Here is a 109,884-nt window from a genome sequence, read left to right on the forward strand (position 1 = left end):
AAAATAAACCCAAAAGTTAAAAAAAAAAAAAAATTATTTCTAGTTGAATTTCAAAAAGACATAGTGAACAACAGATCAACACAGAATAAAAATAAGTCATATTTACCAGTTATATGACTTATCAGAAAGGGAGGAATAATAAAATAAGGTGAACGAAAATTATTTTTGTTGCTTTTAGACCTCGCCATAATTAATAACTCAAGATCAACAATCTTTTGGAGTATTACTTTAAGAAATTAAATACCCAAAAATCCCTTAAATCACTTAAACAATAAAGTAAAATAAAACCAACCAGAGCATGAATTTTCATTTCAATTAACACAACTGAATGACAAAGAATTAGCAAGTATCAAAGAAATGAGATCATCCTAAATTTTTAAAATATAGAAAAATATTTACTGTAAATGATGGAAATAAATTAATAAATCAAAGTATAATTATTTTAATTTAAATTGAATGCAGGAATTATCTCAAAAAAAAAAAAAAAATCCAAGTTGCTGCTTCCCAGATATACCTACCACTACTTTGAGAAAAGGAAAAGGGCATGACTCAAGATACTATTTACTTTCTTCTAATAGAACCTTCATGATATAATTCAGTCTTGAGGTTACAAATGACCTGAGATCCATTAACAAATTGCATTTACCACTTAAAAATTAAAAAGGAGTCTTTCCTGATTTAAAACACATGCACACACAAACAGTTCTTAACCTCAGGCACAGCAAAAAAGAAATTGATTACCAAACCAACAAATACTATGAGTTTTAAACTCAATAAACATGAGTATTATAGTAAAAAATTTCACACCAGTTATTTCTTTTTCTGATTTAGATACTTTTTACATGTTAATAATTGTTTCAAGAAACTTAATGCCAAATTAATTATATATAGAGATAGATATTCCAAATATTCTTCACACATTCAATCTATACAGAGCTTTTGGCATAATGGCAAAGTCACGAAGAAAATCTACACTTTTACTGCAAAAGACATAATCTTTACTGGTGCTAAAAAGACATAATCTTTATGTGCGCTTAAACAAAGAGGTAGCTAAAAAGTGCCACCATTTCTCTCAAATGTTATCATTTACATAATACCTTAAAACACACTCTGATTTGGGAAAAAAATTATTCTTCCAAGCAGTTAAGACAGATTAATCTCATCTATTTCATGGTAGCAAAATCTTCCTCGGATATTAATAACTGGAAGAATTACTTGATTTTAGCCTTTCGTCACCAGAGACAATTGCTACATCACTATGCAAACATGATGAACTCATTTTATTAGTCAAATAGTTGAATTCCATTCAAGTGCACTTAATACAGTACTACACATTATAAATTGATTGAAATTAGAGAGATCTCCAATTGGAAATGGGGTTTAAAAAATACAACTAATACTGATTTCAAATTATACATTTCGTTGGTGTCCTAATGAAACATACAAAGCAAATGATTTGTTTCCAGCATCTCTGAAAGATTATCTAGTCCTTTAATGTATTAAAATAGAAGTAAGAAAATACACCCCTGAAATATAGAATCAGAAGTACAGTTTGAAAAATTGAAACTAATTTGATGTGCTTACTTCAGATTATGGTTAAATGGTAAGGGGACAGCTCAAGAGTTGATGAAAGTTTCAAATTAGTCACATTTGTTGAAAAAACATAAATGCAGGTGGCTGTAATGTTTACACTGCGTCAGATTTTTTCAAATCTATGTATAATGCAAGTCCTAAAAAATCATAAAGACTTAATTTCTTAAAACACTGCTGACTATTGAGGAAAATCCAAACGGATTACATCTAAAATGAGGCTGTTCCTTCTCTTTGTGTAAAATACTTTCGGAATTCATAACACAAAAAATATGCACAGGAAGACATTTAGACTTGTCAATCCTTTTTTTTTAAATTGAGGGATTGCTGCTCTTGAAAATTTTCCCTGTATTTGCTTTGCTTTCTTCAGAGTCTTCCTTTTCTTTCAAGAGCTCTGATGTAGATGTGTATCAGCTGTATACGTTAATAATTTATTTGCCTGTTCCCACAAGTGAAGAGGCGGCTTTGTTAGACAACAGCTTGATCCCTGTGTGTTACTTCTGGTAGGATTCTCTAATTTTCGCCTGCAGGGCGTCACATGTCTTCTTGGCATCGCCTAGAAGCATGGCTGTGTTAGGTTTGTAGAAGATTGGATTGTCCACTGCAGCATAGCCAACGCCTAAGGACCTCTTCATAACAATGACCTAAGAACCAAAGATTAAGTGAGACGGTGTATTTAACAGACCTGGCCAGGACCTGTTCAACAAACCAACATTGCCCTGCCCTGACTCTGAACAAAGCAGGTACCATGACTAATTCTTTACTACAAAGACTTAAAATACACAAGGAGTAGTTTTACATGCATGTTTACTTTGTATTAACTTTAATTCTTTAAATGTGCCCATACTCTTATATCCATTAGAGAAAAGGTCATGTTTAACAATAGTATATCTCCAAGTGATAAGTGATTTTTTTCCTCAGTGCTTTTCTCTATAAAGACTATGTATAACATTTTCTAGTCAGAAGAATAAGCATCTTTCTCTGAATGGGCTAAAGAGAACAAATTTAGTGCATAAGCTTCTACTACCCACCCTAAGATAAATGTAGTTGAGTGGGAAAACGGTATGATTCTTAGTCCATTGCTTTAAAGTAAAGGATATCAGACACAAAGGATATAAGACAAGAGCCCAAAGAGCAATCTAGTGTGTCACAGAACAGAGCTAATGACTAATAGAATGCCTCCACAAAGAAAAATGAAGGGGTAAGTCCATCCATCTCTAATACCGATGTGTTCTAGACATTTACAACTACACAGATTATGGATGTTGCTGTCTTGTTGAATATCAAGTCAATTCTTCATGAAATGAAAAGCCTTTCTATGGTCTTTTAGGACACGCAGTCTATTCAAAAATGGAAGCAGAGCAAATTTATTCATGTTCCATATACCATTAATACAGTAATGTACCCTACAAACTCAAATATTGGTGGTCAATGCAACTGTCCATATACACATGAACAAGTGCATGTCATATCTACTCACTCACCACAAATACTATGTTTAAAACTCACACATTTACAATAAAGCGAGACAAATTAAAGGGAAAATATACGTTACGTCATAATGATTCTTAAAATGCAGATATGACTTGAGAATGGTAAATAGGCTTGCCCACAGTCGGGGCAGAGGAAAATTTATAAGCGTTTGCGTTCTCTGCAATCTAGCAATTAGCTTTTTCAGAAGTAATGTGTTGTGAGCAGGGCTTGCTTCCTTCCATGTGATTGTTTGGTTTTCTAAATCACCTTTCTTCTGTACACTCCATAACATACAAATTCCCTTTCAGAAAAATTAAATGAAAAACTGTGCTCATCGTCATATGTGAAGGCGACGATACTGCCTCAGTGTCCTGGAGGGAAGCCATTTGCTTCACTGGACTCGGCCTGGAATTCAGCCAGACTCATCCCGAAAGCTCACAGGTCCTTTTTCAGCTGTGGTTACGGACTGTGTTAACCCACCCAGATAATCTCTTCTCGTTCTAATCGAGATCAGGGCATTCACTCAGGTCCTCTGGTGACCACAGAACAGACAGAAGCTGGATGTAGAGAGCTGGACCCTAAATCTCCTCTAACTCCTGAGTCTCCTAAAAGGCATCATCATTTCTCATCAAGTGACCAAGGAAAGTTCTGTGTATGTATTTTAAGAGAACTTTAATTATTAGAATGAAACACAAGTCTGAAACTTTACCTGCTTTGATTTCCAGACCTCAAGGACTGGCATGCCTGCAATAATAGAGTTGGGGTCTTCTTGAGCCGCTGAATTAACAGTGTCATTAGCTCCGATTACAAGGACCAAATCAGTGTCTACATAATAAAAGAAAATATAAAAATTAAAAGGGTCACTTTTGCTTTCAGGCAAATTATGGTGACCTGACTTTATAACAACAACAACAACAGAAGCTAATATTTATAGGACAAACACTTGTGCCAGGCACTGTACAAAGAGCTTTATCAGAGAGGTTCAGTAACTTAGCCAATGTCACACAGCTTAAAAGCAATAGGTCCTGCATCTGATACCTGAGCACCCTGACTGGAACTTGCATTATTATGCATTCCCTCCCCTCAATGGATCTACCTAATCTGACTGTAGAGCTCGTTTATGATCCCAAAATGATCTTGCCAGTAACATTAAAGATCTGCATTCCCATAAATGGGTGTTGAATTTTGTCAAAAGCTTTTTCTGCATCTATTGAGATGATCATATGGTTTTTCTCCTTCAGTTTGTTAATACGGTGTATCGCATTGATTGATTTGCATATATTGAAGAATCCTTGCATTCCTGGGATAAACTCCACTTGATCATGGTGTATGATCCTTTTAATGCGCTGTTGGATTCTGTTTGCTAGTATTTTGTTGAGGATTTTTGCACCTATGCTCATCAGTGATATTGGTCTGTAGTTTTCTTTCTTTGTGACATGGATAAAGAAGATGTGGCACATATATACAATGGAATATTACTCAGCCATAAAAAGAAATGAAACTGAGTTATTTGTAGTGAAGTGGATGGACCTAGAGTCTGTCATACAGAGTGAAGTAAGTCAGAAAGAGTAAAACAAATACCGTATGCTAACACGTATATATGAAATCTAAAAAAAAAAATGGTTCTGAAGAACCTAGGGGCAGGACAGGAATAAAGACGCAGACATAGGGAATGGACTTGAGGACACGGGGAGTGGGAAAGGTAAGCTGGGACGAAGTGAAAGAGTGGACATATATACACTACCAAATGTAAAATAGATAGCTAGTGGGAAGCAGCTACATAACACAGGCAGATCAGCTCCGTGCTTTGTGACCACCTAGACGGGTGGGATAGGGAGGGTGGGAGGGAGACGCAAGAGGGAGGAGATATGGGGATATATGTATATGTATAGATGATTCACTTTGTTATAAAGCAGAAACTAACACACCATTGTAAAGCAATTATACTCCAATAAAGATTTAAAAAAAAAAAAAAGATCTGCATTCCATTTTCAACTTTTAAAATGACTACTTAATATGCAATTCGATGTCTAAAAGAAAATGATCTAAGAGTCTCTACTATATTAAAGCTGTGTCCATAATTCCTGGAACTGGCAGGTTTCACACATAATTTAGCAACAATGAAATCTGAAAGGGGGCATAAAATTAAAATGGTCTAAATTCCCTCTTTAAGGATCATAATATAAGGTACCTTAGAACTCTGCCAAAAATGCCATGTGAATCTAGACATACACACAATTTCATTATTTTTCTCTAAAAAACAGTACTTTTTAAGTTTACAGTGGATACGTGCCAGAGGGAACTGGTTTAATTTTCACAAACATGATCTTGGGCCAAATGTCATTAGCATTCAACATCTACCCAGTGACAGCCACAAAGTCCAACACCTTATCTAGTGAAGTCCTGGTACTTTAAAGAAAACAGAAAACTACTTACTGACCATGAGTTGGTACAACTGAAAACCAGTAAAATCTCAGACACTGGCAAGAATCAGACACTAAATCATCAGCAGAAGCAATTTTATAAATGAGGAACCTGAGGTTGAGTACCTAGTTCAAGGCCACAAGCAAATGAGACTCAGGACCTGGATTCCAAAGCCAGGTCTGTTCCAAATCCCTCTGCAATGCAGTCCACTGCACTGCCTCCCAAGATTTTCACCATCCTTCAGATCTCCTCAGAGGGAGAAAATTACCCATGCTGCTTATAAATCTGTTGCACCTTGTTCAGTATTGTCTTTCGCTTATGTAATTTCAACTGCATACTCACTAGGAGCAGGTTACTCTTCATCTGACTAGTAGGTCTTCAGTAATCCCACAATTTATGCCCTAAGACTGGCATCACTCTATTCATACTAAGAACACCTAAACTTTACCATTATCCCCATCACTTACCTGGGAAATCATGGTTGATCTCATCCATCTCCAACACAATATCATATGGCACCCCAGCCTCAGCCAGCAGCACATTAAGCTGACCAGGCATCCGGCCTGCAACTGGGTGAATTCCAAACCTAGACATGAAACAAATGAACAGCTGGCCTTACTTGATGGGCCGAAATGTACAGAGACCCCAATATCACCTCCAAATCTGCACACTTTGTTCTTGGCACCTCTGCTTCTCCTGGTACTATCTGATCTCTACAAGCAGGAATAGAATCTGTCTAGATATACGGTCAATCTACAAATAGTAAGGTTTGGAGATTCAAGATCTCAGTATATACAAACTGTAACTCCTCTCAAAAAAATAAGTGTGACTTTAGAACCTGACTCTTCCATATATGTTTTAAGTTCAATGAACTCACAACAACATTAATAATATCACCTTACATTTAATAAGCATTATGTTCTCTCATGATACTTTATGATAATTTTTGAATCTTTTTGAAGTCTGCCTGGAATTAAACATTTGCCATGAAAAACACTGTCATGCACATAAGTTAAAGGCCTACTTTCAGAGAGTAATATGCAGCATTACTCTACATCACAGAAGAAATGGGAGAGTAACACGCTGGAGTGTTTAAAAGGCAGAGTAATACACAAATCAGACATCTGCTCTTTTATTAAGGCAAAAGAAACTGAAGCATCAAGCAATTTCGTTCAACCACAACCATAATCGGATCTCTGAAGTCATGTAATCCAACCTCTTGCCCACAGTATTGATCTCTGTCTCCTCAGCACTGGGCACAGTCCCTGGCACACAGGAAGGACCAAATAAAAAGTGAGTGAGTGAGTGAATGAATGAATGAATCCAGTGAAGAAATGCATTTTATACTACCTCTAGGCAGGGATCCATCCAACCTCAGCTTAAATACCTTCAGTGACCAGAAACTAACTCCATTCTAGCTCTATTCCATTACTAGAAAAATCCCAATAACTATATAAATATATATTACATATCACACACACACATGCTCATTATATTAAGCCAAAAAGAACCTCCAGCTCATTGCTTTCCAAGGTCTGTAGTTTGAGGGTCTACTCCCTCTTTCACATGTGGATTCCTCTGAGCTAACCTAGCATGCCTGTTAAGCAAAACATCTTCAATTCTTTCAACTGTTCAGTGACTGACAGAACTTCTAGACTCACTGCTGTCCTAGTCACCTGTTCCTATACTGTCACCGTCCAGCTCAAACCTCAGTCCCCCACAGTAAATACAGTATGCTGGATGTGATCTAGATGCACAAGGCACAGCAAGAAAGTTATACCCTCAGGCCCCTTTCAGAAGCCTAAGTCTGTAACAGCTCCCACACCACACTGCTGGTTTTTATCACTGACAGTTATTTAAGATGCCCTATTGGAACTCTACTCAGTGCTCTGTGGTGACCTAATTGGGAAAGAAATCCAAGGAAGAGGGGATATATGTATACGTGTGGCTGACTCACTTTGCTGTACAGCAGAAACTAACACACCATTGTAAAGCAGTTGTACTCCAAAAAAAAAAAAAGATGCCCTGTTACTTTTCACAGGAACTGCTGCCAAGCCAGGCCTCCCCACTCATAACACAGTCCCTGTTAGGAACAGATTAAAAAAGCATAGGAATTGACCCCTCCCAAAAGCAGACCTGAAAAGAGCTATAAAATGGCTATTTACATTGTCCAAATAACTGATATATGGTTTTCTACATCTTTAAATGAAGATAATGAAGATAATCTGATAATGAAGAGCCTGAATTACTGGGGAGCTCGTAATTGGAAAACAAGATATCAAATGATAGGTTCTCCTTAATCAATTTTTTTTTTTAATTTATTTTTGGCTGCATTGGGTCTTCATTGCTACATGCGGGCTTTCTCTAGTTGTGGCGAGCTGGGGCTACTCTTCATTGCGGTGCGCGGGCTTCTCATTGCAGTGGCTACTCTTGTTGCGGAGCACGGGCTCTAGGCACAAGGGCTTCAGTAATTGCAGCACGTGGGCTCAGTAGTTGCGGCACACAGGCCCTAGAGAGTGTGGGCTTCAGTAGTTGTGGTGCCTGGGCTCAGTAGTTGCGGCTCGCGGGCCCTCGAGCGCAGGCTCAGTAGTTGTGGTGCACAGGCTTAGTTGCTCCGCAGCATGTGGGATCTTCCCTGACCAGGGATCAAACCCATGTCCCCTGCATTGGCAGGCGGATTTGTAACCACTGCACCATCAGGGAAGTCCCTCAAATTCTCTTTTATATAATCTTCATCTGGGACCACTGAATGTTCCTAAATAACCAACTTATGTTTAAAAAAACAGAAACTCAGGGCTAAAAGGAAACAAAACAGTTATCTCTAGGTGGTTTACAACAGATAATCATTTTACTTCTCCTCTATTTAAAAATGTTTTCCAAACTTTCTATGAGAATGAACAATTTTATAGTGGGAAAAAATTAACTTCATTTGAAATAAATTAATACTTCATGCTTTTATATTGTGATACAATTTACAAATTTCTTATATATTATTTCATTCTATCCCTAATCATCTTTAATAATCTCCATCAAGAATTAGAATTTAGAGCAGCTGATTCAAATCCAGGACTTAGTTAAATAAACTGGGCTTTAGAGCTACATTCCTGTACCTTAAAAAAAGAAGAGAGCAAGAATATATATAAGAGGGGCTGTTGGCATATATTTTGGCATAATGGCTAATACTGACTCTTTGAGATGTGCTATACAATTTGCACAACTTTTTTAGTATAGCTAACCTGTAAGTTGAACTCGGGTCTTTCGGCCTCAAGAGTCTTTTCACTACTATACAATATAGGCAGTATAGTCAAGCATTTAAGAGGTATTTTTGTTTAGTTAGTAGCTCAAGTTAACTAGTCACATGATGTTCAGTAAGTTACTTAATAGCTCCCTCTCTCTCAATTTTCCCATAGAGTACTAACCACCTGTTATTACAAGCCCACATCATGCCAAGGGCTATATTAAACTCTGTAGAAGAGGTTTGAGAAATACCTATATATCTCTGCTTGAATGGGTGAAATAAGGAGTTCTAAGAATCCAATTTACAGTGTTGAGAAAAACTGAGCACCCAGAAAGTTTCAAACAATACTATAAGCTATAAATTTTTTTTTAATTTAATTAAGTATTTGCATGGACATAGGAGAAAAAAATGTCTCTTAGTACACAAAGTACCTGCAACAATGCAAAACATTTACCAGCACCTCTTAAATGCTGGGGAAGTAGGTTCTGAAAACTTACTAGCGGTAGGAGGTAGAACGAACTGTATAGAATGGACTATTAATAATCTAAGACTTTTTAAAATTTTTTATTGGAGCATAGTTGATTTACAATGTTGCATTAGTTTCTGCTGTACAGCAAAGTGAATCAGTTATACATATATATATCCACTCTTTTTTATTTTTTTATTTTTTAATTTATTTATATTTATTTTTGGCTGCATTGGGTCTTCATTGCTGCATGCGGGCTTTCTCTAGTTGCGGTGAGTGGGGGCTATTCCGTTGCAGTGCGCGGGCTTCTCATTGCAGTAGCTTCTCTTGTTGCAGAGCACAGGCTCTAGGTGCATGGGCTTCAGTAGTTGTGGCACACGGGCTCAGCAGTTGTGGCTCATGGGCTCTAGAGCACAGGCTCAGTAGTTCTGGCGCATGGGCTTAGCTGCTCCGCAGCATGTGGGATCTTCCTGCACCAGGGCTCGAACCTGTGTCCCCTGCGCTGGCAGGCAGACTCTTAACCACTGCGCCACCAGGTAAGTCCCTCCACTCTTTTTTAGATTCTTTCCCCAAACAGGCCATTACAGAGTACTGAGTACAGTTCCCTGTGCTATACAGTAGGTCCTTATTAGTTATCTATTATATATATAGTGGTGTGTATACGTAAGACTCTTTTAAAAGGTATTTATCATCTCTTCCCTCAGTGGGCTACCTACAGTTTTATTTTTTTATTGACGTATAGTTGATTTACTACTTTATTTTGGTGAGAATAAAATTAATAAATAAATAAAATTAATCATTTTTTGGAAATGTAACAGTTCAACAGTTGAGTAAAAATTTTTAAATGTTCTCTAAAAACAAGATTTTTTTTTTTTGGCTAGACATTGCTATCTTAATGTCATTGTCTGTTCCAAACTAGGGTTTTTAATCACTCCTGAAAAACAAAAGAAATGAGGCAAAATACTGACAATTCATGTTCATACTCTTCATGTAGTAACATAAACTATATTCAGCACTACTGCAGCTATTTTCAAACTGCCTCAGAGAAAGCATTTCCAAAATATTACACAGACTCTTGGGTTGAGATGTCTACTTTAAAATTTTAATACCTTTACAATGGCAATAAGATAAAACATTTGAAAAAAAATTTCTCCAGGCACCAAACTATATGCTCATTAAATAGGAGTTACTATTACTAACCCTCAATCCTGAACATGAATGTCATTTTAATATTTTAATAATAATATAGAATTTTAAGCATGAATATAAAAAATAGAAAAATGCAGTATATTGAAAAAACCAAAATATAATCCTAAGCCTGCTGATTACATGAATGTAGAAAAAGAAAAGGCATGATGAATGAAGTTTCAGAGGTGCTTGATTTTGTAAACAAGCATCACAGTCTCCAGTTCAGGACTTTTAAACCTTTCTTCAATGATGGGGAGGGATGAACAATCCCTTAGCTTCACAGGAAATAACAGAAGCAGTAAGAAAAAGACAATAACAGACTCAGAGAAGGTAAAGCTCACTTATATGTAATAAACAATTGAATTTTAAAAAAGAGGAAAGACTGAATTTGTGTAATCCTTACAAAAAGTGAGAAAGAAGGCAGAGCACAAAGCAAGATAAATGCGCATGAAAGAATGACATGGACATGTGTCTTTAAAGGCACGTATGACACTAAGGTGTATAAAGAAAGTAATTTGAACATCAAAATAAATAAGGATAGTCATGGATTATAACCCACTGCGGAAAGTGGGAATTCATGAGTCAAGACCGATAACAGATTCATAAGTCAATAAGGAAAGGAAGAAAGGAAGGAAGGGAGGGTGGGAACACTCTCCCCTATAGTGGTAGACCATCAACTGATAAATGTAGTGGGGTTATAAAACCACCATTTTGCCACCATCATAATAAAGTTTGGTTCAGATAAAAATCAGCAGCAGCACATGCTCAATCTAAGGAGTAAAGCTTGAATGAGGAGCAGGATTTTGCAAGGTCTTAAAGAGAGCTCAACAGAGAAAGAAAAAAAAAATCAGTAAAGACTTTCACTGCTTTCTCTGACAGCTACTTTATCGAAATTGATCAATAATAAGTAGTTGTTAGAACATCTGGATACTTTGCTCAATGGGCATTTGGTTAAATGGGCAGAGTCTGTATTTCTTTTTCTCCCTAGCTAATAGTTCCTTATAATACCTAATAAAATAAATTACCAAGATTAACAAACCAAATCTCAGCCAAGAAGAACTTAAATTGAAACTAATTTATTATGTATTTTAAGGCACGGTTTGGTATACACAAAATATTTGGTGTACAGAATATTTTAACTTTATGTTTTTTAAATATCAAGTGGGAGCAACAGTCAGCTCTACCCACCACAAGTCCCTCCCATCAGGAAACTGGCACAAGCGTCTTAGAGAGCCTCATCCACCAGAGGGCAGACAGCAGAAGCAAGAAGAACTAAATCCTGAAGACTGTGGAACAAAAACCACATTCACAGAAAGATAGACAAGATGAAAAGGCAGAGGGCTATGGACCAGATGAAGGAACAAGATAAAACCCCAGAAAAACAACTAAATGAAGTGGAGATCGGCAACCTTCCAGAAAAAGAATTCAGAATAATGATAGTGAAGATGATCCAGGACCTCGGAAAAACAATGGAGGCAAAGATCGAAAAGATGCAAGAAATGATTAACAAAGACCTAGAAGAATTAAAGAACAAACAAACAGAGATGAGCAATACAATAACTGAAATGAAAACTACACTAGAAGGAATCAATGGCAGAATAACTGAGGCAGAAGAATGGATAAGTAACCTGGAAGACAGAATGGTGGAATTCACTGCTGTGGAACCGAATAAAGAAAAAAGAATGAAAAGAAATGAAGACCTGTGGGACAACATTAAACGCAACAACATTTGCATTATGGTGGTCCCAGAAGGAGAAGAGAGACAGAAAGGACCTGAGAAAATATGTGAAGAGATTATAGTCGAAAACTTTCCTAACATGGGAAAGGAACTAGCCACCAAAGTCCAGGAAGCACAGAGAGTCCCATACAGGATAAACCCGAGGAGAAACATGCCAAGACACATAGTAATCAAATTGGCAAAAATTAAAGACAAAGAAAAATTATTGAAAGCAGCAAGGGAAAAACGACAAATAACATACAAGGGAACTCCCATAAGGTTAACAGCTGATTTCTCAGCAGAAACTCTACAAGCCAGAAGGGAGTGGCATGATATACTTAAAGTGATGAAAGGGAAGAACCTACAACCAAGATTACTCTACCCAGCAAGGATCTCATTCAGATTCGATGGAGAAAGCAAAGGCTTTACAGAGAAGCAAAAGCTAAGAGAATTCAGCACCACCAAACCAGCTCTACAACAAACGCTACAGGAACTTCTCTAAGTGGGAAACACAAGAGAAGAAAAGGACCTACAAAAACAAACACAAAACAATTAAATATCAAGTGGAAGAACTAAAGACACAAAGAATGTGCCCCATCAAAGGCAGAGATTCTATAATTAAACTCAGGGACCCTCATGTGTCATTAATTTTTAATAATGATGAAACAAAATAATTTCCAAAAGAACACATCTTAAAGTAAAAAATTTTAGTTTGAAAAGGTCATTTCACTTTATGGAGGTTCTTAGTAATATACTTAACATAGTACATTGCATTAATCAGCTGATTTGTATTCAAAGTTAATGCCAATCTGTATTTCAACTGTGTCAATTTCAAGTCAACATTCAAAATTAATGCAGCGTTGTTTTCGCACATCAGGAAAAGGTACTCTATCTTCTACCACTGACTAGATCCAATGATAAAACTAAATAACTAGATTTAGTTCAGGGAGTTGCAGCTTAAAAGGATCAGAGGGCACTTGGATAAGGTTCAAGAGAAACACAAAATACCTAACAACTTAGAAAATAACATGCTCTAGGTGAAAAAAGATAAACTGGCTAGAAAAAAAAAGGCAAAACTGATTTTCAAGCAGACCAAATAAAACAGAAGTTGACCAAATATTCCTCATTTTCATTAAAGAGAAGAAAAGAAAACAGTCTTCAAATGAAAAAGAAAGAGTTGGAATTAACTTTAAAAAAAAAAATACTTTCGGGGACTTCCCCAGTGGTCCAGTGGTTGGGACTTCGCCTTTCAATGCAGGGGGTGTGGGTTTGATCCCTGGTCGGGGATCTGGGATCCCACATGCCTTGCGGCCAAAAAACCAAAACATAAAACAGAAGAACAAATTCAATTAAGATTAAAAAAAAATAATACTTTCTGTCAACAATTTAGAACAAATTTCCTAGTTAGGGAAAGTTTCAGGCTTCTTTCCTGTGGATCAGGCAGAGAGAGGTTCATTAATCTGAGCTGACATACAAACCACCAATTCAGTACAAAATGGATTCAAGGGGATTTCACACATAAATGTAAAGGATGGTTGGCTGGCATTGGACATAGTCAAGGCAGTTACGATAGCTGAGACAGCCCTTCATTTATGGGAGGAGGGGGAGGGATCAAAACTACTAGTAAGAGAGAGCAGCAGCTTTGGTGGAACTGAGGATTCCCAGAACCACTGCAAGACGTGGCTCTACCTCAGTCCTATAGTACTAACTGCAATGAATGTGCTCTTTTGAGATCTTCATAGTAAATCTTGGACACCAAAAATTTCTCCTAATCTCCTAATCCTTCTGAGCATCAACAAGTGCTTCCTGTTTCCCCCAGGTCCCTTCCTCTCCCCAAAACCTGATTGGTGAGGCTTCAGAAAGACTAAGAGTCACTGTGCTACATGACATTTAATGTCTGTACTTGCTTCCTATTGCTGATATAGCAAATCACCACAATTTTAGTAGCTTAAAACAACACAAATTGATTATAGAGGTCTGACATCCAAAATCAGTTTCTCTGTGCTAAAAATCAAGGTGTCGGCAGGGCTGCATTTCTCTTAGAGGCTCTAGGAGAAAATCCGTCCCTTGCCTTTTCCAGCTTCTGGAGGCCCCCATTCTGTGGCTTGAGGCTACATCACTCTGACTTCTGCTTCCATTGTCACACTTCTTTCTCTGATTCTGACCCTCCTTCCTCGCTCTTGTAAGAACCCTAGTGATTACATGGGCCCACCCAAATAATTCAGAATCAGCTCTCCAGCTCAGAATCTTCACTAAATCTACAAAGTTTCTTTTGCCATATAAGGTAACATATTCACAGGTTTGGGGACTTCGGAGGTGGGTATCTTTGGGGCCATTATTCAGCCTAACACAAACTCCCTTTCCAGTCCTAAAATTCCATGAACTAGAGATTCTATTTTAGCTGAGTAAACCAATACACACTTTGTGATTTACTTTTGTATTTCAATTCTGTATCCCTCCTTGATTCCAGTAATTTAAAAAATTTTTTAATTTATTTATTTGTTTTTAATACTGCCTTTGCTTATTTTTAAATTAATCCATCTGGCAATCATCTTTACGCTTTAACTGAGGTGTCTTGGTCCAAATTAGAAATTAAAGACCTCCAAATGTATATGTTATTATTGTAATATTTGATTAGCTACAGACTGCATAAAGACAATGTTTCTGTTGAGCTAGTTGTGAAGGGTAAATAATCATAAAGCTAACTAACATGTTATGCTGAATATCCCAAAGGACAGATCACTTTATATCTGTTTGCATAATAATTTGTTATAGTAAACTTTAAGAATCTAAAGTTGGAAAGAAACACATGCCAGGCTATTACAAGAGAATGCCAATGTTTTGAGAGAAATGACGGAACACAATAAATTTGTAGAAATATATATGTGCGGGCTGATGAGTCAATGTGAATTTACAACAATTCTGGCCCATGCAACTGGCTAATCTTCAAAGTACGGATTAAAGTTAATTATATCAGACATTGGTTGCCCGTGACCAGCAATTTCCAGGAACTAAGGGCCAAAGCTCATCAACATTCCATCATCACATGAAGAATATCCAGAATTCCAAAATGCAAAGCCTACCAGCCTTTTGGTTCTTCCCTATGAACCATGAAAATTATCTTTATTGTATACATGCTTTAACAAAACAGGATCAGCTGTCCTTGTCCATAACGTAATTCTACAGAAGGGGAATAACTACTAAAATGCAATCACGGAAAAATCTTCCATGCTCCCAGGACTCTTTCTTTATGCTCCTCCTCCTTACGATGCACTGCATCATAGTAACTGGCTGAAGACTGTGCTCTCCAAACTGGGAGCAACTTGAGAATAGGAACTGTGTCTCATTTATCAGTTCCCACAGTACCTGGCACTCAATTAGAGGCGACTCAAATAAAGGGAGGGAAAGAAAGGGTTTTAAGGAACATAGTGTGCCCAATAAAGTACACTGACTCAAACTTTCTATTATCTCTTTTTAGAGAAAGATTTCAGGGAAGTAGTAAAGAGTAGCAGTTAAAAGCTCTAGAGTGCCACTGCCTGCGTTCAAAACATTTGGACAATTTACCTGTGTGCCTCACTTTCCTCATGTGTACAATGGGATTCATAATAAAGCCTCTTCAGAGGATTATTGTGAGGTTTAAGGGAAACAGTTCATGTAAAGAGCTTTTTATACTTTAGATCAATGCCTGGCATACATAAGACCTTAATAAATGTAACCTGAGGGCTTCCCTGGTGGTGCAGTGGTTAAGAATCTGCCTGCCAATGCAGGGGACACAGGTTCAAGCCCTGGTCTGGGAAGATCCCACATGCCGCGGAGCAATGAACCCCGCGAGCCACAACTACTGAGCCTGCGCGTCTGGAGCCTGTGCTCCGCAACAAGAGAGGCCACGAGAGTGAGAGGCCCGCGCACCGCGATGAAGAGTGGCCCCGCTTGCCACAACTAGAGAAAGCCCTCGCGCAGAAACGAAGACACAACACAGCCCAAAAAAAATTAATTAATTAATTAATTTTTTAAAAAAAAAGTAACCTGAAACTATAATAGTCTATTGAAATACATTTTGTGATATAAATGCTCATCTGTATTGTTCAAATAAATGCACATTTTTAATGATCATTTACATTAACACAAATTTTTACAGTAAAACAAATGTGGTTTGTTGTCAACATTTCTGAATTAATTTTCTAATTTTTACCTTGAAATCCCAGTAAATATCAATATGGTCCAATGAAAGCCAGAAATTCTTTGCACTTGCAACTACACAAAAAAACTAGAGAAATTATATAGTCAATATAGACTGAGGCCAATAATTGTGAACAGTGCACACATTGGCAACTTGGTTGTAGTTAATATTCAAGTGTCGAATAGTGTCAAATTTCAAAAGGCCACATTTAACCCTTCTATAGATACTATTAAGGCAAAAAAGTACTGTTTCCTAGATTGGTTCAAGAAGGCGGAGTAGAAGGATATGCGCTCACTCCCTCTTGTGAGAGCACCAACTAACTGCTGAACACTCATCGACAGAAAGACGCTGGAACTCACCAAAAAAGATACCCCACATCCAAAGACAAAGGAGAAGCCGCAATGAGACAGTAGGAAGGGCGCAATCACAAAAAAATCATATCCCATAACTGCTGGGTGGGTGACTCACAAACTGGAGAACACTTATACCACAGAAGACCACCCACTGAAGGTTCTGAGCCCCACATCAGGCTTCCAACCTGGGAGTCTGGCAACAGGAGGAGGAATTCCCAGAGAATCAGCCTTTGAAGGCTAGCAGTATTTGACTACAGGACTTCGACAGGACTAGGGGAAACAGAGACTCCACTCTTGGAGGGCACACACAAAGTAGTGTGCACATCAGGACCCAGGGGAAGGAGCAGTGGCCCCATAGGAGACTAAACCAGACCTACCTGCTAGTGTTGAAGGGTCTCCTGCAGAGGCAGGGGGTGGCTGTGGCTCACCACTGGGACAAGGACACTGGCAGCAGAAGTTCTGGGACTCCAGAACTCCTTGGCATGAGCCCTCCCAGAGTCTGCCATTAGCCCCACCAGAGAGCTGGCAGGCACCAGCGCTGGGTCGCCTCAGGCCAAACAACCAACAGGGAGGGAACCCAGCCCCACCCATCAGCAGTCAAGCGGATTAAAGTTTTACTGAGCTCTGCTCACCAGAGCAACACCCAGCTCTACCCACCACCAGTCCCTCCCATCAGGAAACTGGCACAAGCCTCTTAGATAGCCTCATCCATCAGAGGGCAGACAGCAGAAGCAAGAACTACCATCCTGCAGCCTGTGAAACGAAAACCACATTCACAGAAAGACAGACAAGATGAAAAGGCAGAGGACTATGTACCAGATGAAGGTATAAGATAAAACCGCAGAAAAACAACTAAATGAAGCGGAGATAGGCAACCTTCCAGAAAAAGAATTCAGAATAATGATAGTGAAGATGATCCAGGACCTCGGAAAAAGAATGGAGGCAAAGATTGAGAAGATGCAAGAAATGTTTAACAAAGACCTAGAAGAATTAAAGAACAAACACCTAGAAGAATTAAAGAACAAACAAACAGAGGTGAACAATACAATAACTGAAATGAAAAATACACTAGAAGGAATCAATAGCAGAATAACTGAGGCAGAAGAACGGATAAATGACCTGGAAGACAGACGGTGGAATTCACTGCTGTGGAACAGAATAAAGAAAAAAGAATGAAAAGAAATGAAGACAGTCTAAGAGACCTCTGGGACAACATTAAATGCACCAACATTCACATTATAGGGGTTCCAGAAGGAGAAGAGAGAAAGAAAGGACGCAAGAAAATGTTTGAAGAGATTATAGTTGAAAACTTCCCTAACATGGGAAAGGAAATAGCCACCCAAGTCCAGGAAGTGCAGAGAGTCCCAGGCAGGATAAACCCAAGGAGAAAGACGCCGAGACACATAGAAATGAAATTGACAAAAATTAAAGACAAAGAAAAATTATTAAAAGCAACAAGGGAAAAACGACAAATAACATACAAGGGAACTCCCATAAGGTTAACAGCTGATTTCTCAACAGAAACTCTACAAGCCAGAGAGGAGTGGCATGATATATTTAAAGTGATGAAAGATAAGAAACTAAAACCAAGATTACTCTACCTGGCAAAGATCTCATTCAGAGTCAATGGAGAAATCGAAAGCTTTACAGACATGCAAAAGCTAAGAGGATTCAGCACCACCAAACCAGCTCTACAACAAATGCTAAAGGAACTTCTCTAAGTGGGAAACACAAGAGAAGAAAAGGACCTACAAAAACAAATCCAAAACAATTAAGAAAATGGTAATAGGAACATACATATCAATAATTACCTTAAACGTGAATGGATTAAATGCTCCAACCAAAAGACACAGGCTCGCTGAATGGATACAAAAACAAGACCCATATATATGCTGTCTACAAGAGACCCACTTCAGACCCTAGAGACACATACAGACTGAAAGTGAGGGGATGGAAAAAGATATTCCATGCAAATGGAAATCAAAAGAAAGCTGGAGTAGCAATACTCATATCAGATAAAATAGACTTTAAAATAAAGAATGTTACAAGAGACAAGGAAGTACACTACATAATGATCAAGGGATCAATCCAAGAAGAAGATATAACAATTATAAATATATATGCACCCAACATAGGAGCACCTCAGTACATAAGGCAAATGCTAACAGCTGTAAAAGAGGAAATCGACAGTAACACAATAATAGTGTGGGATTTTAACACCTCACTTACACCAATGGACAGATCATCCAGACAGAAAATTCATAAGGAAACACAAGCTTTCAATGACAAAATAGACCAGATAGATTTAATTGATATTATAGGACATTCCATCCGAAAACAGCAGATTACACTTTCTTCTTGAGTGCACGTGGAACACTCTCCAGGATAGATCACATCTTGGGTCACAAATCAAGCCTTGGTAAATTTAAGAAAATTGAAATCATATCAAGCATCTTTTCCAACCACAATGCTATGAGATTAGAAATCAATTACAGGGGGAAAAAAACGTAAAAAACACAAACACATGGAGGCTAAACAATACATTACTAAATAACCAAGAGATCACTGAAGAAACCAAAGAGGAAATCAAAAAATACCTAGAGACAAATAACAACCAAAACACGATGATCCAAAACCTATGGGATGCAGCAAAAGCAGTTCTAAGAGAGAAGTTTACAGCAATACAATCCTACCTCAGGAAACAAGAAAAATCTCAAATAAACAATCTAACTTTACACATAAAGGAACTAGAAAAAGAAGAACAAACAAAACCCAAGGTTAGTAGAAGGAAAGAAATCATAAAGATCAGAGCAGAAATAAATGAAATAGGAAGAAAGAAAACAATAGCAAAGATCAATAAAACCAAAAGCTGGTTCTCTGAGAATATAAACAAAATTGATAAACCTTTAGCCAGACTCATCAAGAAAAAGAGGGAGAGGACTCAAATCAATAAAATTAGATCAGAAAGAGAAAAACAAATACTGTATGCTGACACATATACATGGAATCTAAAAAAAAAGGTTCTAAAGAACCTAGGGGCAGGACAGGAATAAAGACACAGATGTAGAGAATGGACTTGAGGACACGGGGAGCGGGAAGAGTAAGCTGGGATGAAGTGAGAGAGTGGTATGGACATATATACACTACCAAATGTAAAACAGATAGCTAGTGGGAAGCAGCTGCATAGCACAGGGAGATCAGCTCGGTGCTTTGGGTCCACCTAGAGGCATGGGATAGGGAGGGTGGGAGGGAGACGCAAGAGGGAGGAAATATGGGGATGTATGTATATGTATAGCTGATTCACTTTGTTATACAGCAGAAACTAACATACCATTGTAAAGCAATTATACTCCAATAAAGATGTTAAAATAAATACATATTTTGATCTGAGGGATTACTGGCAATTTTATACCATAGATTGAATATAGAGATGTAAGTGAATACACGTGCTCTTTACCTTTCTTTTCTTCTACCAAAAGTTTCACTCTTTTGACTAATTACACAAATAACTCCCATCACACCCACCCACCTGTCACCATGTTTTACAAGAAGGCAGGCTCAGTGCAAAGAAACACACCATATTCTTTCAGAAAACCAGAAGCACTGGCTAATTCATCACCAAATAGTGCCAGCTGTAACTCTGAAACTCGGATATAATGACCTACGCTCTTGCTGTTCTTCATCATTTCAACTAGCATCTGAATTGGAAACACAATGAGGTTATAAGCGTCTTCAACTCAGAATATCTTAACACCTATTATCTAAGTTCCCAGCAAATGTAAAACTCCACAGGGTCAGGAATTTTTATCTTTGTATTCACTGATGTATTCTCAGGACCTAGAACAGTGCCTGGCACAAAGTACTATATAATTATTCATACAGTGAATTGTCATTAACATGAATAGTCATGGCTGATAAGAAAGTATTGCAAAGCCGGTAAGAAACTCATAAATAATATCTATTTCTTTATTTAACTACTATACTGGATCTTTTATCTGGCCTAACTTCTACTCTCAGACGTATGTACCTTTATTACTTAATAAATTTGCATGTCCTGGCTCTTCCTGTACCCCAAAACATAACAAAATCCAAGACGGCTGAACTCTTGTTTATTTAGATTACACTTAATCCATGAAAAACAGGAAAATCCAGTTAGATCAACAAAATATTTCATCTTCAACTATCTCCAAAGAATGGGTTTCCTAGCAAAAATAACATATATTTAAACTTATAGCCAGGTCACACAAGACTGTAAAACACTATTAAACTGCAAATACCATTGGCAGCTAGATGTGTTTAGACAGAGGATGAAAAAATAAATATTTATTTTTTAAAACCTGCAAAAAAAAATGTCATGTTATGAGTAGTATAAAAAGTTTAAAATATCCCCCGGACACTTATCTACTCTTCTCTTTTGCATTCCTACCTTCCTTCTACTCTACTCTTCTTAGCATACTATCACATTAAATGGAATTCATTCACTGATTCATTTGTTGATCAATTTGTTCTCTATAAACTTTTGAGAGTGGGAACTGGGCTTACACATTCTTGTATTCTCCGTACCTAGTAATAAATTTCTATCAATAAATTATTAATAGAAAGATAGAGTTGAACATTAACATGAAAGCAATATATAACATCAGTTAGTCAATCAAAGAAGTTGAAAGGTGGTTTCATAAATTTAAAAGCAATAATGCCGTTATACAAAGAAAATCAAGTAGTGATTAATTGCAAAAAGAAAAAAATATATACCTCTTTCTAAGAATTATTCCTTGGAAAGATTATCTCAGCTTTACAATGAAAAGCCTATCACATCAATCCAAAGATTGGGAAATAAAGAGAAAAAAATGTCTGTGCTCTTGTATCATAAGATTTTTGTAATAAAATGCTTTCCAAGATCAAGCATAAATTAGGTGTTCTGGGTGCCCGGGAAGCAACAATATCCTGGCCACTAAAGAATAGCTAAGTCAGTGAACTACCATGACATTCTGAAATGAGCTCTTGTCATGAAATGTCATGTGCTTCATTAGATAATCTCAACTCTCTGTGAGCATGTTATGACTATGGCCAGAGTAAAGGAAAACAGGAGTGTCTCTAAATCAACCGTGGGCCATGAAGCCAGACAGACTGTATGACAGACGCAATTTTTCTTGGCACCACTTGGGCATAACTAATTGATGACAATCGTATGTCCACACTGGCACATTTCCATGGGGAATGTGTGCTAATATGTCACCACATCTGGATGCTAGGCATGCTGGGGTCCGGAGGCACAAAGATCTACTAACAGCAGAGGCCCAGCAGCTGTGCTCAATGAACACCGTGGGAGCTCCACAGAGTGATGAAAGGACTAAATTACTGCAAACTGTAAATACAGATTTATTTCATTAAAATACGAGGTAACTGCTGCAGCCATCTCTTGTTCAAACTGACATTTGCCTCTTAAGAAAAAGCTAGCATCCATGTATACACACAGTCCTAACTTCATAAAGAAAATCTGCATCTCTCCTACGAAAAGATGACACAAATAAAGCAAAATCAACAAAGTTGCTATATTCTCTTTAAAAAAAAAAAAATCCCCACACGGACGCTAGGAAGGAAAAATATGATAATATACTCTCATCATGTTAGCAAGAATAGTTCTCTTCTGTTTAATTCAAATGTGAGATTTACATAACTTATGACAAAGCCCACGTTGAAAATTCAACATATTATAGTCAAAAAAAACCCTTGGACATATTAATATATATTTCATCTTTAATATGAAATAGAGAGATCAATATAAATGGCTTACTCTTCCTAACTCACAAGTAGAGATTAGGCTGACCAATAATTTTATTCTGATCCTACATAATAAATTATTAACAAATTTATTATTCACAACTTATTTGAAAAATTGATGACAATTATATGAAACAAAAGCTCTCATGAAAAGCCTGATGTTCTGGCCACAAAATTACTTCAATAAAAAACAAATTGTAACTGAGAAACTCTTCATATATGTTTAATTAAATATCTGCTATAAATCTTAAGTCAAATAATTACTTTTCCAATGCAGTGTGACAGACATCCTCCTCCTAAAACAGCAGTTTATATTATGTCCTCATGGATAAAATTCAAATTTTAATCAGGTCAGAAACCAGAATTTCATTTGTCTTATCCCTTTTCTTTTCAGATGGTTTTTTTCCTTCCCTCTTAATTCCTTTCCTTTCACATCCTGCCTTCCGTCAAGCTGCTCAACCTGCACCCACAACCTGGACTGACCAGTGGGTAATAAGAGAGGTATGTCAAATTAATCATTCCCTTCCCTAAGGATAACTAAGACATGAAAGCCATCTTTCTCTGTTTTATTATGATTGCCACTCATCTCCTAAACAGTTATGTGGTGACAGAAGGCATTACTAATACATTAGAATTTTTCACATGTGGATTGAATAAAGAGAAACAATTTCTTTTTAGGAAAATCATGAAAGATTCTGTAACACATCCTTTCCACTTGCAGGTCTGCAAATGCTTTAAGTGGCAAGACGATGACTAAAAGGGAAGCACTGTTTAACACCCTCTATGAAAACAGGAATAAGTTACTAAAATGAGACCTCTTATGTGAAAATTAGAAAACAAAGAGGATGCCTTTTCTCATCTTCTATCTTCAATTCATCTAAGATTTTACCAAACGTGGAAACCGCCATCTGACATTCTGACCATCACAGAAACGATGGTCCTATCATGAAACAGTATTTTGATTCTGTGTATTTGAAAAGCACAGACTCACTATAGATCACAGAAGGTCAAGAGCAAGAAAAGGACTGAAGAAGGGAAAAAAGGGTGGGAAGAAAGGAAGAAATAAAATGTAGCTGACACTAAAATATTTTAGATAACCCTCTGATTTCATCATCTAAGTCTCTTTTACCGCTATTAATAGTTGGGACATTCAAGCTGAAGATTAGGACTCTGCATCCAGTCTGGCACAGATAGTCTGACTAGATCTAGGCACACTGTGGCTTATTTTCTTATCATCTGCCTCCAGACAAAAGTGTAAGATTGACAGCTCAAAGGAATTTTTATTAACAGACATTAACTGTTTTGTCAACATACATTAACATCCTGGTGAACAAACTAATTTTATTGAACAAGAGAGTTATCTTGTCGCTCTGACTTACGGTACCATGTCAGTGAAACTGCTAGGGAACCCGTCTCCCCACACAACACGAAGCAGCTATGCTCCAGGGACAACTCCAGACGGTCCCTTCTTCGCTGCTTCCTAACAGCGGAGTTCCAGAACATGGATCCAAAGGTGCGCAGAACAGATGCAAAGTACTGCAAGGGTTCACCACCCCCCACCCCATTTTTACATCCCACAAAACCCTTTATCCAAGGTCACGGGGATAATCTAGAAATGCACAGTCCTTGACTTTGCCATTCTGCTTAATATCCGCCCAAGAGCAGAGTCCAGTGCCCAAATGGCAAGCAGCAGGAACAGCTGCCATTCTAATTCACAATTCAAAAAGTGTATGGCTTTATTGATTACCTATTTTATACATAGGAAAAGAAATTTTCCTGCAGCCTTTTCCAGCCTGAGTGTGAGAGCTTTATCAGTCAGCTATTAACCAGCCAAAGTTTTACCACCGGGTCTCACCCTTCAGAGACCACTCGTTTGAGATGTTTTTCTTCAGTGTGAACAACAGACACCAAAAAGACACAACTTGATGTGATTCAGATGCCTTGCTTGACCTCCTTCCCCAAATCAAACCACAGAGAAACCAGGTTTCTATTTTTCCCTACTGATAACTATCCTGGAATTTAGTACAATAAAATTTCCTTTTCTAAAATGAGACTATATTTAGGTTTGAGGCTATTAGAGATAGTGACAACTAACATGTAAGACTAAGGCTAGAATAGTCTTTTACAACTTACAATAGTTTCTCTACCTAGTATCCACAGGTAAAACTCCACTTGAAGAAACAGTCACCTAAAGGAAGTCATCTATTTTCCTTTCCTTTCACACACGAACTGCAAGCACTTACCTGACTTTTTTGCCCTGTTCGGAGAGCATCTTTACCAAATCAGCAATGGGGTACTGAGCTTTGGCCGCACAGAGACCGTAGCCTACAAGGAACATTAAGAACACAGAAGAATGTGGTTTTATTTCAGATTTTATGAACTACAATTTCTCTCTTGATTGAAACATATTTTTATGCCAAAAAGGGCAATCAGTTAACAGGACTAGAAGTGAAAACAAAAAACTTACAATATGGACTTTTAAAAATATTGGCCTAAATTTCAAATTCAAATTCTCATGGTCCCTTCTCAGTCTCCTACAGTGTCTGACACTGCTAGGCACTCCCTCCCTACATCACATATCACACATCTCACACACACACTCACACACACACACACACACTTGTGCACAGGCTCTCACTCGCTCTCACATAAACATTTTCAAACTGTCTCCCTACTTGGCTTTGATAACATTACAGTCCCCTGGTGCCCCTCCTGACTTTGTCACTACTCTTCCTCGATTTCCTTGAACGGATCTTCTCCTTCTGTGCCCCCACCCTTAAATGATGAAGCTCCCAAGGGCTTTAACTTTGCACCTCATTCTCTCTTTGGAAAATCTCAGCCCATCCCATGGCTTCAACGACCACCTGACGGTTCCCAACCTGTCTCCAGCCTCAGCCCGTCACTGAGCTCGAGTTCAACCTGTCCGCTGTCCCAGCTCCACCACAAACTTAACGTCTCCAAATAAGAACTTAAAACCCTCCCCCTCTGCCAAAAAATAAATAAATGAATAAAGTGCTCCGTATTTCTGATGGTCCTACAGGTATGACCGAAAATGTCAGTCATCTCCCTTCCCCTTGAACCCCTGTGTTCTGTCCCTCCTCCCTGTGCAATGAATCTCACATCTGTCCCCACTTTCCTACCCTCATTTTTCCAAAGACCAAGTCTCTGCTCAAGGTACTCCCTCTGCCTCCCTCCCAGTGCCATCCATCCTCTAGGGCCCCATACAAATCCTCACTTCCCAACAATCCTGCTTAGGTTTCCCATGATAGATAAAGTGTCTACATCATCCAGTTCAGCCCTTATCATAACCCACCGTGCATTATTTATCTATCTGACTTCTCCACTAGATGGAAAATGCCTAAAGGGAAAAGGGTGTTGTCTCTTACTCTTCCCCTTCACACTCCGGCACAGCGTTTCTCAACAGGTAATGCTGAAGCGCTCTGGCTGGGAAAATCCATGCTGCAGGAATGTCCCAGGCTTTACAGAATATTTAGTTTACCTGCTCCCACACACCAGCTGACAGTAGCAGCCCCATCTTGGAGACAACCAAAACCCCAAACCCACGTGTTTCAAACGCCCCTAGAAAATGATATTGCCCCCACTTGAGAAGGCTTGCACCTGAATATTCAATCCTGCTAAGGTTTGTTATTTATTTACATCTTAGTATATAACCAACCAGCAAACTACCCACATGTCAAATCGATTGATTTTCTTTATAGAAAACTTCTATGATACCATGATAGAGTTAAAAATCCTAATCTGGAATCAATGTATTGCCTGTAATAAATACAACGGCATTCTGCGATGAGTAAAGAAGTACTGGGCTAAACCTCAGAAAATTGGGAAATTGAGGCCTGGAGAGATTAACTGACTTGGTCCACATATGTCAATTGTTAGAGGCAAAATTAAAAACAGAAGTAAGGTGTTATGACTCCTAGATGAAGTCCTTTCTACTGGGCCTTGTTACCTCATCTTGTTGGAAACCACATGATTCTCAATGATTTTTTAAATATTTACTTTTGAAAAGAAAAGAAAGACATTAACATTTACCAACCTTTACTGAGCAAGTCTAACAAGTAAGTTAGACACTTTCATATACTAATTTAATGCTGACATAGGCCCAAAATTTACCAATGAGAAAAAAATAACCAAGACTCAAAGATGATTTAAACATTTGTACAGAACCACAAAAAGACACAGGTAGAATCCACTACCTCAATTTATAGAATCTCTATGTGATTCCCAAAATATTAACCTAAGCCAAGAATTCTCAGTACTTTTCGCTTAGTAATCACAGGGCTGCTTCTAAATTTCCATTAAGTTTTCAAAAGTGAAGACGTTCCACTTTGATTTTTTTCCCTATTACAAGAAATTATTTTAATGTAATCCATTACAACAGCTATTACAGGTTGTTTGTTTGCTTTGGGGTTTTGGTTTTTTACCTGGAGTAATAATAATATTATTAGCTTCTCGAATCATGTCAATTGCATTGTCAAGGTTGATTTCTGTATGTGTGCCAGAAATTTCCATGGGTTTTCCACCAGCTGTTGAAGTGGTACCGTAGCCTCCAAGAATCACATTAGCCAGGGAGCGATTCATTGCCTGGAGAGTAAAATTGTAGCTGTGAGAGTTTAATCCACATAACTTTTGAAAATGGTGTGAATCCTGTGTATATGGTATTCAGAATCATTTAAAGAGGCTTATTTGATCACCTAAAACATTTTAACCAAATCAATTTGATCTAGCTTCTGAAAATTATTTCAAAAATTTAAATGATAAGAAGACATTTGGGAAATCACATCATTTTTTTCTATAAAATCAAGTGTACACTGATATCTTTTCAGTCAAAATAAATTTTTAAAAATTTAATGGAAAATTACCAGTGATATTGACATATACGTGAAAAACTCAGATCTAGTCATTATTATCTGTGTACTGATTGAGCAAGTTTTACCTCCATATTGACATGTATTTCACCAGAGTAAAAGAGAATGATAGCTATAAGAAATTTTACAAGGTGACCCTACAGATCTCAGGTGAATTCTGCTACCAGCTGCAAGCTGTCAAGAGGCAACAGGGAGGAATCAAAGGATAGGGATCCCTGTCATTTAGAAGTCTGCTGCCCTCTGTCATCAGGAAAAAAGGAAATGTGGGAGTTGATACTGTCTTATTTTCCAAATCAACTACAGTTCCATGAAGCAATAACAGAAGTGACTGGATTCATCATTAGCCTTCTAAAATATTTCACTTCCAAAAAAGGTAAATGAGTTAGTTTATACACTGCTTCGCTAAAATTTTTAACCACCCTTTAACTAGAAAAATAATGTCAGGAAAAAGTAAGAGGAAGGCATTTATTGCATGCTCATTTACAATCATCCAACAAAGTACCATACAAACACCACGGCTGGAATATGTGACAATAACGGATCTGGTTTTGAAAACTGTTTGTAGACCTCTGGAGGTGTGGTGGTTAAAAAAAAAAAAGACAGGAAGCTAGATGTTTTGAGTAATCAAAAACATTTTAAGAATTCAAATCACTATGTGATCAAAGTAGTCATTCTAAATGATCATAACTGAATGTATCACTTCATAAAGAATTCCAAAAAATTAAATCCTATTTTAAGGGTTGTAATAAACATATCATTGATCCATCAGTTATACTATTTTAAAGCTATGCAAGTGTCAACCTATACTTTAAAAAAAAGACAACACTTTTTTATTAAAGAGCAAAAAGCACCTGGAGATTTTCAGTGATAAGGAACACATCAGAGAAAAAAAAACATGACCACTCATCCAAAGATAGGCAAGCCTGCTACCACCTAAGGAGAGAGATTTACATATACTGTTGAAGTGGGACAGAGGCAAAGGCAGGGAAGAAAAGAGCAGAGAAGATGAGCAAAAAGCCACACTTGACTTATCATAAGTTTCAAAGATGTGGATCAAAATGTTGTCAGAATTTTTTAAATTGTTCTTTTGACCTAACCCCATTTATCAGATATAACATTCACATTTCACAAAGCCCAGAGTCTGGTGGATTTGTCTAAGTTTCTTACATATAAAATAAAGTTCAGAATATCTTTATGCATATTATTAACAGATAAGAGGGTCAGAGAAAAATTAAAGTGATGCTTTTAATTAAGTTCTTCATCCCAATCCAATGTGGAGTTTTAAATTCTTAACACAACCTCCTATACTTAAATCCAAGGTTGAATGAAAATCCAAACAGCCATACCTGACACTTCCCAAACATTCAACATTTGCTGATTTTGATAAATCCTTTCTACTTTTAAATCACAGGATTCTGAAACAAAATTACCAGAAATACATTCTACCAAATTCTTGCCCTTAAAAACTGATTCAAAGGCCAATTTCAGACACTGAGATATTTCTGCCATAGATAACTTTAAAAAAAAAAAAGTGAAATGTACAAAGAGGCTCCATCACCTGCATCACACAGTCCTGTATAAAGGGAGAGATGACAGAGGCACAGGATGTAGAAGAATATGACCACTTTAACTTGGCTTAAAAGGAACCCTCCTTTTCTTCCTATAAAACTGAATGGAGGAGAAGGAAAGAATTTCTGAGGACATTTAATTAACGTGTACCCACTTCTGAAGGTATCTTACAAAGAGAAATTAGGGAACCACACAGCAGTTTAAGAATCAAAGTCAGCTTGTTAAATACATATCCACAAGCATATCACCATTAAGCTAATTCCATGTGGTCTCTTAAAAATTAGACTAAATTAATTTTCATCTCTGAATTTACCATTGCAACGACATCACAGTTCCAACAAATGTTTAGGGTTTAGGGCTTTGTTTTGTTTCCTTTTATTTATTTATTTTTTTTGCTTGCTTAAGTGATTAATGAGACTATCCTGTGACCACTGATGGACAGATTGAAGAGTTCCCAACTTCCAAGACAAAGTATTTGCAACACTGTCCAAGACTGTTCCTTTCAAGTTATTAAGTCCTGTAATGAAAATTGTATGCTACGTTAAAGAGATCCTTAATTCACATAATTCCAAGCAAACTAAGAAATAAATATGAAAACAAAGGAAAGGTCATAAAATAGACAAAGCAATAACAACATTAACAACATGTATACCATTGACTAGCATCTCACATTTCAATGCTTTGTAGGTGCTAATTAGTTGATTGCAAGGCAAAAAAAAAGTTATTTTTGCTTTGGCTTTGATCTACTTCATTCTGTTTTCTTTTCATTTGGAAACAAGCAGCAAAGTACAAAAATCAGAAAATTTGGTCTGAGAATGCTGTTGCATTTTTGTAAGCCGTCTATATCCCAGGCAATCTGGACACTATCTCAAGTAAATGGACTGCAAAATCATGAAGAGTTTAATGTCTATACGACATCTGGATATAAAGCAAATCATTCATTTGAGCTGGCTGTTTGACACTGTCAACATTTTTCAGCTTTTGTAATATTGGGTGTTGTGTAACCAAGCATTAGGCTCAGAGGATACCCAAAAGAATTCTTTGTCAGAACAAAACTTCAATTTTGGGATGCTGATTACACTTAGGGTGCATTCCATTCCCTCTCACATAATAAAACCACTCTGTGCTGGTTTGGACTTGCATGTTTCCTTCAATAAATAATAAAATAATGAAGGTAAACATACTAGTAATATTAATAGATATTTGATATGTGGTAGTATTTCTGCTACCATAACCTATCTGGAGAAGATTCCAAAATGTGAAATGAGCTAACAAATAGAATATTCATCTAATGTTCATTTAACAATTATTATACTCATTTGAATGTGCCAGGTGCTAGGGCAGCCTCCATAAACACAAAGGTGAATAATAAATGGTGTCTTAGGGCTTCTCTGGTGGCACAGTGGTTGAGAATCACCTGCCAATGCAGGGGACACGGGTTCGAGCACTGGTCCGGGAAGATCCCACATGCCGTGGAGCAACTAAGCCCGTGCACCACAGCTACTGAGCCTGAGCTCTAGAGCCCGTGAGCCACAACTACTGAGCCTGAGTGCTGCAACTACTGAAGCCCGCGCGCCTAGAGCCCATGCTCTGCAACAAGAGAAGCCACTACAATGAGAAGCCCGCGCACCACAACGAAGAGTAGCCCCCCGATTGCCACAACTAGAGAAAGCCCACATGCAGCAACGAAGACCCAACGCAGCCAAAAATTAAATAAAATAACAAATAAATTTTAAAAAATAAAAAATAAGGGCTTCCCTGGTGGCGCAGTGGTTAAGAATCTGCCTGCCAATGCAGGGGACACGGGTTCGAGCCCTGGTCTGGGAAGATCCCACATGCCATGGAGCAACTAAGCCCGGGCGCCGCAACTACTGAGCCTGCGTTCTAGAGCCCGCAAGCCACAACTACTGAGCCCGAGTGCCACAGCTACTGAAGCCCACGTGCCTAGAGCCTGTGCTCGGCAACAAGAGAAGCCTCCGCAATGAGAAGCCCGCACACCACAACGAAGACCCAACACAGCCTAAAATAAAAATAAATTTTTTAAAAATAAATTAAAAAATTTAAAAAATAAATAAAAAATAAATAAATAATAAAAAATAAATAAATAAATGGTGTCTTAAAATATCTTGTAAAATGAGAATAATATTTCCTACCTCCAGAATTAGTTTGGGGATTAAAAGAGTTAATATTTGTAAAGCACCCAGCATATTCTACTACGCCCAATTACGAGCAGCTATTTCACTTGTATTATTATTATGAACCACTCTGAGCTGCTAAGCACAAGCCATGGAGAAACAGTTTCTTATAATAAACAGTTTATTATAAGAAATAAACAATTTCTTATAATAAAGATAAGAGTCAATGAGTATGAATGTGAAAAGTCAGAGAGCAGGAAAACTTAGAAGAAAAGGAAATTTCTATCTTTGAAATTGAAAACCATGCAGGTGTGTTTTTGTTGTTGTCTGTTTTGTAATAAGTCATAGGAGTAGAACATGAGCAGTAAAACAAGCACTCTGCACATCAGTGGTGGGAGCTTTGACTGCAGAGTCCTTTGGAGATCAATTTATCAATATCTACAGCCAACAAAAAGATCTTACTCCGTTTAACCAAGTAATTGTACTTATAGAAATCTGACCTAAGAAAATAATCAACAACACACAAGGAAGAATACTGCAGAAAAAAAAAGTTAAGAACAACTAATATCATGGACTTGGATAAATAAATTATGGTGTATGTTTGTGATATAATAACATGTAGACACTAAAATTTATTGGTTAAAAAATTAAACGTTAACATAGAATGTATTTAAATATATACATATGAAAAAAGACAAGAATTAGAATATTAAGTGTTAACAGTTAAGTGGTAATGGGATTATAGATTATTTTATATCCTTATTTATCCTTTTTTTTTTAAAATTTATTTATTTATTTATTTATTTTTGGCTGCATTGGGTCTTCGTTGCTGCACGCGGGCTTTCTCTAGTTGCGGCGAGCGGGGGCTACTCTTCATTGTGGTGCGCAGGCTTCTTATTGTGGTGGCTTCTCTTGTTGCAGAGCACAGGCTCTAGGCACGCAGGCTTCAGTAGTTGTGGCACGAGGGCTCAGTAGTTGTGGCTCATGGACTCTAGAGCGCAGGCTCAGCAGCTGTGGTGCAGGGGCTTAGTTGCTCCGCGGCATGTGGGATCTTCCTGGACCAGGGCTCGAACCCGTGTCCCCTGCATTGGCAGGCGGATTCTTAACCACTGAACCACCAGGGAAGCCCCCTTATTTAGCCTTTTCTATTTCCTTAATGAAAGATGTTTCATTAAACATCTTTTATTTTTGCAATTGAGTAATATTTTTAAAAAAATTAAAGCTTCAACTGGTCTCGAATCCAAATTACTACAATTTGCTATTACAAACAAAATATCTAACCCAGTGTGATACTTATGGTCACAGACAGCTATGAGACCTTGTTAGCCTTACATACAATATAGGAATAAAAAATATCTGAGGTATGCTGACAGTGGAATGGCATGCCTGAGGCAGTGGAAACAGAAAAGAAACAGAAGAACTAGAAAAAAACAGATCAAGAAATATGAAAGAATGGATAAAAATTAGGAGAAAGATGGTATAATTACAGAAGCACATGTAGAAAAGAGTACTTTCAACAAGTATCTTTTATACCTTATTCTAGTTAATGCTACTGCAAAGGTTACTATAGTTACTATAACCAACAATAAAAGAAACTAAATAAAGAAGGGAAAGGAGAGGAAATAAAAGACAGAAATTTGGGAAATACTGTTGATAATTTTAAGAACCTAAAGAAAACCATTTAAGAGAAAAAGGATAAAGATAAGAAGGTACCCATGCTGACACTCCAAGAACTATATACAAGCCCCGACCTCCTCTCCCCATTAGTATGCCACTGGCCTTGTAAAAATTCAAATACTCCCATTTAATTTTAAAATCAGTATTTTACAAACCATAAGTTTAAGTATTAATGACAATCTGCTGCCCCCTGCTGGTCACTGAAATTCACCAAATGAAGCAAAGTCAAACTAGGGGTTAAAAGTTCATTTTTAGAGAAAACTATTTCTAATACAACTGAATAAATTTTTCTCCTTCATAAACCTTTGTTTTTAAAAACTCCAAATCCTCAGGTTTACCTGGTGGCGCTGTGGTTGAGAGTCTACCTGCCAATGCAGGGGACATGGGTTCGAGCCCTGGTCCAGGAAGATCCCACATGCCGCGGAGCAACTAAGCCCCTGCACCACAGCTGCTGAGCCTGCGCTCTAGAGCCCACGAGCCACAACTACTGAAGCCCGCGCACCTAAAGCCCCGCGCTCTGCAACGAGAAGCCACTGCAACGAGAAGCCCGTGCACCGCAACGAGAAGCCCGCGCGCAGCAATGAAGACCCAATGCAACCAAAAATAAAAATAAATTAAAAAATAAATAAATTTATTTAAAAATAAATAAATAAATAAAAACTCCAAATCCTGACACTTTTCCAGTAGGAAACACCTGTCCAAACTCCTTGAACTTGGGGGATTTAATTTCAAACCTCTCAGCTTGTTTTGAACTTAGGCTTTCAAATTTTTGCTTTTTACAATATAGCCAAAGCAAACTAATTTTTAATTATGAAAAGATAACTACAGCATTCAATTTACAATGAGACTTTTCAATTAAAGACATAAGAGAAATTCTGAGCTGTAAAATAAGGTATTTTTTTAATTGTAATAAAAGAATGAAGGTGAAGTTATTTTTCTGCCTGAGTTATTAATCAGCATAAAGTCACATTCTAACTTCACCCAGTTTCATGCTTGTCCTTTCACAGCCATTCAAAACTATTATTTAGAGAATAATATCTATAATTTGAAAAAGTTTTTTAGTCAAACCTTTAATTATTTGCAGGATATCTTCTTGCCATTAAGAAGAGAATTAGAAACAAAAAGGAAGCTAGGAAGTATGTGTCTTGTTAATTTTTTTTTTTAAATCATGCTGACCACAAAACTTCAAGATAGGCACTCTCACAGATGACGAGTGGGAGTGTAAATTGGAGCAAGCTTTCCGGAAACCACACAGCAATAAGTAGACAGAGCCCAAAAAATGAGCACACCCTTTCACTTCTAGGAATCATCCTAAGACAAAACTCAGAAGTGCCAAAATGTATTTAGGTACAAAGAGAAAGAAAAATCAAACAACCTTAAAGTACAGCATTAGGGAAAAGTAAATAAATCTTGAATATCCATATTCTAGATTAGTATGAAGACCCTTAAAATCATATTTAAAAAGCATTTTTAATGATAAGAAAGTGGCAAGACTATAATTTGGAAGATTAAAAAAACTCAACGTAAAACAGTGTACAATATGATCAGATAAGTAAACACACAGATATGTAATACACAAAGAAAAAGAATATAAGGAAATAAAATCTTAAGTGTTTATCACCAGATGGAGGGAGTTAGAAGATTTTTATCTTATATTTAATTTTCCAAATTATCTACACTTGGGTACTTTAAAAGCAGTATGGCAAATTTATTCAAACGAAACACTCTGATATTTCTGCTGGAGAGAAAAAGAACCAGCACAGTCATTTTTACTGCAAATAAAAGAAATGACAAACAGGCCCTCGTTTTCAGAACAGCATTTCCTTTTCCTCCATTGGCTGCTTCCTTACCACACACATGATGTAGGACAGTATCGCACCGGAGGAGCCGATGAGCGCACCCACGACGGTCAGCAGACTGTTGTTGAGCAGGAAGCCCTCTGCACACAGGGCCCAGCCTGAATAGCTGTTCAGCACGGTGATGACCACGGGCATGTCAGCACCCCCAATGGCAGCCGTCAAAGTCACACCCTAGCACAAAAACCAGAGCGGAACTCAAAATTCATGTGATGAAAAGAAACCTCTGACGCTGAGCGTCATGGCTCGCAATCATTCCGGTTTTCCAATTAATATATTTACACGTAAGTTCCACACCTGGTAATGACCGAGTGACCCCTATCGGACCAACTCTCCTACAGACATAACAAGTGCAAATGCTGAAGCACAACCCCTGTGCAAAAAAAATCCCTAAATCCCTAAAAGGCAGTGATGAAGAGCAGGCAAAAATTGGAGAGGGGTCTACACGTGGAAAAAAAGTAACAGCACTGAGTCAATGTCACAGTTTTTATGACTTTAGCTGATGAGGAGGGTCCTGTTGGTGCCAAGTGAAGCCGCTAAAACTAAAATATGAGCCCAGTCTTACTAGCTTGAAAATCTGAGGATAGGGTTTAGGGTGACTAAGCAATTACTGTATGTCTAACTTTGTGCTAAGCACTGTAGATGATTAAAAAATTTTTAAGCATAAACCTTGTCTATAAAGTATATACTAAGAGTATACTAGACAAACATGAAGTAATCAGTGAATGGCACAGAGCTATATACAGCCGCACCATACACTGCTATAAATAGAATGCTAAACTGTGACATACAGACACCTAAAGCATACTGTATGTATCCATATACTAAAGCAGTAACTAGAGAGGAAAAGGAGGGCCAAGCTATCCTGAAAGGTTTCACTTAACTCCCTCACTGAACACACAGGGTTTATTAAAAACATTTCATTTCATACGATCATTTGGTTTGGTATCAGAGCTTCCAACAAATGTGAGAGCAACTAATGGGCAGGGACTCTCTGACACTTATTTTATAGGGCTTGTCATACAGCAGGCACCTAATGAACAGAAATGAAACCCTTGGCTTTTTAAATTCCTATTCACCAACACATTGATCCAGTGAAAAGATGCCAGAGCAAAAAAGATGTCCCATGTGACAGCTTTGACAGGAATTAGTAAGTGAAGAGAAAGAGTAATTTTCTCCTTACACTTTTCTATATTTTCCAGACTCTCCAAAGATGAATACATAACACCATTTTGAGACATTTTTATTCCATCAGGGGTCTTGAAGAGACAGAAATAAGATTAGACTGTAACCTAACAAAATACTTAGTTCCTCGCTAAGAATGTGCTTTCTGTCTCTGACCTCTTACCATGACAGCAGAGAGGGCTGACACAGAGCCCAGACAGGTAATGCCAGTGGTGAAGCTGGGGTCCAGCATGAACGGGATGATTCCACCCACGCTGGCAGCCAGCAGGCCGGCATTGAGTACGTGCCTCCCAGGGAGCAGGAGCGGGGCGGATTTCAGGATACCTAGGGCCAAGCACGTGGGAATCAGAACCTAGAAGGTGTCACAAGAAACCCCCTCACACACACACTCTTAAGTGTGTGTCATTTAATCCTAAACCACCAAAATTTAATATTAGGATAAAAACATGCTACTTAAAATATCACTTTATATCACCAGCTACTGAAACATAAAAGTAAATTAGAGTTCTTACACATAAATACTAATGGAAGTAGGAAAAGTAGGGCTCGACTTAATTGTCCTTTACTTTGATCACACAACAATTTCCTCACTCTTTGTCATGGAATCATGAAAAGTGATTTTTTTTTCCCCATATGACCAATACAGAAGTTAAGTGTGGTTTTATTTATTGAAAATGTCAAAACAGAGTCCTAGAACATTAGCCTTTCTGATTCTATCAACTGAGCCCAAGGGAGAGGGTCCTTGTTTGCTAATTGGTTCTAAAGACAAAGCATGAACTAACATCTTACTTATGGTACATCTTCTCCTTTTTTTAGCCCCTTTTTGTTTCTTTTGTAAAAGTTGCCACTGCTGTTTTATTTATTTTTTGGTTTACCTTCCTTTTTGACTGTCTCCTCCCCAAGAATATAAGCTCCATAAAAAAATAAAATAATAAAGACAAAGCGTGAGACAAGAATATCGTAGGCTTTAATTTCTTTTGTGATTTTTAAGTTTCACGGAAGTTCCCCCACTTAATTCTAATGACTTGATTACTGAGAGACAAGACCAGGTTTTTAAATCACAAACTAGTTTCTCTAGAGACTTGCTTTTTCATGAAAACACTGAAAGCAGCTATGTGAGGTTTTCCCCTCCACTTCTATTTTCATGATTGGCTTTAGCGGTAGCAAAAGCTGCCAGGCTAGCCCCCTAAAATGTGTATTTGTTTTAAAAGTAAGTACTGTATACTAATCACACAAATTTATTCAGTAAGCCTCTCTCTATTCTGGAAAATGTATAAATCATTTCTGTGAACACTACACCGGCATCTCTAACCAAGGATTATAAAGACATTATTTTGTTCATACATATTATCAAATGTCAACTAGTCCCTCTGTGAATTTCTGTGCATTAGTTTACTTCACTAGCTGTCTGCAGAAGACATGGCTTCAAAGCTTTGTGAGATTTGTAAGGATCAATAAAGGGAAGCCATCTTTATGGAGAAAAAAAAACTTTCATAATGTCATACAAATACTCTTCACCTAACAGGTTCTACTACTAAGCTATTTTCTGAAATTGAAATGGACCCCTAAACACCCTAAATAATAGATATTTACCTCTATGTTATACTGAATCACTTACCCTGCAATTTTCCATAGGCAACAAGAGAACCACTAAACGTGACACCACCGATGTAAGTACCGAGGTAGGCCACGGTCTTGGTAAGATTAGCTGCTGCATCCGTAGCGAAATGTGGATATTCTACAATGTACTCAGCTATGCACGTAAGCACAGCTGCCAAGCCCACTAAACTGTGGAAAGCAGCAACTAACTGAGGTAAATCAGAAATCTGGATGCGTTTCGCAATTGTCAATCCTGTTGGAAAGTGAAAGTCAAAGAGAAATTAAAACTTGACAGACCTTTGAGAAACAACCCAATAAAGACCACACTTGAATATTATTCAGCCATAAAAAAGAAGGAAATCTTGCCATGGATGGACCTTGAGGGCATTATGATAAGCGAAGTAAGTCAGACAGAGAAAGACAAATACCATAGGATCTCACTTATATGTGGAATCTGAAAAAACAAACAAACAAACAAAAAAACAAGCTCATAGATACAGAGAACAGACTGGTGGTTGCCAGAGGCAGGAGGTGGGATGGGGGGGTGGGCAAAATGGGTGAAGGGGGTCAGAAGGTACAAACTTCCAGTTATAAAACAAATAGTCCTGGAGATGGAATGTACAGCATGGTGACTATAGTTAATAAAGCTGTACTGCATATTTGAAAGTTGCTAAGAGAGTAGATCTTAAAAGTTCTCATCACAAGAAAAAAAATTTTAACTATGTATGGTGACGAATGTTAACTAGACTTATTGTGGTAATCACTTTGCAATCTATATATATAAATATCAAATTATTATATACATCTAAAATTAGTATAATATTATATGTCAATTATACCTCAATTTAAAAAAAGGCCACTTAAGATTATTCATCATTGTCATTAATAAGTATTTATCTGCTTCCTGGCAAAATATTCTCTTACAGGGACTATTCAGGCAAGAACACTGGCTTAAATACCCTTTCAAATAGCAGGCTCTTTCAACACCCCTCACCAATGCCCAACTCCAAAGAACCCAAACACATAGCATCAACGTTCCTTACAACCTTTGAACACTCCCCCGGACTAGCGCTTCTTCAGATTACATAAAGCTCCAGCTAAACCCCTTAAATTCTCCCCACTGCATGAATAACCCAGGCTCTCTTCCCTATCAGCCAACATTTGCCCCTGAGCACACAAGGAACAACTGGAATATGAAGAAGGTCTAGGTTTTCAGGTGAGTGGATGGGAGCCAAGTCCAAAGGTAATGAAATGCAAATATCTGAGTAGTAAATAACCAAATCAGGAGACTCTGAAGGAGTTGCCTGGCTACAGGCGGGGGAATAGAAGGGCTGGGGCTCACAACATTTGCAAAGACCATGCCTAAAGGCTGTCCCGCCATGAACCTACAGCACAAGCATTTTCCTTCAAGTGCTTTTCCAGGGACTGTCAAGAAAGGATGCACAGCTTTCCCAGGTAAGTATAAAAGGAGACGTAAAGCTAATGCTGTGCTTGGTAAGTATTTAACCACCAGCCCCTCAGAATAAAAACGTGCGTGTGTAAATACATACGTGAGTTTTTACTCATAAAAATGTATGTAGCACACAATTTTCAAACAATAAAAATATATACAATACTCTTTACTGTAAGTTTCATATAGCCAATTGACTTTCACAGAATGTTACCAAACTCTAGTATCTGTAGCCAACCTAGTGTTTGCAACTGATGAATGAGTGTGGTTCCCACATGAATGTTGGTTGAGATTTTTGTTTACTCTAACGAGTAAGACGAGAGTGAAACAACAAGATGTATATAAGAACTTCACTCACTGTCCATCATGTAAGTGGCAATTTTGCTGAATCTGATAATAGTTTCCAAGTACTTGAAGAATATTTGCTCAATTTTTTTTGTGCAATTCACAGTGTAATGACAAAACACACTTTTAAGTTTAAGCTTGAATCATTAATATTTTCTCCATCACTTTATTAGGTCTGGACAATGAACAAAACAATAAATGAAACTCAGATTCGTAGCGTTTGTTGATTTCCATGGTGTAAATACAACTGCCATGGCTGCTCTCAAGCTACCAACATGATGTCATTAAATATGGATTCAGGAAGAGATGTACAGAAGCCCATCATTACACAGTATTTCTACCACACAGACACAAGACACATGGATAATCTCAAAAGAAGAGATAATAAAAGCTAGTGAGGGGCTTCCCTGGTGGTGCAGTGGTTGGGAATCTGCCTGCCAGTGCAGGGGCCACGGGTTCGAGCCCTGGTCTGGGAAGATCCCACGTGCCACGGAGCGGCTAGGCCCGTGCGCCACAATTACTGAGCCTGCGCGTCTGGAGCCTGTGCTCCGCAACAAGAGAGGCCGCGATGGTGAGAGGCCCGCGCACCGCGATTAGGAGTGGCCCCCGCTCGCCGCAACTGGAGAGAGCCCTCGCACAGAAACGAAGACCCAGCACAGCCAAAATAAATAAATAATTAATTTAAAAAATTAAAAAAAAAAAAAAAAAAATCCACTGATTTGGGTGGGACCTTACTTACATCTGCAAAATCTCTAAAAAAAAAAAAAAAAAAAAAAAAAAGCTAGTGAATGCATTAGAAAGTCATGAGTGTTTAGGATTATTACCTTTGTTTCTAATTTATTTAATTTTAAGTTTATATAATTTAATTTTTGATAATAGCTGTGTTTAACTAATCACCAGCTCGAAAGATTCTTGAAAATTTACCAACCAACCCCAGCACACCACTGAATAAGACTAAAAGAGTGTTTTTTCTGCTGGCACGTGTTTTTCACGTTTTTAACAGGTCTCTGAAGCAGAATCTTCTGCTGTTATTTATACCCAGCCGAATAAAAGATGAGCCTATAGATGGTACACATATAAGTATTCCAATTCCCTGTTCTATTATTGGCTAACTGGACAGAGTCAATAAAGGAAACCAAGAACTGAGCACAAGGCATTTCTCAGCCGACTCTTTTGACACAGTTGATATTACTCAGTGTTTTAAAATGTTTACTTCTGAATGAGAATTATACCAACTGTGATGACTTTTTGCCAAAAGAATATTTACTGAAGGAACTTCCATTAAGGCAATTTAATTCCTTCATCAGTATGGGCCCCCAACAGAAATATGTATATTCAGAAACTGAAGTGCAATTAAAAAGTTCTTACTCCTAAAAAAAGTATTCTTAAATCTCTGAGCCTAACTGCCGTCAGGTGTTCAAAGGGCATGGACTTAACATAAAGGCAGAAACCCACAAGTGCTTACCAATGGTACCGCCCAAAGCCATTGCTCCAGACATCTGAGCTAACAATTCCGGGCACGGTTTTAGGCCTCCAAGGGTGGCTGCCAGGCCTCCAGCCACCCCAATCATGCCCAATGCATTGCCAAGACGCGCAGTTCCCTGGGTGGAAAGCCCGGCCAGGGCACCAACACAGCACAGGCCGGAGCCCAGGTACACAATCTTTTCAAAGGAAAGGGAAGAGAGAGAGAGAGAGAGAGATTATCAAAACCTTCAGTCTACTAGCTTAAGGAGAACTCCTCTTGAGGAAACATGATTTTCTGAGGACAATTTTAAATTCAGACAATAGAAGGACCAATATGAGCTCTTTTTTTTTTAATATTTCAATATATTTTCCTAACCATTAAGGATATTACCATATTAAATACTTTAAATTGTACTTGCAATTATACCATTTATGTACATTGGCTTCTTCTGGACTTGATAGCATACAAATGCATATAAAAGTACCTAAATTTAAATAGAGTTATTATGGGATCTAGACCTGACCTAATGCTATAAGGGCGCCAACCCCTGAGGTTGTAAGTGTCAGAGACCGTGCTGTATACTTTATTCATGCTGTAACTCAGTCCCATGAGAGTCACAGGAGGAAAGAATCATCATCCTCGTTTTATAAAAGAGAAAACCGATGCTTAAAGAGGCTACATAATTTTTCTAAGGGCAAACGATCAGTAAATAGCAAATCTGGGATGCCGACCTAAGTCTCCCTGACTCACTGTTCTAACTCTTCTCAAAAAAGATTGTGTTCATTCAACAAATACTACACGTTAGAAATAGCAGAAACCAAAGGAGACATGATTTTTCAGCTGTCAGAGAGGCTGAAATAGTCATTGAAAAGAAAGGTATGACTGAGTTTGGAACAAAGTTGAGTCTCTATTACAAATTATATTTAGACATGGAACTTTCAAAGTTCAACTTGATTATTTCTGTTTCTCTATACAGCATGCATTTTTAAATTATCTTTGTTAAATGCACTGGCATAACATCTCCTGGATCCATAGGGGAAGAAAGTAAGGAGGAAAAGGACTAATAATATCTAATAATAAAAATTTTTTCAAATTTTTTACTGATTATTCCATTGTATCCCTACAACAATCCAGCCAGATACATAAAAAGGGTACTAATAAACTTCTTGCCTCTTTGTACATGTGGAAAAACTTAGGGACAAACAGGTAAACCCATCCTTGCAGACTTAGCAGGCAAATCTGCCTCTAGAATCCAAGGTCCTGATTCTTACAGGATGAGAATGCTGTATTTGACCAAGATGTTTCAGAAGTTATTGTCGTATTTGCTTGACAGAATTTGAATTTTGGTAATGATAATGTTAAGTCTACCTGGGATGAAGACACAGAACAAAAATAAAAGCTTTCAAATGAGACTCTTACTTGTTCAATGTTATAACCACTGTAGAGGGCAGCTAAATATCCTCCAACAAAGGTACCAGCAGGGAGCAGATACAGGTAATTGTATTCTGGGGGGTCGGTGGGACGCTTGAACATGTCCAGCATTCTCTGAGTCACCAGAAAGCCACCTTATCCAAGTAAATATGAAACAGAAAGAGGTATCTCATTGAGCAACATAATTTTTAAAGGGCTACAATTTTTCTATTTCAAGTACATCTTTATCATCTAGGAATAAATATCATTTTAAGTAACATTTTAGAACCTCAAAATTGAAGTTATTCTATTATTCAAGCCAGTTACACTGAAGGGAGGAACCCTTAATACATCAGGAAGAAAATTTGCTATCAGAGTACAAAACCAACCATTTCTGCATGACTAAAAATAAACAGCCATTCAAACAGCTCGGGAATGCAAACGATCAAAGGCCAGTGTTTTTCTTCTAATAGGTTATTCTGTTTGTTAAACCCTATAATAAGTGATAAAAGAAAAAATACCATATCAACGGGCACCAGGTCTGTTTGGACACATGAAAGAATTTATAGCTACAAAATATCATCGAATGAGTTTCATATACAAGTGATATGCTAGGCTTTCAGTTTTCAGGAACACAGGCCAGGATAAGGCAAAAGGCTAAAGTTTTATCTAAAATTATACCCATTTAAAGATGCTATGGTGATAGCTCTAAGTCAACTTAATTCAAAACTATGCATTCAATAACTTTCCAGTTAACCTGTAGGCATTGTAGTTAACCTTTGGGGCATTCAGGGGGGAGGGGTGTTCTCTTATCAAATAGTTTCTAAAACTTACCAGTGGGCAAAATAACTAATTTTCCTTCACACAGAGCATCTATAATCTGAGTGAAACATTTTTTAAAGGCACGATTAAATTCTTAAAATCAGAATGTTTGTTTTATATTGATTTATATTTGCTTCTCGTGTCTCCACTAAAAATCGCACTCTGGGTTCTTTCACCGTCCTCATACCTGCAATGTTGACTGAGGATATGAATGCAGCAAGAGCAGCGAGGCCCTGAGAAGTTGTGGAAGGATACAAATGTCCTCCCATCAGCACCAACCCACCAACTGCGGTCAACCCTGGGAAGAAAGCATGGATATGGTAAACAGTAGCTAATAGTCATGCTGCCAAATCAAATGTCATCGCTGAAAGACCTCACAAGCACATGCATCATAACGGAGAAAGTTCTCACACACATTCTCACTGAAGTACTTTTGTGGGCAAAGAGTTACCAAAACATCTCCTCCTTTTGCATAAGAATTTTAACCTTTACTTTCTAGCTCTGTTCCCCTAATAAAGATATAAATCAATAATGTTATTAGACAACATTGTTCATGGAGCAAAGGGACCTCTGGTGGTTACAGAACTGGAAAATACTATGCATGAACTATAAATATATGATGGTGAAAGCCCATAGCTTTGGCCTTTCCTGAGCATAGTACTTCTTGGAATTGGACCCGTTCCTGGTGGAGATCCTGAAAGCCATGCCTGTGCAAGAGATGCCCACTGGGGCCATGAGGTTTCCAAGCCACAGCAGCTCCCACATCTGTCCACATAGCTGTGCGGACTGCTGCATGGACCATGCTGCTGCTGTGAAACACTGTTTCCAAATTTTATCAGAGGAATCCCTTCTTTAAAGGAAATCATAACTCAAAGAAGGAACAGTAGCTCTGCACTGCCTGAAATGGGAGCAGCCCAAAGGTATGACACACTCCATTGGCCTCTCACTTCCAACCCTACCCCTGCACCCTCTGGGAGCCCAAGTCACTGCAACCACCAAGATGCCAAGCCCTACAATTTGGAAAACACAGACTTTATAAACCTCATGGAAAGCACTCCTAGAGTTGAATAAGCCCTTGAAAACCTAAATTGAGGGAAAACAAGAGGCGAACAAACCTGAGATTGCATTAGTCACAGACATCAGTGGTGAGTGGAGAGCGGGGGTCACTCCCCAGACAGTGTGGTAGCCCACAATGCCAGCCAAGCCAAAAGTGGTCACCATCTGGGAAAAGGCTAAATTGGGAGCCGCAATGCCCAAACCCAGTATCCCAGTGAGACCTAGAGAAAGAGAGGAAAGAGTGTGAGTTCACATCCAATTATCTCGGGAGGATTAAAAGCACACACACACCCACACACAAACAAACATGTGGGATAGTCAGTGCTTTAAAATTCCACACCCTTGCCAATAATGAGATTTTTTGAGATGTTCCATGACTGGGAAGGGGGGTGGTGAAAGGGAGTTAAAGGTATTGCGAACAAAATTCAACTTCCTGACCACCACTCCCCAAAATAAAATAAATTTTAAACATCTAGTAAAATTTATGAGTCACCTTAATAACAATTTGCACATTTTCCTCTGTATAACTTGTCCTCTTCCCCGTTTTAACTTTCACTGACAGTGCCACATGTGTTTATACAAGTGTTTTTATTCCAGAATTATAGGCCTATAAAGGATCTACCAAAGCATTTTCTACTTGGGCAACACACAACCTTTATAAGACAGACTTCTGTGAGGCCAAGTTCATGTCACTCTCAGATTTGGCTGAGGAAGAAGGATTTTAAGAGAGTAGGAAGGATTTCATTCACTCCAGCACCTCCCCAAAACATATGGCTTCCACCCACCCGGGACAGAAGTTTTGCAATTGCTCCTGAATCTGAACTGGACTGCTGGCCAGGGCAGTCAGCTCCAGCCTCAACACTAAGTCAGCAAACAGGACTTTACAAAGAAAAGGAAAAAAAAAAAGCGAATTAAATTAAGAATGTGCAGAATACAAACAGTCAGCTCTCAACATACATCTTTAATTATCGCTTTTCCTAATAGCAAACATGTGGATGGCTGTTCTGCAACAGAGGAAAGGGTTACCTAGTGGTCAGTGAAAACCAAATGATAATGGGTGACCAGGAAGCTGGAATTTAACTTTTTTGAATAAGGTACTTTTATCCCTTGATATAAACTATTTCTTTATAAGTGGCATAGCTGGAACATTAGCAGTTGACATTCATTTTACTTTAAATCAGTCAATAAGACTGTAGCTTTAAATTTTTTTTTTAATTTTTTAATTTTTTTCACTGCCCCACACAGCATGTGAGATCTTAGTTCCCCAACCAGGGACTGAACCAGTGCCCCCTGTAGCGGAAGCACGCAGTCTTAACCACTGGACCACCAGGGAAGTCTCTGTAGTTTTAATTTTTATTTTCCTACCCACATACAAGATTTCCAGGGTTCCAATGGATGGCCTGTTAACCATCTGGAGGGAGAGTTAGACAGAATATTGTTTTGTGTTTCAGTTAAACACCAGAGAAGGGCTGTGCAGGGTTATATTTAAGGACATGTTTTCTTAAGCCAGACTGCCTGGTTCAAATCCTGGCTCTACTGCCTGTCAGCTGTGTGATCTCAGGCAAGTTACTTAACCTCTCTGTGCTCCAGTACCCTCATCTGTAAAATTATTAACCCTCTCTGTCTTCATCTGGAAAAAGAAAATAATAATATGCCCACTTTACTGAGTACTTATAAGGAATAAATGAGTTAAGGCACGTGAAGTGTTTTAGCACAATGCCTAGCACTCATTAAATGCCCACATTAGTTCAGAAGCACTAAATTACCATAACCTGCAGTCAATTGTGTTGGGCATCTAAGATAGAAATCCCACATCTGAAGGTTTTCTTTTCTTTTTTTTTTAATAAATTTATTTATTTTTGGCTGCGTTGGGTCTTCGTTGCTGCATGAGGGCTTTCTCTAGTTGCGGTGAACAGGGCCTACTCTTTGTTGCAGTGCGCGGGCTTCTCATTGCAGTGGCTTCTCTTGTTGCGGAGCACAGGCTCTAGGCGTGTGGGCTTCAGTAGTTGTAGCACACGGGCTCAGTAGCTGTGGCTTGTGGGCTCTAGAGAGCAGGCTCAGTAGTTGTGGTGCATGGGTTCAGTTGCTCCGCAGCATGTGGGATCTTCCCAGACCAGGGCTCGAACCCGTGTCCCCTGCATTGGCAGGCGGATTCTTAACCACTGCGCCACCAGGGAAGCCCCAGGTTTTCTTTTTAACTATTTAATAAACTAAAGTCTTTTCTATAATACATTCAGTAATTTCAAATGTGCTATATTTAGTTTGTATAACACAGGAAATAGAAAAGAAAAACAGAGAAAAAAAGAAAAGGGAAAAAAAGCAAATCACATTCTTTGAAGAATGCTAGTCAAATAGATTCCTAACATATACACAAGAAAAACACTTGGTTTTATTATAAAGGAGGAAGTTTTAGGGTACAGAAAAACAAATATAAGGCCATCCTTTTATTCACTGGAATATGCCAATGTTACATCTATTAAAATGCAATAAATCTTGACTCAATAAACATAAGAGAAACCTAGAAAAATAAATCATCATTCATGCCTCACTACATTTCCTTATGAATTGTAAAGAGAAATGGAAATTTACAACCCTGCTGACAGTACTCTCCATGCACAATACAGTAATATGGTTTCTTTTTTTTTAACAAGAGCAAATAAGGACACTGCTCCATCTATTCACAATGTTCGCAACTAAAGGCTTTTTCATTTTGCTGAGACTTGCTCTTTATTCAAGGAGAGTTACATATTTAGCTTTAAAACATCTGGACTCACATGGGAATTTGGAGAATGCTGAGGCTACAAGAATTCTGTGTGCTTTGTACTGGTCCTTATTCTTTATAGTTTGCTTTTGTTTTGTTTTTATTTTGGCTCTAAGCAAATCTAAACATTTTTAATTCACTCTATGAGACAGAAACCAATTTAAAATCAAATATCCATATTTCAGACTCTAACAGTTCATAGCCAGAATGAATATTTATCATTATTTTATGATAATTCTTTACTGCCTTCATGAAGGTGAATTAGAAAACAAAGAATCTATGTTAAATTGTAAAGACAGAGATAAAAATTTAAAAATTGAATTTTTTTTTACTAGGTGAATAACTTACTGTTTATTCTTCAATGCAAATATTTGGTTCCCCAGTCTTACCCAGAGGTGTAGATAATCACAAGTGATGTTTTATAAACCACAAAAAATAAACCAATAACCACATTTACATGCACTTAACACCAACACAATCTGACATACATCAATACTCATTTGATATATAGAAAAATATTAACGATTATATTTTAAATGTTTTCTATAAAAGAAAAGTATTAACAGCCTATGTATTATTTCATACTCATTCAATCCAGCATTTATCCCAGTGCCTGCATCTCTGAGGGTATACAATGTAGTCTCCACGTCCACAGAGGTGGACAGATGACATGTATGTGAAAATTGCTTCTAACAGGCCCAAGTCCTGATGGAATCCAACAAAGGACAACAGCATTTCATTTACTAATTTTGACAATTAATACATTACTCACAAAGTTCAAAGAATTTGGACTAAATCTTCATAGATGGGACCCTCACCTGCTGTATATGCAGAAGCTGATGTCATCGTCTTCCTGAAGGGCGTGACCGTAGCTGCTTTTTCAGCCTCCAGCTCAGCCACTGTCTTCTGTTTTACTGGGGCACCTTGAGGAATATTTTTCGGCGTGGGAGCAGGGAAGATCACTTCGCCATCCTAACAGAAATTAGAAAAATAGCACTTTTTGAAGTCAATCCAGTGTTGGGGAAAAACTTCTCTGAAAAATAATTTTAAATAAATATAGAAATTCACATAATTTATAACATCACTTTATATAAATATATAACACACATGTATATAAATATATAATGTCTGTGTCATGCATACATACATAGATGTACAATTAGTATGTGTATAGAACATATAAGGAAGAATACAGAACAAACTTAAAAGCAGATAGGTGGGGGGGGAATATTTAATTTTTACTTTATTCAGTTCTGGGTTTTTTGCCTGTTTTTTTGTTTCTGTTTTTCAAAAGCAATGCATATTTTAGGTGAGTCACACATGTATATAAATCTTGCAATATTTTTCTTTAAATTGTTCTACATTTTTAAACAATTTTTATTGGCATAAACCCAACACATCGATACTTTATTAGAATATATCCCAATTCCAAAATAGGATCGTTCCATAAACAAAAATCCTAAAACAAATGTATAATGAAAACACAGGAGAAACAGATCTCTTTACTTACCTTCATCACTACAGTTCCTCTAATGACGTGACCCATTGTACCAAAGTCAAAGTCATCTTTCACTTCAAAATAAAAATTGTCTTTGTCAGAGCTGATGGCCTTCAGGAGCTTGGTGATGTTGTTGGAATACAGGGTGCTGGCCTGAGTGGCCATTCGGCTGGGAAGGTCTGTGTAGCCTATGTGAGTAATTCCCTAAACAAACAAAAATACAGTCAGAAAGGTCTGTTACTAAATGCCCATATTCTTTCTAGGACAGTTCTCAGTCAAGGCTAAGTTCTGAAATTACAAATCTTTATAAATATACACACACACTCACAAATACATATTTCAAAAGGAGCTTTAAATGTGACTATTTTTAATTTTAGAAAATTTCAGGCCTCAGTTTCTCTAAATATTTAAAGCAATAAACACCCTCTCACAAATCACTAAAGATATAGGAACAGGTTCATAGAGGAAGCTTTGTGCTATACCTTATGAACATAAAGTTCTCCTGGCTTGGTGGTTTCAAAGTTTCCGCCAGCCTCAGCAGCTAAATCCACAACAACTGAACCTTCCTTCATGGACTCGATCATCTCTTTACTAAACAAAACGGGCGCTTTTTTACCTAATAAAACCAAAGAAAACAGTACAAATTACATGGTAATTTCTTAAAACTCTATATTCTAATTATTACAGTAGTCTCTGGATACCCAGGAATTTAACATCTGAAAATTCAACTCTTTCAAAGAGACCCCCTAAAGTTCATAACACAGGTGAGACTGGTCAGTCTCCTAAGGAAGAAATAGGATGAGTCTGAGCTGCAAAGCCCGTGGGTGGGAGGGAGCCGCTTAGCCAGAGAGCAAGCCTTGTCATTTGCTAAGCATGGAAATTTCAGCTAGCACTGCTCTTTCCAACTGGTTTACACCCAGTACCACTCATGAAGAGATCAACATTTTGCCTGTTTTTTAAAAAATGCATAATAAATAAGCTAGTAAGGAAACTATGTGCACCCAAATTGGACGATTCATAAAGATCACAAATGTCAAGGGAACATTCAATAGTAATCTATGAATTACAAAATAGAGTATTTCCAATCATCTTAACCAATGTCACCAGATTTTCCCACATGCTATATTAATCTACTTTAATTTAACACAGGATAACTTCAAGGAGAGACAGGGAAGTGCCATGAAATGAAAACAGTAGGATACCACAACTCCAAAAAGTCTTAGGAACCACTCATACATTTTTATTCCCACTCAACAACTACTTATTCTGCACCTCTGGTGAGTCGAGCTCCATGCCTGGTGCTGGAGAGTTTACTGGTAGATAAACAGAAAAGATCCCTGCTCTCATGGAGCCTGCCCCTCATGAGATATTTCACATTTTATAATAAATCATTTACTAATCCTTACATAGAGGATAAAGCACCAAACATAAGGATTTTTCAAGCTAACATAAATTAATATGTTCAACAGGGGTCCACACCGTGGGCATAATACCTTGTTCAAGTTTCATAAAACAGTGTAAATATCTAAGCCAAAAGAAAAAGGAAATAAACTTGTGAGATTGGCCACAGGAAAGCAGAGAGTTAATAGCCTAATTATCTTTTTTTCTTCTTTCGAAAGTTTTCAACTCTGTGTCTACAGAATTTTAGTAAAAGCACTGCCAGTTTTATAAATGGAAATCAATTCAAAGTAAAATTTGCATGGTAATAATCTGCTTTTCAATCTACTTGACTGGAATATATGTGATTCAAAAAAGAAAAATAACCTTTTTTCGTAGCACATGTGAAAAAAAAAGTTGTAAAGATACATGTGGGTGTACCTCCTTTCTCAATGCAAACCTTATACTGCCAAGATCAAGTCCAACTCCTAAGCCTCCTATTACCGAAGGCCTTTCTCCCCGGGCTGAAGCACTCTTCTTAGCATTTCTTCTCACTCCTGCCCCACTGGACCTTCTGCTCCAGCCACAATGGTTTGTTAGAGAAGCTCTGGTTCTCTCTCCTGAGTCTCCATGAAAAAGAGCAAGAATGAGGAGATCTTTTCCCAAAGACAACAACACCCTTTAGTCCTGGTAGTTTCGCCACTTCTCAAAATTCTCTGGAATTACGTATTCCTTTCCTCTACCCTCCCTCACTGTAGTCCACTAAAGGTATCTTGAATACTTAAACTTTACTCGAGCATGAGAATTTGGGGATGCAAACAACATACATCTGAGGACTCGTCCCAAAGTAAAGATCATGCTGACCAGCACTGCAGTGATTTAAAGCTCTGGGTGACGTGGTTGCAGCCACATAAAGTGGCAAATTTAAAGGGCTAACCTGTACTTTCCAGGTATTTACTGTCATCACCACCCACCCCCACCCCTTGTCCAGAGCCTCTTCTTTATTAACCAGACTCTCGTTTGTCACAGGCTTTCCTCCCACCTTACTTGTACCCTCCAGTCTTAGGTCGACGTGCCTTAAGCTACTCTTTTGGCTAGAACCAATTTGGATCCAGGTGCAACCCCTTTGAATTCTAACCACACCAACTTTACGACCATCAACCTCACAAGTTTAATTGGGCATCGAACTAATTTCTCCTGCCCTAGAAATTCTGGATTCCTTCTTCCTTCTGAGATATCTATAGCTACAGATCAGACCCTGAATCTGTAATGCTGCCCACTTTATAAGACGTCAAGTGGCCAAAACCATTTAGGCTCCCTAGCAAACATCTGATGTACCACCTATTTCTCTTCTTTGATTTTACTTATTCAACCTTCACAAAACAATTTTTCAGTGGCTAACACAACTTTAAATACACACACACACACACACACACACACACATATTTGTGTCATAACAGAGATAACAGGTGTTCCATCCATAGTATCACTCTGAAATTCAACCACTTTTGAAAGGATAGCATTTTCTTTCACATAAGAGTATTTTACTTAGTACATAGCCAAATAACTGTAGGGTAAGTTAAAAAAATATACTTAAGTTATAGAGGAATGTTTAAAAGACATGGAATTATTACAAGTAAAAAAAAGCACACAACAAAACAGTATGTATAGGATGTTCCCATTCAGTAAAAAAAAATTTATATATACATATATATGAATGTTTCAAGTATGTGTGTGTGTGTGCGTATATAGATACACAGACACACACACACACAAAATATTACATATACTATATAGTTCCTAGCAAATTCTATAGAGTATAATGTTTAACAATATCAGGATGTCTTTTGAGTAGTAAGACTAGGAATAATTGATTTCCTTCTTTGTGCTTTTTCTTATCTCCCAAGTGTTCTAGAAGAGCTTGTTTTAATGTTATACTTTTAAAAATTCAATAAGGGCTACAGGGAATACAATGATGAATATAACAGTGCAGCTGCCTTTAAGAACTCACATGTGGCTTAATTTTTTGAAAATTCTGAAAAGTGCAGAAATGCAAATTAAAAACAGAAGAGGGGAAGAAAGGGAGCCAAAAGAGGAGCAGAGTAGCACATAAAAGTTCCAAATGAGCAAATCCTCAAAAGATTAGGTCAAGGGAGGGAAAGACTGAGAAGGAAATTTCAAAATACTATCTTACCCTGATGGCCTACTATGATAAAAATGTAAGGTAAGGGGCTTCCCTGGTGGCACGGTGGTTGAGAGTCTGCCTGCCAATGCAGGGGACACGGGTTCGAGCCCTGGTCTGGGAAGATCCCACATGCCGCAGAGCAACTGGGCCCGTGAGCCACAACTACTGAGCCTGCGCGTCTGGAGCCTGTGCTCCGCAACAAGAGAGGCCGCGATAGTGAGAGGCCCGCGCACCGCGATGAAGAGTGGCCCCCGCTCGCCGCAGCTAGAGAAAGCCCTCGCACAGAAACGAAGACCCAACACAGCCAAAAATAAATTAATTAATTAATTAATTTAAAAAAAAAAATGTAAGGTAAGTGTGGCATCACAAAATGGAAGGAACCAAAGCAATAAAATGATTAGTTAGGTTTTGGGGGAAAAAAACTACCCAAACCTAATATCTTCCTTCAAACTAAACTCTGAACTCTATAGGTCAGAATTAATTATAAAAGAAAAGAATCAACCCATAAAGAAAAGAAAAAAAGGAAAACCTTGGTGAATATCTCTCCTGTCTTTGGATTGAAAAGTACTTCCTAAATTTACAGCAATGGGAAAAATTACAAAGGAAAACGTCAATAGACTTAAATATGAAAAAGGTATGTATTACTATCCTCAAAAAAAACATAAACATGACAAAAAATTAATATAAGAAAAAGCTCACAGAAATTTAAATAAAAACAAAACACTAAGATACTAATTGATAAATGAACAGCAAATACAAATGGCCAACTCAAAGAGAATGGTAACAACCAAATGAAAAAAGTTCACCCTCAGTAAGACTGAAAGAAATGTGAGTACAAAGGGTGAGAAACATTTTTGCCCTCAAACTGAAAGAGTCAACAAAATCCAAATACTGCTGAAATGAAACAATTAGCTGGAAAACCTGCTAATGAAATTATGAACTGTATAATCTTTCAGCAAAGCATAGTAGATCAAGTGTGTATCAACAGGCCAAAAATATTGATATTCATTCATCCAGTAATTCTACTTCTAAGGTTTGATTAATCCTGGGGAAATAAATGAAAATACAGATACAAGAATAAAGCAGAAAAAAAATGTTAGAACATTATTTTTAATTGACAAAAACTGGAAATAAATGAAAAGGCTAACTTTGGGAGAACAGTTAAATAAAATACAGTACATTCAAACAAGAAAATTCCACAAAACCATTAAAATATATTTGCGAAGAGTTCTTAATGACTTATTATGTTAAGGGAGAAAACTTATGATATAATAATATTAAGTGGATAAAGTAAGAAAGATATTTTATCTTCATCTAACATGATAAAAATGCATGGAAAAAAGGCTGAAAGAAAATGGTAAAATGTTAAGAGTATTTTTCACTGAGTAGAAGCATCACAATGATCTTTGTTTTCTACTTTGTACTTTACTGCATTTCCAACAAAAGTCAGATACTATTTTTATAAAAATAAACAGATAAAGCATAAAGTTTTAAAGTTTCCCCCTTTAAGCTGAGGACAGAGATTAAAGAGTTGCACTAGAAGAATTAAAATAACTTAGAAATGCCCTTAACCAGTCTGTTAACTTACGAATTGAAAACACTGAACTCAAAATCCTCTGCCCTCCCTGCTACAGCAAGGGAAGCTATACAGTTAGGACAGCCTTTCAAAGAGTGAATCCAAACACTTATACAGGGAGACAGAAACATAACTAAGGATGGATAACAGACAGGAAGATGTGCACAGATTTTTTTATAATATATAACATAGAAAAGAATATATCCAATGTTTAATTAGAGATGTCCCATATAGAGATGTCCCATAATTACCCCAGTGACAGCCCTGGGCAGATCCTAGACACAAGGATAAAAGATCAAATGAGCATATCAGGTGTTTCAAGACAGGACTGTAGAAAGCAGAAGAGTTAATGAAAGAAGGCAGATAAGAGGTATTTTTTTAGAGGCACAATTGGGCTTTCCCCTTTTGACTGCTCATTTCTGTTAATTTTATCATTTATCTGCAAAAGATGAGATATACAAAAAGACCAAGACTGTTACATCTCTTCAAACCACCCTCCCCCAAAAATCACTATGATTGAAAAAATTAACAAGGAGAAAAAAAAAATTTTAATATATTTCCTGGCACAATACAAACTGTGGGTGAAAGATGTTCAACTTCATGAAATATTTCTTGGTTCCTTATGGTTCATGGACATTAAGTTCCTGGTAAGGTTACTCAGTTCCCTCCCCGTTGGGAGTTTATTTCCATACTTTTGCCAAGACAATGGTAGGACATCATTCACTCACAGTCATCATTCAAGTATTCATCCATTCATTGATTCAAGTAATAACTTCGTGCCTACCATGTGCAGGCTAGATGGGGAAGGAAAGCTTTACTTACAGCTCTAAGGTCTAATAGTTTAGGACTGAAAGAGGTTGCATTCAAAGAGTAGTGAACATTTTTATTAGGAGAATAGCTGAGATATTTATAGCACTCATCTAAAAGTTTTAATTATAGAGTTTCCCAATTGGATGCCTTGGGATGGCCATTATTTGGGGTGAGTAGAGGTGCCATAGATTAGTGTAAGGCAACCTTGAATCTCCGTGTGCACCGAGAACTGACAATAGACAGAAAAAAATGCCTCACACATGTGCACTGTTTCTAGACGTATGTATGTATGGCTGTGATTCACACAAAGTTATTCTGAAATGTGATTGAATTCATCGTATCTTTTCATACTCATGTTTTCTCATTAAACGAATACTAAGATGCAGTTCTTAAAGTAGTAAATTCAAAAATTTCTAGAAAAAAATTAGTTTTCTAAAAATAGCTTTAACAACTTATCACTATGCAGCAAAAGAATATACCACTGGCCTCTCTACAACAGTAAATTAAAAAAGAGAGATTTGGCTTAGACTAAATCTCAACAGCTAAAGATTTACTGGAAAGTTTTGCAATATATTATACCTCTCTGAATAAATCAGGCCTAACATGATCATCTGAAATCAATAAATTCTCAGATTCTATCTTACTGGAAAAAGATTCAAGCCCTCACAAATAACTTTAATCACACACACACACACAAAAAAAAAAAAAAACAGAAAGAAAGGAAGGAAGGAAGAAGGAAATAAAGAAAAATAGGAAACCACTAAAAATATTAAGAACAACAAGACACCAAGATGAAAAACGCTTACCACAAAATTTTATAATAATTCCAAAGAGCATTTAGCATTATTTACTGGAATTATTCAATGGCATTTAATCAGATGGGGAAATTCCTAACTTCCTGGCCTGTAAGGCATCAAATTAAGCAGGCTCAAGAAAAACTTTCTGGGCTTCCCTGGTGGCACAGTGGCTAAGAATCCGCCTGCCAATTCAGGGGACACAGGTTCGAGCCCTGGTCCGGGAAGATCCCACGTGCCACGGAGCAACTAAGCCCATGCGCTACAACTACTGAGCCTGTGCTCTAGAGCCCGCGAGCCACAACTACTGAGCCCACATGCCACAACTACTGAAGCCCGTGCACCTAGAGCCCGTGCTCCGCAACAAGAGAAGCCACCGCAATGAGAAGCACGTGCACCTCAACGCAGAGTAGCCCCCACTCGCCACAACTAGAGAAAGCCCGCGCGCAGCAACGAAGACCCAACGCAGCCATAAATAAATAAATAAATAAATAAATTTATAAAAACAAAGCAAAAAGAAAAACTTTCTGCTTTAACAAGAACATGGTATATTTAACAGTATAGTAGTAAAGAGATTAATAATATAAATTATAGAATATATGTCTGCAAACCAAAATAGATATCTCATGAACAAGTACTATAAATAAAAGGATAATTTTTAATGCAACACAATACTATATATTGACTACATGCAAAACAGAGCATGTAAAAATGTTCTGAACTTTAGTATTTATACATTAAGAAATGTCATTCTAAGCATACAATTTTATACTGAGCACTAGTGTTTATCCAGCACCCTCTTGTCACTACTCTGATTTCCATTTTCTCCACACAGTCCATGAGCTTCAGGAGAAATGACCTGAAACTACTCCAGAGGCAGGCCTGGCTGGCCTAAGAGTAATCTCAGCACCTACTGAAGACCAGTTCAGAAATCCAGGTGTAAGCTGAGGGGCATCTCATTGCCCTGCCTACATGGATTGGTTCAGAAGGGGGGATGTAACCCAGTCAAGGCCAATAAGAATGAGGGAAAGTGTGCTAAGGGCCTGTGAAAAAGAAGTTCTCTTGCTCTTCAAGAGGGAGCCATCAGAACGGCTTGCCTTGCCCTCTGGTTGTGTGCTGCGCACAGTGGAGGCCTGCCTCTGCTCCTGACGATGAAACCAACTCAGAGAGCGCGGAGCTAAAAGAGGACAAAGCGGCACAGCAGGGTCCCGATGCACACCTATCCAGTAATAACTAGCTTCCTTCAGCTACGCGACCCAGCAAATCTCCTTTCTTGTTTAAGGCAGACTGTGTTGGAATTTCTGCTTCTGGCAGGCAAAGGCACCCTAATCGATACACACCAAAGGCTCTTTTAGAATTACAAAATCATAGATGGGGTTAAAATATTGAGTCTATTTTTTTTTAACACATTCCTATTCTTTATGATAGTCTACTTCTTTCCTTCTTTCTTTCTTTATGGTTGTGTTGGGTCTTGTTTGCTGCACGCGGGCTTTCTCTAGTTGCGGTGAGCGGGGGCTACTCTTCGTTGCGGTGCATGGGCTTCTCATTGCGGTGGCTTCTCTTGTTGTGGAGCACGGGCTCTAGGTGCACGGGCTTCAGTAGTTGTGGCATGTGGGCTCAGTAGTTGTGGCTCACGGGCTCTAGAGCACAGGCTCAGTAGTTGTAGCACACGGGCTTAGTTGCTCCACGGCATGTGGGATCTTCCCAGATCAGGGCTCGAACCTGTGTCCCCTGCATTGGCAGGCGGATTCTTAACAATTGCGCCACCAGGGAAGTCCAAAATATTGAGTCTTAAACTATAAAAATGTTACAGATAAGGACAAAAGGCTTTTTATACATATATGTATACATATGAAAAACAAAAGATAATTGGTTATGTAATAGATTGGATGTGGCAAAAAACTGCTGAACATTTGACCCACTGATCTAATTAAGTCTCTGATTCTGCCAGCCCTGTGGTGCACAGAGCAACACACGGATACAATCCCTCCATCTCTGTTATCACTAGAGAGGCTACAGATAGCTTTGTTCATGAACATAAAGAGATTCTGACCCAAGCTTAACCAGTCAAGCTTTATATGTGAGTTCTATTCCTGGAACTAGATGAAAATTTTCTCTGCCTAATTAATTATTTGTATAAGGAACCAGAGAGAAAGCCAGGTGGCAAAAACTTGACTGTTACAAATTGGATGCCTTGAGATATTTCTAAATGTAATACATAGGAAATATGATTAGTCAACAGCATGTTTTAGCAGATAAGAGAGATCCTTAAAGATCTATTTAAAGAAGAAACCTGAAAACAAGCCTTTACCTAATAATTAAAGAACACATTTATAAAAATTTTTTGAGGATTACCTCAATAATTGACCTGTCATAGCTGCAAAATTCTGTATAGATAAAAATCAAAATCAGTCAAGGCTTTACCATGGCTTCATAAGCTATGGGAATTCTCAAAAAAAGGAAAACAACCTACCAAACCTAAATGGTAGCATAGAAAGGAAACATATATATTATATAATATATATTATATATTATATATAATACATTAAATAATATTCTTATATAAATTATAACATTCTTTGTCTTCCCTCCAATACATGTTTAGATGTACATTAGCTACCAATCCCTAAAAAATTAATGAATATTTATTATACATTTGTTTATAAAATAATTAGGAGGTTATTTTTTAAAAGAGAAATAATGCCGTTTATCTCATTTTCTATGTCAGAAAACTTCGGTCAGGGGACTTCTCTGGTGGTGCAGTGGTTAAGAATCCGCCTGCCGGGGGCTTTCCTGGTGGCGCAGTGGTTGAGAATCTGCCTGCCAATGCAGGGGACATGGGTTCGAGCCCTGGTCTGGGAAGATCCCACATGCCTCGGAGCAACTTGGCCCGTGAGCCACGATTACTGAGCCTGCGCGTCTGGAGCCTGTGCTCCACAACAAGAGAGGCCGCGATAGTGAGAGGCCCGTGCACCGCAATGAAGAGTGGCCCCCGCTTGCCACAACTAGAGAAAGCCCTCGCACAGAAACGAAGACCCAACACAGCCAAAAATAAATAAATAAATAAATTTAAAACTGCTCTGCAACATACTAATTAAGTCTGGGACCCGATTCTCAGATTTAAAAAAAAAAATCCGCCTGCCAATGCAGGAGACACAGGTTCGATCCCTGGTCCAGGAAGATTCCCACATGCCACGGAGCAACTAAGCCCGTGCGCCACAACGACTGAGCCTGGGCTCTAGAGCCCGCGAGCCACAGCTACTGAGCCCACGTGCCACAACTACTGAAGCCCACACGCCTAGAGCCTGTGCTCTGCCACAAGAGAAGCCACCACAATGAGAACACGTGCACCGCAACGAAGAGTAGCCCCTGCTCACCACAACTAGAGAAAGTCCGTGCGCAGCAACGAAGACCCAACGTAGCCAAAAATAAGTAAATAAAATTAAAAAAAAAAAAAAAACTTAGGTCAGAATGAGATTGACAAAAAAACCTTAATGAAATGGATATCTTCAGAAAAGTCAGATAAAAAGCAAGTTAAGCCATGGTTTTCCACAGTGAAATCCATGCTAGATTGCCATCTAATGGCAATGCTTTTGTAACTTCATGAGTATGTCCATAAGCCTGATGATTTCAGAGAACATCTTTGACATGCCACGTAATGCTCAAGAATGTCTGGACTTTCTATTGCAACAGTCAATAAGCTTTTCAGTCTGGATACCATTTGCAAGGCCAGGCAACACCAATGGAAGAAAGGCGATTATGCTAATGCTCTATGTGCCAGGCCCTACACTGGGCTTTTTTCTTCATGTAGTCCTCAAAACAACTCTGCAAGATAAAAAGGTTTACTTCCTTTTCAGCAATGAGGAATCTGAGGTTCAGAGAGCCACAGCTGTCAAGCAGTGGAACTGGAATTGGAATCTACTCTATCTGGTTCTAAATCCATAATCTGATTGCCAATGAATGGATTAAACATAAGCAGGTAAAATTAAAAACTGGGGAAGAGGAAAGAAGCTTTTAGCTCCTCACCAAAATCCACATTTGTTATGGGCTGAATTGTGTCCCCAGAAAAATTCACATGTTGAAACCCTAACCCCTGGTAACTCAGAATACCACTATATTTGGAGATAGAGTCTTTAAAGAGATGATTACATTAAATGAGGCCATCAGGGTAGGCCCTAATCCAATCTGACTGGTATCCTTAAAACAAGAGAAAATATGGACACAAAAAAGACACCAAGACCATGTGAGGACACAGCAAGAAGAGGCCCTCTACAAGCCCAGGAGAGAAGCCTCAAAAGAAACCAAACCTGCCAACACCTTGATCTTGGACTTCTAGGCTCCAGACTGTGAGAAAATAAATTTCTGTCGTTTAAGCTCCCCAGTCTGTGAGATTTTGTTACGGCACCCTTAGCAAACTAATACAATGTTCTCTTATTCCTGGGGGCACAGTTAGACAACAATTCCCAGCCTCCTTCATAGTTAGGTTTGGCCATGTGACTAGGTCTTTAGCTAAAGAAATGTGAGCAGGGGTGGTGTGTGCCACTTCTGGGCATCCCATGCACACTCCTCCATGGCCCTTTGCTTCTAGCCGGCTGGAACAGAGACAGTGCCCTGAGTGACCTTCACAGCCTCATAACGATGACAACATTGCTGTACCTGAATCCCCAGAGGACCACCTGAAGGAGAGCTGCCCCCAATGTGTCAACCACCTATTACTGCTAACTGAGCAAGAAGTAAATTTCTATAATGTCTGAGCTTTGGGGTGAATTTGTTTTAGCAGCTAGACCATCCTAACTAATACTGAGACATAAGAAAGTATAGAGAAAGTGGAAATAAGGAAGAACAGAAATGCCCATGGTGGAAAGTGCTGGTTGTAGCTGTAACTCTATCTATCGGGTGCTGTTTCACCAGAGACAGGACAGCCTCAGCCTCCCAACCCTTTTCAACTCAGGGACTGCCACGGAGGGAAGCACAGTGCTTTACCAATCTTGCAACACACTTTGGGAGAAATAACAGATCAAACCAGAAGATAATTCTGTGCCATAAATCTTCCTACCAGGACATTTGTTAAATTTGGCCCAGTCACTCACTAAGTGTTCTCAAACACACTCTAAATAGTCAAGATTGATAAATGACGACGGAAAACGCCACAGCTTTGGCATCTTCCTCTTGATGACAAGTTGCCCTGTCTCTGTTGAAAGCTACCAAGGGGTGTATAGACAGCCTGTGGTTAGCAACCCTTGATGTTGCAACATTTAAGTATTTCTCTCTGTCCTTCAAAATTCTCAAAACAAATGAAACTCTGTACAAGAAATATTACAAAATTCCATACAATCATACAATGCATTTAAAGGAGGAGAGGATGGTAGATGAATCAGATTAGTCAGTAAAAGAAAGTTAAATAATTCAAAAATAGTTGAAAATCCCTGATCTATCACTGTCCTATAAGACCACAATGTTTACAGAACGAAAAGAACAATCTGAAAAATAAAGCTTTACTTTAGGGAAAGACCTTGTGTAGTCATCAAAACAATATTATCTTTGTGGAATTTCACAAACGAAGAGTATACTGCTGTATCAATTATTCTCTTGCCTAAAAGAACAAGTGTGAAAATTACTATGGAAAGTTACTCTTTTGTACTATATTTCTACTCCATATGAAAGATGGCTTCAAAGAGACAGGCAGCATCCAATGGAGAACCAATGTTGATTTTCCAGGAGACTGTGAGATCCCTCAGGTTTGGTCTCATATGTGTAAGGCCCTTGTATATCAAGGGAAAACACCCCCTCCCAATTCTCCAGAGTCATGCAAAATTGCCACAAAGCTCCTCTGATGGGTGTATACTACAGAGCCTATCTGATATAGATAAAAATTAAAAGGACTGTTACCCTAATCTGGTTCATACCTAAAAAGAGGTGCAAGGATATACGGCCTAAGGGATCATAATTTATAATCAAGCAATGAATATCTTCCCTCCTGGCTGATAGGACACTTCCTAACTCCTGAACAGACCTTCCCACTACTTCCTAATTCTATCTCCTGAGAGGCCTAGCTCAACACCTCAAACTGCAAACGTGGCAAGTGTCCTACTTTTGAAAATTTAAGAAAGCTAGCTTCCCAGTCTTAAATTAGCCTCTGCGGTATTCCTATCCAAGAGTGTTCTTTCTTTCCTTGGATAGCACCAGAAAAATAAAAGGGATTGTACCAACCGAGAACTAAGGAAGGACCCCACATGAGCTCAGGAACATCTGCTGAGCCACAGCTGTACACAAGGCTCCCTGGTAAGCACCCTCGTGGCAGAGATGAGCCAGGGCAACTAAAGGGCAGTGAGACTGAGAACTACTGGAATTTGAGGCACGGGCAGATGCTATGAATGCAGAAAAATGAGTGTTTACTAGGGAGCAGGAGACAGCAGGAACTCTGGAGAAACTGCTGAGCTCAGTAGGACTTCAAAAGGCAGGGAATAAAGACACAGACCTACTAGAGAATGGACTTGAGGACACGGGGAGGGGGAAGGGTAAGCTGGGACGAAGTGAGAGAGTGGCATGGACTTATATATACTATAAGTAAATGTAAAATAGATAGCTAGTGGAAAGCAGGCAAATAGCACAGGGAGATCAGCTCAGTGCTTTGTGACCACCTAGAGGGGTGGGATAGGGAGGGTGGGAGGGAGGGAGACGCAAGAGGGAAGAGATATGGGAACATATGTATATGTATAACTGATTCACTTTGTTATAAAGCAGAAACTAACACACCATTGTAACGCAATTATACTCCAATAAAGATGTTAAAAAAAAAAAAAAAGGCAGGGAAGGGCAGGGACAGCATTCCAAAGAGAAGGAACAATATGTGCAAGGCCTGAAAGTCCTTGGCCTCCTTGTGGGGATAATAGCAGCATGCGTGACTGAAATCGGGCCCAGAGAGCAAGAAATGAGTTTCACATGAGGTCCAAAAGCTCAATCAGGACTAGAAACTGAAAGGCAAGAAATACCTTACTAAAGGGTGCAAAATTTAGAGCACAGGTAAGGGTGGGGTGGGGAGGGAGGGGAGGTGGTCCAATCCTGAGGACTTTAGATGCCTTTACCTAATGATGCTGGGAACTTGAGTGGTCCAAGTTACTGTCATTACTAAACAAAACCCCAGGCTTCCCAGTAGTTATGGTTCAATTATGAAATGAGGGCAGGACCTGAGGTGGGGAAGGAGAGAGCAGGAAAGCCAGATGACCCTATGATGCTTATGATTTTTAATTAGGCGTCATCAGGAAAGGTTCTAAATGGAGAAAGTTGTCTCCGTCAGGGTAGATTTAGCGTGTGCCCCACAGTACTCCTAATTCTCACAGGAATTTAGGCAAAATTTGCCTAACACACAGTCACTGCTAAACCACTGTGATTCTCCTCACCCCACCGCTATAATCCCTAATTTACGAATCAGATTTTCAACCTGATTCAGTTTCTTCCTGATTAAACATTCCAAGTCTATGAAAAGTCTCTCTAAAAGGGTTTCAGAACAATAAGAATGCTGAAAAAATCTCCTGTGTCTCAAAAGTTTCCCTGGAAAAGATTATGAGCACGGCCTGAACGTTATCAGAGAGGGGGGCTGCCGAACTTTTTAGTGGTAACCCGAAAGGTCACGGAGCTGGAGAGGAAGGTTGGGAGCTTTCCCTCGTGGGCACAGCACCACAAAATGAGACTGTCCGCTAGGCCCTCTCTTGAAGTTACCTGCACTAAGTGAAATGCTAGCCCTGCATCCATCGCCCAACCCAATTGAGGGGATCTAGATGATGGTACAAGATACCAGGCAGCATAATAAGTAGCTAGCTACAGAAGCCTTTCATTTTACCTGCGATCCTCATAAGTACAACGTTATTGTGTGTCCAAGCCCACTGACTGACGTGTGCCTAGGAGGAATGAAAATTTACCAACTCCACAGGATTGCTACCTGAAGCGAGCTCATTGCCCATGTTCCTCTCTCAGTGTTCTTATCCACACCAGGTCTTCAGTACAGCCATGAGGATCTCGGTCTAAGGAAGCGCAACTTGGAGAACTTCTGACATTTAACTTAATCCCCTTTGGATCCACTCAAGGAAAACTTCAGAACAACTTCTGCTCCAGGAGTCTTTCAGGAGCAAGACACACCATCAGGTGACCTATGCAAAGGCTCAGGACAAACACCAGTAAGGGTACAATGCCAAGGACACTGTTTTTCAAAGGGCATGTGTACCTTTATATAATCTTTTCAATCTTTTTTTTTTTTTTTTAATGCTCACAGGTTTTCAGGTTTCAGTCCCCTAGGGATATGAAAGATCTTTAGAAAGATCATCTTCTTCCTTATTATATTCAAATTAGCTTTTCTCTTTGTGGGGGGCTTACCAAAAAAGTAACAGAAAGGTGCTTTTCAAAAAAAAAAAAAAAAAAAGGTGCTTTTCAGACCAGCCTTGTGAGTGTGAACTCTGGGTCAATCCACCGGTCAGAGACTTTGTGCAAGTTTAAAGTGCTTTGACCAGATGGCTTCAGAAAAGGCTGAAAACGGGAAAGGCTCAGCAGAACAAACTGGTAAAACTTCTTCAACAAGTCCTCTTTAACACTATCATTAAAACTGCTGCTAAGGTACATACACTTACTGTAAACTACTTATAAAAAATAAGAGGTTAAAGTTTAGTCAACTGTTCACATGCCCTTTTTTTGTTCAAAAAAAAAAAAAAGATACTATGGGGGGTAGGTCCTAAAAGTCCATATGCGTTTTATAGAAGAAGTCTTGAGTTCTATAACTTACTTTAAGATTTACCATCAATAATAATTCTACATACTATATCCAAAGTATACTCAGTTCTTTTTTTTAACCTAGTGACATATACTTTATTTTTTCTTTTTCTTATTATTTTATTTTTTTATTGAAGTTTAGTTGATTTACAATGTTGTGTTAGTTTCAGATGTAGAGCAAAGTGATTCAGCTTTTATATATAGATATATAGATATAGATATTCTTTTTCAGACTTTTTCCCTCATAGGTTATTACAAAACACTGAGTAGAGTTCCCTGTGCTATACAGTAAGTCCTTGTTGGTTATCTATTTTATATACAGTAGTGTGTATATGTTAATCCTAAACTCCTAATTTATCCCTCTACCCTTTTCCCCTTTGGTAACCCTAAGTTTGTTTTCTATGTCTGTGGATCTACTCAGTTCTTTATAAAGAGAATGATTTAAAACTACTAGCTTCAGGGCTTCATCATTTACTGCATGAGTAAATGCTTTAGCACCCTCTGCTGGCCACTCGTTACATACAGTCAGTTCCCAACTCATCTCCCCAACAGGCAACTACCTTTCAAAGGTCAAATGGTGGCTACAGCAAAAGCCACCCCATCCTTCCTTGAAAGCCACCTGCAACAGCTGAGCCAGAAGCCACCGCCACAAAAGGAAAGGATGAATCCCGAAGTGCTCTCCTGCCACCACCTGTTCATGAGTCCTACTGTCGCTGGCAGATTCCACAAACACCACCTGTGGCCCCTGCCTTGTCTGATCTGCACCCACCTCCAGTAACCAACCCCAGCCTCATTTCCACACACACACAGATTCTTCTATGGGCTGAGCCCATGTCACTCTCCTGCTGTCTGCTTCATCTAGCCAGCCCCGGTGGGATGGGGATGTCTGGAGAGAAGAGCTCACCTATTGGGTATCATGTGGGTAAACAGAGGACAGAAAGAAGAGCCTGAGAGGCATGTTTTCCCCCACAAGCTCACAGATATGCTGCCAATCAGCTTCCTGCCCTTGGGTGTATATTAGCCAGATTGGGGGAACGGGGTGCCAGAAGAGAACTTCTCCTTTCCCAGAACCTCATGACAAAGCAGCTTCTCCTAATTTTCCACGGTCCCCTAGAGAAAGCAAGGCTCCTTTAGGAGGATCGAACACAGGTAACCTGAACCCTGTAAGTTCTCATTATCTGGCCCACTTTCTTTTAGAAAGGTAAAAAAATTAGAGTCAGCATGGTAGTCATTATTCAATAACAGAAGCAAAGGACAGGAGAGGAGATAGAAATATAAAAGGTAGAGAGTTTCTTCACTCCCAAGTCTTGCTAGATCAAGCTACTGTTCACTGTTTATTACTGATTAATAAATGCTGGCTGGTTTGACATCAAGCATCTATTCTTCAGAAGAGCATGTTGTAAAGGACTAAAAAGTAATTCCTGCCATCAAAGAGCTCACGATTTGATTGCAAAGACCAAACAAGTCAAAGGAAGTAATTACAAAGTAACAAAGTATCATAACCTTTAGTAAAAAATATGTATGGGAAATTCCATAAATATATATACACACACACAAAGTCCCCCTCTCTTTCTCATGTATAAAAAAATGATCATCAAAATATTAATAATGGGACTTCCCTGGTGGTGCAGTGGTTAAGAATCCACCTGCCAATGCAGGGGACATGGGTTCAAGCCCTGGTCCGGGAAGATCCCACATGCTGCGGAGCAACTAAGCCTGTGCACCACAACTACTGAGCCTGCTCTCTGGAGCCCACAAGTCACAACTACTGCAGCCTGCGCGCCTAGAGCCCATGTTCCGCAATAAGAGAAGCCACCGCAATGAGAAGCCCACATACCACAACGAAGAGTAGCCCCGGCTCGCTGCAGCTAGAGAAAGCCCACGCACAGCAAGGAAGACCCAACACAGCCAAAGATAAATAAATAAATAAATAAAATTTTAAAAATAATAAATAAAATTTTAAAAATATATATTAATAATGGTCACTCTGGTAGAACTTCCAATCTGTACTTTTTTCCTTCATATTTTTCAGTGCTGTTTGGATTTCCTACAATAGAAATGTAGTATCTTAACAAAGAGAACAGAAATAAATTAAAAAACAATTATCAAGGGTGTAAACAAAGCAAACTGCTTACAAATATAATACTGTACACAGAATATGATCTATGAACATAGATAACAATACACAGAAAAAAAGACTGGAAGAAAATATACAAATTATTAATGACTGTTTTTGTGCAGGGGCCACAGTGATTTTGTCTTTTCTGCCTTTCATGTGCCTTCTCATTCTCTAGAAAGTAAATCAATCTTTACTTAAAGAAATGCAAACGTTAAACAATTATTCACCCTCATTTTGAAGTATCATTAGTAAAAGTGCTTATCGATAACCACTGACGTAATGACACACCTGGAATAAGTGCTGTGCTGATAAGGATATCCACCTCCTTGCACTGCTGAGCAAAGAGCTTCATTTCGGCCTCAATGAACTCTTTGGACATCTCCTTTGCATATCCTCCTTGTCCCTCACCAGATTCCTTCAAGGCCACCTCTAAGGGCTCAGCACCCAGAGACTTGAACTGCTCCAAAGCTGCGGTCCTGGTGATTATTGAAGGGAAAGCAGTGGTTATTTCAGGTCCTTAATACAGAAATCAAGATCATCATTTACATACACATTTTTAAGAAAACTCTACATATTCAAAAGTAGAAACTTTCTTTTGAGGTCTCTGACCAGACCGTTTGAATTTTTTTCTAAAGGCAGGTAACAACTTTATGATAATATTTTTTCTGGAAAAAAAAAAAAAAACTATAGGAAATTCCAACTCTTACTTAGTTAAGTTACAAAAGGAATTTCACTACTGCCAACTCCAGTCATCAATTACCTGAGTTTCTTGACAGTGGTCCCACTGTTGATGATGTGAGATCTGACCTACATTCAGATTTGACATCATTCAAATCACTCAAGTTGAGGTTTTCACTTGTAAATGTTCTGACTTACGGGGACTTTTCCCACATAAACGACTCTTTTACTTAGAAATACTGTTACAAAGTGATTTTTGCCCCTAGTCCTCATTAAATTGTGTTTGAGAAAAGCGACCTATAAATGGCATAAATGGCAAAATGTGAAAAGCCAACACATTTAACTTATGTAAAAATACATTCAGTTTAAAAATAAATAAATAAATGCTAGCCAAGTTCTGTGTACTAGTTGGGAAACCAGAGCCAACAAAGCTCTCAGCTCTGTGGCGGACAGTGTTTAACTCACCAACATCCATCCCACTACAGTGAATCCCAAACCTCCCTAACGACAACAGTCGCTCCAGGCACTTGTTAAAAATTCGAATTCCCAGGTCCCTTCCGAGACCCACTGAATTACAATCTCCAGCAGAGGGCCCAGGAGCTCTATTTTCAGCAAGAGCTGTAGGTAATTCTTGCCGTAAGGGAAGTCTGGGAAACAGTGGACTGAGCCCATCAGTCCCCTGGCAACTGTCTTGGTCGGGGAGCAGACACAAAGGTAGGATACAGAAGGCAGGGCAGAAAAGGTAAGGCATGGATGAACAAGAGCCTCTCTCCGTTTCTGCGGACTTGAACAAGGAAGCTTGTAACCCAAATTGCCTGCGGAGGTCAACTTGTGACCACAGGGGGAATCAGCCAGAGCTGAGGACAGCAGAGAGGAGAGACAGAAGGAACCCGGTCCTGGATGGCACCGACCAGCGGCTGCCTCTAGCGAGAAAAGGGAGTCCTTTCCATGGATTTTCACTTCGGAGAGATAACACATTTTCTTATAGTTTAGGCCAATTTGAGTTGGTGTTATCCAAAGGGATACAGGTTTAAAAAGTTTTAGAAATGTCTATTTTTTAAATTAATTATTTATTTTTGGCTGCGTTGGGTCTTCATTGCTGCGCGCGGGCTTTCTCTAGTTGTGGCGAGCGGGGGCTACTCTTGGTTGCAGTGCGCGGGCTTCTCGTTGCAGTGGCTTCTCTTGCTGTGGAGCACGGGCTCTAGGCGTGCGGGCTTCAGTAGTGGCAGCACGCAGGCTCACTAGTTGCGGCATGCGGGCCCTAGAGTGTGCTGGCTTCAGTAGTTGTGGCACGTGGGCTCAGTAGTTGTGGCTCACGGGCTCTAGAGCGCAGGCTCAGTAGTTGTGGCGCACGGGCTTAGTTGCTCCGCAGCATGTGGGATCTTCCCGGACGCGGATCAAACCCGTGTCCCCTGCATTGGCAGGCGGACTCTTAATCACTGCGCCACCAAGGAAGCCCCAAGTCACTGTATTTCTATACAATGAATCTTGTGCAGCCATTAAATATATTTGCAGATAAGTAAAGAGCTTCATGATCTACTGCTAAGTTTAAAAAAAGTAAAAAAGTAAGTTAAATAGTACTATTAGTAAAATTACATTTTTAATTAATGTGTAGAAAAGGGAACATATACTAAAATGTTAATAGTTATCTCTAGCAGGGTTGTAGGGTATTTTATTTTCACTTTTCGTACTTTTTTATATTTTTCTGAATTGGGAAAATAAGCATTTTTACAATCAGAAAGAAAGTAAACTGGATAAGTTATTAAACTGATTTATATTTCTTTTAATATTATGTAAAATAGGGTTATTTATTCCTATTTCATATACTTACAATAAAGAACAAATAAAGCATAGAGCACAATGCCTGGAAGAGAGTAAGCATTTAGTACAGGTATCTGAAAACTAAAGCTCTTGACCGGCCAATTGTTTTTGCAAATAAAGCTTTTTGGAATACACACCAAAAAAGGAAAGTAAAGACTTTATAAACTTTGTAATAGAGACAATAGGCAATGAGTGGAATTTCCTAGTTATTGTCTGAAAGAATTTAGAAAATCACACCCATATAATACCGCTAGGCAATGAGTTTTCCTTGCTTTTAGGGTGTTTAACTGAAAATAATACCATTCAGTTTTCCAACAAGAATTTATAATCAAGTGTGTTTTCCAACATATTTAGATTTCACATTTATAACATGATACTAACCCCCAGTCTCAAAATAGTGATTAGATTAACTAATGAGCTATAATTATAAGAAAAGCATTACATCAGATCAGCCACATCTTTCTTCACTGTATACTTGAGTTATCTTAATAAACTGTAAATAAAAATGAAGTTAAGCAACAGCTATATTCTAGCTGTCTACTCTCTACATAATCTAAACCAAAGACATCAACAAAACTTTTATAAATTCTCAGTAGTTAACCCAACACTGAGTTTCACATCATCTCCAAGTCAAATATATACACTTCCACTTTAATAGTATTGTCCACTACAATGAAAACTTGAACAACCTACTTTTGCCAGATTTGGGGGGTCTTCAATAACTTCACATCTGCAAACATTAAAAATTAAAAGCTAGGACTAATGACATACTTAACTGTGGCTATCCCTGGCTTGTGTCCTGGTTACTTCAGAAATGCCTTTTCTCATTTCAGCAAGACAGCATTTTATCAGCACATCACCCCTCTAAACTCCAGGTAAGCACTGTAAACCATATTCTATTGGAACAGCCTTTACTCTGAAATGTCATACTCTTTTTAACTTTGAATGGTTGCATTTCTTTTTCATCATTCTATATTCAAGATTAGTAATGGTATTTTTCCTCTACTGACTTCAACGGATAATAACTAACCACGTTTCAACCTTAAAAAAGTATTGGAACGCATAAATGATAACAATACTCAAAAAACACGTAATAAAAGCTAGTATCTAGTGTCTTCTGAAATGAAGAACAATTTTAATTCAACTTCTCTTTACTTTAAAGAAATTCCAGGAAAATGTTGATGTGTCTGCTTTAAAGAAATATGCAATGAACATAATCAAGCACTTTCACCTGGCGGCTCTACTGCTGCCCAGTCAGCTTTATCTGCTTCCGTCTGTTCGAAGCCGAGCACATCCCTCACCCCCCACCCCAGTCTGCTCTCCAAGATGTCTCCCATACTACTCCCCTTCTTCACACTCACAAACATCTTTGTTCATGCCCTACCTAGTGACTAAACACATTCTGAGCAGAAATAAAACACAGCAGAGCAACATGGTAGAAAGTCAGGATACAGAGAACCCTGGTCCCATTGCTAATCTACATGAAAATACAAGACTGAGTGTGAGCAGTTCATTTGCAATTTTTTAAAATTATTTCTGCTGTACTGGGCCTGAGTCCTTAAACTTTTTTTTTTCCACTAAGTAATACATTTTCACTTTGAGTTAACTTTGAACAAATGGATACACTTTTAAATGAAAAGAGCTTACAGAGCAGTTTCAGCGTGCTACTTCAATTTGCAAAAGGAAAGCATAACATCCACCTAAAACAAAACGTTTCTACCTTAACAGCAATCGCTAGTAAAGCCCTCACCTTGTGTCAAATCCCCGAACAATTGCACCCATCGACTTTGCTGCACCTGCAGAAGCCAGCCCGGCCACACCGCCACCGACTATCAGAATCTAGGAAAGAAGGCAGAACCCATAAGTTTTAAATAAAGTTCATGATCAACTGATTATGTAAAATCATCCGCTAGTAACTCTCAGGGCCGGGTACACAGTCAGCATGCAGTAATACACCAGGTGGTGCTGCTGGTGATGATCAGCCCTGAATAAATGTACTGTGTGGATAGGCTACTCTGTACCTGGACCACCGCTGTTTTTCGGGGGTTTTTTTGTCTTAGTTGCAGCACACAGGATCTTCCTTGCGGCACGTGGAACCTTTTGTCGCGGCGCACGGGCTCTTTGTTGCAGCGCAGGGGCTTCTCTCTAGTTGTGGTGCGCAGGCTCAGTATTTGCAGCACGCGGGTTCTCTAGATGTGGCTCGCGGGCTCAGTAGTTGCCGCGCGCGGTCTTGGCTGCCCCGCGGCATGTGGGATCTTAGTTCCCCAACCAGGGATCGAACCCCCAAGTCCCTTGCATTGGAAGGTGGATTCTTTTTTTTTTTTTTGGAAGGCGGATTCTTAAACACTGGACCACCAGGGAATTCCCCCGGACCACCACTGTTTTAAAAAGTTTTTTAAAGCTGATGGCAAAGGCCAAAAACTTCACTAAAACTAGTGTGACTCTCAGCATCTCAGTGTAAAAGCTACATACGGCACCATCAGTGTTACATATGTTAAAGACTGACAGGTTCTTTCCCACACTATCAAAGCTACTTTTACTAATACTATATATTATAGTATTCTAGCTCCCTCTCCCCTCTCAAATTTTAAGGTTTTCTATGTTCATAAAATATCAAAATAAGTTTCAAAGACGGGTACAACTTTGGTGAAACACCTACTCCTATTTTGAGCTTCTAAGAGGAACAGCAGGTGACCAACCACCTAATTTTGATCCACTTTCAATGAATTGCCCCTGAAATCCAAAGCAATGTAACTAATCTCCCTAACCAAGGAAGGATCAGAGCCAAGAAAATCATAGAATTCCTCAGAAACAAGAGTCTCCCCGCCTTCTAAGAAACAAACTAAGAACAATGTAATCTGGAATGGGCCTTCCAGAGAAAAGACCTATTATACTTCGCAGTCAAAAAAAAAAAAAAAAAAACAAGCCACCCACAGAAAGAGTGAAGTTTATAAATTCCCACCCACCCCTCACGCCCACTTCTTCTGCCTCTTTAAGAAGACTAGGCTAGTGGAACTGTGCTCTGGTGACCCCTGGGCACTGTCTCAGAGATCGTGTGAAAAAAAAAAAAATGAAATTAAAATAAGTAAAAGTCATAGGACTGAGCCAAGTTATCCTGAATCAAGAACTAACAAAAGACCCCATAATTTAAAAGACAGAATCCATTCTTCAAAAAGGGAAGAGGGGCTGGAAATGGAGTTAATGATCCATCATGCCTACATTATGAAGCTCCATAAAAATCACAAACGTACAGGGTTCCAGGAGGTTCCAGAAGCTTCCAGGAATGGTGTCCAAAGAGGGCATGGAAGCCCCACACCCCATCCCACATACCTTTCCCTAGTCATCTCTCTCAACAGGATGTTCATCTGCATCCTTTATCATAGGCCTTCATAATAAACTGGTAAATAGGAAGTAAATTGTTTTCCTGAGTTCTGTGAGCACCTCTAGCAAATTAACTGAACCCAAGGGGGGTTGTGGGAACCTCTGACTTACGGCCAACCTGTCAGAAGCACAGGTGACAACCTAGACTTGTGACTGGCATCTGAAGGGGGGTGGGGACAGTCCTGTGGGCCTGAGTCCTTAACCTGTGAGATCTGATGCTATCTCCAAGCAGATAGTTTCAGAATTAAGTGAAATTGTAGGGCACCCAGCTGGTGTCACAGAATTGCTTGGTGTGGGGAAAATCCCCACACATTTGGTGACTGGAAGTATCAGAAGTGAGGTGTTCTATATGAAAGTTAAGGAGAGACACAGGAGCAAGAGTGGAGTTTTTCCTAAACAATCCTAAATCAGACATTCCCTCATCTGCAAGAGGATCTGGGACTTCCCTGGTGGCGCAGTGGTTAAGAATCCGCCTGCCAGTGCAGCGGACATGGGTTCAAGCCCTGGTCTGGGAAGATCCCACATGCCGCGGAGCAACTAAGCCTGTGAGCCACAACTACTGAGCATGCATTCTAGAGCCCGCGAGCCACAACTACGGAGCCCACGTGCTACAACTACTGAAGCCCGCGGTGCCTAGAGCCGGTGCTCTGCAACGAGAGAAGCCACCACAATGAGAAGCCCGCGCACGGCAATGAAGAGTAGCCCCCGCTCGCCACAACTAGAGAAAGCCCATGCACAGCAATGAAGACCCAACACAGCCATAAATAAATAAATAAATAATTTTTTTTAAAAAAAGAAAAAAGAGGATCTGAACTCTGTAACATGACCTATAAGAAAGGCCCCACATCATCCAGCCCCGACCTACCTTTCCCACATCATCTCAGATCACTCTCCACCTTGCTCACCACACTCGAAGACCAATGGCCTTCTTTACTCTCCTAGAAGCACTGAATTCTTTCCCATCACAGCACCTTTATATGTGCTGTTCCCTTGGCCTAGAATCCTGAACCCCGCTTTCTTTCTTCCCACCCTTTAGGTCCCAATCAAATGTCAGCGGTGCCTTTCCCATCACCCTAACTACAGTAGCTTGCTCCTATGACTCACCACCATATCATGCTGTTCTTTTCTTTTCTATCTAAAATGATCTCCCACATGTGTTTGATGGTTTATTTATCTCCTCACTGTGGTCCCTACTATGTGCAAATTTCTGTGGCAGGGATTTTTTTGCCTTGTTCATGCCATATCCCCAGCTACTAGAACAGTGCCTGGCACGTCAAAAGCCATCAGCCGATTGATTTTAGCTCATTCTAGACATGTAAGAACACACCATGTTTAAAGGAAACCCAAATAAAATATTATGCAAGCTACCTTTTTTTTTGGCCGTGCTGCACAGCATGCAGGATCTTAGTTCCCCGACCAGGGATCGAACCCACGCCCCCTGCAGTGGAAGCGCGGAGTCTTAACCACTGGACTGCCAGGGAAGTCCCTAAGCAATCTACCTTGATAAGTCCATCTATTGTCCAATTCTTCAATATCAGGAAAGTGTTTCTGACATGTAACTAAAATCCCTTAAGCTGCAATTTAAATTTTCAGTAAAGAGAGTCACTTTTCCACCTTTTAAAAGCTGACTGATTCTCCTTCCTTTACACCTCTTGTCTTCTGTTTCACTTTTTAATCCCTTATACTAACAGCTTTCCTCTCACCTTCCAGACAGATTCTAACCAAAACTGAGTAGTGGATTTGTGCATCAAAGCATTCAGCCAGTTTAAGAACAGCAGCCAACTTCTGGCCGCCATGAGGGCCAGACCTTTTCTTATGATCCTGAGAAAGAAGTCAGATGTAATCACTTTACGTATCACACCTCTGTGTTGCTTGCTCATACTCTCTTGTTAAGTATTCTGGCCTCCACTTGAACCACGTGCCACTGTCTTCACCTGGTCTGTTTTTAAAGCCATGTATAACTAGATTTCTCAAAGCTGCTATTGTCTTTTTTTCATTTTTCCTAGGAGATTTATTTTGTGTGAGAGCTCTGGGTTGATATAACAAAGTAATTAAGAGCAGGAAGCACCAAGTAAACCTGCACCCTACAGAGTATACTCTGCAGATAGATGACAACGTTTAAGGTCCTGTTTCCTATACTTTGCTAAAAGGCTTACACTATTATTTAGGGTCTGTGGCCTCGAAGGGTCACAGCATAATCTATTCTTTCACCTAGCCACCACCACCTCTCATCAACTGCTCTTCTCTGCTCTCAATATAGATTAAAGAAACTGCACCCTTTCCCCCTGCCAAACACCCTGATTATACCACCTACTATTTCCTGTCCTCTTGACCCAAAATCTGGCAAAAAGTGAGAAAACCAAGTCTCACTTGGCTCACTTGAAAACCAAGATGAGCCAATGTGTCACAATCATTGGGAAGTTGAGAATTTGCTGAATGTATCACGAGGCTTTTTAAACAATTACTAATAAGTCATCCAAAATCGCTTTAAGAATTCAAGTTAGAGGGCTTCCCTGGTGGCGCAGTGGTTGAGAATCTGCCTGCCAATGCAGGGAACACGGGTTCGAGCCCTGGTCTGGGAAGATCCCACATGCCGCGGAGCAACTAGGCCCGTGAGCCACAACTACTGAGCCTGCGCATCTGGAGCCTGTGCTCCCAACAAGAGAGTCCACGACAGTGAGAGGCCCGCGCACCGCGATGAAGAGTGGCCCCCACTTGCCGCAACTGGAGAAAGCCCTTGCACAGAAACGAAGACCCAACACAGCCAAAAATAAATTAATTAATTAATTAACTAAAGAAAAAAAAAAGAATTCAAGTTAGAAAGTGAAAAACAGAAAAAAAAAATTGAACTTCCAGAAATGTCAAAATTCATTGTTTTCAAGTAACCTTAAGTAGCTTTGAGGCTCTGCCATATATTTGTATATGATATGGACGTCATCATTTGCAAACAAAACATTTTTAAATAACTATTTAAAAACTATAATACTCTTGCCTAATTCATAGTATGAAGAAATATTAAAGTTTTACCTACCTTAGCTGGAGGAACTTTTCCAGCAGCTGTGATCTGACCAGTAAAAAAACGTCCAAAATGATTTGCCGCTAGTACAACAGCCTTGTAACTTAAGAAAATAGAAAAATAAATGGATAAATAATTCTATAAAATTAAAGAACTTAAGTTTATGTAGGAGAAATTATTAAAGAATAAGAATAATAGCTAACATTTTTATAGTGACTACTATCTGTCAAAAACAGTTCTAAGTGCTGTATATATGCTTACTCCTAATCTTCACAACAATCCTATGGATAAGTATAACTATTATCTTCATTTTATAGGTGAGGAAACAGACACACAGAGGTGAAGAGACTTGACTGAGGTCCCTCAGCTAGTAAATGGCAGAGCCAGACATCTGACCCTGGCATGCTGCCTACAGAGGCACACTCTTACCCGTGACGCTCTCTGACCTCTTCGTAATGAGCACTACAGAAGCTCAGTTGGGATACAAAAAAGAAATGAAGGGAAGACAAGAAAATGCTAACAATGGTTTTCTTTGGCAGCTGGGACTACAGATACTTCAAACTTTCTGTTTTACTTTATTGTCCAAATTTTCCTTGTAGACTGTGTAGTCTTTACATAATAGAGGAAAAAAATCTTTTAAATTAAAAAAAGTAGATTGGCTATATGCTTGTACATAATAAAATTCAAAATTCCAACCTCACAACAAAAAACACTTCCCTTGATCTCTAATGGTTGAAACCATGGGATTTTGAGACAGAGTGACCTCAGTTCAAGTCCAAGTTCTATCACTAACTAGCTTTGTGACCTTGGGCAAATTTCTTTAGTTCTCTAATCCTTGGTTTTCTCATCTCTTAAATGGGAACAAAGAGTCTCTTAGTGTTGTGAGGACTAAATGAGATAATGCAGGTAAAGCCCTTATCATAAAACCTGTTACAATAAGTGCTTGGTAAATATGTTTTTAGCTAAAGAAACGCCCTATGTGTCAAAAACTAGTAATTTATACCACCTTTTCTTTAACAGGATGTTTTTATTACACTAATTTCATTTCCTATTACATTAGTTTCATTCTCATATTATATTATACTTAAAAGGCACTTTTGCACACTCTCAGTAACACACTCTACCTTAACATTATGATACACAGATTAATATCATAATGCAAATATTATAATGATAAGATCCACCTGCTAGTTGACAAAAAAACCTTTCCCTGGTCATATTTTTGTAAAATAATACTTGATATAATAATTAATGCAAAAGCATGGAACAGTTACCACTATTACTTTAAGTTAAATCATATTAGAGCAGAAAAATATTTTAATGATTACATTATTTGTTAGTTCTGAATCCAAGTGATAGAAATTTTCAAAGGACAAACATGATAAAGATTCAAAGGTCACTATAAGGAATTAATTTTGGAATTAACGTTTTAAAAGATTCAGTTGTTATACTGGAAAAAAACAAAAACGAGACTGATTACACAGGAAATGTACAAGAAAATGTTGATAGTGGGAAAAGGTGATAAAAGTGGGCCTTTTTTTGATGAAAGCAAAAAGGCTCAGAATGAACATCAGTGAACCAGAAGGAGCATGTCTTCATGGTAATACAGCTGTGTGTGTGAGTTAGATAATGACTTATCACACATTGTATGGGTAAGTATACTAGATGATTCATCTCAAACTATGCCTTTTGCATATATCAGCTCAGGACGTAAGACAGTGATTCTTTAAACTGTGTCCCTGGATCCCCAAAAGTTCAAATTTCAGCCAACTCTGGGGCCACTGTGGTTGGGATGGAGAACGGAGAGAGAATGTTTCTAGACACCCTTCCATCCCTCAATTCAATGAAGACCACTCTGTTCTTATTGGATTTGTTTATATTGCTTCATATTTCATTTGCTCAAAAGATTCTGCAGCTGAAAACCACTGATCTAGAGCTATTGGTTGGGATAACCTTTCACACATGTGCATTTCACATGACAAAAATCAACAGCGCCCTTAAAACTTTACGTTGTACATTTCCTATATAAAATTTTAAGTCCCGCATTGCATAACTCTTCCAAAACTAAATAAATATGACAAAAGTTTATTTTGTCCCTTAGTATTAATTCACATCACAAGAAATATCTTCAAACCAACCACTTGCCATATTACATAAGGACAACAAAATGTGTTGTTGACTTGTCATTTTTGTTTACTGCATCTCATTTATATCAAATGTGAACAAGTTGAAATCCAAAGTATAATCTGTGGCACATTTGATATGCTACATCTAAGATATGAAACCTAAGAAAACTTTCAGTTCGTGTGTTAGCTTTAAGAGTCTATTCAGGTTAGTCTTTTTTCATGCACCGTGTTATTTTTTAAACATTTTCATTTGTCGGTGCCTCATTCATATTAGCAATTTGTCACTACTAATAGTTTTCATGCTTAAAATCTAATTCAACAGGTTTCTTAGATGAGCTGATTTCATAAGCATCATCTGACTTCCAGATTTTTCCCACTCTCCAGGCAGAGTCAGCAATACACTGTACTCACATAGTTATTCCTATCCCTGCCCCGTGGCAGGCATGGTTACTCAGTCACAGCCACATTCCTCTGAGCTGATTGGGCCTTGGAATTCTTTTATACACAGTGGTCCAGGCAATCAATGGGGAATGCATTAGTGCTGGTGGGCGAATGAAGTTTATTGCCATCTTGGCCATAGTTAGCCCTCAGTTATCAATATGGGTTTTGACACCAGATGAAACTTCCTCAAGTGCACGCATTTTCCCTATTCATTAAATATTTTATGAATTTACCTACGTAAAACCTAATTAAAATGGTAAATCTACCAATATGTATACATTAGATTGAACCATATGAAACTGCTAATATCCAACCATTTTTGACCCTATGACAACAGCAATTTATGTTAACTAAACTTATTGTGGTAATAATTTCACTATATATATATATATATATATAGCAAATCATTGTTTACACCTTAAACTTACACAATGTTCTATGTCAGTCATACTGTAATAAAACTGAGGAAAAAAACAGTAATTTCAACCTAATATATACATAAATATACACATATATACACACACACACATGAAATACAGTGTATCCCTGTTAAAGAACAGATAAATTCCAAAGAACAAAATTTGGGACATTATGTATTCAGAAGTCAGAAGTACTTTCTTAGCATAGACTCAGAAGCCTTATAATTAGTAAACTAAAAATAAGACTTTCTACATTGCACCCTTTCCCTTTCTCATCCTTTATGACTAACAGTCTGAAAAACAGTACTAGATCTATGTGAATTTTAAATCATTTGTTCTAAATTGTTATCACTACCCTTGCTATCGACTTCAGTAAAATATGAGTTTACTCTATTAAGGTTTTTGGATAATTAGAAATTACTAACACTGTGGTTTACTTACCATACAGTTTTTCATGAAAACAGATATTAAGATATTGCATTTCATTAAAAAAAAAAGTCATTTCCTTTGGTGGAAGGAAATACTACTTCCCTTCTCCCCATGAAGATTAAAAAGTAGTGTACAATAGCATGCAAAGTGAAGAGTCATTTCCCACTGATGACTGTGAAACAATACAAGTCTTAAAAATTATTTAAGTGCACTCTCAGAAGGCTGCAATCTCCAACAATCATTACAAGTAAAATCATTGTAAGAGAGAAGAGCTACAGTGAGAGTATTTCTATAGCACCATTGTGCTTTTGTCCAGCGGGAATGGAAAAGAATCAACCTACCCAGCAATGTTGGCCATGGAGCTTAGCGCATCGTATCCCTGAGCAATTGTGACTCTTGGAACCTGGTCCATCGCCAGAACTGTAGTTTTCCTTTTGGAAAGTTTATTTAGCAAGTCTGGATTTTGGGTTGGGTAAATAAAACTAATCAGTGTTCCCGATGTTTTTAAAAGGTCAGCTTCATGAACACCTAACGTTGGGTTAAGCATAGGGGCTCGCACCTGAGAAAAAAGTCATCACCAATTAAAAATGTAAATGCCTTTATAATATTTTTAAGTAAACAAAACAATTAAAATAATATGCCATGATTGAAATAACACTCCAGAAGTAATCTCTCAGCAATAAATTTCTGACTCAATTCCTAAACAAAATAAAGCACACAAAGATCTATGCCACCTATCGTCTCACTGAACCTATGACCTGGTCTGAGTAAGGAGCACACATACCTGGAAATAGGGTTGGGACAGGTTTGATAATGACAGGTAGAGCAGTAAAAAAATATGTAGGTTCTACAACAAATCTGTTCTCCCAAAATCTATTACTCTGGTAAAATTAAGACACATTAGAATAAACAGGCAGGAAGTTTTTGTTGTGTGTTCAAAGATTCAATTATTATTAATTTTGGCAAGCACAAACATTTGGAGTGGTGAGAAGTTAAGAACAACATAAACTAAAATATTCATGGTAATATGTATCAATTTATGTCACCTTAAAATTCCACAAGAATATTTATAGATGAACACAACTCAAACTAGTAGCCTTACTGAATTGGGTTTAAGCAAAAAGCTACAATATATTCTGTTAAGTATCAGTCAATGAACACACACTGCACATGCTTGAAAGTTTCAAACGTCCACTTTTTCAAGCCAAATTTTTTAAAATTCCATTTAAAAAGGTGTTTTAAAATGTGTTTCACATCCCTGTTTAAAATCAATCTTAAATTATATCATTTCATTAGCTCCCAATTTGCAGCAGTAGTGCTTTTAGGCTAGTAAGCACAGAAAAAAAAAAAAAAACAGCTCTGAGACTTATGTTTTAAAAGGAAACAGAAACACAAACACTGGGTCAATACTGTCATTTCACAGCATTTCATCTCAATTTACCTATGAGACACCTTTATCTGCTATTCCCATTTCAGTTGTTGATCTGGTGCTGCATGTGATTTTAGGTTCTGGACTTTAATTAAGACTCTCTGACAAGGTCTATTTTTCCTCAGTGAGAATCTATAATATAGATTTAATAAAAATTAGAGGACAACTTTGAATTAATTCTCCTGGCCCCTATCAAATGCTCAGCTGAGACTGTTGACATCTGAGTGAGTTAAGCCACTAGAACGTTTCCCTGAAGGTGCTTTTCGGGTCACTAGCTCCTCAGGATATTAACAGACTTGACTCAAAAAACAGACCCTAAGATCAAGTAGTTTATTAGTACAAGTATAAGGTTACTTAAGTTTTTATATTGTAGGATTTCTCAGTGCATTTAACACGCTCATACACATTGTGAATCCCTAAAAGGAACACAGAGCATTTCTAAAACTTATGTGCACCCTACTAATCCTTTTTTGTGGGACATCTCAAAAGGTTTTGGCCACTAGAACATACATTAGAATGGATTATACTCATTTTTCTATTTTCTCTAAGCTCTTTTATTATACCAAGTTACATTACCAAGTATCACTATACCTAAACACTTAAAAACTTAAACTGAATTACTATTTATCTCCATATCATATTGTTATTAATTTTCTATAGAAGAAAAGTTTTGTGTCTCTGCAAAAAAAACACTATTTAAGACCCCAAGTTATTCAGTGGACTGTATGTTAAAAAAAACTATGCTATTGATTCCCCTTTAGAAATTAATGTAGAAAAAAAGTGGGTCTATCCTGAAAAAGTAAGAAGCTTATTTTAACCAGATAATCATGCTTATTTAATCCATACTTCCTTACTTGCCTTGGTTACAGAAGGCTTAGGATTTAAGTTAATGTTCAGATACAGTCTCTCTTCTTTTCTCTACATGATTTTTTACTCAAGATTTTATTTGTAAAGCTCTTTAGCATATAGACCTCTATTACACATTACCTTAGGACCTTTTATTAAAGCAGGTAAGGCTGCTCTAAGCCCAACATTGCTTTTTCCAGAATAGTCTTCCCTCTCTAGAAATAGTACCTAAGTCAGTTAAATCACTGTTCCTTCAAGGTATCAGGAACATACCTGTAGATCATTCTACATTCGGTCCCAGGAGGAGTTCCATGCCTCCTTTCCATTCTAGAAGCAGTTAAACACTCACCTGAGGGTACTGTGGACATATAGGAACCATGTACCGCAAATTTTCCCTAGGCAATAAGAAGGGAATTTCCACATAGCAAATGTAAAAAGGAAGATCACTTCTTCTTTTCTCATGGTTAAATATAGGTCACATTGCCTGATAAAAGTTCTACTGGAACATGAAGAATATTCACAACATGCAACCATTTCTTTGAGAAAAAAAGCATCATTTAAAAGTATGAAAAACTATAAGCATAGAAGAGGTAATTTATTCTTTCTACAAGAAGATTTAGAAAAGTCAGCATGCCATAAATGGAAGGGGGAAAGGAATAATTACTTTGACCACCAAATCAGAAGCCAGCACTTCCTTCACCCCTTGGATCTGGGCACCTGCTGCTCTGTAGTGATCATCTGAGAACTTGGAAGCTTCGCCAGCACCTGATTCCACAACAGTATTAAAACCCTGCTTGACCAAGGCCTGAACGCCAGCAGGAGACAATGCCACTCGCTTCTCATTTTGGAAAATCTCTTTGGGGACCCCAATAGTCAGTTGCTTATATGGAATTCCTACAACAAAGTGAAAAAAAAAAATTTGGTAAATAACAACACCAAAATTCAGTGTTTTAATAATACGGTTCAGAAAACAGAAACGGGCAGTCTGTTCAAAATATACTGTACATACAGGTTGCTGTTCAAAATGATGTTCCTGATTCATACTCATAATTTTTTGACTTTTTTTGATAAGATGACTGGAAATTTTTATACCCACTCTCCTGAAAATCCTAAATATTTTATTTAACCAAATGGCTCTCTTCAAGGCCTATAACTAGCTTAGTTTATTCTTAGGGAAAAATACGTTGAAAGGCCACTCAACAGGCTAACCCCACTCATCTAACTAACTCTCTCAGGTTTATAGTCTCCTGGTCTTTACCTTTAAGGAAGACAGAAGTAATTAACTATTTTGAAAAACAATCCTACACTAGACACTTTGATGGCCTGCCACACCCAAAGTCCTTTTCTTGGCAATTTGGCCACAGGCGATTCTTCATAGATTTCCAAGTGTTGTATCTTAAGACCTTCCATTCTTGGCCACAACTGATTAGACCAGGGGTTGGCAGCTGGATCAGAGATAACAGCCTACAGGCCAGACCTAAGGAAAACCAGCAGCCCATGAGATGACTTATACAGGAACTCTGCCCGAGGACACTCCATGTTGGCCAATGACTATCCAACCCAATCAGGTTCTCTCAAAGGGAGTCTGGATGCAAGACCCACCAAAAAGGACAAAGAGAGTAGAATGGTGCAGCAACTATTCATAAACACAGCCATGAGATAATCAAAGGGAGGTCAGCAGCCACAGTAGTAGAAACATCATTAGTGGACATGCAGAGGAGTCATGGCTATGAAATAAATTCAGAATAACATCCCACTTTTCCAAGAAGTAGATGAAGGGTTTCCTGGGCTCCCATACTTCCCAAGAATCCGTAAAAATAAACCCTCATCACAAAATATAACCTGATGTGACTGTGTTGCCTGCAACACAAAAGAACCTGTATAACACAAGAGTTAAATTATTTATATATGGTTCAGACCAGACTTAGCTAAAGTAGACTAGTTTCTTCTGTTGTTTTACTCAATATATGGACACAAACAGATATTTTTTTTTAATGAAGAGCATCTGCTTCTATATAAGTTTTACTAAAGTTTAGAAAAGCCACTCTAGCAATCTAAACTCTGAATACATATAATAAAAAAATAAATCAAATTATCTCTACAGAGTAATTTATTGAGACCTTAGAGAGACTAAATCAACCTAAAATAGCTGCATTTGGACATACAGTCTTAGATCCCACACTGTTTAAGCAGTAATAATTGATAGTAAGCCAAAGGCAAACATATGCTGAATCTTGCTCTCTACTTAAAAGAGAGGGAGGAAAATAATTGAAAGCTGGCAAATATCTTGAATTAATGTGCAAAATTAAATTACATAAACTTATCTGGAGTTCACTTATCTGACAACCTCAAATTATCTAGGTCCTACATATAAGCCAAGGAAGCTACCAAAGACAAATGAAGTCATATCAAAAGGATTTAGGATCCAACCACAAAGGGCTTCTGCTGGCCAAATATGAGCCAATTTGAGCATCAAAAGGATAATTAATTGCAATGTAGTAAAATACATCTATAAAGATGTTAAAATCCATGAGTTCAGGATAATAATAAATATTTCAAAATTCAAAAAATAAAATATTCAAAAGATATTTTCTAAAAGCTTCATTGGTCAACTCTGGAGAAAGTAAGGTGTGGTAGGCAAAATCATGGTCTCCCAAATATATCCATGTCCTAATCCTCAGAACCCAATACATGGCAAAGGAGAATTAAGGTAGCAGATGGAATTAAGGTTGTTAATCGGCTGACCGTGAAACAGGGAGAATATCCTGGATTATTTGGGTGGGCCCAATGTAATCACATGGGTCCTTAAACATGGAAGAAGGGAGCAGAAGAATCAGAGTCAAAGAATAATTTGAAGATGCTATCCTGCTGGATTGGAAGGCGGAGGGAGAGGCCATGCGCCAAGGAATGCAGGCAGTCCCCAGAAGCTGGAAAAGGCAAGGAAACAGATTCTCCCCTAGAGCCTCTGGAAGTGAGAACCATTTCAGACTTTGGCCTCCAGAAGTGTAAAATAATAAATTTGTGTTATATGAAGCCAGTAAGTTTGTGATCATCTGTTACAGCAGAAGTAGAAAATGTATACATAAGAAAACGAACAGATTAGCAAAACTAGTAAATAATGGAAAATAATCAAACATCTACCCACCCTTCCAGTACAATCTCAGGGTAACTAAATACAGTTGGCCCTCCGTATCCACGGATTCAACCAACCACAGATCAAAAATATTAAAAAGAAAAAAAAAAATTCCAGAAAGTTCTGAAAAGCAAAACTTGATTGTATTAGGCATTATGAGTAACCTAAAGATGATTTAAAGTGTACAGGAGGATGTGTATAGGTTATGTGCAAATACTACACCATTTTATATAAGAGACTTGAGCACCCGCAGATTTTGGTATCCACGGGAAGTCCTAGAACCAATTCCCCATGGATACCAAGGGATGACTGTAATACAGGGAAAGATTTTTTAATAGAAAAATTCTAGCTAATAAATGAAGATAAAATGATAGAATATCACCATTTTAAAGCCCCTGATAAAATCACAGATTTAGTTAATGATCATCAATCAAATGACTGCTACAGCCTTTGAGTGAAAAACTGATGGGAACTTCACAATAGATGGATCACACTGAGAGCATCTAAACTCACTGATTAATCTTCCTGATGTGCTGCAACAGATAGTACACAGCATCACCTATGAAGTACACTTGCCAAAAAAAGCAAACCTGAGTCTGATCAAGCCTCTACCTCTAGCTAAATGTTACAGAAAATACAAGCGACAGAGAAACTGGTTAAATAATACCAAGGGAATTCAATAAGCTAAACCTAGAATGTGAGAAATTCTACAGGACAACTAAATTCTTCAAAAAATAAATTAAAAAGAAAACAGAGAAGAGGAACATACAGATCAAAAGAGACCCTGTTTGGACAAGGCAACTGTTAAAAAAAAAAAAGAGAAAAGAAAAAATTGAGAAAATATGAAAACTGACTGAAATTACTTTTCATGCTTTTCAATGTGGTAATGAAAGTGTGGTTATATTAAGGAATAAATAGGACCCTCATCTTTTAGAGGTTAAAAAATAATTATCTAGGAAACAGTCAAGAACCAGAAATTAAACAAACAAAAAAAGTCTTATGCATAGTTGATATAGAGATCTTGAAGTCCGCGCTTTCACTCACAAGGACAATTCCCATGTGCTCAAAGTAGTTACTGACTTTTACTTTATACACAATTTTATCACACTGGATAATCTGGCTTTTCAGAACACTTTAAAAAAATCTGAAGATAAGGCTGAGGGCTCTCAGAGGCAGGTACCCTGCCAATAGTGACTTATCATGAGAGAACAAGAAAAGAGCTGTGAAATCTACAAAAGGCAGACATAAGAACTCAAAAAACCTAGCAGTTTAGGCGTCCTTAATGCACAAATAGTCCTACAAACAAAAAGGGAATTATTCTATACGGCAAAGACTTCTGGTTTCTCTCAAATAACCACGCCGTTCCTCCCCTAAAAATAACAGAATGCTATTTTTATTTGAGTATGTTGCCATCTAGAATAAAAAACTAAATGGCCAAGTCTCCCTTAGAGCTACATATTGCCACCTGTCTGAGTTCTGGCCAATGAGGTGTAGACAGAGTGCTAGGAGGGTCTCTGGGCAAGATGCTTAAAGGGATCTGACTCAGCTTAGAAGGTTCCCCTTTGATACTCTCCTCCTTCTGGCTTGCACCCCAGAACAGAAGCAAGTGGAGGTCCTAGCAAGGAAGGCCTTGTAGGCCACTAGAAGACTTCAGCTCTTACTCTGTGTGACCTAGGAAGTTAGTTGCAAATTTTGAATAGAAGAGTGACATGATCTTTCATTTTAAAAAGATTATTCTCATTGTCACGTACAGAACAGACTGTTGTCGGGGACAGAAGTAGAAAGCACAGAGACCACTTAGAAGACTAATGCAATAATCCAGGTGACAGATGATAGTGGCTTGGACCAGGATGATAACAGTGGTGATGGTGAGAAGAGGAGAGATTCTAGATAAAAGGTAGAGCTGACCTATACCGATTATGAGGATCTGGAATGACTCCAAGGTTTCTGACCTGAGCAACTGAGATGAAGTTGCCATTTACTAAATCAAGAAACATTAATGAAGATCAATTAATACACCTAGTTCCTAATTCCTGAGCATAGCTGAGCCATATATGTACAATTCCCCAACACCGACCAGGAAAGAGGAAGAGCTGCTAGGAGAAATAGATACTATGAGCAATAGTTCCCTGGGTACAACTCAACTGATTTGACTTTTTTTTTTTCTGTTATATTTTCTTTTCTGTTAGCACTGACAGTCAGGAACTTCCATACATGGAAAATATAAGAAAGCACTCATTTCGTTTTTTACTCAAAATGATCACTGGCAAACACAGGGCTGTAAAACTGCGTGCCTTATTTTATCTATCATCAGGAGATCTATTGGCTCCCATGACATGAAGTGAGACTTTACCTGGTTTTACAGGGGCTTTACACCACAGCGCCTGATGTGTATGAAATGTTCGTAAAAAATCCTTCTTCCTAGGTAGAACCTTACAGGACCCCAAACTGCTAAGGAAAGGGCAGGAACAGCCAGCCACCGCTGTTTTCAGTAGGTTCGCCATGTTCACAGGAGCTCCCAACTTTCTGAATCCCCAATTTCCTTGAAGGTAAATCACTAAAGGAAAGAAAACGAAACATTTATGTGCTGAGAAAAACATACTTTGCCTTTTGTACATCAAAAACATTAAAAAAAAAAAAACCCAGCTAATTCAAAGAGGTTGGAAAATAACAGTTAAATGTGGGCATCTACAATGAATTTATTTGCCAAGTCCTTTACTTACAGAAGATGCTTCAAAAGTTTGTTTCCAATTCAGGTATTTAAAACTTGGAATTCGTTTCCCACTTAAATTGCAGTTATAAACTCACTATTCAATTCCAAGCCTAGGTCACATAAGTCTAATTGATCCTTAATGTAGCTGGAAAGTTAAAAAAAAATGCTATAAAGTCCAGTCACATCGTACATGAAAGTTACTGTCTAAGTCAGCTTGTCCAGCAAAAATTGCATAAAATCAAAATTACCAATAATTTCCCTTAGATTGTCTAAAATACTGTACAATACAGTAGTACTTGTTTAGCCACCGTGCTATACAGAAAACACCTGCATACTTTTCAGTGCAGCAGGGTATTCATCCTGTGAGATACCCCCCCAAACCCAGATTGACTCAGTGAATGAGAGATTCATGTTTGTTAGGTGTACATCACAAGAAAATTAAACATGCATGGAATATGACTCCAATTTTAAAAAAGAAAGAAAAATTCCATGGTTAACCTTATCACATAGGTTTGTGCTTGCAGATGTGGGCATAACTAGGAATTCTCTCAGTGGTTCCCACAAGTGGCCAGTTTTTGCCAGCTCTAACTGAGCTAGGTGAAGTGTCATTGACCTTTGCTGTTTCTGAGGCTTCAGTGGCTACCTCAACCACCCTCCGTGGCAGATCCCCAGGGGTACATGGAAGGCACTCCCACCATCCCCCTGACTCCCAATGCTCTCTTTCCTTCAAAAATGGGAAGAAGTAGAGGACCTGGAACTCTATCAATCAACCTCAGCTAACTCCACTAACTATGCCTTTAGGCTCTGCCCCATCATGCGGGCCCTCCTGGGGTCCAGCACCCAAACCCAGCAGACTCCATAAACATACTTCCAGCTTCCAGAGGAAGAAGGGTCTAACTCATTTTTTATGTCATAACTACTGCCACAACTCCCTGAAGCAACTTCCTACAAACACCAGAAAGCAACAATGGGAACAGAAGTGCTCGATCCAGGTAGGGCTTATTCTTTTTTTTTTTAATAAGTATTTTAATTAATTAATTTTATTTTTGGCTGTGTTGGGTTTCGTTTCTGTGCGAGGGCTTTCTCCAGTTGCGGCAAGCGGGGGCCACTCTTCATCGCGGTGCGCGGGCCTCTCACTATCGCGGCCTCTCTTGTTGCGGAGCACAGGCTCCAGACGCGCACGCTCAGCAGCTGTGGCTCACGGGCCCAGCCGCTCCGAGGCATGTGGGATCTTCCCAGACCAGGGCCCGAACCCGTGTCCCCTGCACTGGCAGGCAGATTCTCAACCACTGCGCCACCAGGGAAGCCCAGGGCTTATTCTTAAGATGTCCTTTAGTTCAACAAACATGTACTGAGGGCTGAGTCTCAGAGGCACAGCCGTTAGGAGCATCTGTAGAATTAAACTGGAATAGGTCACAGACTTGGAGATAAGAAAAGTCAACAAGTAATAACACAGAAAGCAGAGTAACACAAATCCAAAGTTCCAGGCATCAAAGGAGATCATGTCCTCCTACAAGGCTAAGAAAAGGAAGGGAAAGGCATTTGAGAAGGCGAGAATACTATGAAAAAAGCTAAGGAAGAGGGAGCATGCAAGATGTGTTCAGGCATGCAATCAAAAATGTGAATAATTCTTTGCATTCAAATAGAAGGTTTTATATTTTCACAGCATTTCCATATATGTCATTTCATCGCAGTCCTAAAGCATTCCTGAGTCAATAAATACCTTCCTCATTCATTCATAGGTCACTTCTAGGGTTATTCATGGCTGAGAACAGAGAGCAAATAAGTTCAGAATTCAGCCACCCACTGGAAACATTCACTGAATCTATGCCAAGAACTGAGGAAGATACAAAGATATATAAAATATAATTCTTGGATTTTGGAACCAAAATGGTGGAGTAGAAGGACGCGCTCTCACTCCCTCTGGCGAGAGCACCAGAATCAGAACTAGCTGCTGGACAATCATCGACAGGAAGACACTGGAACTCACCAAAAAAGACACCCCACATCCAAAGATAAAGGAGAAGCCATAATGAGATGGTAGGACGGGTGCAATCACAGTAAAATCAAATCCCATAACTGCTAGGTGGGTGACTCACAGATTAGAGAACACTTATACCACAGAAGTCCACCCACTGGAGTGAAGGTTCTGAGCCCCACGTCAGGCTTCCCAACCTGAGGGTCCGGCAATGGGAGGAGGAATTCCTAGAGAATCAGACTTTGAAGCCCAGCAGGATTTGATTGCAGGACTTCGACAGAACAGGGGGAAACAGAGACTCCACTCTTGGAGGGCACACACAAAGTAGTGTGCGCATAGGGACCCAGGGGAAGGAGCAGTGACCCCAGGGGAGACTGAACCAGACCTACCTGCTAGTGTTGGAGGGTCTCCTGCAGAGCCGGGGTGGGGGGGCTGTGGCTCACCGTGCTAACAAGGACACTGGCAGCAGAAGTTCTGGGAAGTACTCCTTGGCGTGAGCTCTCCCAGTGTCCGCCATTACCCCACAAAAGAGCCCAGGTAGGCTCCAGTGTTGGGTTGCCTCAGGCCAAACAAGCAACAGGGAGGGAACCCAGCCCCACCCATCAGCAGTCAAGCAGATTAAAGTTTTACTGAGCTCTGCCTACCAGAGCAACAGTCAGCTGTACCCATCACCAGTCCCTCCCATCAGGAAACTTGCATAAGCCTCTTAGATAGCCTCATCCATCAGAGGGCAGACAGCAGAAACAAGAAGAACTACAATCCTGCAGCCTGTGGAACAAAAACCACATTCACAGAAACACAGACAAGATGAAAAGGCAGAGGGCTATGGACCAGATGAAGGAACAAGATAAAACCCCAGAAAAACAACTAAATGAAGTGGAGATAGGCAACCTTCCAGAAAAAGAATTCAGAATAACGATAGTGAAGATGATCCAGGACCTCGGAAAAAGAACGGAGGCAAAGATCGAGAAGATGCAAGAAATGATTAACAAAGACCTAGAAGAATTAAAGAACAAACAAACAGAGATGAACAATACAATAACTGAAATGAAAACTACACTAGAAGGAGTCAGTAGCAGAATAACTGAGGGAGAAGAATGGATAAGTGACCTGGAGACAGAATGGTGGAATTCACTGCTGCAGAACAGAATAAAGAAAAAAGAATGAAAAGGAATGAAGACAGCCTAAGAGAACTCTGGGACAACATTAAACGCAATAAAATTCGCATTATAGGGGTCCCAGAAGGAGAAGAGAGAGAGAAAGGACCAGAGAAAATATTTGAAGAGATTATAGCCAAAAACTTCCCTAAATGGGAAAGGTAATAGCCACCCAAGTCCAGGAAGCACAGAAAGTCCCACACAGGATAAACCCAAGGAGAAATATGCCAAGACATATAGTAATCAAACTGGCAAAAATTAAAGACAAAGAAAAATTATTAAAAGCAGCAAGGGAAAAATGACAAATAACATACAAGGGAACTCTCATAAGGTTAACAGCTGATTTCTCAGCAGAAACTCTACAAGCCAGAAGGGAGTGGCATGATATACTTAAAGTGATGAAAGGGAAGAACCTACAACCAAGATTACTCTACCCAGCAAGGATCTCATTCAGATTCGATGGAGAAAGCAAAGGCTTTACAGAGAAGCAAAAGCTAAGAGAATTCAGCACCACCAAACCAGCTCTACAATAAACGCTACAGGAACTTCTCTAAGTGGGAAACACAAGAGAAGAAAAGGACCTACAAAAACAAACCCAAAACAATTAAGAAAATGGTCATAGGAACATACATATCGATAATTAACCTTAAACGTGAATGGATTAAATGCTCCAACCAAAAGACACAGGCTTGCTGAATGGATACAAAAACAAGACCCATATATATGCTGTCTACAAGAGACCCACTTCAGACCTAGGGACACATTCAGACTGAAAGTGAGGGGATGGAAAAATATATTCCATGCAAATGGAAATCAAAAGAAAGCTGGAGTAGTAATACTCATATCAGATAAAATAGACTTTAAAATAAAGAATGTTACAAGACACAAGGAAGGACACTACATAATGATCAGGGGATCAATCCAAGAAGAAGATATAACAATTATAAATATACATGCAACCAACACAGGAGCACCTCAATACATAAGGCAACTGCTAACAGCTATAAAAGAGGTAATCGACAGTAACACAATAATAGTGGGGGACTTTAACACCTCACTTACACCAATGGACAGATCATCCAAAATGAAAAGAAATAAGGAAACACAAGCTTTAAATGATACAATAGACCACATAGATTTAATTGATATTTATAGGACATTCCATCCAAAAACAGCAGACTACACTTTCTTCTCAAGTGTGCACGGGACATTCTCCAGGATAGATCACATCTTGGGTCACAAATCAAGCTTCAGTAAATTTAAGAAAACTGAAATCATATCAAGCACCTTTTCTGACCACAACGCTATGAGATTAGAAATCAATTTCAGGGAAAAAAATGTAAAAAACACAAACACATGGAGGTTAAACAATACGTTACTAAATAACCAAGAGATCCCTGAAGAAATCAAAGAGGAAATCAAAAAATACCTAGAGACAAATGACAGTGAAAACACGACGATCCAAAAGCTATGGGGTGCAGCAAAAGCAGTTCTGAAAGGGAAGTTTATAGCTATACAAGCCTACCTCAAGAAACAACAAAAATCTCAAATAAACAATCTAACCTTACACCTGAAGGAACTAGAGAAAGAAGAACAAACAAAACCCAAAGTTAGCAGAAGGAAAGAAATCATAAAGATCAGAGCAGAAATAAATGATATAGAAACAAAGAAAACAATAGCAAAGATCAATAAAACTAAAATCTGGTTCTTTGAAAAGATAAACAAAATTGATAAACCATTAGCCAGACACATCAAGAAAAAGAGGGAGAGGACTCAAATCAATAAAATTAGAAAGGAAAAAGGAGAAGTTACAACAGACACAGCAGAAATACAAAGCATCCTAAGAGACTACTACAAGCAACTCTATGCCAATAAAATGGACAACCTGGAAGAAATGGACAACTTCTTAGAAAGGTATAACCTTCCAAGACTGAACCAGGAAGAAATAGAAAATATGAACAGACCAATCACAAGTAATGAAATTGAAACTGATTAAAAATCTTCCAACAAACAAAAGTCCAGGACCAGATGGCTTCACAGGTGAATTCTATCAAACATTTAGAGAAGAGCTAACACCCATCCTTCTCAAAGTCTTCCAAAAAATTGCAGAGGAAGGAACACTCCCAAACTCATTCTATAAGGCCACCATCACCCTGATACCAAAACCAGACAAAGATACTACAAAAAAAGAAAATTACAGACCAATATCACTGATGAATATAGATGCAAAAATCCTCAACAAAATGCTAGCAAACAGAATCCAACAACACATTAAAAGGATCATACACCATGGCCAAGTGGGATTTATCCCAGGGATGCAAGGATTCTTCAATATACGCAAATCAATCCATGTGATACACCATATTGACAAATTGAAGAGTAAAAACCATATGATCATCTCAATAGATGCAGAAAAAGCTTTTGACAAAATTCAGCACGCATTTATGATAAAAACTCTCCAGAAAGTGGGCATAGAGGGAACCTACCTCAACATAATAAAGGCCATATATGACAAACCCACAGCAAACATCACTCTCAATGGTGAAAAACTGAAAGCATTTCCTCTAAGATCAGAAACGAGACAAGGATGTCCACTCTCGCCACTATTATTCAACATAGTTCTGGAAGTCCCAGCCACAGCAATCAGAGAAGAAAAAGAAATAAAAGAAATACAAATTGGAAAAGAAGAAGTAAAACTGTCACTGTTTGCAGATGACATGATACTATACATAGAGAATCTTAAAGATGCTACCAGAAAACTATTAGAGCTAACCAATGAATTTGGTAAAGTTGCAGGATACAAAATTAATGCACAGAAATCTCTTGCATTCCTATATACTAATGATGAAAAATCTGAAAGAGAAATTAAGGAAACACTCCCATTCACCATCGCAACAAAAAGAATAAAATACCTAGGAATAAACCTACCTAGGGAGACAAAAGACCTGTATGCAGAAAACTATAAGACACTGATGAAAGAAATTAAAGATGATACCAACAGATGGAGAGATATACCATGTTCTTGGATTGGAAGAATCAATATTATGATAATGACTCTACTACCCAAAGCAATCTACAGATTCAATGCAATCCCTATCCAATTACCAATGGCATTTTTTACAGAACTAGAACAAAAAACTTAAAATTTGTATGGAGACACAAAAGACCCCAAATAGCCAAAGCAGTCTTGAGGGAAAAAAACAGAGCTGGAGGAATCAGACTCCCTGACTTCAGACTATACTACAAAGCTACAGTAATGAAGACAATATGGTACTAGCACAAAAACAGAAACATAGATCAATGGAACAAGATAGAAAGCCCAGAGATAAACCCACGCACCTATGGTCAACTAATCTATGACAAAGGAGGCAAGGATATACAATGGAGAAAAGAAAACCTCTTCAGTAAGTGGTGCTGGGAAAACTGGACAGCTACATGTAAAAGAATGAAATTAGAACACTCCCTAACACCATACACAAAAGTAAACTCAAAATGGATTAGAGACCTAAATGTAAAAGCAGACACTATAAAACTCTTAGAGGAAAACATAAGAAGAACACTCTTTGACATAAATCACAGCATGATCTTTTTTGATCCACCTCCTAGAGTAATGGAAATAAAAACAAAATAAACAAATGGGACCGAATGAAACTTCAAAGCTTTTGCACAGCAAAGGAAACCATAAACAAGACGAAAAGACAACCCTCCGAATGGGAGAAAATATTTGCAAACGAATCAACGGACAAAGGATTAATCTCCAAAATATATAAGGAACTCATGCAGCTCAATATTAAAAAAACAAACAACCCAATCCAAAAATGGGCAGAAGACCTAAATAGACATTTCTCCAAAGAAGACATACAGATGGCCAAGAAGCACATGAAAAGCTGCTCAACATCACTAATTATTAGAGAAATGCAAATCAAAACTACAATGAGGTATTACCTCACACCAGTTAGAATGGGCATCATCAGAAAATCTACAAACAACAAATGCTGGAGAGGGTGGGTGTGGAGAAAAGGGAACCCTCTTGCACTGTTGGTGGGAATGTAAATTGATACAACCACTATGGAGAATAGTATGGAGGTTCCTTAGAAAACTAAAAATAGAATTACCATATGACCCAGCAATCCCGCTACTGTGCATATACCCAGAGAAAACCATAATTCGAAAAGACACATGCACCCCAATGTTCATTGCAGCACTATTTACAATAGCCAGGTCATGGAAGCAACCTAAATGCCCATCGACAGACGAATGGATAAAGAAGATGTGGTATATGTATACAATGGAATATTACTCAGCCATAAAAAGGAACAAAATTGGGTCATTTGTTGAGACGTGGATGGATCTAGAGTCTGTCATACAGAATGAAGTAAGTCAGAAAGAGAAAAACAAATATCGTATAGTAACGCATATATGTGGAACCTAGAAAAATGGTACAGATGAACCGGTTTGCAGGGCAGAAATTGAGACACATATGTAGAGAACAAACGTATGGACACCAAGCAGGGTAAGTGGCAGGGGGATGGGGGTGGTGGTGTGAGGAACTGGGAGATTGGGATTGACATGTATACACTGATGTGTATAAAATTGATGACTAATAAGGACCTGCTGTATAAAAAAATAAATTAAATTAAATTTAAAAATTTTTTTTAAAAAAGATAATTCTTGTCTTGAGGGAGGTTTTGAACTACCATTACCAAGGACCTAGTCCTATCCCAACTTCCCCACTTACCCTAGTTTCTCTTCTTGGATCATCCCAGCTCCCCAACAACCACCATTCTCACTGGTCAGGCTTAGCCAGACCTCATCAGCAAAAGAACAAAGCTGGCTAGAATACAGGCCGAGTATCGTCTAAGCCTGCCGCCACTCACTCGCTGTTTGACCTGAATCTCTCAGCACCGCAGTCTGCTCATCTATAAAACGAGCACAGGAAAGCTCCTTTCTAGGACCCCATTAGGCTCTAGAAGTTTTATGATTAGATGAGATTTTGCAATGCTTTAAAGCTTAAGTCCTATTTCATGGCCTGGAGCCTGGAAAATTAGCCCTGCCTACTTGAAAATGTCACTAAGCCTAAATCAAATAAAAATGACCCTGAGAGATATTCAGAGAATATCTGAACCATGCTATCACAGCCTAGTACTTGTTTACATCAAAGATAGTACAGTTGACCCTTGAACAACGGGGGTTTGAACTGCATGGGTCCACTCCTAGGCGGCTATTTTTCAATAGTAAATATTAACAATACTACAATATACATAGTCTACGGTTGGCTGAATCCCCGGATGGGGAGCAACTGCAGATACAGAGGGCCCTTATTCAAGAGCCAACTGTATTCCACCTTGATTGTCACATTTTCTCCTATCTTCGCTTTAAAGCTCTGCTGTTATATTATCCATGTCTTCTATGGCTTTTAAGCAATGGAGAAAAACTTTACAACTCAAAATTGAAAAAAAAAAACTGTTTTTTTTAGTATGGCATTCATACAGCCGTTTAATGTAAGTTATTTTGGTAAATATCTCCCCTAATAGATTAAAATCCTTGGAGGCAAGCACCTGAGAGAGGATAGCATTGAGGCTAAGAGGGTGAACTCTTGGTTGGAAGGCCCCACTCTGCAACGCATTAGCTGTGTCACCCTGGCAAGTCACTTCTTTGTGTCTGACTTCACCACCTTTAAAATGGGGAAAATAATAATGGCACCTATCATATAGGGTTATTGTGAGGATTAAAAGGACACAGTATCTTAATTGCTATCAGTGTTCACTTTGGTATTACCTCTGGCCCAGTGCCTTGCACAAAATAGAGGAAATCAACAAGTATTGTTTGACTGAGTGAATGAATAACTAGGGATAGGTAACCTGAAGCCTGGGGATCTATGAACACATTCTCCAAGGAGCTTCAGGAAATTTCCTTTAAAAATTAAATGCTATGTAGCTTTGTGGAAAAGTGATTCCATCAGCAAAGCTAAGCAGCCTGGGCACACTTGCTGATAAGAAAGCAATCCTAAACTGTCCATTCAATTAAAAAAAAAAAAAAAAGCCAAAGTTTGCAAGTAAAAGGGGTGCCCTGGAGAAGAGCGAAATATTTTAAATTAAAGCACACAAGCCTCACCGTTCCTAACAGAGCCTGTCCTACAAGACTCCTTACGAACAGATTCCTTAAGGACTTCCCTGCACCAGAGGGCAAATAAAGGACGCCTGCAACTTTATTAAACAAGTTACACTTCTAAAACGAGACAAACCAACCAAGGACACAATACCCTACAAAAGCTTAGACTGGCAGGCAGCGTGACGTCGCCCAAAGCCACGGGTTTAGCTCCTCCCTCTGCAACTAAACTGCCACCCTGCTGGCATCTGCCCGGGACCGCTATTTATAACCTTCCCCGGAAGCCGATTGGCCAAGGCGGCGTAATAGTCATTCCGCCTCCGGAGTTCGAATCAGCTCTGCCCCCTCCGCTGTCTCTCCCGCATTGCCAGCCCCGGCCCCACTCTCGGCCCAATAGAGGCATGCCCCGACCACCACCAGCCCGCCTCCGACATACACTCACAACTTTCGACACCAACTGTGTCTCCAGCCAGTCACCCACCCCAAATTCCCTCCGGGTTCAAGAACAATTTCGGGGCGTCCAGGTGCCACCTCTCCGGGTGCACCCCGTACCAAGAGTCCTCTATGACCTCCTTCCCTCCTTCCATCCTGTAACCTGAAACAACCCCGTACAACTCCCGCCGCCCCACAAAGCTCCAAAATCTGCACCTGCACAGCTGACACCTCGTTTCCTGCCCTCAGCGAAGACGCAGTTTTCGAATCCACCATCCCCCACTTGCTTCCACGTCGCCCCCGCTCGAGACAAGAAAGGGGGCCCTCGAGGCACAGTTCTCCTTCCCGGCCCAAGGCTCCCGAGGGTCCACCACGTGCCGGGGTCACTGCCGACCCCGCCCCCTTCGGCTCCTTGACAGGTCTCCTTCTCCGCGGGCGCCGGGATCTTCTGGACCAGCCCCGCGCCCCTTCCCCAGCTGCGCCCCAGGAGCGCGCCCGGGCTGCCGTCGCCTTGACGCTCACCTTGGCAGGGAGGCGGGGCGGCCGCGGGTTGCGAGGGGACGCCGCGCTGGCAGACCCGGGCTCCAGCCCCGCGGCGCGGCGCCTCCAACCCGGAAGAACAGCCCCAAGCCGGTGGTGGCTGAGGCCACGTGACGACGGCACAGTCCCCACCCCGGCCCAGCGCCCTCTCCTCGCCGGGCCCTTCTTCCCGCCCGGCCGCCTCCACCAGCCCGCCAGCCCGCCAGCCCTCTCTCCGAATGAGAAAACGACCTCACGAAATGCCCCTTAGCGCACAAAGGCCAGTTACCCCAAGGAGCCCTTCCCTCTCCTTGGTGGCAGCCAAAAACCTCTTTGTCCCGGGCTCGACCTGCGGCCTCCCCGCCCCCCGCCCCCCCCGCACTTTCCCTCGGCCCGTCCTTGTCAATCAAACCTGGAGCCCAACGCAGGCGCTGAAGTTTCCAGGGCTACATTGGTCCTCTCCTGGAGAGCCAGTTACAAAGTGTGATCGCCTCTCCCGTGTCCCACCAGAACGAATGAAATAACAGACCTCCACTTTTGGTACCTGACTTTCCTCTAGCTGTCTAGGAAAAATCAGAACTTCTAAAACAGAAGACCAAAGGACAAGTGGGAGGAGGCCAGGAGGTGGTGAAGGGCGGGAATGGGGGCGTTGTTTTTCCATTCCGGACGGAGGGGTGGAGTTAAATTCCTCTGAGAAAAAGTCAAGGCTCCAAAATTAACACACATCTGCTGACTGGTCTTCCTACGGCACGCCCACAGAAAGTCGTGTGCTTCTGTTCGTATTAATATCCAGGGGCTGGAGAGCGCCCTTGGTGGACGTTAAGTGTCCTGACCAGGCCTAGGCTGATTTCGGCAAAACAACTGAAGGACGCTGAAACGTAATGACTTGTGTTACTTAGTCTACAGGTGTCTTCTGATTAAAAGTGGGAATAATAAGGTAGAGAGTATAAATTGGTTCGCTTACCCAAAGCTGAATTATCATGAAGTGTCAGTATGGTCACTGCATTTTTACTTTAATTGAGATGTCTAAGATGAGTTAAAAATTATGAATCTCAAAGGCATGAGGCAAACAGATATTCCATATCCTTAAAAAGAAATAAACTACAGGGAAACCCTTATTTTGAGAACATTTCTTGTCTTTAACCAACACAAAAGGTCACACAACTTGAGGACTTCCACTGCATCCAGACGAGGTAAAAACACTGTTCCTGTCCTGGAAGAATTCACAGACAGGAAAGGACACAGCCTCATGTTTTAAAATAATAATGAACGGTGATAAGTGCAACCCTAGAAACAGTTTCAAAATACTGCAAGTACAGTAAGGCATGAGTAGTTGATAAGGATTAAAACTAAGCTCCTTTCACTATGTATGTAAGTCAAATCAGTATGGTGTATGCCGTAAACATATGCATTGCTGTGTGTCAACTATATCTCAATAAAACTGGGGAAAAAACTAAGGTAGGTTTAAAACATGTGTTGGGGGGTGGAGCAGGGGTTTTCTTCTTTTCTCTCCCAAGGCTTAAAAATCAGTGGTTCCCAGCTGGGGACAATTTTATCCCACAGTGTCAGGAGACATTTTGGTCATCACAACTGGAAAGGGGAGGCATCTAATGGGTAGAGGCCAGGGATGCTGCTAAACACCCTATATTACACCGGATAGCCCCTTACAACAAAGAATTATCTGGCCCCAAACAGCAACAGTGCCAAGACTGAGAAACCCTGGCTTAAATAAATGCTCAATGGCTTATTTAATTTGACTTAATTTGTGATTATATGACTGGAGAGCAAATCCAAAGATGATATATCGATTTTCACTTTTTCTGTTAAATAGTCAGTATATGGTAATTTTTTTTCATAAATTTATTTATTTTATTTTATTTACTTTTGGCTGCATCGGGTCTTTGTTGCTGCGCACGGGTTATCTTCTCATTGCAGTGGCTTCTCTAGTTGCGGAGCACGGGCTCTAGGCGCGCGGGCTTCAGTAGTTGTGGCTCGCGGGCTCAGTTGCTCCGCGGCATGGAGGATCTTCCAGAACCAGGGCTCAAACCCATGTGCCCTGCATTGGCAGGCGGATTCTTAACCACTGCGCCACCAGGGAAGCCCAGTGTATGGTAATTTTAAAAATTCATTCTGCTCATTTGTCCAACGTAATTTGAGTGCATTGCTCCAGATGAAAACATTTGTCATTTGGAGGATTGTTTTAGGCTTTAAGCTCCTACATAATCATTACAATATAGTCATAGGAATTACCAAAGAAAATAGGAATATTTCCAAAAGTTTGTTTTAAGTTAGTTGCTTCTGAATCTTAGACACTGTCTTGTATAAAATTTTTGCCAAGATTTTGTATCCCCTATTAGGTGGTGAGGACTTTGTCCATTTTTATATCTGCTCCTTCCTCCTTGGCCTTCTCAGCCTTCAATCCCACTTAGAACAGTACTTAGAACAGTACTTCTCACATATATGCAAGTTTTCATTACAGATTGTTCTGTGATTGGATATTTTAATTTTAAATATATTTTAAAGTCAAGATACACATCAAAACTTAAACCCTCTAAAATTTAGGAGACTTTGTACCCACAAATGCTTAAAGATATTATTTAATATTTAGAGTCCTAATCTATCCAAAGCAAAAAAGATTTAAATCTTTAGAAGAGTGTAACACACCATTAGAGTCAGCTTTGAAGCTTCAAACCACAGAGGTGCCCAATAGCCAAAAATCAAAATGTAGGCTAAGCCTGAGAAAATGTGTGATCAGAAACCTAACTCCAAAGATAACATGTTACCAAAACCCTGCATCTAGTTAAAACCAGGCCAGAGAACAGGTCAATTTAATGTGTTTTCATTGTGGTTATTACTTTAAACAGTTATCGGCAGTTTGTTTTTTCAAACTTCCCTTTTATAAGTAATTATTAGCAAAGTAAACAACTCCAATGAGATAATATGCTTAGACTCCGGGGATTTTTAATTATACAGACACTTGACAGGTTTTGAAGCAACCATCACTAATGTCAGTCTCAGCCCTCTTCTCTCAGGCAGACCAATCAAAAGTGCGTTTGATTGTAGGAAGCAAATATTAACTGACTGAATGAACTTACACTAATCAACAGTAATTGGAAGAGGATAGAGGAGAACTGACAATAAGCAGCCAAAACAAAGTTAAATAATTGGCAATTTAAGTTAAGTAAAACAAGTTTGCATTTACAACTGTAAGCACCTAAAACACCATCTCTAAGCACACCTTTGTTCTCTCCATGTAGTAAGTGCCAGTGATAAAAATCTATGTTTTTTTTAATGAATACAAAAAATTATTTATTTAATGATATCTTTGGGGGCCTGGGAAAATGGTGAGGGATAGGAGCTATATTAATATCCTAGGGCTGCTGTAACAGATTACCACAACCTGGGTGTCTTAAAAATGACAGAAATATGCTCTCTCACAGTTCTGGAGGCCAGAAGTGTGAAATCAAAGTGTCAGCAGGGTTGATTCCCCTGGAGGCTCTGAGGGAGAAAATACCCCACACCTCTCTCCTAGCTTGTGGAGAAAGCTTCTGGTTGTCAGCGATCCCTGGTGTTCCTTGGCTTGTAGACACATCACTCCAATCTCTGTCTCCTCTTCACATTGCCGCCTTCTCTGTGTGTCTCTCTGTGCCCAAATCTCCCTCTTCTTCCTCTTACGAAAACAACAGTCAGTGGATTTAAGGTCCACCCTAAATCCAGGATGAGATCCTTAACTAATTACATCTGCAAAGACTGTATTTTCAAATAAGCGTAGTCACAAATTTTGGGGAGGCACTGTTCAACCCACTACAGGGGCAGTCTGTGTGTTTAAGGGTACAAAATGTAAAGACAGGTTTTTGTTGTTTTTTTAACATGGGTAGATTTACTAGCTCTTGAGTTTAAAGTGAAAGTTCAAATTATTTGGGGGAAATTCAGGTGAAAGTTGTTTTGTGTTAATAATTAGAAGAATTTTCCTATAAACTTATTTGCTTTTTTAATAGACTCAGCCTAATTGAATTTTCCCTTCAATTTTTTAAAAAATATAACTATATATTACATAGTTACCATTGTCAAACTACTTGATCATAAACTCCATAATAGCAGTCAACATGTTTAGACTTAACTTTTTATTTATTTTATTTTTTTAACATCTTTATTGGAGTATAATTACTTTACAATGGTGTGTTAGTTTCTGCTTTATAACCAAGTGAGTCAGCTATACATATACATACATCCCCATATCTCCTCCCTCTTGCGTCTCCCTGCCACCCTCCCTATCCCACCCTTCTAGGTGGTCACAAAGCACCGAGCTGATCTCCCTGTGCTATGTGGCTGCTTCCCACTACCTATCTATTTTACATTTGGTAGTGTATATATGTCCATGCCACTCTCTCACTTCGTCCCAGCTTACCCTTCCCCCTCCCTGTGTCCTCAAGTCCATTCTCTACGTCTGTGTCTTTATTCCTGTCCTGCCCCTAGGTTCTTCAGAACAACTTTTTTTTTTTCTTTAGATTCCATATATATGTGTTAGCATACGGTATTTGTTTTTCTCTTTCTGACTTACTTCACTCTGTATGACAGATTTTAGGTCCATCCATCTCACTACAAATAACTCAATTTCATTTCTTTTTATGGCTGAGTAATAGTCCATTGTATATATGTGCCACATCTTTATCCATTCGTCTGTCGATGGACACTTAGGTTGCTTCCATGTCCTGGCTATTGTAAATAGAGCTGCAATGAACACTGTGGTACATGACTCTTTTTGAATTATGGTTTTCTCAGGGTATATGCCCAGTAGTGGGATTCCTTGGCTGTATGGTAGTTGTATTTTTAGTTTTTTAAGGAACCTCCATACTGTTCTCCATAGTGGCTGTATCAATTTACATTCCCACCAACAGTGCAAGAGGATTCCCTTTTTTTCACACCCTCTCCAGCATTTATTGTTTGTAGATTTTTGGATGATGGCCATTCTGACTGGTGTGAGGTGATACCTCATTGTAGTTTTGATTTGCACTTCTCTAATGATTAGTAATGCTGAGCATCCTTTCATGTGTTTGTTGGCAATCTGTATATCTTCTTTGGAGAAATGTCGATTTAGGTCTTCTGCCCATTTTTGGATTGGGTTGTTTGTTTTTTTGATATTGAACTGCATGAGTTGCTTGTATATTTTGGAGATTAATCCTCTGTCAGATGCTTCATTTGCAAATATTTTCTCCCATTCTGAGGGTTGTCTTTTCATCTTGTTTATGTTTTCCTTTGCTGTGCAAAAGCTTTGAAGTTTCATTAGGTCCCATTTGTTTATTTTTGTTTTTATTTCCATTACTCTAGGAGGTGGGTCAAAAAGGATCTTGTTGTGATTTATGTCATAGAGTGTCCTGCCTATGTTTTCCTCTAAGAGTTTTGTAGTGTCTGGCATTACATTTAGGTCTTTAATCCATTTTGAGTTTATTTTTGTGTATGGTGTTAGGGAGTGTTCTAATTTCATTCTTTTACATGTAGTTGTCCAGTTTTCCCAACGCCACTTATTGAAGAGGTTGTCTTTTCTCCATTGTATATTCTTGCCTCCTTTATCAAAAATAAGGTGACCATATGTGCGTGGGTTTATCTCTGGGCTTTCTATCCTGTTCCATTGATCTATATTTCTGTTTATGTGCCAGTACCATACTGTCTTGATTACTGTAGCTTTGTAGTGTAGTCTGAAGTCTGGGAGCCTGATTCCTCCAGCTCCGTTTTTCTTTCTCAAGATTGCTTTGGCTATTTGGGGTCTTTTGTGTTTCCATACAAAGTGTGAAATTTTTTGTTCTAGTTCTGTGAAAAATGCCAGTGGTAGTTTGATAGGGATTGCATTGAATCTGTAGATTGCTTTGGGTAGTATAGTCATTTTCACAATGCTGATTCTTCCAATCCAAGAACATTGTATATCTCTCCATCTGTTTGTATCATCTTTAATTTCTTTCATCAGTGTCTTATAGTTTTCTGCATACAAGGCTTTCTTCTCCTTAGGTAGATTTATTCCTAGGTGTTTTATTCTTTTTGGTGCAGCGGTAAATAGGAGTGTTTCCTTAATTTCACTTTCAGATTTTTCATCATCAGTGTATAGGAATGCAAGAGATTTCTGTGCAGTAATTTTGTATCCTGCTACTTTACCAAATTCATTGATTAGCTCTAGTAGTTTTCTGTTAGCATCTTTAGGATTCCCTATGTATAGTATCATGTCATCTGCAAACAGTGACAGTTTTGCTTCTTCTTTTCCAATTTGAATTCCTTTTATTTCTTTTTCCTCTCTGATTGCTGTGGCTAAAACTTCCAAAACTGTGTTGAACAGTAGTGGTAAGAGTGGACAATCTTGTCTTGTTCCTGATCTTAGAGGAAATGGTGTCAGTTTTTCACCATTGAGAACAATGTTGGCTGTGGGTTTGTCATATATGGCCTTTATTATGTTGAGGTAAGTTCCCTCTAGCCTACTTTCTGGAGGGTTTTTACTACTTAACTTTTTAAATGTTGCATTTGATGAAAACTCTAGTTCAAATACTTTTTAAGCAGTTTTGTGAACGTCATCTCTTTATAGATCTCTTTTTAATGCTAGATGTTACCCATAACAAAAAAGCAAAAACCAGATTCTGGTTTTCATCTTACCACTTTCCTATCTGCTCCTACTTCTTTAACCATTCTTTCTCAGTTCTTTCACTGCTTAAATGTGCAAATGTTCTCTTGGCCCTCTTTCCTTTTAACTCTAATATTGTCTTCCTTCCAGTTTAATGTCAACTGTGCTATCACAACTCCCAAAGCTTAATGTCCAGCCCCAATCTCTCTCCTAACCTCCAGACTCATGCAGCCAACTGCCTGCTGGTCATTTCCACTGAGATATCCACATATATCTTAAACTCAACATGAGAAAATTCCCTCCTGATCTACAAAGGACTTGTATTTAGAATATATAAAGAACTCTCAAAACTCAACAGTTAAAAAAAATCCAAATAGAAAATGAGCAAAAGGCATAAAAAAAATTTCACCAAAGAGGGATATAAGCACATGAAAAGATGTTCAACATCATTAGCCATTAAGGAAATGAAAATTAAAACCACAATGAGACATCACTACACATCTATATGAATGTCTAAAAAAAAAAAAAATAGTGACAATACCAAATGCTGGCGATGATGGGGAGAAGCTGGATCACTCACACGTCACTAATGACAATGTAAAATGGTACTCATCACTGGAACACAGTTCAGTGGTTTCTTAAAAAACTAAACTTGCAACTAGCATATGACCCAGAAATTATACTCCTGGGCATTTATCCCAGAGAAATGAAAATTTATGTTCACACAAAAACCTGTACATCAATGTTCATAGTAGCTTTATTCATAATAGTCCAAAACTGGAAACAACCCAGATGTCCTTCAACAGGTTGAACATACTGTTGTATATCCTTACAATGGAATGCTTTTCAGCAATGAAAAGGAATGAAGTATTGATACACACAACAGCTTAGGTGACTCTCCAGAGAATTATGCTGAGAGAAAAAAAGTCAGTCTTGAAAGGTTACATACCTGTGTGATGCCATTTATAAAACATTCTTGAAATAACAAAATTATGGAAATAGAGAACAGATTAGAAGTTTCTAGAGTTAAGGAGGAGGGTGGATGTGACTATAAAAGGGCAACAGGAGAGATCCTTATGATGATGAAGATGTTCTGTATCTTGACTGTATCAATGTCAATATCCTGGTTGTGACATTATACTGTAGTTTTGCAAAATGCTACTGTTGGGGAGAACTAGCTAAAGAGTACAAATATTCTCTTTGTATTATTTTTTACAACTGCATGTGAATCAACAGTTATCTCAAAATAAAATATTTAATTTAAAAAATAAGCCTGGCAGGTGTAGTAAAATATTAATGATAGAATCTAGGTGCCAACAGAAAGGGCAATGAATAATACACTGTGCCAGAGATAGGGAAGCAGAACATGCCTCATACTTGACATTTATACATTAGACATTGACATTCCTAATTGTCTTTTGAATGCCAAATTTCAATGCTGAAAATAGCATTTCCAGCTATTACATTACCTTCCTGCTGGCCAGCAAGCACACTTCAGTTCAATTAGTTGAACTGTACAATTAGTAGAATATTGTACATGGAACTATTCACTGGAACTTCCTCTAAAATTTTTAACTCTCATATCTCATACTCGGACCACCACTTTCATTCCAACTCCCTTATTTCTTTCTTTTGATCCCCCTTTTCCTTCCAATCTATCACCCTCATCTTCAACCCTTCCTCTAGCTAGCTAGCTGAAACCATGAACAGCCTCTCAGCCCCTTCTGCCTTTATTCTTCTGCCTTAACTGCATCATGAAATTACACTCCCACTAACAGGGTTCTCAGTTTCCACATCAGGTTGGGAAGAGTTGCTAGAGAAAAGTCATGAAATCGTTCAGAGTGTTGCCCCTACAAGTCCCTGGTCTCCAGCCTCAGGGGGACTTTTGGTACCACCCAGCTGTCTCCCTGTGAGCACTCCCCCTTCCTCATCAGCTTCCTCTCCCAGAGCAGCTTTTCCAACTGTTGCCCCTCTCCTCAAGTCCCTTCTTTTATGTCTCCCACCCTCAAAGTAAAGACATTTCCTTCTTTTTTGCTGAGAACATGGAGACTGTCTGAAGTTTCCAGCACCTTCCCTCTCCTGCAGTTTATCTGCATTTGCTTCCATTTCTTAGTGACATAGCTTCTCTCCCATCTCAAATTATTCCTGCTGCCTGTACTTTGAGTTTATGAACTGCTACCTCCTCTGGTCCTTTAATCTCTCAATTTTCCCCCCTTTTCCCTGATGTGTTCCCTTACCTCATTGTCTTTGGCTAACAAACTAATCTTTCTCCCATCAAAAACAAAACAAAACAAAACAAACACATAATAGCAACAAAAACGTCCTTAATACACTTGTCTTACAAACTTCTCATATCTCTCCCATTTATTTCACTTTCAAGCTTAGAGCTGTCTATACTTCCTAATACTGGCAATTGCTTGCACCCAAATCACTCACAAATCTATATTATTCCAATTGATAATATCACTGGAATGCCTATTTATTAATTTATAGTGAGAAATATAACCCAAACAGAATAGAATGTTTGTATCAGTGTCATCCACTTATTCTGGAGATAAAGTATAGCATATTGTCTCAGTTTGTGGACTCTTGACTTAATAAAACTGAGTTGCTCGTTAACTATGTGATCTTAGGCAAGTTAATTAACGTCTCTGAATCTCAGTGTTTTTATCTATAAAATGGGGTAAGTAATAGAACCTACCTCATAGGGTTGTTTTGAAGATTAAATGAGATAATCCATGTAAAGTGTACTTGGAACAGAGTTGGTGCTAAATATTAGCTATTATTGTTGTTATTTTTCCTCTCAAAATGCAAATCTATCCAGATAGTCAAATTATAGTCAGAAGATGGCTCGGTGAAGGAGGGCATGGTTCCCCGTGGCGATTGTTCATTGAGCTCTGTAATGACCTCAGACAGCACACAGCTGCCTAAGTGACTTCAGGGCTCAAACTCAGGGAACGGGTGTGCTTTCCTGGATTCTTTAGAATCCTACTTTTATTTGACATCTCGGCACAGTTTGACACTCCTGGGCTTTCCCTCTTTAATCTTCTATTCCTCACTGTCTTCTCTCAGTTTTTGTCCTATGTAAGCAGAGATTCCTCTTCTTCAACCTAGCCATTCGGTTTGGTGCTTCTCTTTCCTCTTCTGCCTCTGTATACTTTTTCCTAAGTTATCTCATTTCTTCCTGTGGCTTCAGCTATCAGATCTCTAACTTTAGGCAACACCTCTCTGAACTCCAAGTCCATGACTTACCTGTTGACCGAACAATTCCACTTGGATGCTCTGGGTGCCAAATGAAATGTCCAAAATGGAATTAGCGAGTGGCCCAGTGAGAGTCTGCTTTCCTCTGGTTTTCTCACTCTTTGGGATGAGGCACCAAAGCCAGAAACCTGGGAGTCATCCTTGTCTCTGGCCTCTCATTAATACCTTATACACATCTGTCAGCTTCCTTCTAACATCTCTTGCATTTGGTCCTTCTCTCCAACCCCACAACCATTACCTTAGTAGCCATTATCACTTCTCACCGGAATTTCTGCTACAGCCGTCAAACAGGTCTTCCTGCTTCTAGTGTCACACACTTCACAGCTACTAAGCTCACACCTCTGAGCTTCCTCACACCTAGAACAGTGTCTGGCATTTAGCAGACGTGCAAAAAATATTTACTGAAGGAACAAATGCATGAATTCCTATCCTCATGGAGCTATAGTCCAGCGAAGAGATCAACATTAAACCACTGTGTGCACTAGATGTTGGGGAAATCCCAGGCAGTTTCCTGGCTCTCGAAGATGGATTGGAGCCCTGATCCAGATGGGAGTCAAGTGCTGACTGGCTTGGGGCTACATTTCATAGCAGGCCCAGGAGACTAGGAGAGGAAGATAATTCACACAAATGAGACCCAAGAGAACAAACACATCAGCTAATTCTTTTCTCTGTTAAGGAGGCCCCCATTAATTTAAAATGATATATTAGTTGCCATGATGATTTGGGCAGGGAAAAGTGAACAGAATTAGCTGGAAAGAGTGGGGAGTGATGGAATAAAATGAAATAAGGCTTATTTTTTAAACTTTTTACTTAGAGACAGTTGTACATGTACATGCAGTTGTAAGAAACAATACAGAGAGATTTCATTACCCCTTTACCCAGTTTCCTCTGATGGTAATATCTTACGTAACCATGCATTACTATAATACAATATCACATCCAGGAAACTGACAACATACAATACACCCACCTTAGTTTTACATGCACTCATTTGTGTATGTGTGTGTGCACATGTAGTTAGTTCTATGCAATTTAATCACATGTGTAGATTCGTGTGATCACCACCAGTTAAGACAGGAATAGTTCCATCGCAAGGATTATTCATAGTACCTACTTTTAATAGCCGCACCTACTTCTCTCCAAACCCCACCCCCTCCTTAATCCCTGGCAACCACTAAACTGTTCTCCATCTTTATAATTTTGTCATCTTTATAACTTTGTCATGTATAAATGGAATCATACAATAACCTCTTGAGATTACTTTCTTTTAACTCAGCATATTTCCCTTGAGAGCCATCAAAGCTGCATTTATCAGTGGTTTTCTTGCTGAGTAGTATTTTATGGTATGAATACCACCGTTAAACCATTCACCCGTTAAAGAATTTATGGTGTTCCCCGTTTGGGCTATTATGAACAAACCTGTTATAAAAATGTGGATACAGGTTTTTGTGTGAACATAAATCTTCATTTCTCTGGAATAAATGCCTAATTTGGGCTGCTTTAACAAAAATACCACAGACTGGGTGGAAGCACATCACTTAGCTGGTTTCACAGGTTCACAGCTGGAGAGGACCTTCGCCACTTTATCATAAGGATTGCCTTTTCTCCGTTGTCCAAAAACAACTTCATTTCTGTCTGATACCTCATCAGAATCACCTTTAGTGTCCATATTTCTAACAACATTCTGTACATGATTATTTGTATACTCTAAGAAGATGGAAGCTTTCTCTACAGCTCTCCTCTTTTCCTTTCTCAGCCCTGACCAGCATTACCATTAACAACCCCTTCATGGCAATGTCGACTTTTTCTAGCATGCATCAAAAACCACTACCAGCCTGTACCCATTAACCAGTTCAAAAGCCTCTTCCACATTTTTAAGGTATTTGTTACAGCTGCACCCCACTTCTGAGTATCAGATTCTTTCTTAGGGTTCTTCAGAGAAAGAGAACTAATATATATATTATATATAATATACATATATATGATTTACTATGAGGAATTGGCTTATGTGCTCAAGGAGGCTGCGAAGTTCCATGATTTAATGTCTGCAAGCTGGAAACCCAGGAAAGCTAGTAGTGTAGTTCTAGCCTGAATCTGAAGACCTGAGAATCAGAGCAACAACAGTGTAGAAAAATCCATTCATGTTGTCCGCAAGACCACTTTTCATATGTCATGAGAATAGGGCTAAAGTTATATAACAGTAAATAGGGAGAGGCAAAGGACATCTCAATTATCTAACTTGTCTAACAAAAGGGACTGTAAAGATACCCTGATGTCACCATGGATGCAGAATAGCCTCATCCTCAGATAAGAAAGTCTTAGGTAAGGAAAAGGAGTTAGGCATCATAAAAGTTCTAAGGGGAAATAAAGGGTGGTGAATGCAAACAAAAGCCTGAGACAGGATTGGAGCACCTGCTTTAGTGGAACATACAGGATAACTCTGTGGTTGAGCGTACCGTTTGTGCGGCTTTCCTATGCAGTAGAAAAGACCGGGCGAGAAGTGACTGACGACTACCTAAAAAAATGGATTTTTATGTTATTGGCATTACCTCATCTAATTTTTAAATTGTAATCTTGTCTTGTCTTTGTAATATATGCTCAATGCTACAACATACTTACTTTATACATGAGGAAACTGAGGCTCAGGGAAGCTAAATCCCTTACTTACCCAAGACCACACAGGCATTAAGGGTCTAGGCCAGGATCCAAACCAATGCTCTGGCCTACTTTGAACCCTACATTCTTTCTCAGCACCAAGGAACCACACTTTGTGCTGGCTTCCTTCCCTGACTTCATTATTTTTGCCAACAATCAACAGCATGAATCATTTATTCACGATTGCCTTCATCAGAGCCATTTTCCTCTTTCATTTAGGTGAAGATGTCAGTGTTTTCTTCATTAGCAAGGAGAGAAAATGGTTAAAAAGAGTTTTCTTAACTGAAATGATTCTCAAGATGACAATGGTGAAAAACATTAAGGCTTGCTTAAAATACAGGGCTACAATCAATTTGTGGAGATGTTTCAATCTAACAGTAAAGAAATCATTTTTTCCCCCTCCTTTTCATTACTTATATTCATCCTTCATTTGGCTTTAGCACCGTCAGGACTGATTAAAACAATAATTTACACATAAATAATGTCTAGAACTTTGTTGTGCAATGCGGTAGCCACTAGCCACAGGGGGCTATTGAGCACCTGAAATGTGTCTAATCCCAAGTGAGATATGCAGAAAATGTAAAATACACTTTGGATTTTGATTAGTATGAAAAAAGAGAAAATCTCATTAATATCTTTATATTAATTACATGTTGGAATGATGCCATTTGGGATCTATTGGGTTAAGTAAACTATATTATGAAAATTAATTTCACCTGTTTCTTTTCACTCGTGTAATGTGCCTTCTACAAAATTTATAATTACATAAGTGGCTTGCATTTGTGGTTCGCATTATATTTTGATTGGACGGCACTGGTAGAAGATGAAAAGGAGGAGAGTTTCATTGAAAGGTAGGGTATTTTCTTAAAATTTCTGGAGGGGAAGAGAAAAGGGAAGAGAGTAAAGCTTGGTCACAGTGTGACCTACTGTGATAAATATCTACAGTGAATTGAGATGGGCCGGGGTGGGGGGCATTTTTGATTCTGTTCCTAC

The 109,884-nt window shown here is 38.8% G+C and overlaps 1 protein-coding gene and 1 long non-coding RNA gene across 6 annotated transcripts; one reads left to right on the top strand and one right to left on the bottom strand.

Moving 5' to 3' along the window:
* Positions 1–1,265: 1,265 nt before the first annotated feature.
* On the bottom strand, positions 1,266–97,006 carry NNT (nicotinamide nucleotide transhydrogenase). 5 transcript variants are annotated; one of them, XM_082455873.1, is made up of 23 exons: positions 96,784–96,988; positions 86,188–86,322; positions 85,818–86,021; positions 80,996–81,225; positions 78,398–78,615; positions 74,657–74,744; positions 69,995–70,083; positions 66,034–66,221; positions 48,607–48,740; positions 48,137–48,328; positions 47,445–47,598; positions 43,925–44,086; positions 42,997–43,107; positions 41,997–42,142; positions 40,578–40,773; positions 37,337–37,570; positions 35,882–36,042; positions 34,528–34,707; positions 26,853–27,012; positions 24,654–24,735; positions 5,955–6,073; positions 3,773–3,888; positions 1,266–2,234 (listed from the first exon to the last, which is right to left on the bottom strand). In XM_082455873.1, the coding sequence occupies exons 3-23, from the start codon at positions 85,966–85,968 to the stop codon at positions 2,085–2,087; spliced, it is 3,261 nt and encodes a 1,086-aa protein (XP_082311999.1). In that variant the 5' UTR covers positions 85,969–86,021; positions 86,188–86,322; positions 96,784–96,988; the 3' UTR covers positions 1,266–2,084. The 5 variants fall into 5 exon arrangements, with proteins under 5 accessions (XP_082311999.1, XP_082312000.1, XP_082311996.1 ...); XM_082455874.1 differs by lacking the exon at positions 86,188–86,322 and having other exon boundaries at positions 96,916–97,006; XM_082455870.1 differs by lacking the exon at positions 86,188–86,322 and having other exon boundaries at positions 96,784–97,002.
* On the top strand, positions 48,752–57,941 carry LOC309657939. Its single transcript, XR_014261977.1, has 2 exons — positions 48,752–51,725; positions 52,038–57,941. It is a non-coding gene; the product is annotated as an uncharacterized lncRNA (long non-coding RNA).
* Positions 97,007–109,884: the final 12,878 nt, after the last annotated feature.

Source organism: Balaenoptera physalus (assembly GCF_965194825.1).
Source record: "Balaenoptera physalus genome assembly, chromosome: 3".
In the NCBI taxonomy this organism is placed as follows: Eukaryota; Metazoa; Chordata; class Mammalia; order Artiodactyla; family Balaenopteridae; genus Balaenoptera; species Balaenoptera physalus.

What these genes read in the sequence shown, in the direction of transcription:
- NNT (XM_082455874.1), bottom strand. Translation starts at nt 85,968, where the DNA reads ATGGCGAACCTACTGAAAACAGCGGTGGCTGGCTGTTCCTGCCCTTTC. An exon ending in TCCATGGCCAACATTGCTGG is followed by an intron (nt 74,745 to 78,397) that starts GTAGGTTGATTC and finishes TATTTTCTTAAG; the next exon opens with TTACAAGGCTGTTGTACTAG. An exon ending in ATCCTCAGTCAACATTGCAG is followed by an intron (nt 42,143 to 42,996) that starts GTATGAGGACGG and finishes TACTTGGATAAG; the next exon opens with GTGGCTTTCTGGTGACTCAG.